General features: G+C 44.8%; 1 protein-coding gene across 5 annotated transcripts; it reads right to left on the bottom strand.

Moving 5' to 3' along the window:
* Positions 1 to 45008: 45008 nt before the first annotated feature.
* Positions 45009 to 131898, bottom strand: OPA1 (OPA1 mitochondrial dynamin like GTPase). 5 transcript variants are annotated; one of them, XM_075003943.1, is made up of 31 exons: positions 131731 to 131898; positions 124403 to 124712; positions 122711 to 122807; positions 121678 to 121785; positions 119586 to 119639; positions 118869 to 118936; positions 107236 to 107346; positions 98195 to 98248; positions 96050 to 96154; positions 95359 to 95445; positions 94195 to 94308; positions 92825 to 92905; positions 92255 to 92329; positions 91925 to 91996; positions 91729 to 91828; positions 90926 to 91056; positions 90159 to 90231; positions 89987 to 90059; positions 89351 to 89466; positions 87173 to 87237; positions 86362 to 86438; positions 85018 to 85183; positions 83706 to 83858; positions 81524 to 81632; positions 80494 to 80573; positions 78484 to 78624; positions 75461 to 75577; positions 73033 to 73126; positions 71640 to 71750; positions 48713 to 48790; positions 45009 to 45414 (listed from the first exon to the last, which is right to left on the bottom strand). In XM_075003943.1, the coding sequence occupies exons 1-30, from the start codon at positions 131757 to 131759 to the stop codon at positions 48726 to 48728; spliced, it is 3036 nt and encodes a 1011-aa protein (XP_074860044.1). In that variant the 5' UTR covers positions 131760 to 131898; the 3' UTR covers positions 45009 to 45414; positions 48713 to 48725. The 5 variants fall into 5 exon arrangements, with proteins under 5 accessions (XP_074860044.1, XP_074860046.1, XP_074860045.1 ...); XM_075003945.1 differs by lacking the exon at positions 107236 to 107346; XM_075003944.1 differs by lacking the exon at positions 119586 to 119639.
* Positions 131899 to 144179: the final 12281 nt, after the last annotated feature.

Genomic DNA, 144179 nt, shown 5'->3' with positions numbered 1-144179 from the left:
CTGAACCCCCCCCCACCGACCCCTGTGCACCCAAACCACCGAAACCTAACCCCCCTGCGGGCACCTGTGCACACAGACCACCGAAACCTAACCCCCCCCGCGGGCCCCTGTGCACCCAAACCACCAAAACCTAACCCCCCCACCAACCCCCATGCACCCAAACCACCATAACCTAACCCCCGATCCCACCGGCCCCTGTGCACCCAAACCACCAAACACCTAACCCCCCCGCTGACACCTATGCACCCAAATCACCGAAACCTAACCGCCCCGCCGGCCCCCGTGCACCCAAACCACCAACACCTAACCCCCCCCGCTGACCCCTGTGCACCCAAACCACCGAAACCTAACCCCCCCGCTGGCCCCGTGTACCCAAACTACCAAAACTTAACCCCCCCGCGGGCACCTGTGCACCCAAACCACCAAAACCTAACCCCCTACCCCACCGGCCCCTGTGCACCCAAACCACCAACACCTAACCCCCCCGCCGACCCCCGTGCACCTAAATCACCGAAACCTAACCCCCCCGCGGGCCCCTGTGCACCCAAACCACCAAAACCTAACCCCCCCACCAACCCCCGTGCACCCAAATCACCGAAACCTAACCCCCCGCCGACCCCCGTGCACCCAAATCACCGAAACCTAGCCGCCCCGCCGACCCCCGTGCACCCAAATCACCGAAACCTAGCCGCCCCGCCGGCCCCCGTGCACCCAAATCACCGAAACCTAACCTCCCCCGCTGACCCCTGTGCACCCAAACCACCGAAACCTAACCGCCCCGCCGGCCCGTGCACCCAAACCACCGAAACCTAACCACCCACTGACTCCTGTGCACCCAAACCACCGAAACTTAAATCCCCTGCCACCCTGCGCACCTGAACCGCTGCAGCCTGACCCCTCTGGCCCCTCAGAACAAAACTGTCGCAGACTTAACACCCCCTGGCCACAGACCCAACCTGCAGCAGCCTGAACTGAACTCCAACCCACCCAACCCACCACCATTATTTAAACCCTCCTTCCCACTCATGTCCCCAAACTGCCCTCAGCCTTTCACACCGCCCCCAACTCCAGGTTCACTTACCTTTCAAAAGCAGCACCATGTGCTGCCACAGCCAGCACTTGGAACCAATCAGAGACTGTTACACGTATCTTAACAGGAATTTAGTGTCCCTCTTATGAGTTTTCACCTACAAGCAAAAAGTTAGGAACCAATTGTGCTCGTATAGCGAGGGATGAGTGTACCTGTATCATCCACTCACCTCAAGCTGCTAATTCTCATCCAATGCACCGATATCCCTTGTACCTCTTCCTTGATCTTGTCCATTGCTCGCTCTCTAGGTGTGTGATGAAGATACTCGGTGATATTGGATCTCCTTGTCTCGCACCTCTACTCGTTCTAAATCAACTTCCCAACTCTCCACATATTCGCACTCCTGCCTCCGCATTGTTGATATCCTTCATCCACCCTATCAGTCTGCTATCCACTCCGTACGACTCCAATACTGCCCAAGTCACTTTCTGATCTACACTGTCACTTGCCTTCTGAAAATCGATGCAGCAATTGTAGATGTTCTTTTTAACTTCATTGCGCTTTCTCCACTATCAATCTTAGCGCCAATGTCTGCAATGTGGTAATTCTATCTTTCATGGTGGAGTTTCCATGTGCATCCCCCATGGTTAGCTATTATTTCTAATAATTAGAGTTTGCACTTATTTTGCACTGTCCACACAGGACCCTGCTAGTGTTGCGTACATAGTACCTAACTAAATCTCAATTTCCCTGTTAGGTAGGACACTATTAATTATTTACCCTACCAGAGCAGGGTGCACAATTGCTAATCAGTAATTTTTGTATTTATTTTACCTCTCTCTCTGGGTTTCTTCAAATGTATTTATAATTAAAAATGGTGAACTGAATAACTCCTGCAAATCATTCTTGAGGCATGGCTTGTTTGTTGCATCCATTTCTGTTTTGAAATTTCAGCTGTCTGACTGGACACACTGCAAGGTATGTGGTGTTATTCTCCACCCTTGGTTAAACATAGTTCCAAGGACCACATTTCAACAATGGTTACTTGTGATTATGAAGGTGAAATTTTCCTTCTAAAAGCTGCTAATACCGCCATCAGTAAAGGCATCACCTCAGCTATCCAAAGAGCTGCAGACACTGCAGATGCAAATTCCCATATAAACGCGAATGAACAGCGGCCAGAAGAAATTCTTTTACCACAATCCCCAGATCCTCAGTCAGGCAAAGCGCCACCACCGTCAAAGTCAATAGGAGTCTGGGGACCCAGGAGGACTCAGTTTTCACACACTTTAGCATCCTACAGTCTGACAGCTGGTGGGTTCACATAAAACACCAGAACTGGCAGGGACCTCAAGAGGTCATCAACTCCTGTTCCCTGCCCTCATTGCAGGACAAAGCACCATCCCTGACAGGTGTTTGTCAAACCTGCTCTTAAACTTCTCTAATGATGGAGCTTTCACAACCTCCCTTGGCAATTTATTCCAGCGCGTAGCCACCCTGACAGTTAGGAGCTTTTTCCCAACATCCATCCTAACCTCCCTGGCTGCAGTTTAAGCCCATTGCTCCTTGTCCTGTCCTCAGAGGCCAACAAGAACAATTATTCTCCCTCCTCCTTGTGACCCTCTTTTAGGTGCCTGAAAACTGCTGTCATGTCCCCTCTTAGTCTTCCTGTTCCCAGCTATGGCTCATCTCTGTTCAGTTCTTCCCGTACACAGCTCACTCCAAAGAGTGGATTGGGGGGAGGAGGAACAGGGAAGAAAAGCCCTGAATGGTCTCACTTCCCACGGATGCCAATGGTGGGGTGGGGAGCACATCACCTCACAGGATTAGGCCTGAAGTCAGGAAGCCAGAGTTCTAGCCCCAGTCTTGACAGCAATGGGTGTATGGATCTACCCTACTTCTCCCTCCTACAGCTTGTGCAGTGGGGAGGAAGATAGGGACCCCACACGTGCAAAGCCCTTTGAGAGCCTCCGGTGAAAGGCCTACACGGACCATTCCTGGTTCCCATTGCACTGATGTGAATCAACCACAGTCAACAGAGCAACTCCTGCTTTCACTAATGCCACTCCAGAGTCTTTATGGACCTTGGTGGCATCCTCTGGGTTGAGAGCACCAGGACAGGGAGCAGAGTTAGGCGGTAAACTTGCAATGTGTTGACCAATGACATCGAGCCTTGCTTCTCCCCACCCTGTCCCGGGGCTCCGCAGGGGAGTGGGTTCGCTGCAGGATGGGGTGGTGATTATTAGAGGTATGCTGCAGCCAATACAAAGGCAGAGCCTATTTTATGGAACGAACTGTTTCCACTTTAGCACTTAAGTGCATTCCTGAAAGGAGGTGACCATCAGAGAGGCATGTGCTTTTCACAAAGGATTTCATTCATAGGCATTAAACTCATCAGACCATTTCTATTCTGGTTCTGACAGAAAACAAAGTATTCTCCTTCTCAAACAGACAGCTAGAAATATAACTAAACTTGTTCAACAATGTTGTCACACACTCAAACTTTCAGAGACTCCCTATGAAGGCCAAAAAGGCCCATAAACAATAAACAAACACCATTCCCCCCCCCCCCCCCCAACACCAAAACCTTAAATTGGGGAGTGCTTTTCATGTGACACAGCGCCCTGCCCCATACCCCTTTAAGATCACACGTGAGAGATCCTTTGGGCATACAGATGCGTACAACAGCTGGTTTTATGTTTCTGCGTCCGGAACTTTACACCACAACCCAAGGGAAGCCAGAAAAACAAGGCAGTGAACTTAATCGGCAAATTAAGCAACTTTAATCACACTGGGCTGGGCAAGTTCAGTGTTAAAGTGGCTTTTTTAATAAAATTTCAGTGCCATCAAACTACGTCTGGTTGGAGGTGGGGTGTCTGTTTCACAGTGTAAGGGAACATGCTCCAGATCTAGCTCTGACTCAGACGGGGCTGTGTGCAAAGCAGGCAAGTCCCACTTTTCCTTCTGGAAAGTACAATTTATCTCCTAGGTCATCATTTTTGTGCGGTTTAGAATCACGGAGTAGACCCCCACTCAAAGGGAATGTCTCCCCATGGCTAGCAGTGAAGAGAACTGACTTGTCTGCATTTTAATCATCCCCATTAAGATCAATGGGTGTTTTTATGCTTTTTCATGGGGAAGTGGGGGGGAGGGGAAAAATCACATTTATTGATTCCCAGGCATCAGAGAAATGAATAATAGGGTGAAATGTTCCACGTAAGTTCTTTGCGGGTCTTGTGAAAGCTGTCGGCTAGGGAAATGTAGCTCTGTATGTGGGGTGTGATTATGCTAACGAGGCACTAAATTAGTACATTTCATGCCCCATTTAGCACTACTGTGCAAAATCTGAAAGTACTAATAAATTTTGTTTCTAGGGTCAAGAGTCATTAAAGGATGGATTCTCAGCCATTAATTAGCCAGAAAATTAAAGTTTGACAGCTGCTTTTCAGGTCTGATTTCCCTTAAATGGTGGTATTATATTGGAAGATTTTTTTTTTCTGGGCTGCAGAATGGTCTGTGCTCACCATAAAGCACAGCCACCTCTCGTAATTCTGACAGATGTACCTCTTAAAAATGTTGTGTGGCTTAGAGGGTTATTTATAAGAGCTGGCAATTAGATTACTCGCTATTGAAAGAGCTGCCTCTTTCAGTCATATGTTAAGTGAGCAGAGTTTGATGTTCTTAGCGTCACTTCTACTAGGTTTTCATTACAAAAGAGTCATATGTTGTGCACAGCAGAAAAAAGGCTTTCCAGGCTCTCGTATGCATGGTGGAATGAATGGAAGTTATTTCTGTGCATTGAAAAGACCACACCCTTTAAACAAGGATAGGAGAAAGCAAACACAGTTTCCCCTCTCAGTTCCTGCATTGGGCTCAAGGTAGGAGAAATCAGTATCATTCACTTAGGTGAGAATGCAACACAGGGTCCAAGGTAAATTGTTGGCAATCTGGATTAACACTGCCAAGGCAGGGCCTTGATTCGACAAACACATATGCATGAGAATAATCTCGCTGACTTCACTGGGACCAGTCTGGTGTGTAAAGGTCTCATGTGCAAGTGTCTGGATTTCCTCCAGAGGGGGACATTTTAATCAGTTGAAAAAAAGGAAAAGACTAGTTCAGAATCAAGCTGGCTCGTTCCCTGGTTCATTTCCAGTTCAGAAGCATGCCCAGATATTTCATCATCTTTCTGGACCACACGTGTCTCAGTAGCCGGTTCCTTTAAGGTGACATTCCTGTTTGCACTTAGAGACAATCCTAGCAAGACTAATTTCCCATTAGGCTGTGGAGCATTGGGAAAGCTCCAGAAGACCGGAACAAAGGAAATGTGTGTGTTTTTAAAAGGGGTAAATGGGGTGCCCTAGGTAATTGTTGGACTGTTGGCTTGACGTTGATCCCAACAGGATAATGGAGAGGCCGATGCAGGGGTCGATTAACAAAGAACTAAAGGAGGCTACTGTAAATAATACCAATCAACATGGGATTATGGACAACAGATCTTGTCAAACTAAGTTGATATGTTTTCTCAATAAGATGTTTGGCTGATAAAGGCTATAGTTTTGACATTGCACACGTAGACTTCTGTAAGGATTTGACTTTTTAACTGCATGATATTTTGATTTAAAAAAACTAGAATGGCACAAAATTAACAGGGCACACATGAAATGGATTAAAAACTGGCTAAGCGATAGGTGTCAAAATGTAAACGTAGATTGGGAATCGTCAATGATGAGGTGTGTTTCAAGCGAAGCCCTGCACATTTATCAATGACCCATTGGAAACCATAAAATCAGACAAATGATCTCATATAATATCTTAATACGTTAATGATAGCTAGAGTCCAATATACTTGCTTGGATGTTTCCGGTGAAGCACAGCAGACAGAGGGTTGCAGAAAGGGGAGTTTTAAAAGGGAGAGAAAGACATCCTGTCGCTGAAGCAGCAACCCAGTGAATGAACTGGCATTTGGTGAGAGTGAGTTTGCTTGACTGTTTAAATTTTGAATTTTGAGTTCTGACTGCAGGTGATTTCAGTTTCAGTTACTGTAGCAGTTGGGAGTGTGCGCCTGGGCGGGTTGGAACCTCTTTCGATCCCTTGTTCCCTTGATTGCCTTTGATCAGCCTCAGGATCAGCCTTCCCCTGTGTGACTGACGAGGGGAAGGCCTAACTGAGGTTTGCAGGCTACATAAAGCCAGAGTTAGAGAGCTGAGGGGAGCGAGGTGAATGCCTGGTTGCAAGGATGGTGTCACCAGGAGCACTTTGGCTTCCTTGATCACGAGATGCTGTTGGCTATGAAGGACTGCTAAGCAGGGAAGGAATTCACCTTCAGAGTAATGGGAAGGAAGCATTTGGAGTAAGACTGCCTAACCTTGCGGAAGGCTTCAAACTAGGTTCACTGGGGACAGGTGTCCAAAGCCCACAGGAAAGTAAAATGTCTGGAGACAGGAGGGATCATGGGCTATAAAAGCAGAAAAAAAGAGGAACGAGGCAGAAGTGGGGGGCAAAAGCAAGTAAGTACCTGATGTCTACATACAAATGCAAGAAGTATGGGTAATAAGCAGGAAGAACTTGAAATCCTAATAAACAAACACAACTATGACATAACTGGTATCACAGAAACTTGAAATTATACACATGATTGGCATATTGCTATCGGAGGATACAATTCAGGAAAGATACACAGGGTAAACAGGGAGGAGGTGTTGCCTTATATATTAAAAACGTGCACACCTGGACTGACGTGGAGATGGATGCTGGAGACAGACATGTTAAGAGTCTCTGCATTGGTTAAAAGGGGTAAAAAACAAGGGTGATGCTATGATAGGGATCTACTACAGATCACCTAGCCAAGTAGAAGGGGTGGATGAAGCTTTTTCTGAACAATTATGTTCTTAATTAACAAAATCATCCAAACCACAGGATTTGGTGGTGATGGGGAACTTCAACTATGCAGACATATGTTGGGAAACTAACACAGCAAGGCACAGACTATCCAGAAAGTCCTTGGACTGCACAGTGACATTTTTTATTTGAGAAGGTGGCAAAAGCTGTGGGAGGGAAGCAGTTCTAGATTTGATTTTAACAAATAAGAACTCATTGAGAATTTGAGAATGGAAGGCAGCTTGGGAGAAAGTGACCATGAAATCACAGAGTTCATGACTCTAAGAAATAATGAAAGGGAGAACAGCAACACAGAGACAATGGATTTCAGGAAAGCAAATTCTAGTAAACTTAGAGAGCTGGTAGGTAAGGTCCCAAGGGAAGCAAGATTAAGAGGAAAAACAACTGAAGAGAGTTAACAATTTTTAAAAGGAGCATTATTTAGGGCCCAAAAGCAAGCCATACCGCGGCACAGGAAAGACCACCTTGGCTTAGGCAGGAGATCTGGCAAGATCTCAAAATCAAAAAGAGGTCATATAAAGAGCGGAAATTAGAAGACATCATAAAAGATGAATATAAGCAAACAATATATGTCTGCAAGAGCAAGATTAGCAAGGCCAAGGCACAAAATGAGCTCAAACTACCTAGAGCCATAAAGGGTAACAAGAAGTCATTCTATAAGTACATTAGAAGCAAGAGGAAGACCCAGGACAGGCTAGGCCAACTGCTCAGTGACGAGGGAGAAAACAATATCAGAATACTTGGAAATGACAGAGGTGCTTAATGACTTCTTTGTTTCGCTCTTCACCAAGAAGGCCAATGCAGAAATGCCTAACATAATTCACATTAGTGGGAAGGGGGTAGGTTTAAAGGATAAAATAAAAAAAGAACAAGTTACAAATTACTTAGAAAAATTAGATATCTGCAGGTCACCAGGGCCTGATGAAATGCATCCTAGAATACTTAAGGAGCTGATAGAGGAGGTTTCTGAGCCTTTAGCTATCATCTTTGAAAAGTCCTGGGAGAGATTTCAGAAGACTGGAAAAGGGCAAATATAGTGTCCATCTATAAAAAGGGAAAAAAGAACAATGCAGGAAACTACAGACCAGTCAGTTTAATTTATGTGCCAGGAAAGATTATGGAGCAAATAATTAAGGAATTCATCTGCATACAACTAGAAGAAAATAAGGTGATAGGTAACAGCCAGCATGGATTTGTAAAGAACAAATCATGCCAGACCAATCTGATAGCTTTTTTTTGACAGGATAACAAGTTTTCTGGATAAGGGAGAAGCAGTGGATGTGGTGTACCTGGAGAAATGGTCTGAGGTAAACAGGATGAAGTTTAATAAGGACAAATGCAAAGTGTTCCACTTAGGAAGAAACAATCAGCTTCATATCTAGAAAATGGGAAGCGACCGTCTCGGAATGAGCACTGTGGAGAGGGATTTTGGGGTCATAGTGGACCACAAGCTAAACATGAGTCAACAGTGTGATGCTGTAGCAAAAAAGCCAGCATGACTCTGTGATGCATTAACAGGAGTGGTGAGAGCAAGACAGGAAAAGTCATTCTTCTGCTCTGCTCAGCACTCATTAGGCTTCATTTGGAGTGTTGTGTCCAGTTCTGGGCACCATATTTCAATAAAGATGTGGAGAAATTGGAGAAGGTCCAGAAAGGAGCAACAAGAATGATTAAAGGTCTAGAGAACATGAGCTATGAGGGAAGACTGAAAGCACTGGGCTTGTTTAGTTTAGAGCAGAGAAGACTTAGAGGGGACATGACAGCAATTTTCAAGTACCTCAAAGAGGCTTACAAGGAGGAGGGAGAAAAATTGTTCTTCTTGGCCTCTGAGGATAGGACAAGAAGCAATGGGCTTAAACTTTAACAAGGGAGGTTTAGATTAGACATTAGGAAAAACTTCCCAAATGTCAGGGTGGTTAAACACTGGAATAAGTTGCCTGGGGAGGTTGTGGAATCTCCATCACTGGAGATATTTAAGAGCAGGTTAGACAGACACCTCTAGGGATGGTGTTTGGTCCTGCCAAGAGGGCAGGGAACTGGACTCCTTGACCTCTTGAGGTCCCTTCCAGGTCTAGTGTTCTATGATTCTACAGGTATTTGCAGGACTGGGTGCTAAAAGAAGTACTCTCAGCCAATCCTGAAACAGAAACAATGCCATGTGAGCAATGAAACACATCTCAATGAATTAAGAATGCTTAAACATCAGCTACTGCATGCTCAGTTCGCAACAAATTGCAGTCAGCCCAGAGTCATCAACACAGTAAGTCTTTAAAAAAATCACCAAGTGCATCTGTGTGTGGATATTTGGTGAACAGAAACAAAGACTAAATTCACTGAATTATTCTCTGGAATCTATTATTCCCTTCACAGATCATACAGATGGTATTTTACATTGATGTAACATTTCTCACTCCTACAGATCCCATGTGATTTACAAAATTTGAGCTAAATGAGTTTACCCACTGCTAAAATGCAGCCACCTCTGGAGGGGAGAGAAGCAGAAATTTAACACAGCATCACCACCAAGTAGCACAAGATTCTAGCATTTTGCTTAATCTGATTTCAAGTCTCTAGCAGTGAGGCTGCCCATCACTTTTGGGGAAGGTTATTCTACAGCCCAGGTCCTGTATCACCAAACCCACATTTCAAACATGAATCAGATTTTGAAGGTCCTGAGAACGGCTTAAAAGTCCTGTGCCAAAATGCCCTGCTAGGTCACTTTGCTTTGCCTTCTGGTCTTGGCGGTTGCACTCGCTTCACATTTTTCTACTTTTCTCTACAAGCACAAGGACTAGAAACTTACTTTTGGAACTCTGCAAACTGAGATTTTCACATGGCCACAGGATCCCGGGAGCCGAGACTATAAAGGGAAGCACAGATGTCAAGAGCCTTGTGGTGAAATCACAAGAGCTGGCAACACTCTTAGTTTGCATTTTCTGTTATTTCTGCTCTTAAATTCTGGTTATTTTAGCTGAGTGCTATCACTCCCCCTTATACCTTCTTACACAACCACTGTAGGTTTTGGCCTCGAAAGTGACACCCTGAATGTCCTTTGTGCTGGTACAAAGTCCCCTGGCTCCCAGAGTTTGGATTTCAGTGTATTGTAATTTCTTTTTTCTTTGTGAGCGAGGGAAGCTCTGCTCCCACCATCCCACCATGGCCAAGTCCCCTGAGCACACTGCAAAGAGCCATACGTTATTCCTGGCCAGTCAGAAAAAAGGCAAATCTAATTAATACCCTTGATGGAGAAAAGCTCCCTGTTCCCCCAGCAAAGAAGCCTGAGGAGACAGATGTGGAAGAAAGGGCTGGCAGGGAGAGTGCTTGAAAACATTTGATGAGTCTCCTGGCTCGAACGTTATCTCCTATTTCCTTTGAGAGCCCCCGGGAGACGGCCTTCCCAGTGCAGCCTCTGAGGTGGCCTGTTCTGCTTTTGTCTCCCTCAGCAAAAAAATTTCTGCCCCAGTAGCTTTGAACAAGGCTTCCATTAACTCCAGCCCTGTGAGGGCAGCACGTGGAACAAAAAGCTCAACACTGTGTCCCAGCCCTCAGACAAGCCTGGAAACAAATGTTGCAGGAATTTGTCAGAATAGAATCATCCGCTCAGTGTCACTGCATACATTTACCTACCTCCGTGCCTATTCACGGCCTTTCATAGAGGGGAAAACCAACAGAGATAGATTGGACACCATCTCTATGGCAACGTCATCGTGGAAAAATCAGAGCGGCCAGAAGAGAGGGAATCGTTTACAAAGTCCCGCCGAGCACCCCAAGTGTTGTCTCCTCTCGTGAAAATAGCGAGGCGTCCCAGGCACCTCAAAGACTGGCACGCTTATGGGGGTTTAAGTTTTCATACAGCCGCAGCCAACAAAAGCTCACGCCCTAATAAATCTGTTAGTCTTTAAGGTGCCTCAGGACTCCTCATTGTTCTGGCTGAAACAGACTAGCACAGCTCCCTCTGTGAACCTTCTCCGATGTCCGAGTGGTTTTCCTTCCCGTCGGAGGGGCCGTTTCGACCCGTAACACAGGCGTCTCCCACCCCACGCTCTGTGGTGAGGCAGGAGGCGGCTCAGGCAGGGATGCACCGTGCTGGAGATTTTGCACAAGAAATTAAGATGTTCATCGCTGGGGCACCCACATTTGTCAACATGCCGGGGGGACGAGAGCTCTCCAACCGGAGGGTGTTGCTTTGAATGTGCAGTTGGGCGAGGAGGGAAAATGGAAGACAAATAGAGCGGGGCTTGGTTACTTTCCAGAACTGTAGTGAGCAACGTGGGTGGAGCAGGCCCCGGTGTGCCAAGAGCAGCAGCGCATGTGCTGGTAGAGTTTTGGCAAATCGGTCCTCCGGGCCAGCCACGTTGGCATTTACCCTATGCTAAAAACATGTATTCGTATTTCAGCAGAACAAAAACAAAAAGCAACCCACACAGCTACTGGGCATAGTCACGGCAGTACAACTCCCACACCCAGATCAGGATTTAGACTGGGGATGGCTGAGCCTGACTGTGCCAGATACACATTCTGGTTCCTCTCTCCTGCACCTCGTGTCACCACTGGCTGTGCAGAGCGAGAATAAAACTCTGCCTGATCCGAAGGAGGGCGTCTCTCACCCATCTTGTACTGCATGACCACACAAGCAGCAGGGCGGTGGGAAATCAGGCCCACACATTTCCCTGCCACAGCCCTTTATCCAATATTATTTTAAAGCTGCTTTTGCCCTTATTAAAATAATAAATAATATAAAAACCCCAGACTACAATACTCTGACAGCTCCAAATAATCAATAGGCTTTTGGCCATGATAGCAGAACCTGTTTCTCTTACGCAGTGTGTTTGTATATGTAACACCCCCCTCACACATGTGCACACCATGTGTAACACATGCACACCCCTGCCCACAGTGTCAGTATCTGGTCACGGCCAGTGCACAGATTCTATTCTCTATCACCACTGAGGAAACATCCCGGCAAGCCGACATCAGCCATGGAACAGGAACTGGAGGGGATTACGACCTCAGTTACACCAGTGGCAATAAGGAGCATGGAGTGTTCAATGTAAAAACACCTTAGTCCTTCAATGGGGCTTTCACACACTGCCTGGAAGAGCTGAGGCTAAACTGGGTGGAAGCCCACGAAGCAATAAACTGACACTAAGTTTGTGCTTCTCATTGGGTTAGCCGGCAGCAGTTTGCAAGCCCTTGTACGTGACAGAGTAATAGTGAAAGCCACACATTCAGGGCAAATTCCCCTGGCAGCGAGTGGATCTCAGAGGTTGGTCTGACCCATCCGAGACAGTTGCTGCCTGTGGACCAGAATCCAGAACTACCCAGAGCTCAGCAGTGCTTGGGACCATATCTGTTACTAGCCGAGGTGAAAGAGAATACAAACGTGAGACAAGCTGCCAGTCTCTGAGACGCTTGGTCTGCAGCTCAGACCTGGTTCAGAATCCAATCCTCAAAAACCAAACAGTAGTCACAGCTGGAGGCAAGTGGATTTCCTTGACTATCACCTCCAAAGCCACCTACCCACCTGGAACATGCCGTAGAAGCTGACTGCACTGGGGCTGTTCTGCCTGTCACCTTCTCTGCTGTCTTGAAAAACTACCTCAGCCAATGCAAGAGGATGATGCAGGCTGGAGCCTTGGGAGCTGCCATTTGACCTTATTGCTAGAGCTCTATACAAGGATGAAAGGACCCACCCTGCTCGGCGAGACAATGGCTGGCTTTTACTTGTGGCTACTGGTCTCGCCTGCAGGCCAGCCAGGCAGATGTGTATCTCCCATTGTCTCAGGGATAACGTGGCTGCACGAGACTCCTGGAGGAATGCAGCCATGCAGCAATTCTCTAGCAGCGTGGGAACAGAACCATGGGATGATCCACCATCGTTCCTGTGTTGCACAAGACACAAGTAGAAGGCGTCAGTGGGGTGAGCAAGGAGACAGACGGGCGGAGGAGGCACCAACAACCAGAGGGGATAAACAAGGAAAGGATTTCTCACACAACATTCACAAGTCCCCAGGTTCGGTCCAACGTGGCTGAAGTGTGCCACCCCCCACGGCCATCCAGATACAGCCTTCTTCCCCGCCTGACGCCAGCCCCCTGCCGCTCGTTGAGGGCTGAGCTCCCGGCACCCTGTTGGAGAAGTCCCTCACTCGCAGCCCCTTGCAGTGCCCCTCGGTGCCGGCCCGGGGAGCGGGAGATGGCCCACAGAGGCCTCAGCAGTCTGCTGGAATGCCCAGCTGAGGCTGTACAGTGGGGCTGGCGGGGGGCGGGGGAAATACGGGGATTGTTTGTTCACGCAGCCAGTCGCTGGCTGCACAACATGCTCTTTAGACACTGTCACGGTCACTGCTACTGATCCAAATGCTCTGCAGCCTGGGCAATGGGGCAGGTTTGCAGAAATCTAATAAATACAACAACCCCCTGGAGGGAGGCAGGCAGCGGAGCACCACTTCCACTTCAAGCCTCCGAGCAATTTGCAGCATTGATCACTGTTAACACGGGAGGAGAACGCGCGAAACAGCCGAGTAATTACACGGAGGTCGAGCCGCCAGCGACCTTCCATTAACACCTGCTCCACTCTGCATGCAGCACATCAATACTGCAGCAGCGCTGAAAGCCTGGGCGTGTGGTATGCGTGTGCTATGCTGCACATGGAATGGGGGCTCCCAGCACCCCTGGAAAGATGTACCAGGAGGTTTCTCTTCTCCAGGGGAAACGATGAGCTCAGGCCCTGAGTCAGGCGAACAAACCCCTCCTGAGCCCAAGGCCGCAACATGGTGGCCTTGTATGTTAGCAACTTGCTCCCATCAATGCCATAGGCTCCCAGTTTTGGACTGTCTGTCCCCCCAGTCCCAGGTTTCCCAGTGGGTCCAGGCTGAGATACACTGAAAGGGTCAAAGCTTATTGACAGCTGGAAGGTATTTGGCTAGAAGCACTAAAAAACGAGGGCAAAATTCTCCAGGGCAGCCCATTTCGGCACTGGACGGGCGATATTTCAGACAGACCCCTGTTGGGGAACGCATGTGACAAATGGAGAAAGCAGAAACCCATTCTACACAACACCTGGGACAAACCCACAGCTTCCTGTGCCCTACGGCAGCCGAGGTGAGCCTGCCTCTGAGCACGTCACTCAGGGCGTTGTGCACATCGGCCATTGCTCAAAACGAAGGCAGTGATAGTGAGTGAGGGGGCGAATCAGGAAAACATTTGTCCACAAGGAAGCATCTCAAAAGGAATTTGCCCCAGCTATGTGTGTGCCCCGTGTATTCATGTCGATTCGCAAAACCTGCACATGAAGTCACCCCCAGGAGCATTAGCAGAAGCTGAATTTTAAATTCTCCAGCATGAGCGCTCACACTGATGGCAGGGCCTGTGCACCCATCTAGCCAGGAGCAGAGACAATACCACAAGATGTAATTAGGGGGCCCACTGTATGTTGCACCCGTAACTCAGCACACTGCATATTCTAGGGACTCTTGGCATCTCTCCAGAAGCCTCTCTCCTATCCCCCTGCCAGTGCAATGGGTTCCCCCAGCCGGTTCTTCGACACAGTGACAACTGCAGAGGTGCTTGTAGCGGTGTCGCTGCTATTCAGCTGCCAGGGATTCAGCAAGTGTCCCTCCCTCGCCCCTTTCCTTCCTTCCCCCTCATGCCCATCCCCAGCCAGACATGCCACTGAACTGCACGTATCACCTTGCTTTGCTCGGCCAGCTGACCAGGGCTGGCGCTCCCATCCAAGCATACCACTGTCTGAGATCCAGCTGCAGGGATCAAAACTGGTATAAAGCCACAGTGCAGAATTGCAAAGGGCTTGGAAAAGGTGCTGTCTAGACAGATAGTCCTCAAGAGGCGCTAAACTCAGCATCTGCATTATCACAGGCCTGTCATTCATAAGGCTCTGGCAGTAAGGAGGCACTTACAAACTTGCATGGTGTGTGATAAGCAGCGTTCCCCCCAGGGGCCAGCAATGCAAGGTGTCCGCTCAAGGGCTGCTGAGAGCACCACTGCTTTTCTTTAGCTGTGTGTGCCATCGAGTGGTGCTGCGAGATCGGGGGAGGGGGTGGGGCAACAAGACACAGAGCTGAGTGTCTGGGCTAGGAGCAGCAGACAACACGTTTAGAGACGGCAAGGCAAGGAAGCCGCTAGAGCCTGGGGAAATGAAGATCTGAGCACATGCTCACAGCACACTGCACAGCTTGGCTGTGGGTTCTAGCCAGAGGCTGGCTTGTCAGCGGTTCCCATTCAGTCATGGTGTGAATCGTGCACTGATCACACTGCCAAGAGGGAATGAAGGTTCACAGCTGTTACTAGGTGATTAAAGCAGGGATCCACCTGGGATCAACCCCGCACTCTATCTGCCTCCCACTTCCCTTCCCACGGCCCAGGACTGAGGGACGCTGCTGACGCATGAGACTCCCATGCTTCCCAGAGTTGGGGACTGCTGCTGCTGGAGCTGGACCTAGGCCAACACCTGGGCTGGGCCTCCCAGTTTTGGAGGAGTTCAAAATGGGGCTTGGATGCAAAACTGAGCTGTGCACCCCAGACACTTACACCCCACTGGAGAGGGTGAATGCAGACTGGCTCCAGTGCTCCAGAGCAAAGCAGGGAGCAGCGAGCAGGGCAGGGCCAGGCAGTGCTTACACCTCACTATCAATGGGGCCAGCACCAGCAAGCTGCATCCATAGCTTAGAAAGGAGCGCGAAGAACTGAAGAGTCACAAGGCGATTCAAGGGCTGGAGCAAACATGGTCCAGGGAGGGGCTCAGCGAGTTCAGTTTAGCTTATTAAAAGATGACCGAGAGATGATTTGATTACTGTGGCTGAGGGCCTTCCTGGGGACAGAGTACCAGGTACTAATGGGGCCTGGACCCTAGCAGGAAAAGGCAGACCAAGAGCCAGCTAAATTCACGTGAGGGGTGCGCATGTGTTACACAGCGTGCGCACGTGGGTGGGTTGCGTTAAATTCAAATGAGACAGCAGGCAGAACTCTTGCTGGAGAAGCCAGCTCACCGCTGATACAGATTCCCAGGGAGTCCTGGATTTTCCAGCACGTGGTGTCTTCTGACCCAGTTTGGAGCCTTTCTGGACGTGCGCTGAGGTGAAACAAGTCATTGGGCTCAATACAGAGGCGACAAGGCAATATTTAATGGCCTGTAATACGCAGAGGGTCAAATGGCCCTTTCTAGTACTGAACTCTAATTCTGTGAATCCCTCAGTTGATAAGAGACTTGACACCAACTCAGGTCCTCCCCGCACAGCTGGGCGATGGGCTGCAGCTCCCACTTCCCATGCCTAGTTTGGGTATCACCTCATTCACCACCAGGACATGGCTGGAGAGCACCTCATCCAGCCTGCTCCTCAAACCCGACTAACCCTCTCCTAGGCGGGGCCAGCTCCAGAGTCAAGCTGCTCTGCACAAGCAGGACTTCACAGCACTCAGTGGCTTGGTCATTTTCCACCCTTCCCCAAAATACACAGGGTGCATACAGGGAAATGGACGAACACAAGTGAGTTCTGAAATGCCTAAGGCTTTATGACTGGAAATGAGCTCTCTCTCCCTCCATGACAGCCCCAGCAGACCCAGCTGTCCAATGCTTTTCCTGGGCCCAACTGACTTTATTTTGGGAGTAATGACCAAGGTTTGCACAGATCAGTTATTGAGCCCTGGGTGGCACCAATTACCCAGCCAACCAGCTAGTGAAGACAGAATAAAAAACAAACCGACCCTCTCCAGTCACTATGAGAGCGCTAAAGTTTAGGTGACTTAAAACTTCCTATGTGCTATCAGTTTTGCTGGGCTGGGAAACAGTTCTAACCACATCCCCTGTGTGACCCTGAAGCCCAGCTTTCACCTCAGAGGACTAGAAAGAAGTTCAGAGAGAGACGCAGCTTCGCATAAACTTCCCAATTCCTGGTGTGCAGAGGTACCACTGCGATAAACACGACTCAGTACTATGGGATGGCTGGCTAGGTGGGTGGATGGAGCCTCTGATTTTTCTGATTTACCCACCATCAGTGTTCCCTGTAAGCTGGGCTCATGTGTGGCCACTCAGGAGAGAGTCAAATGCCACCCAGCTGATTAACAGAGAGCCCACAGCCAGGCTGTGTGTTTCTTCCTCACACCTTTGTGCACGCAAATTTACTCCGCACAGGGCTGGAAACGATTAGTGGGAAAGTCGCCCGTCACCACTTGTAACTCGCTGTTTAGCCAGTGGGTTACGCGTCAGCCAGGTTACGCGTTTCTGAGCACTCTGCTGGTGGAGTCAGACACTGTGCGCTCGTGCTGGTCTGCAGGCAGTGTGGACATGCAGGCTCGCCACAGCCAGCTGGAGGCCCACGTAGAGATGACAATGCAGGGCAGGCACTCGTTCTAAACCAGCTAGCACGGACTGGCCACAATGCCAGTTCTTTGGACAGAGAACACAGACAGCTCAACGGTGCTTTCAGTGGAGCAGGCGGCTTATTGAACCGCTTCGGGGTCTGAGCGGGTTAGACCCAGACACCCTGACTGGAGCAAGCACAGCCCCGGGGCCGCGCTGTGGAGAGGAGGGACCGTAAATATCTTCATGCTGGGCTGCTAAACAGCACTGCTGCCCGCAGGTGGGAAGTCTCACGCTGGCTGCAGAGCTGTGCGTGCCAGGGACCAGGAGCACAAGGATGCGCACGCCTGTCCGTTCGCACCATCTCGCTAGCCTGGTGCGACACCTGCGCACTCGCACTAGCGCCCCCGCTGGGGGAGCTGCAGTATCACAAACAACCCATTGTGGGCCAGACCAAGGCATCATCCGCCTGACACGAGGCCGAACCTTAACGCTCCTCTGTCAGCCCGGCCCACTCACACCTCCCACTGCCCTCAAGAGGGGCAGCAGGGGTTCTGGAGGCAGCCTCTGGAACACCAGCTCCTTTTCCACAGAAATCCTGCCCACAGCAGCAGCTGCTGTGCCCCGCTGGAAGGGAAACGCTCGTGCAGCGGCAGCATTATGAGCTGGGAGTCTGGAGAAGCCTCTGGCTTGGCGGACGAGAGAGCGAGGCTAACAAGGATTAGCCCAACAGCGGTGTGTCTGAGCCGCCGTGAGTGTTGGTGCCCAGCGAGAGCTCCTCTGCCTTCCTTGTGCCTCACAGCAGCGCCGAGTCTAGACAGGCCCAGCCCAGAGACCCGCTGCTGCATGATGGAGACTGGCTGGTCGCATGGACGAGAGCCCCTGGAGGACTTCAGCCCTTCTCCCTCCAGGCAGTTGGGCAGGCCTGCTCCCTGGCCCCCTGTCGTACAACATAGCGCAGCGACAAGGCTAGAAGCTTCTGATTGACCCCTTCAGCCTCCTTGGAGTTCAGATGTTCACCACAGAATGGGGGCTGGGGCCCAGCGGCCAGGATGCAAGATCCAGGTTGGGTGGGGAGTGGAGCGTGGGTTGAGAGAGTCAGAGCAGGGCATGTGTGGGAGGGAAACGCCCCCCCCACTTTTATACGCAGAGCCAGCAGCTGGGGAGCAGGGTGCAGGCCAGGACCCCTGCATAAAACCTGGTCATGCTGCAGCACCCCTCAATACCTGTGCTCCCCAGGCTTGTGCCTCTGCAAGACCCACTTCTCCCTGGGGGGGCGGGGAGCCTTTGTCTCTAAAGTAGATACCAACCCCTGGGCACAGGGTGCAGGATTTATTCATTTGCAGAATGTCAGGGACCCTGCTGGAGCTGAGCCAAGGATGGGCCAATTCCCAAAGTCCCGTTGCCTCGGGGCAGTGACGTTTTCAGGGGTCTCACCTGAGCGGCAGTCACTAATCCAGGGTGTCCTGGAAGACATATTCCAAGTGCCATCACAGGAGCGTCTTTGGGACATAAGCATGTGTGCAACAGCGACGGGATCGAATGTCACCTACGAGGCAAATCCAGGGGTCTCACACCAGGAACCATAACGGCGTCTTTTAGGGAGTAATGGCGGATGGATGTCAGTCTCATTTCCTGCTGAAACAATAGTAAATGAACAGCTATTAATGTCATTAAACCAGGGCTGTGCACTAATTAAGCTTCAACAAAACTCAGACCCTTAAAAATATGATTAAAAGACTCAGGGACGGACAGAGCACCAGGACGATATAAAACCAAACTGAACGTACAGGTTGATTCAACCTGTTTCAGCTGATAAACGACTTGCTATTGCTCTGTGCCAAAGTAACACTTGACCTCTATACATCTTCTTAATGAAGTCAGCGGGGAAAGACTCCCCGCGCGCCCTTGTAGCAGGGCCAGCCAGTGGCAAGCTGGGCTTCACTAATGGAAGCTGTCACTTGGGTTTTTCCAGGTCACAAACTAAGAAGAGCAATTAAATCAAATTGGAGGCTGCACAGATTTGAACAAGCCTCAAAAGGCCAGGTAGTGAAATCACTAACGAGGTAGTTCTTTTCCATGATAGATTGTTGAAGAGAGCGAAACATGCTGCTGGCCATTAATCTGGCCTAATCAGCTTGAAAACCAAGTTGTTTTATTTAGTAATTAGCTGGTTATTTGAAAAAAATGATACATGGCCCAGTGCAAGTCTATAGAGCTGCCATCCCGCAGATGATAATACAGAGCAGTGGGGAATCTCCCGAGGGCAATTCATGCCTTTTCAATTACAGCCACTGGCAAAGTCTGAAAAATGGCTCTGGGTTTGTATTGACACCTTGTAAAGAAAAACACGCCAGTGACCGGAGGCGGCATTTCGCTGAGCGCTGGTAATTGCTCTGGCCAGCCCGCCGCATGAACGGTGCTGAGCAAAGCCAGGCCTTTCAGTGGAACCCTGGGTTCACACCTTGCTGGTGCAGTTAGGCACAAAGGAGCCAAAGACAGAAGGCATTCACACCCAGCAATGAATAAGTGGGGGACCCAGAATAGGAGGCGCCTCTGTAGCTGGTGGGGGTTTGCCGGTAGGCCCCATATCTCCCCACTCCACTGCACAGGCAAAATGGGGAAGAGATGTGGCCTGCCCAGCTCCCAGGGAACCCAGAGCCGGCCAGTCTGAAAGGGAAGCACAGCAGGACAAAGGCGCAGGGCGGGCTTCCCCAGGGAACCTGCTGACAGGAGCCTGGCTCAGCATCGATTGGCACAACTCAGCCTGTGTGCACATGAGCAGCCTCGCTGCCTAGTGCCAGCAGAACACGGGAGAGCACAAGCTGGGCCCAGGAGTGGGCTTGGCCAGGTGGGGCCAGGTGTAGGGTGCTCATTCTCTGCACGAGACGGACTTTGATTTGCTAAAGGGGTGACTGCCACAGCCAGACCCAATCCAGGGGCTGTTTGCCCCGTCAGGGAGCACAGGGGAGAGGTGGCTCTGGCAGCGTAACCCCTGGCTGCTCTTCTATAAGTGCAGGCGACCCCAAAGGCTTGGGAAGTTAGTCTCAACCACGGGCGACCACAAGCGCTCTCTTTTCACGGCTCAGGGACAAGCGAGAGAGAAGCCCATTGGCCGCATGGTGCGTTTTACACATCTCTGTGTAATTGTCCCCAGATTGGCTCCTGGCCAGCTGCTCCTGCAGTGTGTCCCAAATGTGGCGTCCCTTTCAGTGATCTCTGCGTCCCAGAGAACAGCCATTCTTCCAGCCTGTGAAATGGAAGCAGTGGCAGGTAACATGGCGGCCAGCGGAGCCTGTCTCCGACTGCAGGGAAAAGCCACGCATGGTGGGAGCTGCCCCACGGGAGGCGCAGGGCTGCTCTGACACCAGAAAGAGGCACGCAGGTATGTCATGCGGCTGGCCAAACCCGCTGCTCATCTGCACTGCTGTTTCCAACCAGCGGCACTTCCCAAACGTTTCCTCTTGGGGAGCCTTTCATGCAAGCTCGGGGGTGGGTGTGAGGGGCGGTGAAGAGATGGACGGGGCATTCAAGGGCCAGAAGGCAGCATCTGATATGAACAGAATGCTCCTGGCAACAGGCAGCTGATGTATTAAAGCCAGTGGCGAAGGCCAGGCAAACGCCAGAGCCCGGGCCATCCCGCAGCAGGCCTTGCGCAAGCCCCAGCAGGCTGAGCTAAGAGCAAGTTAATGAAAACCTCAGCCAGGGGAGCAGCTCACATCAAGGCCACACAGAAGCTTCAGATCTCTTAAGCTGCACTTTGAAGAGCAGCGGCAGCAGCAGAGAGAGAAAGGCGAGGTCAGAGACCACCAAGACCCCTCCAGCAGGCCGGGCAGTTGAGTTAAAAAATCATTGTTGCCATTTGATGAAACTTTACAAAATAAAAAAGTGGAATCTCCCTGGTTAGGAGAGTTCCCTGGTGGTTTGCACGACCTGTACCGGGGGGGGTGCGGTGGGCAACATTTCTCACTTCCGTCATGGGCGCTGGGGATTAGACAACAGTAGGACACAGAAAGGGCATGTGTTATAGTTAGTCTAAGCCTGTTCCCAGGGACCCACTGCACCCCATAGACAGTTAACTATTTCAGCCGTTCCAAAGTAGCCGTAAAGCAGGCAGGAGTTACCCAGGAGTCATGCTGGCAGGGGCTCACTAACTCACGTTCTGCAAGTGTAATTTTTATAAGTCATAATAATTATCTCCATAAAGGGTGGCGAGGGGAACTTCATGGACTACATTGTTTATTTCCATGAAATTCCTGCTTTTGAAAACTTCCCCCAGCCTGGCTTTTTTAGCTTCTATATTTTAAAAAAAATTCTGAGTGACCAATTCCAAACCAATGTTGCTGCTTTTCTTGAACTGGTACCAGAGGGAAAATAAAACAGCCTGAAGCTTGGCCAAGTCCCCGAAAGCTAGGATGGAAGCAGATGAAAGGGGGGGCCCTGCCAAGTGCCAAGAGGGAACACAAGCGGGGCTTAAGAGAAGTATTAGTTCTGTGTTTCATTTAGTGCACCAAAGACTTCATTGACTGCCAGGAACTCACAAGACCCCGCCCATGCCCCCTCAGGAGTATGTCGACCTGGCATGGCCAGGGTGGGAAGAGAGCTATGTTCAATAAGGATCTTGTGTTTAGGATCATTGGGGGCTGGGCACGAGGACTCCTGGGCACTGTTTCCGCCTGATTCACTTGGGAGTTCTGTTCCTTAGTTTATCCACCTGTAACCTGGGGATCGGAGTCTTGGTAAGTGCGAATTACTCACAAAGCAGCAAGTCAAAGTGTAGTGAGTACTCAACATCTGACTCGACTCCTCCCTCCTCCTCCCAGTGTTCCCTGGCATGTGTCATAGTCCCTCACTCCTTCCTTATGCATTAGACACAAGGCTGGGGAAATCGCTTCCACGTTGCCTTGGGAGGACAGTTACCCCGTCCCGTGATGTCTTGGGACGGTGCCGTTCTTGCAGATGCTGGCATTGTGAGCACTCCCTGCACTTGCGGATAATTGACTGGGGAGTGTGGGGTGCATAGGAAAGCACACAGACCCGTGCCCTTTCCCCTCACTCTGATCAGGCATACACAGGACAGGGAACTTCCTGGCTAGCTACTTTTCCACGCAGCCGTCCAGCCACTCCTGCTGATTGGATTGCATTGCCGCAGCCACTGTCAGCCTATCACATGGCAAAGTTCTGACAAAGCTCATGGCACGATGGCATTGCATCAACAGGTCATCGGCTGGCTGATGTTCATCCTCGCTCCGTCAGTCTGCTCCCCTAGAGGGTCACCCGGCGGAGGAAGGAATATGTGGCTGAGTGGCGAGGTTTGACTTACCAGGAAGATGCCAACCTGCTGCATGAGGATTCAGATGGCACCCACTGGTGTGCTGCCAGCTTCAGAGCCCACAGTGACACATTGCAGCCCTTCCTAGCCTTGAGACTGCGGGGTGACCTGATCACAGTCTTCCAAGTTGTTGCAAGGAGGACAGTGATCAATTGTTCTCTAGGTCCACTGAAGGCAGGTCAAGGTGCATGGGCTGCCTCTGCAGCCGGGGAGAGTCAGGTGAGGCATTAGGATAAAGTGCCTTGCTCTGAGGGCAGTTACACTCCGGAATAGGCTCCCAGGGAGCATGTCACATTGTCATCACTGAACACATTTTAAAACAAGTTGGACAATCCCCTCTCTGGGATGGTCCCAGTTGACTTGGCCCTGCCTCAGCACAGGGGGCTGGGCTCAGTGACTTTTCAAGGTCCTGTCCAGCCTGGTGGCTCTGACTGTGTGCAGTATAACAAAGGGGGTAAGCACGGCAGCAATCGTTTCTCAGTGGCTATTAAACAAAAATCGGTCTTGGCTTTGGCCACGTTCTGACTCCTGCGTGCTCCCTTTCCATGGCTACTTCAGCGAACATGTCTACTGCGACAGCCACATCTTCCGCAAGTACTCGAGATTTCATGGAAAGCAAATGTGGAACTTGCAAACACGAGGGTTCACACCGGGCACCTGATTGCAAGAGCTGTACTCATCCACTGAGAAAACAGAAATAATGACCTGCGACCTCTGGGTCCAAGCAAAGTTAGCCTACCTGGGGAGAAGATCTCTGGTGCCAGCCAGTTCTTTGGCCCAGCAAACAAAGGGAGATGATAAAACCATGACAAGAAGCTGAAATTACATACATTCAGACTAAACATAAGGTAACAATGGTTACACGTGAGTGAGTGTAGGAAGCCATTGGAATAACTTACCTGGCAAGGGGTCAGACTCTGTCATGGAGAGATGCGGAAGGGTCTCTCTCTCCACCTGGTCAGCTCTAGGTAAGCCAGAAGTTATGGGCTGGCCACGGGAACCACCTGGTGATATTCTCAGGCCTGCATTAGGCAAAGGGGTCAGACCCCCTGGTTAAAATGCTCCTTTCAGGCCTCAAAACAATCTATGGATAACTGACATGGTTGGAATGTCTCAACCTTGTAACAAACTGCTTGTACACAGTCGCCACATCCATAATAATTCAACAAGCCACTTCAAGCTGCCCAGGAGAAAATTATGAGGAAAATATAAAAGGGAAATTCATCAGGTAAGTGTTGACAGTCAATTTTTCACCCTGCTCTTGCAAATAACGCTGCAAAGGACTCGGTTTACTCAGACAGTTTGTTTCAAGGACTCCTGAACAGTGTCCCCTCTAATTTTAACCATCCATGGGTGGAATAAATTTTGTTATGTGCACCAAAGCAAGTTCATTACTGGGCAGCTGTGGGCACTGTGCTATCAGCTGGGTTGCACCTGAGTCTCTCCTGGGCAACCATTCAGGCGCTCAGCTTACAGGGAACACCGCTCATGAATTTCCTTTGCTTTCCTGTCCATTGTAGGGGAATTTCTCAGCTGACTTTCAGCTGAAGCTGTTATTGACGTGTGCATCAAGCCATGCTGAAAATCTGTGCGTCTCTGAGCTACCAAACTGTGTAAAGGCGATTAACTCCCACAGGGTTTTGAATCAACAAGCCATGTTGATCAAACACTGCAAATACAATGCCATTGTAGCCTGTTACTGGCTAGAAACTAACATTGCTCCCTTCCTGACCAGCCACACTCCTTGCGGCAGATTAATCCCATATAGAACTTACCAGAGAAGTCTTTGTCTGATTCATAAACCACCAGTTTTCACCGTCACTGTTTGCTGGAGAGTTGGGCTGGCTTGGCTGCACATGAGCGGCGGCGGCTGGGAGCTGGAGAGTGCAGGGTCAGGCTGTGGTGAACTTCGGGCTCTTCGGGCTGTGAACTTCAGGTCTGATGGTGGGCTGGTCAGGTGCAGCCTGCTGAGGGCAGACCTGTCAGGAGCGCTGCACTAGTCCTGGCTGTCGGCCGCTGAGGAAGCAGGCTTACCTCAAAGCTAACAGCAAAAGCTGATCCAAACCCAGACCCTGGCTTCACGGCAGCCATGTCTGTTCACCCACCTAGTTGTGATCACAACAGACGTGCCCATCCCAGAGTCACGTCTATGGCGGGAGGATGGATTTTCACAAAAGCACCCGAGACTTGGGACTAAGTCCCTCAGGAATTGCAATGGGCTGGGGTCCCACAGACGTCTGGGCACCGCTGGACACCCACCCACAGCCTTCAGGGCAGGGGTCAACGGCCCAGCTAGGGGAGGGAATTAAGCTGCTTTGAGGTTGTGGCTTGGCCTGAGCTCAGGCTGCCAGACCTGTGGGGTTTGGGCGTCACAGCCTGAGCTACAACTGGGCAGCTTGCCCTGAAAGGCTGCACAGACCTACCTGTAGTGAACGCCAAGGTGCTCCTGCCAGCAAGTCACTCAGCGAACTCAGACAGCCAAGCTCCAGGCTGTGGCGTAGAGGAGCCGGCCTGGCCCAATGACCCATGTGGGTGTCGACATTGATGGAATTTTTCTCTCACTCTGTTTCGAAGGTTAGTAATTACCCAGTCACGCAGAGACACCGGCTGTGCTGAGAGCACCTAGGTGGCCATGTCGAGTGCCTGGAAGTAGAGCTGGGTCAATAACATATTTCAGCTCGTGGCCGCTCTGAATTTCCAGACTTTAGGGAAGTTCTGGGAAATCCAGAAAAGTAAAACGTGTCCCGAGTGGAGGGCAGTTCTGGGGCTGCGGCATGTTACCTGTGCTCACAAGAAGTGATCCCCATGCCCAGGGATGCAGTGCAAATCCCCGTCCTTGGCCAGGGACCTGAGCCCAGGCCTCTCTCCTTGTGGGAAGGGCCCTTGCCAGTGGGCTGGAGGCTCCCCCAAGGCAGGTCTCTCAACCTCTCCCATTGAAGCTGTTCCCCATGCTATGAAAGACAGGGCCCGAGGGCCAGGCAGTGAGAACAACTCACTCACCTGGTAGCTGGAGCCCTCCCTGGGGCTGGTGGAGACTCGCATTCAGGGCCCAGGCCCAAGCCTTATTTAGTGACCCCTCTAGCCTGTCGCCCAATTTCTGTTGACCCAACTCGCTGGGGAAGAGCTGTACGCACCAGCTGGGCACGGCCAGAATTCAAGCAAGTTCAGGCTGGGGCTCCGAGTCACTGGCACGTGAGACCTCTCATAGAGCTGGGCAGGCTCCCTAAGGGCAGCAGCCTCTGCTCCTTGCCTGCGGCTGAAAGCCCAGAACGAGTGCATTGCCTTTCACACGTACCTTACAGCATACTTCCCCACGAGTGCACCACCCCTTGTGCACCTGACAGGAATTCCCCACCGTGCCTCGGCTGCTCCCCAGGCGCATGGGGCAGAGGCAAGATACTGGGGGCTGAGCTGCAGGCCAGTGCAGCAAGACTGGCATGGCCCATGGGAAAACCAGGAGCTCATGTCTGGCCTGGAGGTGTGCAGCACAACCAGAAGACGACTATTGTGCCTGAGGCACAGAGATCCCTCTCTTCCGTGCATCTGAAACCTCCCGATTTCCTCTGGCCGTGTCCCCAGCGTTTGTTGTAAGAACAAACGGGAGAGGGAAAAAGGGACCGGTTGCTGTGGGCAGACGACAGCGACAGGGCTCTGCTCTGGACGTCCAGCAGCACAGTCAAGGCCTTGTTCTCCCCTGAAAGCTCGAGAGGCAGGTTTTGTTCCCAGGATATACAGGCTTCAGCAGCTGCTTCTGTGGCCAAAGAAACACTCCTGACAATTGGTGAATCATCCCCCCAAGTGGTAATTTGACATTAGCCACAAAGGCTGCCAGCCCCGTGATGAATGGGCAGCTCCGGGTGGATCACGACGGAAGAATTACAGAGGCCTTTTCAGTCCCAGCAGCACCCCTCTCCTCTCTGCGGCAAGCACAGCTGGGAGTACCCTGGCATAGCGCGAGGCCCAGCTCAGCCCCTTGCCTGGCTCTCGGCAGACGCTGACCTCTGCTTTCGGCTCCGCGTTAGGCACAGGGCTTCTTCTCAAGCTGTGTCCATGGGGAGTACAAAGGTGAGACTGTCACTTGCCGGATGCCCAGAGGAAGGAGGACAGGAACCAGCTGGACCGTGGCTGGCAGCCAGGCGGCATAGGAACGCCAAGTGGGCAGGGCAGGAGCTGGCTTTGCACTGGAGCCTGCACTGGGGGAAGGGCCTGAACCCACAGGCTGCTGACACCTTCCACCCACTGGCAGGAACTCAGCGCGGGGCCCGAAGCCTGGTGCCTGACTTCCATGAGGTCACTCCATGTCCTGAAGGAAACGATGCTATTCCTCCCCGCCACTCTGCCCTCAGCCATCAACTGCTCTGGCCAGAAAGCAAGGCTGAGCTGGAAGGAGCCAGAAAGGAGCCAGGGTGGTGGGGTCTCTCATGCCACTTCTCCAGGACCAGAGTTAAGAGCAGAAAAATGATGACAATGGACATTGCACAGCCCTGGGTGGGCACCCTGCTGGGATGAAGACCACAACTCCTGAGCTGTTTCCATCCTTAGGCCTCCCAGCGGCACCAGCACCATTATCTCTATTTTTCAGAAAGGGAAACCGAGGCACAGAGCAAGGCCTGACTTGTCTGGCATCACCCAGGTAGCAGGGAGCTCCCCTGGGATTAGAACTCAGACGTGACTCCCAGCCCACTGTGACCCACTGGGCCATGAGTCCATGGAAAGGGAACCACCCCTCATTCCTCAGAGCACTGCTAGCTGCAGCTCCCACGTGGGGCCTGGCCCTCAGGCTCTCCCAAAGGGGCATGGCCTGAGCACTTGAAATTAAACGGAGATGCTGCTGGACAGCTTCACCCTCGTCTTGCTCCTCTGCCTTTCCAGCCAGGCATCTCTCTCAACAAAGCACGGCTAAAGCTGGAGGAACCCTGGGTCACCGACTCTGCCTGTGCATCCCACAAGCCAGGAAACACCTGATGTTGATGCTTTCCTGAGTCACTAATGGGCCACAGCAGAGCTAAGCAGCCTCTGCCTTCAGCTCTGGCCTATCGCCAGCCAAGCAGTGAGCTGCAGTGGGAGGACACACAGAGCACTTGGCAGGGTGGCACCCGGCTGCAGGCATCAGGTTGGCTGTCTCCTTGGGGAGCCTTTGGCATTTCACATGCTGCCGAGATCATCCCCGGCGGAGCACAGAGAGAGGTTCAGCTCTGCCCAGAACCAATGCCCCCTCCCCAGGGCACGCAGAAGCGAAGTGTGGCAGACCAGGCGGCAGCAGAGAGCGCAGGGGAGGGAACGAGGAGGTAGATTTACTGTCTGAAATGGCCTAAGGTTTCCCCCTGAATCTCTGTTTGAGGCAGCACAACGCCTACAGGCTGGATTCACAGAGGGGGGTTCAGCACAGACAGGAGCCCGGGCCATTGCCCAGAGCGATGAGACGCCAAAGCGGCTTTGGCATTTCGCACACTGCTCTCGGTGCCTCTCTCCAGGGACCTCTGTGCAAGGCCGGGGGGCGAACGACCACATCAGGGAGGGCACTGCCAGCAGGGCAGCAGTGCGGGGAAAAGCACAGGTGCTGGTGCAGACGGGGAGAACTGGGTCCGCGAGACTGGTGGTGTCGGGGTGGGGCGGGGATAAGACTAGGGCAGCCATGCAGGCGAGGGGGAGTTGTGCTCGGATCTGGAAGCCGAGGCGAACGTCTGACCGGGTGGAAAGTGGGGAGCCAAGCCCCTCCCCCAACAGCAGGGGCAGCATGCACGGAGCCACGGAGATCATTGTAGCAGCTGCAGTGCGGCTGGACGGTGCAGGCACCAACCCAGACTGTCCTTACCACCTACAGCAGCTTCCCTGGTACAAACGTGTCTCACAGCAACAGCCTGTCCCTCATCTGTGGGCTGAGCCTTGAGCCCAGGGCAGAAATATCCCAGCCAAGCCCTGCAGCGGGGAAGAGGTGCTGATGAAGGTACGTTGCCCCGGGACAGTCAATATCTCCTCCCACGGCCACTTGGCGACGCCAGGGGGCTGTTTGCAGACAGCTGGAGTAACCATGGCAGAGGGGTGATGTCTGGCTCCAGAGAGCAGGGGCTCGGGTCATATTGGCAGAGTAAACACTTGGCACTCCAGCTCACAAGGTCCCGGCTGTTGACAGAGGCGTTACCCTGGGATCCCAGGCCAAGCCGCACTTCAGGGGGACAAAGGAGACAATGCCTGATCTGGAGACTGCCAACAGTGGGCCAGTACCGAAGACTTCAGGTCAATATTTGCCAAGAGGCGCAGGGAGCCCTAGCTGCTCCCTCTGGTGACTCAGATGCATCAATTACTGGAAGAACTACTAGACTGTCCAGACGGGAACTCGGTGACCAAGTTCCAGCCCCAGTCTTAGGGCCGCACTCGGCCCACCAGGCAGAGACCTGCTGGTGCTGTCCCTGGGAAGGAAGGAAAGTGCCTTTGGGGGGAGAACTGCGTCTCACAGGCAGCCGGGCTGTCGGAACCGCACCGGTCCCCGGGGCTGGCTGCAGGGGCAAGCGGGGTTTTAAACGGCGCATCTGAACAGGAGGCGACCCCACTCCATGAGAGCTCCCGGGCAGATGCCACTTCTCCGGTGGGCACCGGCCAGGGTGGGCGAGGGGCTGAGGAAGCAGAGACGTGCGTGACAGCCGCTCCCATGACCCCACTGGTATCCAGCGATCGCCCGCACGGCCCTGGGCCAGCTGCGGCGGCCAGGACTGAACACTCACTAGGCTGCGCAAATCCAAGTCATGCTCCTGAGCCCAGGGAGGGCCGGATGGGAAGGCCTCAGCCCAGGCGGGGTGGTGGCAGCGGAGTGTGTGTGGCTGGGGCTCCGGCAGGGGCATCGTGGGCTGTAGTGGCAGAGACCTGACCCACCCCCCAGGAGCAGGGGAAGCATGTGATGCGCCCTGTGCCCGGGTAGTGCTGCTCCTGGCGGCCTTGCCCGAAATGCCCGCCTATAATAATAATCAATCTCTCAGAGCCAGAAGGGACCTCGGGAGGTCATCGAGTCCAGTCCCTGCCCTCTCGGCAGGACCAAGCACCAGCCCTTTCTTCACAATCTATGTGCCCCAGATCCCCAAATGGCCCCTCAAGGGCTGAGCTCCCAACCCTAATGCTAGTCTCCCCGCCCCAGCCGCAGACAGCTTGAGGAGGGAAGCGGCCGGAGCCCTCTCACTGCGCTCCGGCCCTGCGCAGGTGCAGCCAGGTAGCCCGGCCCTGAATGAGAGCAGACGTCTGTAACTAGTGACGTCCCCTTCAAGACGCTGCAGCATTAGGTTGACTCGACAACTTGCCCTCCAGCAGAGGTGTAGCCCTTAGGGCGGCGCAGCCGTTACAGCGCCTGTCGCCGCCTCTCCGAAGCCGTCCCGGCCGTTACAATCCATGGAAGTGCCTGGGGGGAGAGGTGCGCCGCCCGGAGCAGAGGCGCAGTGGGAGCAATCCCAAGCAATGCGGCGCTGTGCGCTGCTGAGTCAGGGCAGCACTACGGTACCAGCTAAAGTCGACCTAAGCTACAGCAACGCGCTGTCCCCATGGGGATTACGTTGGTTGGCAAGTCCGCCTGTGCTCCTCGGGCATGCGCCTCGCTGGGGCGCCTCAGCGCCCGTCTGCACTGCGCAGTTAGACTGAGCTAAGGACCGTCCGCACAGGGACAACAGCGACCAACCAGCTTCACACGCCCCCCCAAGTCGTGCCAGCTGTGCGTGTCCTCCCCAGGAGCACGGGCGCTCATGTAGCTGCCAGCAGGACAGCCCCACGCCGGGTCAGCAGCGCAGAGCACACGCGGCTCTAACGGCGTCGGCACGGCAACACGCTTCTCGCGGGGGCAGTGAAGCCAGTGCAGTTACATCGGACGCCAGTGCTCACAGTTAGGTGAGTGACAGCTGCCTTACGCCCACCTCATTCTGCAGTGTAGGCCAGGGCCTAGGTCCACTCAGTCTGGCAATACAGACTTGCCCAGACTCTGCACCCAAACCCCTTACCTCAGCCCCCACGTCCCACCCTGAGTCCCAGCCCAGAGCTCCACTTGCACCCGAACCTCTTGGCCCCACCCCAGAGCCCGCCTCCCCCTGGCATTTCAGCCCTGTGCCAGCCCTGCACCTCCTCCAGCACCCAAACGCCTTCCCAGAGCCTGCGCCCCCTTCCAAACCCCCAGCCTGGCCCTGCGCCTTCCCAGAGCCTGCGCCCCCTTCCAAACCCCCAGCCCGGCCCTGCGCCTTCCCAGAGCCTGCGCCCCCTTCCAAACCCCCAGCCCAGCCCTGTGCCCCTTCCCAAACCCCCAGCCTGGCCCTGCGCCTTCCCAGAGCCTGTGCCCCTTCCCAAACCCCCAGCCCGGCCCTGCGCCTTCCCAGAGCCTGCGCCCCCTTCCAAACCCCCAGCCCAGCCCTGTGCCCCCTCCCAAACCTGCCTCTTCACCCCCACCTGAGCCCCTCCCCAGCCCAGTGAAAGGGAGCGGGAGGGGGACAGGGCAGAGCAGGGGCAGGGCTGGGGGGAGTGGGTTCAGTTTTGTGCCATTGGAAAAGCGGTGACCCTGTCCCCTTCGGCCCACAGAGGCAGCACTCTGCCCCCGCCCTGCACAGACCTCGGTGCACACTGAACGGGGAAGCGGTGAACCCTGCAGTGCAGCACACGCGAGAGTCTGTGCAGGGTTTGGCCTTGTCCGTCCCAGCCCGCAGCAGGACAGCAGGCGGGAGGGGGATCTGGTGCTCAGCACCTGGGAAGGCCTTTTCTCTCTCAGGCACAACCCACGAGGGAGCCCCTGATAGGCTGGACATGAAGGCGCAGCCGGAGTCTCTCGGAAGGGGGCGGGGGAGCAGGGCTGCCAATCGCATGAAGCTGCTTCCCCGGTCACTTTCCTCCTCAGAGCCCTGGATGGAAGTCAGCGCGAAGCCACAGTTCTGACTGTCCCCTGTGAACCACCTTGCACGTCGCTCTGAAGCCCTGGGGCAGGCTCCAACCACCAGGCAGCTCCTATCACCGACGGGCCAAAGGCCACTGCCTGCTGGACACACCAGAACATGCCTGGGAGTCCCTGCGATGGTTGGGAGTGAGGCACAAAGGTTGGCTTCGTTCCTTGCCTGCCTCACGCAATGGCCAGATGCTATGGAGATTCCCCTCCGGCTTAGCTGTGCCTAACAAAGGGCTTTCTCTGGGCCCGAAAGGGGGCCTGGGATGCTAAGACACCACTTGGTTTCTCAAGTAATGTCACAAGACTTCTGGTTTGGCCACACAGTTGCTCTTCAGAAAAGAAAGAGACAGTCCGTGCTTCTGCTCAGGACAAGTGGCAAAGCCCTCGCAGTCCTTTTGAGAGTAGAATAAAAGGAGAACGAGATCAGGAACTCTGTCACCCTGGGAGCCAGGCCTTTGTGCGCTGTTTGCCAAAGGGATGAGCTGCAGGGCCTCCCCACCTCACCTGCTGATCCTCAAGAGTCATGAATATTCTCGTAATCCCTCTCTCTCAGCCCCGAAGCCCTTTCATCCCCAAGCTGGGGCTCAGCCAGAAGCTGTTCTGCGCCCCAGGCTAGGCCGCAGCATCCCCTCCTCTCCACACGGAAGTTGGCTCCAGCCAGTCGCCAGGAGCAGGTCTGCTGCTCCACCGCTCACAGTGGTCACTCTTCGGCTGGGTTAGTGCCCGAGTACATTCTCTTCTCGCTGTGCCAGGCCAGCCAGCAAGGCAGGATTGTGGCTGCAACAGCCACAAGCTACTGTAGGCGTCTGCTGGATTCATGCGCTGGGACAGACTAACAGACAGCCCCCTGCCCAGCAAACCAGACACCAGGAGCTAAATGTAAACAGCAGAGTAAATTATACCTTCAGGCCAGGTGGGCCCATTCTGGTCTTCTCCATAACAAAGGGAAGAGACCATTGCCAAGGGCTGACTAATGGTTACAAGAGAGAATAAACCAGCAGTCCTGGAGCACTCTAGCGACTAACAAGATAATGAAAAAGGTGATGAGCTTTAGCGGGGCAGACCCACTTCTTCAGATCTGGAGACAGAAGTGGGTCTGCCCTAAGAAAGCTCATCACCTAATAACTTCTTTTGTTAATCTTTAAAGGGCTACATGACCACTGGTTTGTTTTGTTGGGATGCGGACTAACAAGGCTACGTCTCAGTTATCGAGAGGCAGCCCGTGTTAGTCAGTATCTTCACAAACCCAAAAGCAGCCACGTAGCAGATTAAAGGCTAACAAAATAATTTATTAGGTGGTGATCTGAGGAAGAGAGTCTGCCCCACAAAAGCTAATAAACAGAACACATTATTCTGTTAGCCTTTCAAGTGCTACAGCACTGTTTTTTTGTTTTCCGAGAGCTGGTGTGATCCAGGCAGAGAGGAAGATGGCACTGGAGCGGGGGTGAAATCCTGACTGCGTAAGAGTGTGTAACCATGCAGGATGTGGGAAGAATGTTTCCCATTACCCTCCCACCAGCTGCATGTCCAGTCATTTGGAATTGTTAGCTGTCAGATACAATTTGAAATGTTGTGATGGCCTCCTGGGAGTAAAGCACAGTGTTAGAAAACATACAAATTTCACTTGTCACAGCAACAGACTTCCCAGCGAGCAAACTGAAGCAGCACCCCCGAAAGCTAAAGAAACAACCAAAACCACAAGAACATGCAAAACACATCGTCCGCTGCTTCTCTCTTTCGCACCAGCAACGAACAGAGACAACGATACCTTATTTGACTATTGAGTCTGTAATAAAAACCCTACATCAACAAATGGCAATGCTCTGGGTGTGTACACGTACACATTTACTTGTTTCCCCCAGTGTTAATCAAGTGTTTAAGGAAAAATCGCAGAGAGGCCACCAGAAAGAATTGGTGGCCACACTCTGAGGCCACCAAAATCGTCTTGTGAGATGCCCACTGTTGGGCGGGGGAGGAGGAAGAAAACAGGTTACATTATTTTTTAATCACATTAGGATCCGCTTTGTTGAGTGATCATTTCCCCCCAGACAAAGCGTGGTTTCCAACATGTGCCCGGCGCTGGGAGTCATGGGTAGTGGATAACCTACTGGGCACACCATGGACTTGAGGAGGAGTGACTGGCCAAGCAAGGCTGTGTTTATTGCAGCAGTGTCACCTGTGGGCTTCTAATGCCAACATCAGGGCAGCAGAGCAACAGAGTGAAGAGTTGAAGCTGTGCTCAGCTCTCTCATTCCCAGGAGCGGAGGTGGGTCCCTACACCCAGCAGTAAGGGTTCACCTTCCAAAAGCAATGTGCCCATTAGCCCCTCTCCTGGCTGGTCTCAGCAGAGGCAGCGAGTGCTGACAGGATGGAGGCTGTATTGCCTGCTGGGGTCCTAACTCGGGATGGCAGGGGTCAGCGTGCAGGGGGATTGCACTAACTGCTCTCCCGCAGCTTCCCTGCGGAGGTGTAGGAACGTGTCACGCCGATCAAACGCAGGCCCATAGCTGTCACCCTGACCGGACTGCTGCACGAAGCTCCACCGGTCACCAGCAGCACCCTGGGGCCTGAGGAAGTTTATCTGGACTTCGGTGGGAGGGTTTTGTGCCGCCTCTCTCAGGACTGTTACACCTTTGGAGCAGGCCCACGCAAAGGAAATTTCCATTGTCGAAGATCTGTCACGCCATCAACTTCACAGTGCACCTCCAGCATCCCTGGGAAAGCTGCTGTGGCAGCCTGGGACACCCATCTACATTGCACCAACGCCAGCCACACGCGCAGGAGACTCTCTCCGTCACCTGGGGAGCTCAGTCCTGCTGCCAGAGAGACGTAACCTGGCACACCGAATCTTTAGGGCAAAACCCACATTCGTAAAAACATCAGGCTGCCAGCCCCCCCCGAGAGCTTTTGCAATCCAATTTACTTCTCACAATTCCTGCATTTCCATCACGTTAACGCTGAAACCAGAACTTGGCAATTCCCATTCCTGGTCCTCCTGTGTTAACACACTGCTACAACGTTAGTGGTGTAAAGATCAGGGAGGGAAGCTTGTGTGTCTAAAATAGTCATCCTGGGCAGATCTTCAGCAGGTTTAAAATAGCCCAGCTATGCTGCCTGCAAGGGCTAATAAACCAGCTGAGGATCTGGTCCCATGGCCAGTTCATTCAGTCTGAAAAGGCCCTCCTGAGAGAGGGGGAGAGAGAATATGTGCAAGTGCCCGTATACACACATGGACCACAAAACAAATTTCACACCCGGTTGCAGAGCTACACCCATGGCAGGATACCGTAGCTGAGCAGGGTGGTGGCAGGCACCCCTCATGCCCTGCACAAGGCCACCTTTCTCTATCCTTCCTGGGGAAGGTCTCTGAGATGAATCTCTGGCTCAGGGAGCAATGGCCCACTCCGGTAAACATTCTGAGAATGGGTCCCAACGCCCTGCTCAGGAGATGGGAAATCGGCCCCTTTTCTAAATATCCAAACCAGAAGGCAGGACGTGATCTATCTCCTCTGCACATCTTCAGCTATAACAAGAGTCCCAAATGTCCCTTCCCAGGCATTGGGTTAGCAGCTCTTGCCCCCCATTGACTGGAGGATGAACCCAATCGCTCATGTATTCTGAAGAGAAACTGACAGGCAGAGGTGAGGATGGAAACACACTGCAGAACAGGTGGCCAGGTGATGAAAGTGGCCTCATGTGAGAGGACTCCTGCTAGCAACTTTCCCCTTTAATCTGGTCCTTCTGCAATAGCCGGGCATGTCTCAGCTCGCACCCAGAATGCTTTCTGCTCGGGTGGCTTCAGACAAGGGCAGCATTAACTCCCCAAGATGCAAGAAAATCATTGGAAACAAAGATTCCGAGATGTCCCTTTCCCTCCGACAAGCCCGGAAACAAATGGTACAGGAATGAGGTCAGAAAGGAATCATCCGCCCACCATACTGCTGAATTCATTTACCTACCTCAGAGCCCATTGAGGGAAAGGGGTGGGCCGGGGAACAAGGGATGCAATAAAGCAAATGAAGCTTTGGGGTCGGCTGCTACATTACCAGATTTGACAGGCCTTTACCAGCCTTCAGCTTCTTTGTGTCCTGCGCATAATAGAGAAACACAAACTGAGCAGCCCAAGATCTGGGGGTTGCACTAGCAGACAGAGCAAAGTCTTTGCAAATGCTAATAGTATTGTAGCATCCTGTCAGGCCGGTACACAAAAAGGATGTTGATTTTCACATGCACCAGAACGGTCCCATTGTAGAGAGCTGCAGTGAATGCGCCCTATCTAAACAGCAAGCGCTGCAGGCACACTCACTGGAGATTTGGCAAAATGCTGGGTTAGGAATTCTGAAACACCTGCAGTGGCCTGTACTGCCCTCCGATTCAGAAAGAGCAATGAGAGGAGAGTGGCATTAAAACCAACAGCTAGTTCTTGGGCGTGATGCAGAACTCACTGTATGAGTCTATGGCCTGGGCTGTGCAGCTCAGACTAAATGTTTGTAATAGTTTCTTTGTGGCCTTCAAGTCTAGGAATGTCTTGGCTGGGTGAAGTTTCTGTATGATGGGGGCAGCAGTAAGTGCATTAATGGGGGCTCAGGTGGGCAGGATGGCAAAGCAGATTCTCCAAGAATTGTAGCCAAATCTTTGTTTCCTCTTTCTGCTCTTCTGGAAACACACCGGTTTTCAGAGCTTGTCACATGAAGCATTGCAGTCAGCTGCCTCCTGGGAAAAGGGAAAGTATCAGCCTGTGGGTTAGTTACAAATTATTTGCAGGGATTACCAGGTTCCTGGTCAGTGATCCTAAGACCCACATAGACTCTTTGGGTGAGGACTCGGGGCCAGGTCTACATGGAACAGGCTTGATGATTCATGAAACGTATTCCTGATGCTAAACTCCATTCTACACTTCCTAGTTATACAACCAGAGGGCTGGTGATCAGAAATGTTTAGTGCAGTGAATTCTATACCAAGAAAAGATTCCATAAAAATCACAAAGGGTCTGTTTCAAAGTCCAGTGAGGTCTGTAATTCTAAACTGACTTCAGAAAGCTCTGAATGAAGCCCAGAGGCCTGGTATTCAATAAGAGTTTCCATTTCTCAACAAGGGACCAATGGAAACTGATTAGTGAACTTGGTTATATATTTGAAAATGTGATGAATACACTTGTAAGATTTACACATCCCAAACTGTGCAGAGCTTATCCTCTAGAAAGATATTAATGCACTCTATTTTTCAGCCATAGCTGTGTTCACCCAAACACAGGTGATCAAATATATAAACATGACAATTCTTTGCTAGATAAAGAAAATGAACTCAGTTTTGTTTTTCTAAGTTAACTACACTCTAGCTTTGCATGCTTTGCTTTTTGCATATTTCTAGGTCTTTCACCTGTTCCATATCTAAAGATTAATAGCAACATCTAAAAGAAAGAAAAAGCAGTCAAGTAGCACTTTAAAGACTAGCAAAATAGTATATTAGGTGAGCTTTCGTGGGACAGACCCACTTCTTCAGACCATAGCCAGACCAGAACAGACTCAATATTTAAGACACAGAGAACCAAAAACAGTAAGCAAGGAGGACAAATCAGAAAAAGATAATCCAGGTGAGCAAATCAGAGAGTGGAGGGGTAGGGGGGAAGATCAAGAATTAGATTGAGTCAAGTACGCAGACGAGACCCTATAGTGACTCAGAAAGTTTCCATCACGATTTAAACCATGTGTTAATGTGCCGAATTTGAATATAAATGTCAGTTCGTCCACTTCTCTCTCTAAAACGGAGCGATAATGTCTCTTCAGTAACACACATACCTTGAGGTCATTGACAGAATGGCCCATTCCATTAAAATGTTGACTAACTGGTTTGTGGATCTGGAGCGTTTTGATGTCTGTTTTGTGCCCGTTGACCCTTTGTCTAAGGGAGTTAGAAGTCTGTCCAATATACAAAGCATCTGGGCATTGTTGGCACATGATGGCAGATATGATGTTAGTAGAGGAGCATGAGAAAGTGCCCGTGATTCTGTGAGTAACCTGGTTAGGTCCAGTGATGGTATTTCCAGAGAAGATATGTGGACAAAGCTGGCAGCGGGCTTTGTTGCAGGGAAAGGTTCCAGGACTGGTGTTCCTGGGGTATAGACTGTGGCTGTTAGTAAGGATCCTCATGAGGTTGGGAGGTTGTCTGTAGGAGAGAACAGGCATGTCACCCAGGGCCTTCTGGAGTGTAGCATCCTGATTAAGCATAAGTTGTAGGTTTTTAATAATTCGTTGCAGTGGTCTGAGTTGGGGGCTGTAGGTGATGACCAGTGGTGTTCTGTTCTTGGCTTTTTTGGGCCGATCTTGGAGTAGCTGGTTTCTGGGTACGCGTCTGGCCCTGTCGATTTGTTTTTTTACTTCTCCTGGTGGGTAATTCAGGTTTATGAATATTTGGTAAAGTTCTTGTAGTTTTTGGTCTCTGTCAGTTGGATCAGAGCAAATGCGATTGTACCTAAGAGCTTGACTGTAAACAATGGATCTAGTCACATGTGCAGGATGGAAACTAGAAGGGTGTAGATAAGTATAGCGATCAGTAGGTTTTCAATACAGTGTGGTACTGATCAGGCCATCCTTGATTAGTACTGTAGTGTCCAGGAAATGTCTCTCTTGCATGTTGTAATCGAGGCATAAGTTGACGGTGGGGTGTAGATTGGTAAAGTCTCTGTGGAATTCTTCTAGAGCCTCTGTACCATGGGTCCAAATCATAAAGATGTCATCAATGTATCTTACCATCTTATAATTACCCACCAGGAGAAGTAAAAAAACAAATCGACAGGGCCAGACGCGTACCCAGAAACCAGCTACTCCAAGATCGGCCCAAAAAAGCCAAGAACAGAACACCACTGGTCATCACCTACAGCCCCCAACTCAGACCACTGCAACGAATTATTAAAAACCTACAACTTATGCTTAATCAGGATGCTACACTCCAGAAGGCCCTGGGTGACATGCCTGTTCTCTCCTACAGACAACCTCCCAACCTCATGAGGATCCTTACTAACAGCCACAGTCTATACCCCAGGAACACCAGTCCTGGAACCTTTCCCTGCAACAAAGCCCGCTGCCAGCTTTGTCCACATATCTTCTCTGGAAATACCATCACTGGACCTAACCAGGTTACTCACAGAATCACGGGCACTTTCTCATGCTCCTCTACTAACATCATATGTGCCAACAATGCCCAGATGCTTTGTATATTGGACAGACTTCTAACTCCCTTAGACAAAGGGTCAACGGGCACAAAACAGACATCAAAACGCTCCAGATCCACAAACCAGTTAGTCAACATTTTAATGGAATGGGCCATTCTGTCAATGACCTCAAGGTATGTGTGTTAATGAAGAGACATTATCGCTCCGTTTTAGAAAGAGAAGTGGACGAACTGATATTTATATTCAAATTTGGAGCATTAGCACATGGTTTAAATCGTGATGGGAACTTTCTGAGTCACTATAGGGGCTTGTCTGCGTACTTGGCTCAATCTAATTCTTGATCTCCCCCCCCCCACCCTCTGATTTGCTCACCTTGATTATCTTTTTCTGATTTGTCCTCCTTGCTTACTGTTTTTGGTTCTCTGTGCCTTGAATATTGAGTCTGTTCTGGTCTGGCTGTGGTCTGAAGAAGTGGGTCTGTCCCACGAAAGCTCACCTAATAAACTATTTTGCTAGTCTTTAAAGTGCTACTTGACTGCTTTTTGTTTTGATAGTGTATAGACTAGCACAGCTTCCTCTCTGTTACTAAAAGAAAGAAGTTTGTGCACTTAAATTAGCAATATCTCTGATACGCTGTTGTGACTCTTCCATTGAAGAATTTCAGAGAAAGCTCACCACTACATGAATAGGAAACTCCAGAGTCAGGTACTACGTTTATGTGATAGTAAATGTTGTGGGAAAAGAAAAAAAAGGAAATCACCTCTACTGCAGACAGTTAAGAGGTCAAAAATAAAAATATACAGGTTGGATCTCCCTGGTCTGGCACCATCGGGGCCTGACTGGTCCCACACAAGAGAGTTTGACAGACCAGTCCCTGCTGCTACCACCCCAGCAGCTGGACTGGCTCTGCTTCCTGCCCCAGCTGGGTCACCAGCCCCTGCTAGGCTTTTCTCTGATAGCCCAGCTCCAACAGGGCTCTCAGCAGCTGGGGCTCTCTGGTCCATGAACATCCATAGTCTTGCTGGACCACTGATGTTGCCAGACCAGAGTGTCCTGGTCCAGCGAGGTTCAACCTGGATAAGCTCTCAGAAAGCTGCATGAATTTTATAGCTCAATCTTTACTGCTTGATGTATGCAGAAAGTACATTACACAGACTGTGAAAGGTGTCATGTTTAATGTAGAAACATGACATGCTTTTACAAGTCTAGTGCAATCATAAATATGAAGTGCTGGGGATGCAAGAGATCACAGTTTAAGGTCTTTTCCCATCTGTCTGCTCAAGTCCCCACCACACCGGTTTTACTAGTCTCTAAATATACTGTGTTGGCTAGCTTGACTTTTTAAAGTACATAATGAGTTTTTGGATAATTTGCTCTTTCCCTTGTACAAATCATAATGGTAATTAAAGTAATTTTATTTTAATATAGTTTCAAGATAAATGTAGACCACAAATCTCTCTCATTATGCTAGTTTTAGATCATTAAAAGGAAAATTCCATTAAGGGTTTCTTTGCACTCAGAGATCTTCTTAAATGTCTAACTTCTGGTATTTTACCAACTGCAATCTGTCTCATCTGGCTAGGTGGCTGAATGGTAATCTTGAATTATTGAAGAGTTAAGCACAACATACTCCTAAAAAACCAACATTTCCCCAGGTAAGAGCCTCTAGCAAAAGATCAACACAAAATTACCATTGGTGAATTGGTAGGCTGGTTTCTGATTGACTAAGACACAACGTACACTTGGCAAGACCAAACAGATAGCATCTTTTTAGTAAATTGGGATCTAAGTCACTCTCTGATCTGTTTAAAATTGCATATTAATGTAACTATGGCACAACTGTGTCCCTTTCAAATCTCTACCGTCTGGCAGTGTGAATTCCTCCGAATAACATTCAGTTCATGGAAACGGACAAAACGCCACCTTCCGTAAGGCAGGAAAAAGTTTAAAGGAAACAGGAACATGTAAACCCAACTGAGAAATGTGCACAGACCAGGAAATAAATGCTTCACATCTGTTTTGCTTTCTGAATGCTCCAGTATTTTGCCTGGACAACAGACATGCCTTCTCAGTTGTCAGAAGGCAGCTGTTAATCAGCCCTGTGTACTCAAGGCCTCTCATTTTCAGTTTTTAATTTGCTTCAAGTTTTTCAGGAATTTCCGACTGTTTAATTTTCACACCTTACGATAATTAAAGGAAAAAATGAACTTGACAGTTTTTCTGGGTAAATATCAAGGTTAATTTTGGGATAGGAGGACATAAAAAAGCAACAAATGGAGAAAAATAAGGGTATTGAAAACAAGAAGTGATTTAACGCTGGGGTTTTATTTAACAAACTGTGCATGTAGACACAGATATGGCTATGTGTACCTTCCACTGCTTTGCCTTACTTGAACAAACTCACATTTACCCTTAGGCTAACTCTTTACCACAAATATCTCTCCCTAATGTAAGGTACTAGATTTTCTTAATCAGTATTTTCAAGTGTTTGAGTGCTCCCAAAATCTGGATGAAATCAATCAGTAAAAACAAATACTTTTTATAAAACAAGAACTTTTCAGTAAAAAAATCATTGCAAGCTGACAATGAAGGACTTGACAGATACATAGGTTGAACCTCTCTCACCTGGCACCCTCAGGACATGACTGGTGCTGAACAAAAGACTTTGCTGGACCATGGGAGGTCAATATTGTCTACCAGTATTACCAACACTTCGACTGCTTACTGGGCTCTTAGAAGACATTTAGGGGTTAATTACAGGTAAACAACAGCACAGAATACTGAGAGCCAGAACTGGTGGCCGTAACAAACTTTACGTAGCCACTGAAACTTGGTTTCACTCATAAGTACATGTCCGGCTAATTAAAATTATTCCAGACTACGGATGTTGCCAGACAAGAGTGCTGGACTAGAGAGGTTCAACCTGTACCACTGCTAGACTATTTCAGTGAGCAGGTCCCTTTCATTTAGTAGAAACCTGACAATGAGAACTGTAAAAGATGCAGTCCTTACTTGTACCAATACTTCTGTGTCCAAGATTTAGTCTTTGCAAAACAGGGAAGCAGCATGTTTAATTTCAGAGTGCTGTGAATTTTTTTTTTATTGCTTTTGCAACATTTTCCTGAATCTGCAAGGTCTGGCTTAGCACGGCAGGACATCCACGTTGATCAGCTAACTCCTACTGCATCTGAATTCCCATTTCCACAGTCTTACTGAACATCTCAGTGATAAAACAGACCTTTACACATATTAAAGCCCAGTGCACTCAGTGTCAAAGCCTGTGAGAATTTCACTTATTCTGAGAAACACATCTGCGCACTACCTAAATGTGAGCGTCTCAAGCAGGGTCCACGTCTTGTTTGGCCGCAAACCACTATCCCTATAGATAGTACTGCATTATCCCCAGAGGAGAAAAACTGTCACTTACGTATCAGATCCTTTGGTTTTTATTTGGTTTATATTTTCCTAGGAATTTATCAGTCCGCATAAAAAATGAACAAACTGGTGGAAATCAGTAAACAAAAAAGAAAAGGAAGGGTCAGAGGGCAATGGGACCCTTCCACTCCCTGGGTTCCTCACTCTGCAGCTGTTAGCCACTCTTGGGTGCCAGGATCTGCTCCTTGCCCAGCTTGCTCCCCCACTGCACATGGGGCCAGGCTGAGTGTCTGGACTGCAGGGGACTCTGTCCAGTCAAGAAAGCAGATGGTGTGTGTGTGTATGGGGCAGGGTGGGGAGGGCTGTCCCCTGCCCATCTCTGGGAGAGTGAGAACAGTGTTGAGCTGGTGGTAGGGGAGTGAGGTGGCAGGCAGCCCCTCATCTTCTAGGACCCAGCCCCCTCCTTGTCTCACAGGCACACCATGCCAACCTGTGGGGACAGCTGTGATGGCCAGTCAGGGAATGCCAATGGCAAAATGTGGGTTAAACTGATAGAATCCAGATCCTGGGATTTTTCAGGAAAATTTGGTAAAAACTAGACCTCACCAGGTATTTATACATTAAAAAAGCAACACTATTCACCAGCTGCATAGCACTCCATGGCTACGTCAGACTACAGGGATCTTTTGAAAGAAGTTCTGCTGGAAGATTTCTTCCGAAAAAACTTCTTTCAAAAGGATGTGTTCACACACAAAAAAGCGGTTTGAAAGACTGATCCACTCTTTCGACAGAGAGCACCCACACAGCCCCTGCTCTTTCAAAAGAATGGGACAGGGATCAAAAAATCCGGCACCATGAGGACTGCTCTTTCAAAAAAAAAAAAAGGGGGGGGGCGCTCACAGAGTCTGCACACTTTTTATTTTTTCCGAAAAAAGCTGTCAAAAGCAGGTGCTCTTCCTGATCTGGGAGTGGAAGAGGACTTCCGGAAGAAGAGCCATGTTCTTTTGATTTTGGCTTGAAACAGCACATTTTGTATATGGACACTCGGTGTGTACTTTTGAAAAGGGGCCTGATTTTCCAAAATAACTTGCTAGTGTAAATGTGGCCCATGTGCCTACATCCCAAAGCACATTACAAAACTGGTGTGCTTACCACTGTTTTATAGAGGGGAAACAGAGCCACCAGGAGAAAGAGAAACTTAAAACTGTGTGTACAACAGGAACATTTAGTGTTCAAAGCCTGAATTTTATTATCTTCCCTTCAATTACATCTGCTTTCAATAAATACCCAGCTTTCAAGGAATACATCATGCTAAGTCTCAGGTCAGCAATAAAGAACTTATAACCAAAACGTATACTGACAACACACTGAAAAAAGGTGCATACTGGACTTTTGGATGTGACATTTTGCAACATTTAAACTACACAGAGATTTCAAACAGTGATAGAGTAAAGAAAAGGGTTTTTTGTGCAGAGGGATTTCACACAAGTACGGACTCATTCATATGATGTGCAGTCCATGGAATCAGCTTTCTTTCATAGTTGTGGAAACAACTTAAATTTCTGAAGCCTGTGCCAAAATATCATATAAACCCATTTATCTTTTTCTTTTCTAAAATGCACTTGTTTTCCTGTATTTGAGCGGTTTTAAGAAAAAGAAGTCTCATCACTCAAGCTGTTAAGATTATCTTGCTATGTTTAATTTTAAGCGACACTGTTATGAAAAACTACCCTTTAGTTTTTCATGCAACGGTGTTTAAAATTTTATTTTTTTGATTATCGAAGCATTAGGAATGCCCTGTTCCAGCTCCAGCATTGCTTTTTATGGCTGAGAATCATAATGATAAATGTTTTTACCTACTGAAACATCCTTGCTCTCTAAACCAGTAATTCAAATCATTCGCCTCTTTCAGAGGGAAGACTACACGCCTATGTGGATTTCTTAACCCACACTTGGGAGTAACTGCATAAGAGCTACTGTAACATCCCCTTCCAGTGTAGCATTCAAGTATTCGGCACCATTTGTCAAATCCAGCTGGAGTACTACACTTAAATTAAGAGTGTTGTGAGAAAAACAAAGGGGCTTTCAAAGAGTCACTGGACATCTGTAAAATTGTATTTAGTTCATTTTCTTAAATCCGTCCGACAATTTAACAGCAAGAGTAGCTAAGTTGAGATATGGAAAAAGACTATATATTCATGTCGGGCCTATCTTATACAAAATGTATAATGGGCAGATAAGATAATAGAAGAAGTGAGCACAATTCCATGTGATATCTCAAAGAATTGCTGAATACCAGTTCTATACAGCAAGCTCTTGTACGTCAATCATATGCTGCATTCAGGGCAACAGGAAAGACTGAAGGCAATGAACACCACTGAACATTTATGCCACATTAAACCACAGAAGGCAAGTGGGTCTGAAGGTACCTCATGTATTACATCACTTTAAAGCAATTCAGGCCTTAAAGTCCTCAGTAAGAAGAAAAAAATTTTTTTAAATTTCTTTTCTGAAATGTTTATTTGAGGGGTCAACCAAACTGAGTTACACCACTGAATTATTTTCTGTATCACCCAATTTCCCCTCATGATCAGCTTACTTTCCAAGGGGATAAGAGGGACATTAACAGGGAAACCCAGGTAATGTCCATGCACCCCCAAAATGAAATGCAACTGGCTATGGGCCAGAGCATCATCATCTACTAGAAAAGCATCCACAAAACGAGTAGCCGTTGACATTATTTCCTGAGCTAAACTTTTAATGGAGTCAGTGAATGGCAGCCTGTACTCTTCAAATGGAACTAGAAGACTTCCTTGGATGATAATAGCTCTTAGGTGCTTAAGCAAAGTCCACAACTTTCTGAAATCTCCTTTCTCATCACAATGTATTTAAATGAGTATCTTAGTGACTGAGGATGCTTCAGCATAACATGTACAGATACAAACAACATGAGTTAGAAGGTCATTCATTCATTCATGTATGTACAAGTGATAAATCTTTATTTCAAATCCCAAGATTATTTGCAGGGAAGAAACTGACACTGGATAAAACCACTATTTTAAATATGCGCCAGTCCTGCCATATTAGATTGTAGCCAAAAAATAAAAGCCTCTCCTTCTCAGAACCAGAACATAATTGGACAATTTTGTCCGTCCCTCATCTTGTCATGGATTTTGCTGTCAAGTTTGCTTTGCTTCCAAAATCCAAATGGCAGGTTTTGTTTAACACTTCTCAATCCCATGTGAGAATTACTTCCCTCACCTCGACGTCAGGGGATGCTTCAAAAAGGTATGACAGGAAGAAGAACGGGACAGAATAGCCATTTCATTCAGTCGTCTTTGTGCAATGCATTTTGGAAAAGGACTGTACTCCTACAGTAAAAGTTCAGCTGAAATATAAAAAGGAAATTAAAGTAATTAAAAACAAGTGCAATCATATTATGGTGCTCAGTCAGGATGCCATGTATTCTCTGAGAATAAAAACAAAGATTAGGTGACAGACATGAATGAAGTCTGAAAGTGACATGCAGGTCTGAGTGCCAACAATAGTAATTTTCACGTATACCATCTAGCGCTTTTCATACATGGGTCTCAAAATACTTCACAAAATGGTTACTCTTACATTTTGATGACAATGGGCTGTAACCTTTCATATTTAATACCGATACAAATAGTACACTCAATGTGCATTGCAGAGCAGTTTCAGAAAACCTGAATAACTAACTGAGAGAATGGAGTTGTAGCCATGTCGGTTGTAGCATATGGGAGGCACAAGGTAGGTGAGGTAATAGTTTTTATTAGATTAACTTCTGTGCATGAGAGAGAAGCGTTCCAGCCACACACAGCTTTTCTTCAGGTCTGGGAAAGGAACTCACAGTGTCACTCTAGAAACTCTTCAACTCCAACCACTATAAACAATTCACAAATGTCTCCACACTACAGCTTAACCAGGAGCTTATGGACATCATCAAATTCTTCCTCAAACACCTCAGAGCCAAACTTTGTAAACTCATTCTCCACACATCCAACCCAGGTACATTCTACATGCTTCAGACAGACAGACAGACAAGGGAACCCAGGCAGACCCATCATATCTGTCATGGGACTTGTACTGAAGGGATGTTGGGACTCTCAGAAGCCTACATAAACCACTAACCACACCAAGGGCCAACTTCCTCTAGGGTACAACCAAATCCTTTCATGAATGTTGCAACATTAAAACCTCCCTCAGAACACCACCCTCACCACCATGTTTGTCACTTCCCTATACATCAACATCCCTTATAATGACAGCATCACTGTCTGCCACAAATACTTACAAGATAATGGACAGTGGTCAGATATCCACCCAAAAGACAAAGGTAAACTCACTCATTCCATCCTCACCCCCTGAAGATTTTACATTCAACATTCTGTGCAAACCCTCAAAATTAGGATGCTAAACTCTTCATAGAATCACAGAATCCTAGGGCTGGAAGGGACCTCAGGAGGTCATCTAGTTCAGCCCCCTGCCTGAAGCAGAATCAACCCTAATTAAATCATCCCAGCCAGGATTTTGTCAAGCCCCAACTTAAAAACCTCTATGGATGAAGATTCTACTACCTCTCTAGGTAACACATTCAAGAGCTTCACCACCCTCCTGGTGAAATAGTTTTTTCTCATATCCAACCTACACCTCTCCTGCTGTAATGTGAGATCACTGCTCCTTGTTCTGCCATTTGTCACTACTGAGAACAGCCTCTCTCCAGGAAGCCGAAGGCTTCTATCAAATTGCCCCTCTGTCTTCTCTTCTGTAAACTAAATATCTTTAAATCCCTCAGCCTCTCCTCATAGGTCATATGCTTCAGCCCCTAATAATTTTTGCTGCCCTCCACTGAACCTGCTCTAATGCATCCACATCCTTTCTATATTGGAGGGGCCCAGACCTGGATGCAATACTCCAGATGAGGCTGACTAGTGCCAAATAGAGGGGAATAACAACTTCTCTAGATCTGCTGGAAATGATTCTCCTAATGCACCTCAATATGCTATTAGCCTTCTTGGCAACAAGGGTACACTGTTGACTCACATCCAGCCTCTCATTCACCATAATCCCCAGGTCTTTTTCTGCTGCACTACTACTTAACCAGTTGGTACCCAGCCTGTAAAAATGTTTGGGATTGATCACCTTGATGAAGAACTTCTGAACAATGCACCAAGAAACCAAATGATATGCCTGGTTAAGCAGACATATTAAACTCTCTTACAGACTTCTGCACAAGTTCAACCACCACCACCTTTCCATCAGTCACTGTCTGGAACAATAACACCAGCATCAACTTCCTGGGCACCATGAACAGCTTTAACAATGGAACCCTCAGACAAGTCCATACAAGAAACCCAGATACCACACCTACCTTTACAGAACCAGTACCTACCCCAAACACTCCAAGAATGGATTACCTGCAGCCAGGTGCTCAGACACCATAGAATATGCTCTGACAAAAAAAGTCCAGAAAAAACACCTTAACATACTCAAAACTGCCCCCACCCCCGCCCCCCGCACACCCCACAGACAAGTGGACTGAATCAAACTGTGCCACATCAAAATCTTCAGAGAACCTCCTTTAACACAGAAATAACTGCCTGCCCCAAACCTCACACCCTTAGTTATAACCTAACACCCCACACTGGAACTCATGAGATGTGTCAAACAACTGTAAACTCTACTTGATGGTGATCTGATCCTGAAATAAATCTTTCCTGAACCTTAGTTTCTGGTGTTCAAGCAGCCCCCTCCAAGCTCCTCACAGACCAGGATGCACGAAATCAGAACTGCACCAGACCCTGCCAGAACAGCGGATGCACCCCCTCCAGCCATAAACTCACTGCCACAGTGCTCAATCCTCTGCCCCTCCCCTCCCACACACATCTTCCAAGTTCCATGAGTCTAAACATGGCTATCATGATGTGGGGTAGCTCATCTCATTCACTAAGTGCACCAATATCAAGGAAGTGGGTGGAACCACACAATTACTATGCTCTCAATCTCACAGAGGTAAATGATAAGACAGATGGATCCTATAACCCGTGGGTGAACACTCTTCACAAAGTGATTACTTCCTATCTGATCTCTCAGTCCTCATCGTCAAGGACACCTGCACAGTGTTTTCAGGAGACAAGTCTTTGCTAGATGCCAAACATCATGGGCTGAACAGAGGAGATACCAGAGTTAGGACCTATTACAGCAATCTGAACAAGCCACCACCCTCTCTCTCTGTCTTACGACTACAGAGGAGTTTACCGGCCACCCTACTTTGAATGGTCTGTTGCTTCATAGGCTAACTAGTTATACTACACTATCTGTTCCCCCCTTGCATTTGACTGTGATGTAATCACAGTATGTTTCCCAAAGATGAAGCAGATCTGTGTGGGGCTTGAAAGTACAACTCTCTCAGCAACAGAAGTTGGTCCAATAAAAGATGCTTTAGCTCCCCACACTTCGTTTTTCCAACCTGGAGAAAGCACTTACATTACACTTCACATTCTTTTGTTGTTATAAAGGTTGGAATCCTGACTCTGCAAACTGGAAACAAAATGGAAAAAGAGGCCAGGGAAAACTGTAAAACAAAATGGATTTTTTAAAACAATTCCTTCAGCAGTATGTTTGAGGAGCTACTGAGTGTGTAGACAGTAAAAACATGGTACCTGCTTGAACCATCTATTTCTCCTGATGGAGGGCTTCAATGAAGGCTTCAAGTTTTTCCTGGATTTCCCGGACTTTTTCTAGAAAGATGGAAAAGACTGCCATTCAAATTTCTAGCCATTTTACTGAAGAGAGAGATTAAAAAACCCAACCACGAAGCAGAATGAAATCCAATGCTGTAAACTGGTATTATCCTAAATGTCTGAAGCATGGGATGCCTTTGTGTGCAGTTTCTGCATCAGATAATTAATATACTACTACTTCAGGCTGTTTTTAATTTGAAGAACTTTACAAGCATACACCTTTTTACCACAAATACTAATTTCATAATTTTGAAATGCAGCAAAGCAATCTGATACTGAAAGAACTTCATTTTGAAAAGCTCAGATTTCTGCTGGTTCTCGCACATCCAGTTCACAATGCTCCTATTGTTATACAGTGGACAGTATTATCCATTAAGTAAGGTGCACCAATTTCCACTCTTTTAGACAAATATTATTTTCCGCATTAGCAGCACAAACACCATTAATCATTCAAGAAACAGTTAAAAGCTAATGACCCAGCCACAGGTTGAACTGCAAGTGATCGGACTTAACGTGCAACACACCTGGTACAAAAGACCCACAATGTTTGCATCGAAGAATACTATCTGAGTTGAATATTGACTTATGTATTTAGTCTTGACCCCTAACACCTCAGCCCTGACCAAAAGGATGTAGTTAATTACATTCAATGAAATATACATAAGAACTAAGAAAACCCCACACCTTTATTTTCTACCATCACTATGTTCCTCTGTACACAGCTAGGAGCAAGCACCAAATGTGCTCACCGGAGGCAGTGTCTGTAGGAGGTAATGAGGACAAACAACAGTTTCACTGTTCTGCAACATAATCTTAATACTTTACACTAAAGTGTATAGATAAGTATGCTCCAATAAAGAAAAATTCTGCCACTGAAATAACGCTGCTCACATTTAGCATTCCAAACAGAGACAGTAAAACAAGGCAATCACTGTTCATTCAGCATCTCTTGGTGTGCTGCTGTTAACAGCCTGGAAATTTGACTCCATTGTCCACATGCCAGGTATGAGCATGTAGCTGCTGAGTTAATTCTCACCTTACTCTGCCAGTGACCTCAGGCTGCAGCTGGCTGGACCATCCTTTTGAAGGCCAGACATAGTTTAGTCTCCTTACCAACTTTGTCATGGGGGAGTCCAATGAGCAAAGAAAGGATCCGAACACCAGACTGCACTCAGGGATAGCATGTGCTGACTTGTGCTCATGGCTACCCTATGGTGGGCTTAAACTACTATAACATGTAAAACAAGCACCTATAGCACCTTTAAGACTAACTATTTTCTTTATTATCAGGTAATGAGCTTCTGCAGGTAAGACCCACTTCAGATATGAGTAGAAAAACTCAATTTCTACTTGAACACTCATTACACAATAACAATAAATACTTCAGTTAGTCTTTAAGGTAATACAGGACTGTATTTTTGGGAAGCTACAAACTAAGATGGATACCCCCACCCCAGGCTATAAATATGAAGCATTTCACTGGACACTTCAAGTGATCTTAGTATCTTAGTCTATACTCGTTCTGTACCGTGTACACCATTCTGGTATCAGAATGCCTTCCAAAGCTACAAATTAAATAATGAGATGTATGCTTTTCAGCTGCAGCTTCCCCCCCATTCCCTTATCCTCTTGTCCCTGTCTGGGAAAAGACACCTATGTTTGTTTGGTTAATTTGAGTGCATTCCTCAGGAGTGATCTATCCAGGGCAGCCAAGGTCTTGGTGCTTGAAACAGTCTTTTAGGTATCCCATGTCCAGATAATATCTACTCTTGCACACAGGGTGAATTCCTGACCCCTTTAAAGTTAGTGACACAAGTCCTATGGACACTACTAGGAACAGGATTTCATACTAAAGACTTTAAACATGACTGATGAGCCCTCAGTAAAAGCCCTGGTGCCAATGAAGATACCCTACTGCTGGATTCAAAACCAATGAATGGCTGTTTGTGTGTGGGGTGGGATAGGGCCCACAACACAGAAGTCTTTCAAAGGCTAATTTTTTATTATGCTTGACAAATGTATTAGGTTTTTTATAACAATTATTATATATATTATTCCCCAAAGCAAGAAGTGATCCTGAACTTTTTTTTAATTTGGATTGCTTTATTACATCCAACATTCTTTTCCTCAAATACGATTTTTATATTGATCAAGCTATTAGTCTCACTGAAAGCAGACAGAACTGCATTAAATGCAAATGGTTTTCCTGCTCAACCCTTGGTTAGTGAAAATGTTACAGTGCTGGAAATTCACAGCATCAGCGAAACCACAATTTATGAGTTCACCCTCTAAGAAAAAAAGGGAGTAGTGCTGGAAATGCCTACTTTAATTTTTAATCAAGGCATGTTAAAGTAACAGGATAGTCCGTATTTATTCCAGCAGACTGTTCTGTAGGCAAATAACTGACAACTGCAGACATACTAAAGATGCCTCCACAGTTATCGCAAGCACTTTTTTAATTTTTATACCTGGATAGAATTGAAGTGACTCTAACTGTAACAGTCATCATGTCTCCAACTTAACACTTAACAAAAAATCTTAAAGAAAGTAGTTAAACAGCCTGTCCAGAAGTTGTAATATATTCACGGCAAGTGTTGGAGTCATTGCAGGAATATAGCTTATTGCACTGAAACAAACATTTATCACCAGGCAGAAGATATTTCTGTGCAAAGTGCATAGTGCAGCACACAGCAACAGTACCGTTATGCAGTTTGTTTTCCATTTACTATCATGGCCAAAAGCGTATTTACGTAAATTTTAAATTCTTGGAGATACTAATTTTAACGAGCAACACAATTCAGTGACTGAACCAGTAAGTATGTCAGTACTTCATTCCATTTAACTTAAAACGACAAGATAGAACATATAAACTGACCAAACCAAAAACACGAGGTGAACTGCCTGAAACACATGCACGCACACACACACTCTCTTCTCCCCCTCCCCCAGCATGAGTCCGTCCCCACTTAAGCAGCAGAATTTCAGTACATTTGATACTGCAAATGGGTGTGTTACCAAAAACCTAACAGAACCTAAGAGTCTCTTTGGGTTTCAAACCATGACATTTCATGTGAGTACACATTAAAGAAAAAGCTATGACATTTTGAAGATCTTTATGTTGCAATATTGTATTATTTTAACTGAAAATTATTCTCAGACAAGATAAACTTTTAACCCGTTAAAAAGTATTTACTTCTCTGACAAACTGAACTTTCTCCAGAGTTACTGTCCAATGCTCTAATATCATATCAGGCTTCCAAGTGTTGCACTTCTGCCATAATTTACTTCAGAAGTGTGTACGATTGCTTTAATAGAGATATGGAGTTATGAATACATGATTTTATACCAGCTGTTAAACAGTGATCAAAATTCAAGTGAAACTAGCACAGGAAAATTACAACCAAATCCTTGTTTCTCGCTTTGGAACAATGAAATGCACAGGCCTACAAGCAATGAATGGCCATTGTACTTTCCATTTACCCAATGTTTACCTAAAAGATGAGCTGTTCCATACATCAATTCATTGCATCTCCTGATCTGGTCATGAATATTCCCATAATCCTTTCTCAACATCCCATAACCCTCCATTGACACAGAATGAAGAAATTCTTTATTCAGGAGGCTGGAGAGGCCCATTCATACTTGTTCCTTCTTTATCTCCACATGAAATGACACCGCTGCTCACTCATTTTCTTTTCATTAATCCTCTGATACTGACTCTAAAAGGTTCAAAACCAGACTAATTGATCAGTAATTAGGGTTTGAATATACACTGAATACCGAAAGACCCAGCCACGTATAAGGTTTACTTTTGCTGTTAACATCTATTTAGGAAGGAGGGGAAAAAAATCCCAAATATTCAGTCTCATAAAGACAGTCTACTTACTGGTCCCCACTTCTAGCTACATTAATAACATGCTTCACCAATCAAAGCCCTGCACTGCGTGCATGAGCAGTGCTGTTAAAACTGAAGCTCGTTACCTTCCAAGCAAAGATGATGAGGTCGGGGGGGGGGGGGTGCATAACCTAAGCAATATAAGGGAAATAAAAAACATTAAAATATTATGCAATTGGCACTTAAACTGGTGTAAATTGTTTCTCTGATGACAGAAAGCAAATGGTGTAAACTTTCCTCAGTGGCTAGAAATTCTCCACAGACGTATCCCTCTGGACAAAGATGTCCTGTTTACTAACTCTTCCTGGAGGATATAAATCTGTGTTGTTCAGTTTCTCAAAATAGTACATTTAACTAAACACAGAATATCTGCTGCCTTAATCTAAGCGATAATGTTGTACATCACTGGCAAGGAGACACACTTTTCAGAATAAGTGGTTTGATGATATGCCACAAACTCTGAAATGCAGACAAGTGCTTACTCCTTGTTGTACACCTCTGCTCCCTAAATCAAAGGTTCATATGAAAGGAAAACAATCCTCAAAAACCATTTTTCTGTTCGCCTATGAATGAACAGTTGTGTTGGAGGAAAGGGACTAAGACTGTACTTCAGGAACTAACCCTAATACTTAGACTTGACACACATTAGAAAGGAATCAATGCAAACATCCCTGCCTTGAAGAAGCACTTATTATTCCCATTCTGCAGGTAGGAAAATCAGAGAGGTAAAGGAATTTGCTGAGAAACCAGACATTTTTAGACTCCTATTTATCTAAGCATTTAAGCACACATTTAAGTGCTTTCCTAAGTAAAGACGCTTTTCTTTTTTTGGGAATTTAGAGGAATGAGCAAAAGGACGGCACAAAAACTTCCAAGTTTTAACATCTCCTCTGCAACTAAAATAAGCTGCCTTCCAGTCTTACGCATGAGAGACGGTCATTAGTCCACTTCCTTGCCCCTACAGGATTGTTCTCAACAGGATGTCCTCTGGTTCTTTGTTCAGGCTACTTTTTAAACAATCCAAGAAACTGGGCATTGCAGGAATCTATTCCTCAGACCAACACACCTCTCTGTCCAAAGTTTCCCCTGCTTTTCAGCCTGAATCTTTTGCTCAGTATCAAACTACAGCTGAAAAAGTTTATACTTTAAAAAGAGGAGGAAATATTTGCACAGCCATGACATATGCATGCCTCAAGTGAGTGACCACAAAAGACTGACACCCTTATGTTTCCCTGCTCAAATCCTCCGTTCCCCGCTCCCTCTTTTGGCATTTACTGCATCCTCACTTGTCCGTCAGTCTATCATTCAAGGTTTGATTCTACAGCTGGATCTACCCACGGCCCCACCAAAATCCCTGGTCCCGCGGCCCGCCAGGGACATCGGTTGGAGGATCCTCCATGGGGCGGTGAGCCCAGGCATGTACCTGGCGCAGTTCACCCCCTTCCCAGACACCTGTTATTTTTGCAACATGAGGGAGACCCTGGTGCACATCTATGTTGAGTGCGCCAGGTTGCAGCCCCTCTTCCAGCTCCTCCAGAACCTCCTGCTGAGGTTCTGGCTGCACTCTTCCCTGCATCTTCTGATCCTGGCACACCCCATCTGTGGCACCACTACGTTGCAGGACCTCCTCGTCAGCGTCCTCCTGGCTATGACTAAGGTAGCCATTTATAACACCCGGGAGAGCAGGCTGGGTGGGGCGGGGGGAGGCCTGCGACTGTGGGGCCTATTTCCGCTCTGCCATCCGCTCACGAATCCAAGCTGAGTTCCTTTGGGTGGTGTCCATTGGCTCTCTTGATGCCTTCGAGGAGCAGTGGGCACTGTCTGGGGTTCTCTGCTCGGTGTCCCCCTCTGGTTCCCTTGTTTTAAACCTTTGACCCCTACTCCCATCCCTGTTTTCCTCTTTAGTTGTCCCCCATACTTTGTTGAGGCAATGGAATTTTAATGAGTTCCCCCTCTTTCTAAGAGGGGCCTTTTAGTCCACTCCCTGGTTCCCAAACAAACAGATCCCCACCAAAATCAATGGAGCCCATTTATAGATACCTAATTGCAGGATTAGAGTCTGAGATTGTAAACTCCTGGAAGACTGAACCTGTCTTTTATTATGAACTTTGATAGAAGAATCCAGCAGACATGGGTGGACTATAAAATGACACTTATAACCCCCATAGATATAGGTTCTTATACTTTGTTATATTTTTCCTCTCCTTTCCCTTCTGACATTCATAGGGTTTGATCTTCCTTTTATCTGGAGTTTACTTTACACATCCAAATTTTAAATCTTTCCATCTATAAGTCAATTTTCTCCATTCCGGTCCCTGAATTCCTTCCATGCAAGAAGTTAGTGTGCTCCAGTGCCTTTAGACAAATCTTTGATTTGCTGTTGTAAATGCCACATCTGTCTGTTAGGGAGCAGAAAACCCAGTCCAGAGCCAGATTTGAAAGAGTGCTTAACATCAGGCACTTCAGAACTGGGAATAAGGTTCACGGGCCACAGGTGGAAGTGGAATTTTAATTTCTGGCTAACTAGGGCATTATCTGAGTTACGTATACAAAGCCACACTGAACAAAAATAAAAGGGACTAAGTGAAATAATTTCTTCTTGGTTCAGCCCTCTGTGCGTTGCTCTTCCATATTCTATAGGACCACAGCAAACTCCATCTCTTGCTAAAACAATGTGGGGCCAACATGCTAAACATAGTCCAAAAAAGTCAACTCCCAAAACAACCCCTAGGCTCACAAGTTACAAAACTTGCATCAACATGCTTTCCGCCACCTCAAAAGGCTAAGAGCTGCTATAATTTACTGATCACTGCAGGGTCATGTCCTGCTGAATTTTAAAACAATCCTTTGGAATTGCTCATCACATTTTTTGCTAGTTTCCTCTTGTTCACATACCATATTTTCCTCTGGATGTGTCCGACAGGAAAGCTGAAACTTTAAGAAAAAAGGAAAAACCACCCAGGCAGCACTTAAAGAGATAGAACATCATTTATCACCTGCAAAGACAGATTTACAAGAAGAGGCCCCCTCTGTTCCTTTAAGACTGAAAAACAGATGGGAAGTGAATGGACAGTCAACGGGTCAAGAAAACACATGGGGGGAGGGTGCTGCTTGTCTCCTGTATGTATATTCCCAGCACAAGAAAGAGGTCAAGATTGTAACTGCATGGCTGGGTGCTGGAAAGGCCCTTTCTTCAAGCTAATACAAAGACAAATGCTGTTCCTCATCCTGCTGTCAAACTGTTATAAATATTGGTTTGTCAAAAGCCCTTCAGTGGCTGAAGTTTTTAAAAAGAGACAAGAGCAGAAGGATGAATCATGTGAGTGATTCTTAAACAATTAGCTCATTAGTGTAATAAAAGCACTGCAGTACTGGAGAAGTTTAAATGGAATTTATAATAGTTCATAGAGTAAACCCATGAATCATTAAAAATACACAGACTTAAAATGCAAGCTTGCAGAAAAGCTAGTGTATCACTTTGTTGCTGGTAGCCAAAACAGTATGAATAGGCTGCTAAGGGGTTACATCTTAATAAAAATAACTTTCATTGTTATCAGTTTACTTCTCAACTCTATTGTATCATGCAATTGATTCAAATATACAGCCAAATTAAATGAATACTTTCAGCAAATTTTGAACATCTATCTATATTCATTGGTATTGGGTAATCATGACGCAAAAGCATTAATCAAATTTTTAAATAAGACTAGAAAGATAAAAACAGCACTACTGTATTTTCCTAGCTGGAGCCCAGAGGTACTGACAAAAAATAATCACATTTGCACTAAGTCATTTTTCCAGCCTTGGAAATAGGCCATTCTTTCTTAGATGCTCCTAGAATACTGGTAGTCCTGTTGGGGCAAGGAGGTGTTCTGAATGGCTGGTAGCATAAGAGATGATATTTTAACCATGGCTACTGATCTTATTTTCAGGGGTTAGTTACTGTCTCACAGCACTAAAACAAAAGCAAACTATACAGCACATCCATTTTATATATATCTCAGTATAGGCACATCTCCAAGAGTTGGTTTAACCCTGCTAGTTTTGTGCACTCAAGTTGCTCTCTGACGTCCTGCTGGTGAACGGACCAAGTACTTTAGTCTCAGAAGGGTAGCTGTATTTGCCTGTAGCTTCACAAAAAACAAGCAGTTCTGTAGCACCTTAAAGACTAACATCTTTATTTATTAGATAATGAGCTTGCGTGGGTAAGATCCACTTCATCAGATTTGGAGCAAAAATAAGAATACAGGGTTTATATAGCTGGGAAGTGGGGGATGGGGAGTAAGTAGGAGGAGAAGAAAAAACTAAATCACCATAGGAAGCATTAGGGGACCCTCCTTCCCCACCACAGACACACCATCTCTCTTGCACACTGTCTCTGTGTTTCTCAGGTGGATTCAACCACAGGAAAATTTACATACTCAGCTTGTATGCTATCAGCCAGAACTATGACACTAGGTCAAACACTGCACGAAACCAATGATAGGAATAGAATCTGAATAGACAATGAATAATCATCATCATTCAGGTCAATTTAACTACCAGCATTAATGATACTTTATCTTCAAAAATCACATTTGAACAAAATTATCAATTGCCACTTAGTAAAGAGTCTCACTTTTATTTCATGCAAGAGGACAGTGCAAAAGCAGCAGTGAGAAAACCAGAACAACAAGAAGTCCTGTGGCACCTTACAGACTAACAGATATTTTGGAGCATAAGCCTTCTTGGGCAAAGGACTGCTTCATCAGATGCATGAGTGGGGAGAACGGTGGTTTCCAGAGTGGTATTTAAAGAGTGGGGTAGTGAGAATAAAGAGTGAGAAAACTAGCTTATCTGAAGACAAAGCTACTTTCACAAAGTACTTCAGTACTTATTTTAACATTACTAAAAATGCTTTTAGGAAAAAAAAAAGACCACCATAAAACATGAATTGCACATTGTTCTGATTAAAGTGTAGACTGCTAATTAATCAACATCTTGACCCACACTGGCCCCAGGTCTGCAAACAAGCCCTTCTCAGCTAATGAAACTGTTTCAACAACACATTTTTTCCTCCTCTATCAAAGAGAACAGAAGCTGACTCTATCTCTCAGAGCAGTCCACAGGGCTCTACCGACCGGAAAACATGAAGTTTTCATCCTATATCTGACAACACAGAAGCACAGTATCAAACCTGAGCTAGCTAGGCTGAGGTGAAAACGACAACTACTGACACTAGTTATGTTTCTGTCAACGTCATGTGTCAGGTTCCATACCTTATAAAAGGGAGGTACCTAATGCCACAGCACAGTCATAAACAGATCTCAGAGCTCACCACAGGTTTCAAAATTTTCATTATGCACAGAATTAAAACTGTTAAAATGAGACAGAATGGACCCAGGAGATATTCTAGTTGCGTTGCTAATGCATGAGTGGAAGGCATACAGACAGTACAGTGATTAGAACCTACGGAGAATAGAAATGTCTTGAATCAGCTCCACAACAGCGGAAAGAAAACGGTCATTTTCATTCACTGTATCAGTACCTTGTGCCCCTTAACTGGAAAGGAAGAAGATGAAAAACAAACTAAAGCAGACTATGAAACACTATGTGACGACTCATCTGAATACATATAAGGGTTGAATTTCTACAGCTAATTCACAAAAGATTTATGAGTAACCATATTACTAAAAACAATTACCTGTTTAAAACTCAGTACAGCAATGTGAATATCAATCCTTATGAAGGATGCATTTTGGTCCTTAAACCAAAGTACAATTGTACTTACTAGTTACTTGGACCACAAACCAGTAAAGTCTATCCACAACACTTATGTTAAATTACATCATCACATGGCCGCATGAAACAACAAGAGAAATGTTTAGAGATGAACCATGATGTCTATCTTCCCTCTCCTGGCCAGGAATACAGAGTAATTGCTTAAGTGTTCCTGCTCTGAAAGATGTTACTTTAGTCTTTATCTTCTGTTTTGTTTTTATTGTCATATTAATTACTATACCACTCTACTTTATTTTATATTGCCTTCCATCTTAGAATCTAGGTGAAAAACCACCACCCAATATCAAATAACCTGGCAAAGAAACACTGACGCCTCCAGTCTTTTAGGACTTTTGTGGTCTTATCAATCTATTTCACAGCTCAACAGTTGTTGAAAGAAAAAGCTAACCCTTTGGCTCAACTACTTACGATAACTGTGCATTTCTACAAACACTACTATTTTTATAGGAGAATCAATTAATGATGTAAACGGTAGCTGTACGTATAACTGAGCCTTTTTTTAAATTAGTGCTCAACATTGTTTCCACCCTTGCAACATGCAGTAAATTTTAGGAAGAGATTAAATTTAGTTAATATAACACCAGAACACCACACATCAAAGGGTAGCTGACTGGACGAGGCCAAGATGAATAGGCAGCAAACAGATCTTCAGTCCTACAACGATTTATTATCATCTTTCTAAGCTGAGTTTAAATGATGGGCTGGGCTTGTTAAGAATGTGCTAGACTCTGTAAGGATCCTGTTTTGAACCTGGACATTAGCGCCTGGCTCTTCATCAATAACTTGAAGAAACCACAGCGCTGGGATTTTTGCCATCTGGGATTCTGCAGTTAAGAAAACCATTGCCCCATCAGAGGAGGTTTACAATTGATGTATGCCCTCCCTTGAGGATTACTTCCCTCTCTGAGAGGATGCGGCTCTTTAAAGCCCTTTCTGCCATGACAGAAAGCAGGAGCTACCTTATCTGTACTCTGACACAAGCAACCCTCCACATTCCTCTCACAACTGCTTTAATATTTCCGTTTCACACAGCTGTCCAAAACAAAGAACGGCTGAATTCAAGTCGCCTCTACTACTGCAAAGTACATTTGCTTTAGATGGGACCCTGCACTGGGCTACACTGAATTAAAATAAGGCAACGGTGACTAAGTAAAAATAATACCTATCTGCTCTCCACCTGAATGAAAGGGAGTAGGCACACTACACAAAAATAGCTGAATGCACTCCAGCGTGCATGTACAAACTATGTGTGTGCACTCACACGCATTCCTCCCCACAATTCAGCATGCATGCAGGGAGGGTTGTGAGGAAGTGTATCACATCTCCAACATTTCCGCCCTTCTTGATACAGAAGTGTAGATGAGCACTCAGTTTCTGGCTGAGACTGAAGCACAGACGAGGGTGTACAAAATAAAGAGCAAATTCAGAAACGACTGGGGCAGCATTGGTTTGTGGAGAGGAACCAGTGAAAGTTATGAAGAGTGTGAATACCAGCTGGAATTCACAGGCCTTTTCGGTTCCTCCCTTGCTTTATATGATGAGCTATCAGGGATAGCCAGGACTGCTGAAAGTTACTGAATTTTCAAATACAGACCTCGCTACTATCATCCTTGCTTTTGCTACCTCAAGATTAAACTACAGCAATGGGTTCTTATGAGGATACCCTAGAGCAATTAGGAAACTTGTGCATAACACAGCTGCCCCTTGTTAAGTGGAGTAACTCACTGGTTCCAAATTCACCATCCTCTCTTCGTTCAAATCTCTTCTAAAAGCTCACTTCTTCCACAACAATAATCAGTTCTAAAGATCTTTGTATGTTTGCCCTACCTCTGGATTTCCAGGTCCAAGTCTTCTTTAATGTCCATCTTTTGAAGTCCCTTCTGCTTGCCATTAGACCCTTTACCTCGGTCTTGCAGAATCCTAACACGTTGTTGACAAATATTTTAAGCACTAATATAAAATAAAAAAGACCAGCCAGACCTCTGTAACATGCACTGGTTATCTGCTGGTTTCCAGGCAAAGTATCGGTTTTGCCCAAGGGTGGCCAACATGTGGCCCTTGGGCCAGAATCCAGCCCACAGAACCCTTTCAACAGGCCTACAAAGCTGGCAGTGTGGCACCACTTTGATAGCTGGCTGTGGGGCATTAGGGTTGGCAACCTGTAGCTCCAGACCTTCAGGTAGCTCTTTAAGGAGCCATTTGCAGCTCTGGATGCTGCCACCACTGACTCCTCCTCCGACTCCTGCCCTGCCGAGCTGAAACAATGGGACTCAATTTAATTGGTTTAATGGCCAGCAGGGAGATGGGAGGCATCTTTCCATTAAACCAATTAAACTGAGCTCTATTATTTCAGCACTGCAGGGCAGGGACCCGCCCACACTGTAGGTGGGGAAAAGGAGTTGGAGAGCTGGGGCGAGCCATGCTGAGGAGGAGGTGGCAGTGGCAAAGGAGCAGTGGGAGTCGGGGCAGCAGTCGCAGTGCATGGAGAATGGGTCTCTGTTAGGTTAATCCTGGGTTTGGGGGTGAGAGGGATTAAGCCTGGGAACAGGGGGTTTGGGGCTATTTTGTATTCGGCCACTGGTTAATGTAAAAAATTGACGTGTAGCTCCAGATGTAAAAAGGTTGGCCACCCCCGGTTTTGCCCTAGTGATCTGAGCCCTTCCACAGAGAGAGACTACCCCACTACCCCATGGTTTTGACCAGCAGAGTTTTATCCGCCCTTATATATAGAAGGAATAGATTAGATTTAGAAGGAAAAGGATCTGGAGCAAATGGAGCCAAGAAAAGCCAAGGGAGAACAAGATTTTAAGGTCAACAGTTTGATGAAAGAGGAGGATGGAGTATATGTCATGCAATTGGGCCAGGAAAGGGCTCTCAGAGAAATATAAATATAGGACAGTTAATACCACACTTTTAAATTAGTTTCATGCAGCATTTTCATTACGCAGCTCATAGCAATGAAGAAAATAATGTATTATGCCACAGCAGCCCCCAAAATTAGCGCTAATGGACTCTGGCTCCCAGCTCCACTTAAGTGTATGACATTAAAAACAGGTGTGTTATAAACCACACTTCATTATAAACAGACATTCTACAGACTCCAGGAACATACTTATTTGGATGGAATTTAGCAGATGGCTACATATGACCCATAAACTTCAAACACCGGCTCCACAAAAATCTCTGCATTTTAATTACCACTCTAATTAGCTGGCTGATTGGTTGTTACTTTCACACTGAGGACATCCACTATTCAACAAATCAACATAATCAAGTACACAATAAAGGATATTTCCAAAATGAAATGCAGCAGAGGCTTAAATCCAATTCTAATGAATTAACAACACATGAAAAATTTAATACAGTGACTTCTACAAGCAACAAATCCCAGTGTCTGCCTGAGATATAAAAAGCAGAAGAGTTTTTTTGGACTATTACTTTAATTAGTCTAGATACAGTCGGACTTTCAGAAGAAAATAATTATAGCTAATTCTGTTCACCAAGAATGCATTTTAGAACTGTATGGAATTTTTGAAAATAGCCATAAGGTAGGAATTTCTTTTTCTGCACATTTAAAAGCCTTTTTTGGATTCGGTATGCCTTCACTGTAGAAAGAACCTTTCATTCGTCTGTGACAACTGCAGACATGTCAATAGCTTCTGTGCTGACAAAGCAACCTGGGGACTGACCTCTCCACACTCATTCTTGGTCATTTAAGAGTCAAGGTTCCATCAGCATTCTGCTGATCCCTCACCCTTCAACTGTGTTCTCCACCACAAATACGATCTGCATGGAGTTTTGTTCCTGTATTAGGGTTTATTTTATTAAAATACCTGAACTATGAGGGAACTCAACGTTAGGACCCCCAAACTGCAGGAAGATTGCTTACATACTGAATAATTCTTCTATGAATATGTACTGTGCAGAAGCTAGATTTTTAAGAAAAGTGTTATCCCCCCGCCCCCCAGCTTTCATAACTAAGCTCTTTTAATTAAAGGACACCCTAAGATCTCTATTAGGGTTCTTGTAGCAGAGAGCAGGGTGATATTTTGACACTATAAAGTCAATAGTAAAGTCCCTCTGACTTCAGCGGGGGCAGGATTTCACTCATCCTTTCATGTTTGTAGTGACAGCACCTACCACGTTGTGGGAGCCACTGCAATCTTCATCAGTAGTCTCTTAAGCTGCGTCTACACGTGCACGCTACTTCGAAGTAGCGGCACCAACTTCGAAATAGCGCCCGTCGCGTCTACACGTGCACGCTATTTCGAAGTTAACTTTGACGTTAGGCGGCGAGACGTCGAAGTCGCTAACCTCATGAGGAGATAGGAATAGCGCCCTACTTCGACGTTCAACGTCGAAGTAGGGACCGTGTAGACGATCCGCGTCCCGCAACGTCGAAATAGCGGGGTCCTCCATGGCGGCCATCAGCTGGGGGGTTGAGAGATGCTCTCTCTCCAGCCCCTGCGGGGCTCTATGGTCACCGTGGGCAGCAGCCCTTAGCCCAGGGCTTCTGGCTGCTTCTGCGGCAGCTGGGGATCTATGCTGCAGGCACAGGGTCTGCAACCAGTTGTCAGCTCTGTGTATCTTGTGTTGTTTAGTGCAACTGTGTCTGGGAGGGGTCCTTTAAGGGAGCGGCTTGCTGTTGAGTCCGCCCTGTGACCCTGTCTGCAGCTGTGCCTGGCATCCCTATTTCGATGTGTGCTACTTTGACGTGTAGACGTTCCCTCGCTGCGCCTATTTCGATGTTGGGCTGAGCAACGTCGAAGTTGAACATCGACGTTGCCGGCCCTGGAGGACGTGTAGACGTTATTCATCGAAATAGACTATTTCGATGTTGGCTGCACGTGTAGACGTAGCCTTAGAGTCATAGAATGCTAGGACTGGAAGGGACCTCAAGAGGCCACTGAGTCCAGCCCCCTGCCCTAATGGATCGTCAGAAGTGAAAAAGGCCTTGTAAATGCCTGTGTTCATTACAACTGATTTTCTTTTGTTTTATAATAATAGCTGCTTACTGAAATTACTTGTAAAGCCAAACCTTGCAGTGTAGCTGTGGCTAAGACTTTGGCCATGCAGCTCAGACAGGAAAAAAAAAGCTGCACCATTGTTTCGGAGCAGTGCAACATGCCAAGTAAGAAAGAGCAAGCAAGTACAAAATAAGAGACCTGCCCAGACAAGTGCTGTATCCTACCAAGGAAAGCAAACTAACATCTCAGAAACACATGCTGGCTGCCTGGGCAGCCAAGAAACAAATGCCTGCTGCCTGGACGAGGCTTAGGCATCAAACAGTAAGGAATAGTAAAACAGAGTGGAGGGCTGGCGTGGGACCTCTCCTACTTGCCAATCCTTACAAAAGCTGCCACAGAGGCCGGATGTTGCCATCTTGTGTTAGAAAGCTGTATAACACTTTCACTGCGATATGAAATTAATATTATACGGGAAATTTACTAAAGCAACAAGAAGTCCTGTGGCATCTTATAGACTAACCAATAATTTGGAGCACAAGCTTTTGTGACAAAGAGGGTATTCGCCCACGAAAGCTTATGCTCCAAATGATCTGTTAGTCCATAAGGTGCCACAGGACTTCTTGTTGTTTTTGAAGATGCAGACTAACTCAGCTACCTCTCAGAAATTTACTTGGGCCCTTTATATTCTGAATTATTATAGAACCATAGGATGAGAAGAAACCTCGGGAGGTCATCCAGTCCAGTGCTCTGCACACATGACAGGACCAAGCACCATCTAGAGACCATCCCCCTGACAGTTGTTTGTCTGACCAGCTCTTAAAAATCTTCAATTACAAGAGATTCCACAACCTCCCTAGGCAATTTATTCCAGTGCTTAACCACCCTGACAGTTAGAAACTTTTTCCTAATGTCCAAACTAATCCTTATTTTGACTGAAATTCTAAAAGAAAAAAGTCAGAGTGGAACTCTTGAAACAGATAGATAGTTCTGGGACCTACTGCACTGAGAAACCCTCGTGGCATTAATCTTCTACACAGTCACAGGTTCTGCCAGCTAACATAACTGTCATTTATTATGTTTTATGAAATAAATCACAAAAAAAATAGAGGGAATTCTGCACCACACTGCAAGATACAAGTCACCTATCTGCATTCATTTCTTTTCCACATAGGACTCCAATCTGTGGTCCAATTGTGGACAACAGCATTGCACAGATAGTTCTTCTAATTAGCCTAGTAGAAAAGGTCTGAAAGCTTGCACAAAGTGTCATACCCTTTAGCAGCTGCTTACCACTTTTACTGGTGCCTCCAAAAACTTTCTGCTGGCAACAGAATCCAGTGATCAACTAACACCCGAACAACACCACCACCACACTCCCAGAGCTCTAGTTTTAAACATGGAGTAGTTATTTGGTTGCTTTTTGAATTTATATGCATATCATACATACATACACATATTTCACAGAACTGGAAGGGACCTCGAGAGGTCAACAAGACCAGTCCCCCGCCCCCAAGGCAGGACCAAGCACCACCCCGACAGTGTTTTTGTTTGTTTGTTCTGTATTTAAATCTGCTTGCCCCACAGCCCTAAATGGCCTCCTCAAGGGCTGAACTCACAATCCTGGGTTTAAAATGCCAAAGGCCAACAGAGAAACAATATACTGAAGTGTCCAGCACTAACTACTTTGCTGAAAATAAAGCAAACTGAAGAAGAAATCACTATGTACAGGTACAATAAAATCAAAGATTACATATTCTCTTCAAAGAGACTCACAGACTAGCTCTTTTCCAAGTGGTAAACAATCAAATAACAGTGCGTCCTATCTCCTTTATTTTAACAGCAGAAATTAGGCTAGAATTATAACAGTAAACACAAAAGTTCTCTGCGCAGCTTGCAAAAGCATTAGTATGGATTTTACTTTGCTATCAATATATGCCACAGGGTTTCTTGTTAGCACAAGTGAGTGACACTGAAATCAAGCTTACAATGGAACAGAGGAAGAGACTGATAAGGTGTATTTCTGAGTGCAAAATTCATTTTATGTAACATTTTAAAACATTAATTCCTACCTGTCTATACTAATGCTAGTAGATCCTTCATACAGAGTGCAAATTTAAGGAGCTGCCCTATGTGATTCTAAGGGTTGCTATGTAATTTGCAAAACCACGAGAAGTCCTGTGGCACCTTGCAGACTAACAGATATTTTGGAGCATAAGCTCTTGTGGGCAAAGTCCTGTTTCATCAGATTCATGAGTGGGAGGGCGGGGGGGGGGGGCGGGTTCAGAGGAGGATTTAAAGAGGGAGACACACACAGTTGAAACTCCCTATTGCCCCTTCTGGATTCCATGTGAACTACAAATACCGACAAGTCAGAGGTGTCAGTTGCAAGAAAGCTGGATGTTTTGTAGCAGACAGGATTTAACCACTATCCTACAAATAAGCGAAGATTTGTATGTGTTTGTAGTCAAGCTCCATAACATAGGAATGGTCCCATCTGTGCCATTTTTTGCAGTGTTAGGGGACAAGTGAGTCAACAGCAGGGCCCACCAACTGCTGAGTTTGTAATCCAGAAGGATCATAAGTTCCCAGTTAGATAGGGAAGCAGACAGATCTAGATGACACATGCAACTTCTTCCTGTTTGCAAATATTACGCATAATTATGAGTAGCTCTAAAACTAAATTTACAGGAAAATAATCTTTGTGCTTTTTTCAGTGTAACACAAATCAAACTTCTACATCCATCCACGTACCAGATCATTTTGAAAATCACATTTCCCCCCAGTCAATTACTTTTCTGTCTTTGACTCCTTTTCCCAAGTGTTTCTGGTCCTACGACTTTAAGTTACTAATTTAATTTATGAAATCCAATCTCTCTGTGTTTCTAGGAGTGCCCCAGGTGGGGGTGCCTAGCAGTTAGTCCAGGCCAGGCTGTGAAGACTGGAGTTGTCTTTCTCCTGCATGGCTGCTCTTGGAGGTGAGATCAGACTCACCTTGAGAAGCAGCGCAGAAGTGAAAGTGGTGCATCCTCACTTCTGTAGTACAGTAGCCCCGAAGCTGGATTCAGGGCACCTCCAGCTAGGGCTCTGGGCACCCATTTGTCCCAGGAGCTCCAAATTGGTGATAGCCCATGGTTAATCCACCACTGGCCAGGACTGCTAGAAGTCCCCAGCAGAGGTTTTTCCAGCAGCTTGGGGAAGACTGCACCCACCTCCACCTCTGGGAACGGTATTTAGATTCCAAAGAATACTACAGCTATTACGAAGATCTCTGAAATGAATTATTATGAATACTGAGCTGCACAGCCACAAGTGCACTCACACTCCCTTTCCTTCCCCCAAAGATCTTTAGTACAATCTTCCATACTGGCTATACATTATACAGTTTGTGCTAACCTGTGTAAGGAATCAGTTCGTGAACAGGTTTTAGAATGTCTATAAATAAAACGTGGAAGGTAACATACTGTGAAAGTGTTAAGAGTCAGGCCTGAGTGATATTAATGAAAACACATGTAGAGCTAAAATTGCCAAGCCACCGTTTAGAATACATACATAAAAACATACATCAAATGAGAGTTTTGCAATTTATATGCCTTCTCATTATGAGGCTGCATCACCTAAGGTAAAATATGTAACATGCTATCAGTTGGTAGCTCAGAGCAGAAACAAGCCAAACAATAAAACATTTTCAGTGCTTTGGTGTTTAAAATTTGATGTAACATAGCAACAGTGCCTAACTTTTGTCCTCAGGGGACAAGTCCAGACATGTCCAGGGTTTTTAAATAAGCTAGGACTTCCTTTACAAGGAGAGCTTCAAATTAGGAAGCTAAATCTCCACTGGTGAATTAAAATCCAAACGTGTAAAGATTGCAGATTGTGACTGAGGATTTCCTTTCCTGGAGCGGTTGAGTTCTGTTTGCCACTTCATGCTCAGGGAGAACATTCAGGCCTGCTGCTATCAGAAAGGATCTCTTGGGTGTACGAACACTATAACAAAGAAAAGCATTCTCTGTACACCAAAGAGAAAGCCAAGAAATCTTCTCTCAATCATCTGCTCATAAAATTAGTGCCACTTAGCAATAAAAGCATGCACAAGAGAGCAGGAGAATGTTTCTGAGTAGACTGTGGAGCCAAGCACTGATGGTTTTAAAATCTTCCCAAAGGGACAATAAAACAGAACACGTCAGCATACATCAGCTTTCACGGTAACTATGCACCTGAGGAGGATTAGTTAATAAAAGCTACTTGTGGTTAGTGCCTGTGATCTGCAAGAAACACACAGATATTTCTTGTTGCTACATTTTATTGACTATAAATGACTGGATACCCACTGATCTCCACGTACTGCACTAACATATAAGCAAGGCCCTACCAATTTCAAGGCCATGAAAAATGTGTCAAGGACTGAAATAAGCCCTGCCCTATGAAATCCGATCTCTCTGTGTTTCTAGGAGTGCCCCAGGTGGGGGTGCCTAGCAGTTAGTCCAGGCCAGGCTGTGAAGACTGGAGGTGTCTTTCTCCTGCATGGCTGCTCTTGGAGGTGAGATCAGACTCACCTTGAGAAGCAGCGCAGAAGTGAAAGTGGTACATCCTCACTTCTGTAGTACAGTAGCCCCGAAGCTGGATTCAGGGCACCTCCAGCTAGGGCTCTGGGCACCCATTTGTCCCAGGAGCTCCAAATTGGTGATAGCCCATGGTTAATCCACCACTGGCCAGGACTGCTAGAAGTCCCCAGCAGAGGTTTTTCAGCAGCTTGGGGAAGACTGCACCCACCTCCACCTCTGGGAACCTCCTCTAGTCACAGGCAGCACAGTGCCTGAGGCACAGGCATGAGGGTTGAGAACCTCTGACTCCTGCCCGCTCCCCCAAGATCCTCTCTGGGTTAGAACCAACACAGTTACAACACTGTGAAATGTCAGATGTAAACATCTGACACGTTGAACTGGACTAATTTTAAAAGGACTGAACCCTCTGGCTGTAAAACTCACCATAATGGTGCAAGAATTTGGCAGAGAGAGAGAGAGTGGAGAGAGAGAGAGAAATTCCTACCACTACAATTCATCCTCCTCTCACTGGAAGTCTTGCTTTCCGTTTTAGATGTCTTGGGGAAAGAAACAGTCTATTTAGGCTCTGCCCTTAACTGAATGGAATGGGAAACTAGAGTGGTCTAGAGCAGGGGTCTGCAGCATGTAGCTCTTTAAGGACCTTCTTTGTGGCTCCTAGTGCTAAAATTCCAAGTTAAAACAAAAAACCTCCTGATTCTTTTTGATAAATTGTGAATGTCTAAAAGCCCAAAAATTAACAACTCATTTACAAATATCAAACCATAGGTGATCTTGAAATATTGGCAGCACCCCCTTTAATATGTGCAGTGCACTGTGGGATATGATACTGTATCTGTGTTTGATTGTGTTATTAATCAAGTCTTGATTTTGAAAAGAAAAAGGAAGCTTGCAGCATTCCTGCTGTGAAGGGCAACACACACTTTACAAAAGAAAACTAAAATTCAACATGACGAAAAACTGGCGTTATTGAAGTAGGTGGGAGTGAAAGTCAGGAAGACAGTGGCATAAACAACACACACAAAAAGTGTGAGGAAATAGAATACGTAGAAAGTTCGTGAACATCCTGCAGTAAACATGTATCACATTAAAAATCATTATCAAAACAAAAAGCAGTCAAGTAGCATTTTAAAGACTAGCAAAATAGTTTACTAGGTGAGCTTTCGTGGGACAGACCCACTTCTTCAGACCATAGTGGGTCTGTCCCACGAAAGCTCACCTAATAAACTATTTTGCTAGTCTTTAAAGTGCTACTTGACTGCTTTTTGTTTTGATAGTGTATAGACTAGCACGTCTCCCTCGCTGTTACTATAAAAAAATCATTGTGTGTGCTCTGTTCTCAAAACAGGGGTTACAAAAAGTATGGTTTGATGTTATTTATTAAAAAGCATGTCACATTAACATGCATTGTAGCTCTTGAATTACTGAGTGTTTTCCAGATTAGGAAAAAAATGGCTCTTCTTTCTATTTTGGTTGCCGACCCCTAGTCTAGAGATATTTTCCTGTATTTAACACTTGCATGGCTGTCACAGTTACCAATTTTTTACCTTTGGTAACATCTTGTTTTTACTTTTAAGTATTATGCAAGTGAGCAAACCTGTCTGATTCATCTCGGAATATTGATGACAGCCAAGGAGACTTTTCAGAAGCCCTCTTGCTAGTTGCAAGCACTTAGCAGCTGCCCTAAGTGATCCTGCCCCCCATCTATCCATCTCCTCACTGACTGTCCCCTGCTGCAATGACTCACCACCATTATCTCCACGGCCACTTCTCTGAGGTTACTTCCATCTCTTTTCCTCACCAGACAAAGGACGTAAGCTTATGCCTACTGATTTCTAATAGCAGGGTCAGCTTCTCTCAGTTAATGTTTCTAACATTGACCATCTTCTTTTCAGTCCAGGAGATATACAAGAATATTTGCCAATATCACACCTTCAAGACTTTAAGTTTCTTATTTTCTTAATTGTTTAAATGTTCTTCTTGTGTGCAGCACTCATTTACAAAATATCCTAAGCACTAAAGTTATAAGTAGCTTATTTTCTAAAAAACAATACCAGCTCCACAGCACTGAATACCAACTGATAAACCAGTGCTAGCAAAGACTCATGCTACAAGCTGAAGCTTTTGCAAATAAGAAAAATAAAGTGTAGGTATCAAAGCAGCAAAAGGAGTATTAAAAAGACAATATTTAGCAACAGGAAATGAACAGCACTTATTACTAATAAAGGAAATAATTTCTTCATTAAACACTCATACTCTACCCCGCAGTTTCAACACCAAACTGCTTCTAATTTTAATGTACGCAGCTTGAAGGCACAGAGGCAAAACCTGGATAAGCTCTACCAAAGACCATTTCACCTTCCAAGTACTATTACAGAAGGACTGACAACTTCTGAAGCAATGTGATACTTTGTGTTGATTGTTAGGTGCTAACAGCCAGGTCCAGCTCACTGCTATTTCACACAGATGCTAAACTCAAGGAACACTAAAGATGTGGACCAGGCCACTTCAACCTCCAAAGTTCTCATTCACTACAATCCTAGAATACTGGAGTAATACCTTCTATGTAAGACCCCCCGCCCACTGCCTCTATCTACATTTTTAATTTAAAGGCAACACAAAAGGTTCTCCATGTAATCACACAAACTGGAGATGTCAGCAGCATGCCCTTCTATTAGCCCACACAATTTGTTTTTATACACCATTGCTAATGCCAGCTACCATAACTTTTGCTAAAGAAACACATTTTAAGAAAATATGGCAGCAATTATATACTCAGTTTCCTACGAGAATAGAACTGCTTGGCTGAGTGACGAAAAGCCGATATCCTACACGACTCATACAAAAGCCAAGTTAAAAGAAAATTACCTAGTTGCAAAGTCCAGCACCTGAAATCAGGAAATGCCAGAATTAGGGTTTCCTATGACCTTAATTCGGCCCCTAATGTGCACTGTAACAGTCTTCAGTTATATGAGCCAACTTTTTTCACAATACATTTTCCTCCCTCCTGGAGGCTCCACTCTGATTGCAGGTCACTAGAGTGAGGTATGGGGTCACTGTGAGCACAATGCTCACAAAATGTTGAAAGATTTGGGTGAGCTGCAAAAAACAAGCAGAAACACAGATGGGCAATGACATTTTTCATCAGTTTATCAGTAGGCCAATTCTCAGCAGATGTTCAAGAGGCCAGCAAAAGACACTTCTCTGATGCTAGAACCATATCCATGCCATATTTAAAGGCCTGCTGCAATAACAGAGTATCAAAAATAGTGCATCAAAAAGGATTGAAAGAATCTATTATAACCGACAGCATTAAACAGCCTAAAGTACAGGCAGCTTCTGTTTCCTGGTAAGAAAAAGCCAGATCTTAAACTTTCCATCCAGATATCCACATGATACAAGTATACGGAATTTAAGCTTCATTTCGTCAGAAGGATGCCACCTTAAGCAATACATGTTTATCCAGCATTGCACAGTACTGTCAGCACTTTTGAAAGATCCAGACAGCCTAGCCTGTATGTAGGGATCTCTGCTAACATTTAGTACTGATAGCAAATAGCCATCACAATTCCATCCAAGCAAAGGTTCACTTGTATTGTTTCCTTCGAAGTTGTATGCAAAATATTAGTAGTATGTTTACTCACTGAGATCCTCTGCCAGCTGGACCCTTTTGCCTGTTAGTAACTTAACCTTCTTGTCAGTGTCCTCAGCAAAGTCCTCCAGCACCTCCTTTACATTCTTCTCCAAACGTCTGACTGTAAAAAACACATGATAAAAGAGTGGTGACTTCTGTGACGGGGAAGTGCTTAAAATGACAGAAATGTGCTTTATTTTCTGCAAATCTATCTTTTTTTTTTGGCATGGGATGGAAAAAAGATCATGAAAAATTCTTCATGTTTTGTACTTCTAAAGCTTTTGTGGTGCTATTGGCACCCAAAATAATTTACACATTGAATTAAGCTTCCAACTTGATCTTGCTAGAAACTTCATACAACCAATTAAACTGTTCATTACAAGTAATTTTTAATGTACAAAAGACGGTATCTAGACACATCTACAAATCCCAGCCTTCTCTAGAAAAATTGCATGTGTGCATTAATCAATCATCACCATGACAACTACTAGTAATGAACTCCGAGCCACTCAAACAGCCTCTCAGGGAAAGCCTGAGCAAACAGATAATCCCTGCCATTAGCTCTGAAAGATCAACAAAGTCTCTACATAGCAGACTGTGGCTAGATGAACAAGTCTCTGAACGGTCATCTCCAATAGCTCAACTGTACTTCCAGTGCTGGCCTGGAGCATAATGAGAGGTGGTCTTAAAATACACAGGACAAAACCACAAGGGATTCTAGCCTGGAGTCCCCGAAGGCTGTTAGAAACCTATTGAGCATAAGGCTATTGTGCTCAGTGAGCACAGTCTGAGCCAATTAGTTTTCCTCTCCGTCAGATCCTTGAGAAGCCAAGAGAACTTCCAATGTAGGAAGTATGAGAGGTCAAGAGCTAAATGCTATCAGCAGGATGATGGCAGTGCAGATTTAACAGCCTCTATGCATGTTCCCGACATCAGAAATAATAAACACGTTCAACTAGTAGCCTCAGGATGCCGTTCCCAAGAGGAATCCCAGTGAAAGGAGAACTCCAGCTCTGGAATCAAATGATTTGGTGTTGTGACAATCTCCAAAGGCCAGAGTCAGGTTCTCCTTGCTGAGTATTTATACCACATGCATTTGTGCTCATTTTCTCCTGCATCCTCCTTGCTTGCTTCAAACAACTTTCAACCTTTTCAGCATTGTACAACAAGCTAGTACTTGAAAGTAGTTGGTGTTTGGATGTTTCCACACTTTAAAATATGTACCATGCTATCTATATTAAACCCAGTTTAATATTTAACACCTCTCATTGCCCACCAACTCAGCGAATCAAAGCCAACCTTCCAGTGTTATGAACTGGAAAGTAATGTCAGTATGGGATAGCACTGGAAATTCGTTAACACTAGCATTGTGTTGCAAACAGGGAAATCTCTATAAGCCTCACCTTCAGTGTTAGTAAGTTGCTGCCTCAGTGTGTTTGCGGTAATCGCCAGCATTCGCTGTATGCGCCAGAAGAGAACCACATCATTGCACTCAAGCTGAAACAGTCAGAGGAAAGTGTTAGCACTACCTTTCCCTCCTTCCACATGACATATGCAGTCCCTTAAATATAAAACTGACGTTGCTCTGACATATGCTCTTGAAAACAGACTGTAGCTCATCTTAACTTATGCAAAGACATGCAAAAAAGATACGCCGTGCGTGACAAAAATACCATACCCAAAATTCCTACAGCAAAGGCAATTCTCAGCCTTGTTAAATATTTCTCCTACTCATCTTGCATCCAGTGGTTCACCTTTTTCCAGAGAAAGGATCATGAAGGGACAGCACAAGGTGACCTGCAGGCACTATATACAAACTGGATCTGTGTCCATGGTGCTATCAGGGCTGTCTTACAGAAGCCAGAAGACAAGCATACTCCAAACTTTGTCTTGCTGCCTGATGATAGCTTCTGATTAAGTGCTGGGAGGTCAGGGCTGCACAAGTGGTTATGGGAGGCAACCCAGACCCAATGGAAGCTCCAGTTTCTTAGAGGGATTATCAAAGAGGATACAACACAGAACAGGAATTGATATATGAACCCCAGAGGGGTCTGCTGCCTTTTTTCCTGACTGCCAGCTTGGTGTCACAGGATAGCAACTCTCTAGCTCCTCTCACAGACCTCATCTTGTGCCACAATGTTCCAATCACACAAGTCCTCCAGAGAGACTTCTCTGATGAGGAGGAGGATGATTTCGGACTATGTACATTGATTCTTACCCTTTAATCATAGGAAGAGTCTTTCATATTTTTTTATTTTTTAATCTTTTTTGGCAGTTTCTTCTTTATTTCAACACACTGATTAAATTGGTTAAAAAGCAAGCCCTTGTTTTGTACTTCTGCAGGCAGCATTCATCAAACTTCCAACAGTTTAAAATGCCAACCATACGTGGAGTTACAAAAGGCAGCTCTCAGCTTTGTCATCCCATAATTTTAAGTGATATGTACTGAATCATTTCCAAACCTCTAGGAGAAGCAAAGATAGATTTCCAAAACCCTGCATCAGAACAAAATCACCATCCCTCTCTTAGCCCTTCATTTACAAATAATATCAGCTCCACTGATACAGTGAAAGGTTCAACAGAGGAGATCTGATTGCTAGATCTATGGTTCATTGTTAAAGTGAAAATTACTTACGTATGGCCCACATTTTATTGTGCCAAATAAACCCTCATTTTTGTTTCTAATACTATTTTTCTACCCTCTTTGAAGAAAAGCCATTCTCCTTAGCAGCAAGTCTTTTCCTATACTACATCTTTGAAATCTAGATGTCAGTAAGGAAAGCAGATGTTAATGGGAGAAGTGCATAGGGGGAATAAAAGGATAAAAAAAAAGATGCCACTAGTCCATGAGGGCTGTTGTAACATTAAATTGTCGTAGTAGTAGTAGTAGTAGTAGTAGTAGTAGTAGTAGTAGTAGTAGTAGGCATCCTTCAGTCTGCACAGACTATGGATCGCGCCCTTTAAAGTTTCAATTGAGGACTTCATTTACAGCGTCTACTGTGACTATGAAGACCCACATGAGAGTGACAGTCCTTGCTGCATCTCTTGCAGATGTAGTGGGTGTCTGGCAAGTCCTTATTGTGCTTTCTGTGCACTCGCTTCTCCTCTCCTAGCTGTCTGATCTTCAACTCGCCCTTCTGAAGGCCCTGCCTCCATCTGCCGCGGTCGTCTGCTAGTTCTTCCCAGTTGTCCAGCTCGATGTCTACCTCTCTGAGGTCTCTCTTGCAGACATCTCTGCAGCACAAATGGGGGCGTCCGGGGGGTCTTTTGCCAGAGGCTAGCTCACCATACATGATGTCTTTTGGAATCCTTCCATCGTTCATCCTGTGGACGTGGCCAAGCCAGCAGAGTCGACGCTGCCTCAGGAGGGTGTGCATGGTTGGGATTCCAGCTTGCTCGAGGACGGCTGTGTTGGTCACTCTGTCCTTCCATGATATTCCAAGGATGCGCCTGAGGCAGCGCAAGTGGAAGACGTTCAGCCTCTTTTCCTGGTGGGCATCCAGGGTCCAAGTCTCGCTGCCATAAAGGAGGGTGCTGAGGATGCAGGCTCTAAATTGTCTTAACACACTGAAAAGTTATAGAACCAGGTAAACTGATGCTTAGCTGATTACTGACCCCTAGGGGACATTTTGTGTAACTACCACTTCAGGGAATTTTGTCCACTGAACGCAGTAAGAATGGATTACAAATATCATACAGACTATTTAAAGCATACTAAGGGGGGGGGGTGGTAAGTTTTTAAATGGTTGCTATCTTTTTAGCTAGATCTCTGTGGACATTGAGACTGTTTACACTCCCTAAGCTATAGTATCCATGCATTCCTCAATTTACCTCAGAGTCTACAAAATGCCTTTGGTAGTAATAAAAGCCTCTTCGACAAAGATTACAGTGGCTCAAAGCAGTCTTCAAGAAATGTCTTCTGTAAACTTGGTGCCATGTGTCTTTAATCTAAGAAGAAAGTGGTTAAAATTTGTGGATTAACTGCAGAAGCATTCTCCAGTTATTATTTTATGTATTTTAATAAGCACATTTCATCTTAAGCACTAAAAAAAAAGTTCAGAATTGATTTGCACAATCCCTTTCCCAGTATTCTCCGTATATGTTTCAATGTTATGTGGTTATCAGGTAGTAAATTAATGAAAACTCCAGCATATAATCAACATCCTAACTGAATCCAAGGCAAACATTAAAAAGGATTCTGTCGAATTGCATATTTACATTCCTTCTCTTCAATGTTTGCAACATCCTCTCAGAAGTTTAAAGTATTGTGTGCAGCTACGTCTAAATTTTTAAAGGGCACACAGTTATGCTGAGTTAAATGCAAGTTACAGGTCACACTCTACAGAGACTGACATTTAAGCATAACAGATCAAGCACTCAATGTCGTATGTTAATTTGCTGTTTGGCCAGAAAAGGGTGCACGTAAGTATATTAGTGGATTTATGAAGAAACTACACACGTTTAGAACTTATTCATGGATTAGCCTATTTCATCCCTGTGACAGGGTCAGGCCAGAGGCAGCTCTAAATGCATGAACAACCCCAGCTAACCAGGTATCATCACAGGCAGAGTGGGAGTAGCTGCCGGAGAGGCTGCTATAAATCAGTTAAGGGCCAGCTGATCCCACTCAAGTCCACCTTGAGGATCCCACTCCAGCCATCCCCCAGTAGGGAGGGGGACGAGAGTGGAAGAGGAAAGGGAGAGAAATAAGTAGACTAGAGCAAAGGAGGAGAGAGTTAGGCTATAGCTACACTATAGTTGCTACTTTGGCATACAAAAGTATCCTGAAATAGCAACTGTGTCGCTAACACCACACTTGAAATAGAGCTGCTACTTCGAGTGCGGTATTCTGGTTCCGGTACCCCTCGTTATACCAGGGACAGCAGAAACTTCGAAACAGCCACTTATTTCAAACTTGGTGCCGTCCGCATGACACCGAAGTTTGAAACAAGCTAACTTGAAATACGGTGAGAGGTGAAGGAGAACAACAACAGTATCAGATACAGCAGAGGTAGTGAGGAGCTGCTGCAAGGAGTGTTTGGGCTCCCTGCCCCTGGTAAACCTCAAGACTCAGCCGGAAGCTAGGAGGGACTAGTCATTCAGACTGGTCAGGCCAGGAAGTTTCTACCTACTGCCCTTCGGGCCAAGGGACCAAAGCCCAAACACTGGCAAGGACAAACGGGTCCCATACTCTGCATGACTATGCACTGAGCAGTGGTCTGGGGCCCAAGAACGACACTGACCCTGCCATATCCCCAATCTTAAACTCTTCACACATACTCTAGTTTCCTATTAGAGCAGTGCACACTAGAACATGAGCACTGTGTGAGGACTCAGAAATGAATACTATTCCTGACTGCCACCGGCTGGCTGAGTGATCCTGGGCAAATCATGTCATCTGACCTCTCTGCCACAGTTTCCGCCAACTTTAAACAGGGGACATTGCTACTACTTCCTTTTGCAAAGTGCTCTGAGAGCCTCTGATGAGGAACGCTGTATAAAAGTTCAGTATTATAATTATGTACTTAGCTTGAGTATTCATAGTTGTAAAGTTAAGCATGTGGGTAAGCCTGTGCAGGGTTGGGGCCAAAGTTACTAAAAAACAACACAACACTGAAGAAAATTTCCATGTAACGAATATTGACAATAGTTGAATTTTCTTATATAACTAATTTTATCAGCTGAATGTTTAATGAAATGAGGAGCCCAATTACTTTGAGAAACTCGCATGGTTAGAACTGTAAACAATTTTCCAAAAGATTTTAACACTACTGATAAAGTCCCCTGACCAAACATGCTCGCCTTTGGCAAACTGAACTTCAACCTTCTGGGCCAATTCATCTTGAAAGGGCAATAAAAATGATCGGGGTTTGGAATGGGTGCCATATGAAGAAAGATGAAATAGACTGGGGCTTTTCAGCTTAGAAAAGAGGAGACTATGGGGGGAGGGATATGACAGAGATTTATAAAATCATGACAGGTATGGAAAAAGTGAAGGAAAAGTTATTTACTGTTTCCCATAAAATAAGAACTAGAGTGCTCATCAAATCAAATTAAAGGGTAGCAAGTTTAAAACTAACAAAAGGAAGTTTTTCTTCACGCAGCACATGGCCGGCCTGTGGAACTCCTCGCCAGAGGAGGATGTGAAGACCAGGACTTTAACAGGGCTCACAAAAGAACTAAATAAATTCAGGAAGGTTGGGCCCATCAATGGCTATTAGCCAAGATGGGTAGGAATGGTGTCCCAACCCCTGGTTGTCAGAGGCTGGCAATGGATGGCAGGGGAGGGATCGCTCACCAACTGACTACTCTGTTTACTCTCGCTGGGGCATCAGGCACTGGCCTCTGTTGTCAGACAGGACACTGGGGTAGATGGACCTTTGGTCTGACCCAGTGTGGCTAGTCTGATCTCACTGATTTGAAAAATGAGCTTCAGCCAAATTCACCAGCACATAAAATTAATTACAATTCACAAAGACTAGATGAATAACTCGGACTAGGGCTAGTCATTACTCTGTCCCTTCAGGAAGTTTTGCCTCCCCTGTACACTGTACGGACAATACCTACTTTAAGGGCAAACATACCAAAATATGGGCCTCTGTAACAGGGAAAATACCTGCTTAGCAGATTCTGATTCCACACTGAACTGCAAATTCCAAGAGTGCTGAACTCTGGACATCTGAGCCAATAAATAAGGCCCTACAAAGATGTGTGCCTTGCATGCAAGCATTCAGTTAGTATTTTATTTTGAAACATCTGGATTACAAGTTCAGCTATTTAAAAAGTTATTTTTATGACAGCTAGAAAGAGCTTATAGATTCTTCCATATGTTCGGTTACAACTTTGCATCTTACCAAACACGGGTCCACTGTTACCCCTTTTGCTTCAAGGTTTTTTCGGACAGTTGTCACCTCGTCATTTGCAAGGTAAGCTGCATGGTCTGCATTGCATTTGATCATCTTCTCAAGTTCATTTTTGGTCTCATTGCGAATATTCTTGAACAAAAGAGGTTCAATTCAAACACAGGCATTCCCATAGTATTTAGAGTTGGCAATTTCTGAGCACCACAATTTGTGTGAAGAGCTCACTCGACTTTCATAGCATACTACATCTTTGCCATTAGGCCAAATCACAGAAACCCTTAATCCATCTTAAGCTGTAAGTATTGGTAGTAGTAACAAATACCATCCCATACTCAGTATGGACAAAAAGTTTGAAGTGCAGACTGCAGGACAACAATGGCTGTAATTAAGATCTGCACTTAAAACTCCACTTAGCTGCACTGTAATTTCACAGCCTATCGCCTTCTTAGGCTACTTTTACTCCCTCTCCCATTGGAGGTGGCATGGTAATGAGGCAATAAGAAGCAGGCTAATGAAACACTAACGTGAATATTTAGCACCTCATTAGCATAATAGCAGTCATACAAATTTCTAAGACCAGACTTCGAATTGCAGATTGACCGTGAAGATGGGGGCAGCTTTGAAATAAGCGTCCCACTTCAACATTCCCATGCTCCGATCTAGTTTTATGAAAGTAAGGGAATGTCAAAGTGGGATGCTTATTGGGAAGACGCCCCCATCTTCGCTGTCAATCTGCAATTTGACGTCTGCACTTTGAAATTCGTGAGGTCACTATTATGCTAATGAGTCCTCTGAATATGCACATTAGTGCCTCATTAGCCTGCTTCAAATTGCCTCGTTGTTATGCCACCTCCTACGGCTGAGTGAGAGTGTAGAAGCAGCCTTAAACCGAGTACCATGTTTAGCCTTAACTTTTCTCACCGAGCCCACTGAGTCATCTTGAATGCCAGAGAAAATAAGACATAGGAAGAAGATGGATCAATTAACTCTGAAACCAGTTTTGGGAAATCTTCAGAGTTCTTTCTTTACCATAATTTTGCTGCTGTCAATTATTATTCATTATTCAGTCTCCAACCTGCACTATGTTATAGCATGGTCCTCCCTCTGAGGTCCTTCCACAGTACAGCCTCAGAGGTATGAAAACTCCAGGGAATGGAGGCTTTACGGAAATGCTTGTAATTCTGAACATGGCTGTTCTTTCAAAATGTTTGCAACTGAAACTTTATTATGCTGAAGAAAAATGCTGCTTTCCCTTTTCTTTTTAGTAGTTCACGTTTAACACAGTACTGTTCTCTATCTGCCTTTTGAGGGGCCGGAGGACAGACCGCTGCTGCTGCTGCTGCTGCTGAATTGCATACTTCTGGTTCTATATAGGGTGTGTGGTTGACCCGTCAGTTTGCAGCACTGATCTTCAAAACTCCCAAGTGCTACCATATGCAGGTATTCTAAAGATAACTTCCCTTTGGGCAGAGACTCAACAGACACACTGAATTAAATGGGAGACAGTTTCTCACTTGCTCATAACTTAAAAAACTGGTTTAGAATAGAAATGCTCAGACAACATTAACTATTGCTGTCACTAACATGCCAGCTATAATACTGAAATGACACCATTTAGGCATGGTTGGATACTGCAGTGTGTGGTGCAAAAGACTAAATTAATTTACACCCTGCTTACATATTGGTTTATTCACCAAGAGTAGAATTTTCCTCATTCTTGCAAGCTAGAAAACATAATTCCACTGTAGCAGAAAGGAAACAAGTTTACAATCTTTTAAAATTGTCCACAGGCCAGATCTCCCAAAGAAATCATGTGCTTTGGGCTGACATTTACAATGATTTGAAATAATCACTTGGAATTTGAATTGCATACTCAATTACCTATTTCTCATGAGCAATAGCACAAGAGCGCACAGGTCCATAAGTTTAAAAGTTAGTCATTAATTATCATCGTGCTCACAAAAGTATGCTGTTACAAGACAACCAGTAGTTTGTTTTTACCTGTTCCTTAGTGCGGCCTACCCAGTAGAACCATCTCTTTTTCCAGTCTGGGCCCACCATGTCTTCTATAACAGATTCAGCTAGAAAAAGAAACAAGATATTAGGTGACAAGTATCAAAGAGGGAGCTGTGTCTGTCTGTAGCTTCGAGAACAACAAAAAGTCTCGTGGCACCTTATAGACCAACAGATATTTTGAAGCATAAGCTTTCGTGGGTAAAGACCTGCTTCATCAGATGCATGAGTGGGGGGTAGTGGTTTCAGAGGGATATTTAAAGAGTGGGGTCCCAGTAAGAGGGAGGGCCAGAGCTGACAAGGTCTATTCAGCAAGGTGGAAATGGCCCAGTATCAAGAGTACTTATCAAAAGAGGAAAAAACACGTCAGATCAGACAGGGGGATGTGAGCCATTCCCATTAGATGCTGACAATGGCTCACATCCCCCTGTCTGATCTGACGTGTTTTTTCCTCTTTTGGTAAGTATTGCTGCTACTGGGACATTTCCACCTTGCTGAATAGACCTTGTCAGCTCTGGCCCTCCCTCTTACTGGGACCCCACTCTTTAAATATCCCTCTGAAACCACTACCCCCCACTCATGCATCTGATGAAGCAGGTCTTTACCCACGAAAGCTTATGCTTCAAATATCTGTTGGTCTATAAGGTGCCACGAGACTTTTTGTTGTTCTCGAAGATATTAGGTATCACTCAGTAAAATACATGCTATTAGGAAAGATCTCTAGTCAGCCAAAGCCTCAAGTCAAAAAGTAGACCCTAACTTCCATTTTCTCATTTAGGGAACCCCAAAGCAATTTAAAAATTAAAAAAGTTTTCATATTCACTTTTTAAAATGACGTTTGAGATTTCCAAAGCAGTCCAGAGGATTTAGACATTTCTCTCACTAATTCTCAGTGTACTAGAACTGTATTATCAGTGAGGAGTCTGGCATGTACGCACAAGCGCAACTGTGATTCCCCATACGAGTCTCTGCACAGAAAACTTTTTTCCCCACCAAAGAACAAAGCTTGAGCACTCACTGTCCTTGAGACGACTCTGGAGAGTCTCCTCCATGAAGTGGATAGCTGCATCCCACTGCTGTTTATCAGAGATTGACCGATCTTCCAAAGCATTGTGCTGTATCACTCGCTGGCAATGCAAAAATAAATATTAGGTTTTACAGCCCATCTTTTTAATTGACAAATTATTCAGAACTTGCCTTAAAGACAGAGCACATCAAACAAAGATCAAACTTAGAACCTCGTTTCTTATAATGAAAACATGTCTCATTCACAAGTGATTTCTGAAAATTACTCAGGTTTAGCAGTGCACGTGACTTAGAAAAATCTCTGTGGACGCAGCACTTACTCTGTGTGTTATACCAATAAGAGAGGCTTTCTGCACATCACCTAATAATGTTTTGCTTTCATATTCAGCCCCTTATGTTGCTGTGTCTTGCTGACAAAAGGCAAATGTGGATTTCCAAGTAGCAGAAAGACAAGCTGGGTAACATATCTTTTATTGGACCAATTTCTGTTAGTGAGAGAGACAAGCTTTTGAACACAGAGCTATTTCTTCAGATCTGTGAACATACTCAGAGTGTCACAGCTAAATACAAAGTGGGCTAGATTGGCATAAATAGTTAAGGATGTTTCAAGTGACCATTTAAAGTGAAGTGGACCATTACTAGCCCTCCAGTCTTGGGGCAGGGAGAGGAACTCCAAGTGTGAGTTGTTGACATGTTATAAATTGTTGTAATAAGCCTTACATCCAATGTCTCTATTTATTGCATGATTTTTTTAGTGCCTGGCACAAGTACAAATTTAAGTTGCAAATCTAATTTTTTCAAAGCCTTGTGCAAGCTTCTTTTAAGGGGGATGACAGAGGTCAGATTTAGAGTGACTGTTCTGTGAAAAGCATTCAGCCCCTGGAAATGGAATGATTTTGTCTTTTATCATTTTTCTATGCGAGTTCAGGCAAGACCCTACCAATCACCTGGTTTCACCAACATAACTGTATTTGGGACACATTGTGATAGACATGACTATGATCCATGGAACCTGAATTGCATCCTCAGATTATTGTTCACTGTAGCCGTGGAGATATGTCTGCAAGTTATGCTCTGTTGTCCTGGCAGGGTCTAGTGCAGCTTTGAATTGGTTTGGAGGGAACTTGCTTCTAATGGTAAGTTTGGAGAGGCTAGGGGGTTGTTCAAAGGCCAAAGACGGGCTTCAAAACAGATTTCTTTCAGAATGGGATCTCCATTGGCTATGGGTTGTAGTTGTTTGATGATGCCTCCTATGGGTTACAGTAAAGGGTGACAAATACAGGTGTGAGGTTGGAGGGGTTTTAGTTCTGTAGTGAAGAATTCTCTCACGGTATTTGAGTTACATCATAGATGGGCCATCTACGTCTCTGGTGAAGATACCTTGTTTGGTGGGTTATAGTTTATCTGCCAGACTGTCTCTTCTGAGCACATTCTGTGATTGTGGAGTGCTTGGCTGTACATAGCAGATTTCTTGGTGTGCTTGGGGTGGTTACCATGGTTATGAAGGTAGGTGTGGAGCCCTGTGAGTTTCTTGTACATAATTGTCTGTTGGGTTGTATCACTGATGCTGATCACGAAATTATACACAAGAAATCCCCAGTGCAGCTTTCCTCTCTCACCAACAGAAGGTAGTCCCATAAAAGATATTACCTCACCCTCCTTGTCCCCCTAGTATGCTGGGATCAACACAGTCACAACATCACCATATACAATATCCAGAATGTCAATGTGGAATCCTACTGGAGTATAAACCCAGCCTACCAAAGGAGCACATAAATGTTATTACTTTACTACATTGCTAGGCTTTATATTATTAATTCATTTTACTTGTCTATATGATTTTTAGCCAGTGGTCCCTGGGCACAGAACAAAAAAAACTCTGGGACCCTAACAGTGAAATTATTGGGTACTGGGAGGGTACCTGGTACACGAAGAATAATAAAGGTTAAAATAAAATAAAATAAAAAAACACAGAGAATCACTGATTCAGATCATGACATTCAAAAGCAAAGACAGAATCATTTCCCAAAAAAATGCACTGAATTCTTTGGTATCCACCCAACAATACTAGGGATTTAACAAAAAAATGCAAGCAAAATGAACATGATTCTTAAATCAAAATGATTCCAGAGGCAACTGCTTTGACAGTCACATGAATGAACACTACACTCTACCAGGCTGTCTTCTGCTCTCTCATTCCACTTGTGCCGTTTTATACTTTCTTCTTTGACAGCTTGTTTCAGTTTATCAAAGATGTCGTCATGCTCTTTTCCTTTCTTCTCTGTCATGAAGCGAGAAAATTCTTCCTGCAGAGTCTCCCATGCCACCTAGAAAATTGACGTCAGGAAGTTGCCTTCTGAAGCCGTGCCTTACCATGCACAGTTGGAAGTATTACAGTGACTCACACAAACTTGCAAACAGCAGTACTCGCTCACCAAGAAACAGAAGATATTAGACTTTAATGATATGCTTCTGTGGCTCAGACAGAAAAGAAATTAACACTAAACTTTGCCCACTAAGTGGCAATAACACATTAACAGAAAGGTGAATACTTCAGGTGGGCCTGGGAGGATATGGCTATATTTAGGCACTAGTCTTCTGTCACTTCAGAGGGATTTTAACTAAAAAATATTCAGTAGAACAGTCAAATATTTCCTACGGTTTTTGTGGCTTCAACCTCTTATTGACTGTCTGGAAATATCAGGAGCACGTCCACCAGGATAATACTCAGAACTGCTCTTCTGGTGCCTTTACTCCTAACTCCTAACCTTCTTTTTAACACAGGACTGGCGATCCTAGATCCTTTGGTCCATAATCTGAATCCATACCGTGGCTTACCTGGATCTGGCATGTGAGGGTCTGTGGAAGGGGGGAACAGAAGCATAACAGGGGGCAGAGGCCTGTGTGCACTCACAGGCAGCTGTGCAGATAAGCATTCCCCCCAGCCCCTTCATTACCCTTACATACCCTTTCTCCCTCATAGACCTACCTACCCACTCCCACATCCCCTCTCTTGCCCAAGCTTGGCACCCCCACCCCACTCCTGCATCCTCCCTCTCATCCAGACCCTGCAAACCCACACCGCTCATGCACCCTATCTCCTGCTCAGACCCTCCTGTTCCCTGGGTCCTGCCCACACCCTCCCTCATTTTTGGCCTCACCACAGAGCCCTGGGATGGCCAAAATCTGCTAGCCTCAGGCCCCCAAAAGAGCTAATCTGGTCTGAGGGGGAGAGCCCTGAACCTTGATCCTCCCTTCTCACTTGATTGTGAGGTGTCTCAGTCAGGGGCCACATGAATGAGGGTTGTGAGTATTTTCTTTGGCTTCTCACTCTTGCATGGCCCCTCAGTGATCTTTCTGTAGGTCAGGTTCCCTATCCCTGTTTTAACAGGCTTTCTAATGGAAAAGTAAAGGGTTGTAAATATGAAAGCAAGGAGATGTTTGTATATATAAAACTAAAATGCATTCAACTAATTAAATTCTAACCTCTACTGCTTTATTAGGCAGTTGTTTGTCAGTCCACTGCTTCAGCTTGATGTCCACAGTGGTATTGAATGTCCCTGAATTCGTGGTCTGTGCTGCAGGCAGGTAGATGTTCTCAATCACATGAGTAGATACTCTTTCCCACAGAGTTTTTTGAAGAATCTCCTCCCTGCATTGAAAGGGATAACATCTGTGATAACTTCCAGTTCACAGAGGTCTAATCCATATGTCCTATCTAATTTAAACTACCTGAACAGACTGAGAAGACAGATGTCATCTTGCACTTTTATTACTCCTAACACCAACCCTCACCCATGAACTTCTCCTTACTTCATTCTGCTGAACGAACAAAGATACTTGTCTGGATTTTTTTACCCTAAGTCATTGACTTGATGAATGATGAAACTAGCGGAGGATTCCAACTTTCACGTTCACCTCATCATAAATATATATATGAAAGCTCACCAGTCAGATTAGCTTCTCCTGTCACTATGGACTGAACCACCATGGTCCCTATTTGTGTTGCAGTACACACAGTTAATACACAATCAAATAAAAACAGGCTTTATTAGTGATGATTTAACCACCAGAATAACTGTAAATATTGGTTTAAAGCAATATAGAGCAACAAAGTGGGTGAGGGAATATTGTTATTGCATCAGCTTCTGTTGATGAAAAAGCTATCCAGCTTAAACAGAGCTCATCTTCAACTCCTCACCCACCTCCTCTTGCTAGAATCTTGGGGCCAACACAGCTACAAGGATTCTATGTTAAGATGTTTAGGAAGATTTAACATTATATGGGCAAAGCGGTTTTAAAATAATCAGGAGACAGCAGTCTCATGGTGAGCTGATATGTCAAGTCAGGAGGAATGACTGAAGAACTTTTCAGAAGGGTCACTCCATCTCCTTCCATCTCACTAGCACACGAGTAAGCCAAATCAATCTTTGCTTTACTTTTACTAAATATCTTTATTCTCCCTAAGCTGGAGAAACGTTAAAACTATCTGCCTGTCATCATCTTAATTTAAAGGCACCCTTGCTTTGCACATTCAGGTTCACTCCTGGATCTATCTAGTGCTTGTTACTTCAAGTCTTCCTTGGATGGCAGAAAAATGTATTGTATTGACCAAGACAACATACAAGTTTTGAGATCTAGAACAAGAAAGAAGTTTAGGTGGAAAGGTGTGCAGGCATTCCAGATGGCAAAGGCAATCTCAGGTTAGGCAACAGTCACCATTTTTTAATTTAAATCTAAACAAAAAATTGGTCGTATAAAAAAAACCCACTCATCTGTTTTTGGGAGAGGAACATAGAGCATAAATGGGAAACTACATAGTTACTGTACCAATGCTTTGGTGTGACCTGGCTCAAACTTATAACCTCATCAAGGATTTCATTCTTCGCTTTTTCAAACAGCTCGTTCTATGCAAAAGACAAGTAAAAAGACTCAGTGATTATGATTTTACCTTGAATATATCTAGACTAATTTTCTATCAGGTGCACATAAATACCATTCATGACTTGCATACCTAAAACTTGCAATTCCAGCTGTGTGCTAGCCAGCAGTTATACTTGTAACATGCTAGCCTGGTTATCATGCTATCAATTTGTTCTGCTCTGCTGCTCAATTCCTGTGCATAAGTGGGCATTAAAATGTACAAGAATCTTCACAAGGTGCACAGAGAAGAGAGACTTATTTATATCAATATCCTGTCCTCCAGCAAGGACAGAGAAGGCAGGATGAATTGACAGAATAATAATCTACATGATTACAAAGAAGCATTGTTCCTTGTTAGTTTGGTGAGATCAACTCTGTAGAGATTATAGGGTTTCAACAGCACCACAGTTATTTGAAAACAGAGACTTATGTTTTGTTACACTCAAGTGACTAAAGTTTTGAAGTGACTGATTTCATATCACACAAAACCTGAATCTCATTTACATTAAGGTCCATTTACATAGTTCTGGTATCTGAAAGAGACCTTAAAAGCAATGTAAGGGTAAATTTTTAAATGATGCCATCTTTAAGGTCCTTTTACAGTGCTAGAATGTTGCAAAGGAGCCATGGTACAAATGAGAATAAGACCTATAATTTCCAACCCACCATCTTAATACACATTTTCTAATATATCAAGTAAATGTGTAATAGAATTTACCCGGTCAAGCTCTCGTAACCGGGGGTAGTTGTTCTTCCACTCAGTCTCAAGATTAAAACGCGTTGCTATAAAAAGAAAAAGAAGAATCAGAGATATAGATTTATTAAGACTCCTTTATAATCTGTTCGGAATGTCTGGCTATTGTAGGAAATCACCTGTTCTTTAAATTCCCAGGAAACTTATTTGTGACAAATCAATCTTGCACTTGATATTCAAGTAAACCATGCTACTGAGGAAAAAATATATTTTATTCTCCAGGCATGAGCCAAATTTGAAAGGCCACAGCAGAAAGGGAATATATTTTGAAATTTTTCACCATAAAGCTATTTAGTGACCAAGAGTTACATGGTAACAACTCACAGTACCATTAGCCAAACCTATCCTAAGATTTGTCCTTCACTTCTATGTTTTAATATGAGGCAAATGTATTTATTTGGAACTATGTCTAGCAGAAGATTTCTCTGTGGTTTTAACTATGATTTAATAGGTACTCAATCCATTTTAAAAAGTTACCAACTGTTTTACCACATTTATAAACACTAGGAAAACTTTTGGAGGATGTGGATTTGGTTAGGATTTTACAGTGGGAGGAGGGAGGAACTGTGGGAGGAGTTCGTGGAAGGCATTATCACCAGCACTTTGAGAAGAGGAGAGATCATTGAAGGACACTGCACATTTATTGAAGAGATAACACTTGTTTAGCAACAAACATTTAGACTCCTAGCCACCACAGCATGAATTTGGCTCAGGCATTAACCCTTTACACCTCATCTTTCTACAGATTCATAGGGTAGTGGTGACTGAGGTGGGTTTCCAGAGGGTTTCCTCATGGATGCCAGGGGGTTTCTCATCTCTCCTGGTTTATCACAACCCAAGCTTAGTTTCAGGTTGTGTCACTGGTTGCTCTTCTGGTTCTAAGGAGCCCTCTTTGGGTACGTCTCCACTGCTGCTGACAGTGTGATGCCCAGTTCAGGCAGACAGGCTTACACGAGTGGAGCTCAAGTTATCATGCTAAAAAAGCAGCATGGATGTGACTTGGACTGGAGTTTGACCTTGTAAGCACAGAGCGTTAGGTGAGCTTGAGATCCACAGCTGTAGCCCAAACTGCAAGGATCTTGCTGCTATTGTTAACACACTTGCTTGGGCCTTGCTAATGAGAGTCTTATCTCTAGCTGCGCTAGAAGCTGCAGACAGACCATTATTGACTGGGAGGAACAGAACAGCACTGTGTTTTTAGGTGAGCTGAAAGAGAACCAAAGGGTCATTCAGTGCTTCCTCCTACTGCAGCAAGGTTTGCCTGTCATCCATACAATAGCAGGGGCAGGCCATATGCCCTGTGGTTCTTCTCTTGGGGAGGGCTGGCTTATCATTTCATGGATGATGGCAAGATGTTAATTACCTTATTTAATAAAGTTGGGGCCTATGTGCCACAAATTATCCTTCACTTGAGATCCCCAAGGCAACATGACACGACAACTTCTTATTAATGACTACAGACAATCTGTTATGGAGAGAGGTGCTGCCCAGGGCATGCCAAACACTAGAATTACAGAGCTGTACAATGGAAACTTGCAAATATCCAGGTTCCGTTACGACTAACTCTAGCTAATACCATGGCTGCTTCTACACCACAGTGATCTTTCAAAAGATGATTTTCTGGAATATTGTCTTTCGCAAGAGCACATCCACACACAACAAGGTGGATCAAAAGATAGATCTGCTCTTTTGATAGAGAGCATCCACACAGCCCCTGCTCTTTCTAAAGAATGAGCCAGGGATCAAAAAATCTGACATCATGAGGACTGCTCATTCGAAAAAAGGGCTCGCAGAGTGTCAATACACACTTTTTCCCCAAGGAGAATAGTGACAGAGAAATAGCCGTGTTAGTCTGTATTCTATCAAAACTTCTATCAAAGTCTTTAAAGTGCTACTTGACTGCTTCCCCCCAACCCCTCACCAGGAGCTCTTGAAAGAATGTGCTCTTCCTGATCTGAGAGAGGAAGAGGGATTCCAGAAGAAGAGCCATGTTCTTTTGATTTCAGATCGAAAGAGTGTATTTCGTGTCTGGACACTCTGTGTGTTTTTTCAAAAAAGGGGCCTGATTTTCTGAAAGAACTTGCTAGTGTAGATGTAGCCTACAAGTCTGTGCCTTCAGGGGCATTAAATCAAAAATATTACCTTTAAAAGCATCTGCTTGCTGCTCCACTGACTCTCTCACCATTTTCCAAAAACAGTCTGACACAGCAAGACTTAGGTTCCGTGTTGTCACCTGGTGTGCCTTCAGCATACATGTCCTATAAAGAAAGAGACTCATATGTTCATAGCCATAGTTTAAAAGTGTCTTTTCAGTGCTGTTACTCCAGGAACAAATCTTTGCTTTCTATACAAAGAACAATTTAAAAAAGAACATGCATCATCCTAAAAACTTGAGTCTCCCTACAAAACACCTAGTGTACGTAACTGTATTTGGAGTTCTCCTTGAAGGATGAGAAAAAAACCATGTACCCTGCAAGCCTAGAGCGAAAATTTTAGACTTCAGTGTCTAAGCAGCATGAATTATATTTCGTTCTTCAGATAAAGTGTTAAGTTTGCTAAATCAGAAAACTATCCCCAGTTCACTAAAGATGGACCACACAGCTGAGTGTCTGAAAGGATAGTGTTGCTTGCTGTCCAAAGATCTGAGACTTGCCTGACGTTGCAACATACACATAATGCTTTCACACTAGAAGGTTGCAGCCACATTATGCCACAAGAATGTACGACAGCATTTAATGAGGCAATTCACTTTACTAAAAAGTATAATTTGCAACATACTTCAACAATTTTGAATTTTGAAAAAATTCCTCTTCGTAGTCTTTAATAGATTCGATACTTTCACTGCTGTTTCCTGGAAAGAGAAAGGAATAAACGCACAACAATTCCATTTAGACATTGATTCTGCACCAACAAATAAAAAGAAACAAATAGACACAGAACTCTGGATTACCTTTTCCTGTAACGACTGCAAAGTAACCCAAAGCCTTCATTGGGAAAAGTTTACCTTCAATGATTTGTTGTATCTACACAAGTAAGTACAAAATATATGTTGATCTTGTGTCCAGTCTCTCATTTTATTAATGCAATATTAAAATGTCTCAAACATCATATACTCAGAGACAGTGTTAGTCCTAAATAGTCTAAAGAGATTGCACAGAGGTTTCACTGCATTTTGAAAATGGTAATTAAAGAAACTAATATAAGAAAAAACTTAATACCAAAAACCACAATTAATAGCTAGAAAAAGTGGAAAGTCACATGAAATTGAACGCTGACTGGACTGCAGGTTCTCACAACAATTAAACTTGCATAAGCTTATAACTAATACATATTTTCCTGACTTTCTTAGATCTTACTTAAAATAATTTTTAGGAGCAAGCTATTTAGCATTTTATTCCCATATATTATAAAACACTTTACAAAGAAGAGAAGTTTATTATATCCATTTTACAGATGTGAAAAGGTGGCACAGAGTTGAAATTATGTGACCACGGTCACACAGCAAAATTCAATAAAAGCAAAAACTTGCACAAATTAAAAATGATACACCCCCTTCCTCTCCCCATATAGGATACACTAACAGACATCTTTTTCTTTTCATTTAAAAACACTCCCAAAAAGTTAGGGGCACTTTTATGCTTGTATTTGCACCACAATTATCTGCACAAGTGCCTCTCCATATGCTTTGACATGAGAACAGAAGGTTTATATAGTTACCCTGTTTGGGCTGGCCACATTTTTCTCAGCAAGGTCCACCTTGGTCAAAACAAAGATGGTCCTTTTCCCATGAGGATCCATCTGACTGACTAAATCAGTGACAATGCTACGTTCTGCATCCACTGAGCCATCTGAAAAGATTTTTTAAAATGTTATTTCAAGAACTGTTGTATGATCTACAACATTCAAACTCGGGGCATTATGGTTATTTTTTTGTTAAATTGCTTAAGACAAAAATACTAATGAAAGAATGCCTCATTATTTAGCTTTTGGCACAAGAAGTGCAAATTTGCACATGAAAATTCTTGTCCTTTAGTGGCTAATGATACAAATAAGCTTCCACCAAAACTAAAATACACCAAAACTTGAAACTATTCACCAAAATTTTGTTTGGAAAAAGTACAACACAATTTTCAGTTATAAAAAAGTCTATCTACTATTGTCTGTTAGCTTAGGGGCCCTGTTTTGTGAAAATCTGGAGTTTAAACAGTGCTACCACTGTCTTGGTTATATTTTTAAAAGTAATAAAAATGCGAGTTTTTTTGTATTGGTGACAAAAAGGTCTAACAAAATATGCCACAAGTTTAAGATAAAAGACAGACATCAGAGAGTGAACTGTGGGACCCACAGTGCTTCAGAGGACCCATCTAGAGAGCTTTCCCTAACATTGTGCTAAGCAATTAAGAACTGACTTCTGTTCAGGGTCATTTTTATAGAAATCTGGATGAATGACCTAAAGAATACACTATCAGGTTTTAATTAGCACAAGCACATGCCACTTATTGTTTAGAGTCCTAATTTACCTTGAATACAAAGGATGATGGCATTTGGGTTCTGCATGTAGGCCTTGCTGATGCTAAAGATAGTATCCTTAGTGTCTGGTGCCATACCTGATGTCACCGTCTAAAGGAAGAACAGAATATGTTTGTAAAAGGAGAGGTGGAACAAAAGACTGTTTCCTTTTGGGAAGACCACATCCATTGGCTGTTCTATACTTACACTAATGACACCAGGTAAATCGACCAACACCATTCTCTGCAGACCAGGACCTTTCACATTTAAGGAGATGGTCTGTTTAAACAAACAAACAAACAAACAAACAAATAAAATGTTGGAATGAAACTTTTCACACGGGCCCTGACTTTTTGCTTTTTTAAGCAAGAGGTCAGATGACCAAGATGCCTGATAGCAGAACCACTTTTATAGAATAAATACATTTCTTCATACAGTACAAGATCTTGAAATAGCTAAAAACTGATTGGACGCAGACTAATCATTGATGGGAGAAGCATAAATGAGATTTTGCATGAAATGAATGATAAGCCTTACCTCAGCACTGACAGTACATCCTTCTTTTACACTTTTCCTCATTCGGATTTCTATCTCATGTCTCAAGGCTGCAAGCTGGTTTGACACAAAGATATCAGATTGTATTCATCAGAGTCAAATAGTACTTGTGAATGCTCAAGAGCAGGCACCCTCACTGGCAAACAAAATGACTCAGCAACTACAGAACACTCTTCATCCAAAGGTCATTGTTTCCATCACTGACTATACCTCCAAACACACCTGAGATGCAGGCAAGCAAAATGCCACTTTCATAGTTTGGTAAACACAGAACGCTTTACTGCTTTGCCCAAAGACTCTCAACTCAGTAGCCTGCCTGGGAGCAGGAGTTCTTACTGTCACACTCCTGCTCTATTCTGCCCACTAAATTGCTGTTCAAATCTATGTAGCAATGACACTGAAACACAGTGTAAGATTTAACACCATACCCCACTTTGTTCAACTGTCTTTTAATCCTTATATTCAGTGGGCAATAGCCAGTACAGACATCTATTTTTCCACACAAGGATATGTCCAAGTTTCCACTCATCCCAAGACATTTATTGTACTCACATCCTCTTCCTTGGTCAGATCAAACTCCCGAGAGCTGTCTTTGAACAAAGCCACATGGTGGGGACCTTCACTAAGCGTTACCTAATATTTAGGATGAAGAGATGTGTAACTGAGAAAATGTTAATAGCCAAGATTTACAAGATAGAAAAACTCCAAACAAAACAAAAATAGGGATTTTTAACATTTTCCATTATTATTTGAAGGAATTTACTAACTAAGAAAGGGGCTTGATTGGCAGCTCTCTAAATGGAATTCCTTTAGGCATTCTTGGGATGGATAAGCTATGATTTTTGGAGGGAGTTTACAGCAATCATGAATTTGAATAAAGTCCATGACAAGCCACCCCACAGCAGCTGCTCCTGTCTTGTGGGGTAGGGTCTGGCATGGGCACAAGAAATGTGGGAACTAAAGGGTTAGCTTCTCTCCCATTGTTTAAAATCAGGCTCGGATGGAGGATGCCATGGTCTAACCCTGCAGACTGGTACCCACTCTGCTTCATTCCATGTGCCACCTGAGATGCACTCTGCATCATGCCACAGGATGGTGGCCAGGTCCTCACCTGACAAAACCAAGAAGGCAGCAACTCTTGGCATCAGGGAGCAGCTGGGAGCATGTGGGGATAGACAGATGGGGTGGGAGAGAGGGAGTCAGGAGCTTCAGGAGCAGTGGAATCTATGGGAGAAGGAATAGCAGGCACTGAGGATGGGGTGGGGGTGGGAAATCTGGTAGGTGGGGTCCCAGAAGTTAGGAATAAAGCACAAGCTTTATTATCCAGCATCCCTGGGGAACTGGAGATGCTGGATAATAAAATGTGCCAGTTAGTTATCAGAGCTCAGGCCACCAACCAGCACCGCTCTGCACCCCCTACCCCAGGCAACCGGCCCCACTCTACTCCCAACCCCTGGCCTGGCAGTGAGACACCAGCCCCGTGGCAGACAGCACCATGGCAGCAAGACACGAGCCCCGGCTGGGCATACTGATTAACCAAATGCTGGATAACTATGCTTTTACTGTATTATTTATAGAAACAGAGGATGAGGCAGAACCAATATGAAGAGACATAAGCAGCACATATTTATGTATTACTTCACATCTAAAAATTAAAGGTCCAATTCTTGAAATACATCTGGGCATAATGTTTACTTAGTATGAGTAACCTCAAGTGAGATCAGTGGGATCATTCACATTAGCAACCGCTACACCCTGACAAAAAGTACTGGTTTAGCCCACCAGCCATAAAAAGGCAACAGCCAATTTATGTTGAATGCTCAAAAAAAGACATGCAAAGTTAATTTAGGCTGCATTAAATCAATTTATCCTACTGGGATACTTTACAATATTTGGAATACTGTTAAGATACTGTTTCTTACCTTAACAGGAGAACGGGTCATCATTTCCCCAGACCCACGAGGGAATATCCGGGCCTGTGCAATCATTTCTAACACACTGGTTTTTCCTGCACTCTGATCTCCAACCACTACAACCTTAAATGAAAGTATTAGTAGTCACTGGCTTTTCATAAATGAAGCAGTTTCTTCAGTAGGACAGTTTAGGCTTAGGGTTATTAAGAGCTGGTTACACGTGTGTAATTGACAACAGAAATACTGCCACAAATAATTAATTTCTTAATAGATTAACATCTGATTTTATTCATACAAAAGTTTTTCCATTCAGGGCAAAGTGAACAGTGTCTGCCTCTGCATCAGGCTGTGCCTACGGACAGGTCTACACTAGGAGGTAAAATCAATTTTAGATATGCAAATCCAGCTACGCAATTCTTGTAGCCAGAGTCAACTACCTAAAATTGATTTTTGCCACCATTCCCACAGCAAAAGGTCACTGGGAGAAACTCTCCCATTGACTTCCCTTATTCCTCACGACTGAGGAGTACCAGGGTTGATGGTGGTGCCTGACAGATCCATTTAATGTGTCCTCACCAGGCATACTAAATTGAACCCTGAAAGATCGATCACCAGCATTATTTCCATTAGTGTAGACGTACCCAATGTTCACAGCCAAATCAGGGTTTGATTTAATGGTGATGAAGCCACGTGGTGTGTTCTCACAACATTTAGGTCATATTTGAACAGGAAAATAAGCTTCTTTCAATCTGGATCTGAATTAGTACCGAATTCCAGTGGGGTGTATGGATGCAGACATTCAAAACTGAAAACTACATCAGCATCCAGCGTTCAAAAAGTGATTTGTATTCAAAACTGCTGGTTTCACCAACCATTTAACAGTAAAATGGATAAAAGATTCTGAACTACGCGGTAAGGCAAAGTCCCACATTATCAGACAAATTTTTATTATCAGTTCTAATTTTTATTATACAAGGGTACATGAAGGTCTTTAGCTTAAATGATTTGGCTGATTTTTCTACATATAATATTAAAATTGCCCCAACTCTTAATTTGGGTTCTGCAAACCAATAGATATTAACTTTCTCATTCATTCTGTACCACAGCGCTAATTCCATGAAATAACATTTTCTGCTTAAAGTTACATAAATCTTTAAGACCTCACCAACTTACCCGAGGTAGATGATCTTGGGTATTGTAGCTGGCATCATAGTCAGAGAGAATATCTAGAACTTCAGAGTACATATCAATCAAAGATTTCTAAAAAGAATTGAAATGCAGGGGAAAAAGCTCAACTGGTTAAAAGAGCTAAGACCAAGTGCCAAGAATTTTCATCTTTATGTCCTATAAAAGAAGATTATGCTTACACCTCTCATCAAGGTTTAAATTTTCCACCATGATGGATTTTTTTCAACAACCCTTTACTTATTAAAATCTGCATGGATGTATTTTGGAGCCATCAAAAGATATTTCCTTGACTTCAGAACTATCCCTCTGCCAAGTTTCAAAGTACTATTTCAAACCACAGACGGGCTGCAGACTATGCACAAACAGCTAGAAAAATCTTAGCTACATAATGATGCACGAATCATAAATTCAACCTTTTTAGATTTAGTAACTTCATTAGTGCTCGATAGGACGTGAGTGACACATGTAATTACATACAGTTAAAAGCACAGTTAGATAGGAGGTTCATCAGATTGCTTAACAGTATCCCTAAATGTAAAGTGCCATTTATCAACAGCATTTTTTATGCTAAAAGACCAATTGCTAAGTAAGAATTAATGAAGTAAAGCAATTTAGAACAACACTGTAGAGCTCATAGCCAGCTTCTGTTCTGACACTTGAGAGACTGTTACAGTACCTTTAGCTTTCTTTGATGAATACCCTTGTCATCTTTCTGCAAAACCAACTTTCTTAGTTCTTTGTTTTCCTTCTCTAAGCGCTCAAGAATTCGTTGATATTTCAGCTACAAAACAGTACAGACAGAGTTACCATGGAAAACAGTGTGCACAGACCAGCAAACTTTTCCCTACAAATTACTAAAATTTACTATATGGGGGTTAAAAAAAAAAAAAAAAAAAAAAAAATCACACTCCAAACAAATCATTCGAAACCTCAGAAAATATGTAACCATGGGAAGTTTGTTAAAAGTCTATATAACCAAGTGAATACTGTTAATTAAAAAAAAGATTGAAGAACCAACTTGACAATACCTTCATCATAAATGACAATTTTTAAACAATCAGAAAAACAACTGAAACACAGTGAAAACCAGAGACAGAAGAGAATAAAAAGAGACCTGATTAAAAATGCTCTTTCATTTGATATTCCACTCTCAATTAATCCGGGGCAGATCCACACTTAGGGAGAAAGTCAACTGAAGATACACAACTCCAGGTACGTGAACAGCATAAATGGAGTCAATGTACCTTAAACCAAACTTCTGCGGCAGCCTCAGAGTGGAAGGTTGATGGGAGAAACTCTCCTGTCGACTTCCCTTAGGCCTCACGACCGTGCAGAGTATTGGGGTTGGTTGGAGAGCAACCTGCTAAATCGACCCCCAGGAGATTGGTGTCCAGAGCATCAATCTCTGGTTTAGCATAGACAAGCCGCACGTACGGAGCTGTGATGTCCAACACAATAGTCACACATGGCTATTTGGCTGATAGTGTGGGGCTAATGGGCTTGAACAATAAATATATTTTCAGAATAACGTGGCTAGTTTGCTATAGCAGTAGCCACTAATAGTGGCTGCTGCTTCAGAACTGGTTGGACACCACAGGTATAGAGGATACAGTAAGATCATAAACCAGAAGATGTAAAACTATGGTCCACAAAAAGACTTCTTCATGAAGCGAGAAGGGACAGGAATGAAGCTCTCTCTGAAATTACTTCTACCAATTGTACACGCGCAACAAAAATGCTTTCTGACAGCAGTTTTCAATCTTCTTTCATTTTCAGACCACTACAAAATTTCAAATGGTGTGTGTACTTCTTTGGAAATACCAAAGATAGAGGTCACAGGCTGAAAACCTCTGTTTTAGACAGTATACGTTTCAGTTACCACAAGCAAAGCATACCTCCAGCATCAGATTATTTTAGAACTATAGAACCAAGTCAGATTCTTTAAATTTGGACCATCTAAATTCACATTTAAACAACTAAAATGAGTGGCCTGAATTTCATAGGTACTGGCTGCTTCCAATTCCCACAGACAACACTAATAGATGAGGGGGTATGGTCAATGATCAGTGTCACCAAGACCCTTAGGATTTAGCATCTACTCGTGGATTTAGAGTCTACTTGCGGATTTAGAAACCTGCTTTAGATCCGTAGTTAACCACAGTGCTCCAATTGCTTGTTAGGGATGCAAAACCCCATTTAATTGATTAACCAGATAAATGGTTGGCTTAACCAGTTAAAGGTGGGGAGTGGCTGGGAAAGGCAGGAGGGGATTCAATATCAGCAAGATGTCTTATATCTTCATGGCATTTTTGTTCAGCTATTCCAGTTTTGCACTTCTGGGCTACAGCTACATGAGAAACCTGTCGACAGAAGTGACTGTCAGAAGGGATTTCCCAGCAAAACTTCTGTCGACAGATCACATCTACACATAAATGCAGACTGAAAGAGCAACCTTCTCTGTCGACAGAGCAGCCACACTGCCAGGCCCTCTCTTGACAGCATGACTAACCGAAAGCTCTGCAAATAGCGCTGCCTGGTGAACCAGAAGCCCTATCTGTTGACAAAAGGGCCCTGGAGCGTCTACATGGCTGTTTTGTTGACCGAATACTGTTAAGAGAGGCATCATACCTGAATGGGGAGAGGTATAATGCTGACAGTGGATGTGCCAGTTTTTGTTGGCCAACTGTCGACAAAGCACATTTTGCATGTAGACTCTCTGTGGGTTTTGCTGACAAAAGCCCAGTTTTGCCAGTAAAAGCCTCTCATGTAGATGTAGCCCTGATGTTCTGAACTTTGGTCTCATGTTATTTGGGCTACGTACCTGAGTGTGCAGAAGTTCTTCTTGAAGCTGATCAATCTTCTCTTTGTCAGAGACCTACAATGTTAGAAAACGCACTCATGACCCCTGCTTGGTCATATAGTACATATGTTTAGTTTATCCTCAGGGTGCAATGGAATCTCAAACCAGAAGCTTTAGCAAACGTAACTAATTTAGCACACCTTTTCAGTCAAATTGAGTTCTTAAATCAAATAATCATTTGGGATTTAAAGTGGCTAAAGATTCCATCCGAAAAGAAAAAGCCCATACAAATGAAGTCTAAATCTTTCTGCAAGCCAACAAAAAATTATCACTTGCAGGATCAAATAATGACAAATTAGGCAAAAGAAATAAAATTCAGTATCTTCTTCTGGGAATATTTCCCTCCACCAATTGATTAATAAGATCTGGTAGCCAAGCTGTCTGGGCCTAATTTTTATTTAATTAGTATGGCACTCTGAAGATGAAAACACTAACTTGTATCAACTTGGTTCCAACATGACTTCCTGCTAAGTATGCCAATACACAAAATATCTCTAAACTATCAGCATCCTCAGGATGGTGCAGTGCATTTTCTTCTGGTGCTTATATTTAAGATTTATAAATGTGATCGGTTAGACATCACATTCTTATTTGTCTCTTGTACACGACTGAGCACTGTATTAACTTATGTAGCCAAGTTCTAAGAGGAACAACGTATTCTGCAAATGCATTAAGTATATTTTACTGTTCCATTATTTTTCAGTATGAAATCTTGATGGGATGGTTTACATTAGCATATGTGGTCACTCAGATGCTATTAATATGTGGGAAACAGTGAGAACATAACATAAGAATGGCCATACTGGGTCAGACCAAAGGTCCATCCAGCCCAGTATCCCGTCTGCCGACAGTGGCCAATGCCAGGTGCCCCAGAGAAGGAGAACAGAAGACAATGATCAAGTGATTTATCTCCTGCCATCCATCTCCTGCCCTTGTACTGAAGGCTAGGGCACCATACTTTACCCCTGGCTAATAGCCATTTATGGACCTAACCTGCAAAAATTTATCGAGCTCTTTTTTAAACTCTAATAGAGTCCTGGCCTTCACAGCCTCCTCCGGCAAGGAGTTCCACAGGTTGACTGTGCGCTGTGTGAAGAAAAATTTCCTTTTATTAGTTTTGAACCTACTACCCATCAATTTCATTTGGTGTCCCCTAGTTCTTGTATTATGGGAAAAGGTAAATAATTTTTCTACATTCACTTTCTCCACACCATTCATAATTTTATATACCTCTATCATATCACCCCTCAAACGCCTCTTTTCCAGACTGAAAAGTCCCAGTCTCTCTAGCCTCTCCCCATATGGGACCCATTCCAAACCCCTAATCATCTTAGTCGCCCTTTTCTGTGCCTTTTCTAATGCCAATATATCTTTTTTGAGGTGAGGAGACCACATCTGCATGCAGTACTCAAGATGTGGGCGTACCACAGTTTTATATAGGGGAAGTATGATATCTTTTGTCTTATTATCTATCCCTTTTTTAATAATTCCTAACATCCTATTTGCTTTACTAACTGCCGCTGCACACTGCGTGGATGTCTTCAGAGAACTATCCACTATAACTCCAAGATCCCTTTCCTGATCTGTCGTAGCTAAATTTGACCCCATCATGTTGTACATGTAATTTGGGGTATTTTTTCCAATGTGCATTACCTTACACTTACCCACATTAAATTTCATTTGCCATTTTGCTGCCCAGTCACTCAGTTTGCTGAGATCTTTTTGTAGTTCTTCACAATCCCTTTTGGTTTTGACTGTCCTGAACAACTTGGTGTCAGCTGCAAACTTTGCCACCTCACTGTTTACCTCATTTTCTAGATCATTGATGAACAAGTTGAACAGGATCGGTCCCAGGACTGACCCCCTAGGGAACACCACTAGTTACCCCCCTCCATTGTGAAAATTTACCATTTATTCCAACCCTTTGTTTTCTGTCTTTTAACCAACTCCCGATCCATGAAAGGATCTTTCCTCCTATCCCAGGACCGCCTAATTTACATAAAAGCCTTTGGTGTGGGACCGTGTCAAAGGCTTTCTGGAAATCTAGGTATATTATGTCCACTGGGTGCCCCTTGTCCGCATGTTTATTAACCCCTTCAAAGAATTCTAATAGATTAGTTAGACACGACTTCCCTCTGCAGAAACCATGCTGACTTTTGCCCAACAATTCGTGCTCTTCTACGTGCCTTGCAATTTTATTCTTTACTATTGTTTCTACTAATTTGCCTGGTACTGATGTTAGACATATCGGTCTATAATTGCCAGGGTCTCCTCTGGAGCCTTTTTTAAATATTGGTGTAAAAGTAAGTATCCAATGAACTAAAGTCTGATCTTGTGCAAGCATGAAAGTATTTTTAATAAAATCCTTTCAAAAATGATTTTGTAAAGTAGATCTAACAAAAAGTAAAAACAGATGTTCAAAACAATTTAATCCATTTCTTCAAAAATTAATGTCATAAAATCAATATGAAATACTACGAATAGGCATCATGCAACTATTTTAAAACTAATGTAAAGCCTAACGGACAATTAAGAAATAATTTATTAGAAGTCAATGAAATAATTATCAATATTAAGAAATTCAGCTCAACTTTAAAATGAAGTCACTAACAATTCAAACAAATTGGCTTAGGGAGCGCATCAAATAAGTGCATGGGTAAGAGGCTGTTTATAGGACACAAACCAATGCAGTCACTCTGCTTTCACAGTAACTGTTGGCAGATTAACAATTCCCAGTTCTACGTGCCAGCTGGCTTATTGGAGCTACTCATCCCACAAGATTCATTTGGGTATGTATTTACTTTGCATAAGGCAATGCCAAATTACAGTTCTCCCTATATGCCAACATCCAAATATTTCCTTATTCATTAGCTGATCCTTGTAAGCAGTGAAGATGAAGTGTGGAAGTGGGTCATCTTCTCTCTCCATCTTGGACCAACAGAAAGGAAACTATTCTTTTGCACCTGGATGCAAGAGTAACGAAGAAGAATTCGGATAGGGATGGTAGCTTGAAACCTTTAGCAACACACACTGGCTGTGTCCACACTTACAAAAAAAAATTTGAAATGGAGATGCTAATGAGGCGCTGAAATATTTAATGCCTCATTTGCATGCTGCCAGCCGCAGCACTTCAAAAAGTGCTGTGGTTCGCTTGCCCACAGCTGACCTACACAGGGGTCCTTTTCAAAGGGACCCTGCCAACATCGAGATCCCCTTCTTCCTATTCCATGTTGGCAGGATCCTTTTGAAAAGGACCCCCGTGTAGTTGAGCCGCAGGTGAGCAAAGCACAGCACTTCTGAAGTGCCACGGTCGGCGGCATGCTAATGGAGGTGCTGAATATTCATTTCAGCGTCTCATTAGTATCCTGTGATTTGGCCATTAGCGTGGCCACTTTGAAGTTTTTTTGTAAGCGTTGAGATAGCCACTATGTCTTAATACTTGCACAGGCTGTGCCTCAGTAAACAGAACTTCCCTCATTAGGCAACATCCTTGGTCCTGCATCCACAGGCGCTCCGAGGCTGATTCACTCACAGGGGAAAGCCAGGAGCCTTGTCCTCAGTAACACCTTCAAATAGCACATTTGCAGCATTCAAGCTCAAGATGAGATGGGGAGGAGAGGGCACTGGGCTCTTGGAGGAAGAGACAGGGCAGTTGTGGAGCACGGGGGCCCAAGCTCTGTCAATGCAGACTCCTCTGCTGCTGCCAGAGCAGAGCCCTGCAGGTAGCCAGCAGAAGAAGAGCTAGCACCGATCTCCCTGGTCTGGCAAATTCCTGGTTTGGCACCAGTCAGGTCTGGAGGGTGCTGGACCAGAGAGGTTCAACCCGTATTTGCTTTTCATTTAAGTATGCGTGTGTGCAGGTCATTCATCCAAAGAGACAGCGCCGCAGGAGGAGGAAGGTGCAGACAGGGATAAGAAGCCACGGAAACAGTGAGGGAAGAAAAGAGGACAAACACAAAAGGGGGAATACATAAAATGTTTCTAGGCCTTACGAACATCCAAAGAACATCTATATCCCTCTTCCTATAGCCCTCTAAGAAAGTTTACATGTTTTCTGGGGTGTTGATAAATCTAGACAAACATTCAATATCCTGCCTCCTGAAATGGGAACTGAAAATGTCTAAGGAACTTAAGGGAAAATAGGTAGCACAACACTCCAAGAATGCTCTCAAAGTGAGGCACAACTCTTTTCTCCACTAAAGCCATTTTACGCTTCAGGAGAAGGTGGGCAGATAATGACCGAACTTCTCTTCTCAATAGACACTAGATGAAATTTGCTGCCAGTCTTAAAGGAAGGGACTGTGGTAGCTTTAATCTAGTTCCTAGAAAGCAGCCTGCTAACAATGTGCCATAATATGGAACAGGAACACACCCAGCACTGAGACACTTCTAGCAGTTACATACAGACAGGTTAAGTGTGTCAGAATTAAGGGCATGTCCACACTCCAGCCCTAAGTTGACTTCGATTAGGTCAACTTATAGCCACTGCAATAGTTACTGGAGAGGGCTGATGTCCATACTACCTTCCTTCTGTCAGAGGTGAGAGTCCTCACCCAGGCCTGTCGATGTGTGTGTGTGTGGGGAGAGGAATAGAGAGAGAACTGCCCTGGGGCCCAATTCAAAGGGGCCCGAGGCTCCCGGCCACCGATGCAGTAGCCATGGCTAGAGCCCCAGGTGGCACACTCCGGATGTTGTGGGGGGGAGGGAGGAGAGCAGCACAGCCTACGTGACAATGATGGCTGGTGGCATCAGTCCTGCCCAGGCCCCACCCCTTCTGACAGCACTGCATCGGCTCCCCCCACCGCTGATGCACACACACCTTGCCCAGCGACTCTGTCCACTCACTTGTCCTCACCTGAAATGCTTCCCCCAACTGAAGAGGGACATAGGGAGGGAGAGGAAGAACCAAGGGTCTCAGCTAAGTGCAGCTCCCAGTGAGGAGCCCAGCTCACCCCTAGGCCTGCCTGGCAGGGAGGGAGGGAGGAACACCATAGGCTTCTCAGCTGCTGAGCTGGAGCTTCCAGGCAGCAGCCCAGCTAGGAGCAGGGAGCCACAGGAAGTCAGGCTCTCGCCGCATGGCATTCTTGTCAACAAGCCAGCCAACAGCTGATGGAAGTAATGGTGTCTACCCTGTGTCACCCTATCTGCACTAATATAAGCCCTACACCTCTCATGAAGGTAGAGTTATTACACTGGTATGGCAGGATACTAACACTGGTGAGACAAGGCTGTAGTGTGCACACTGACATAATTAGGGCAGCTTACATCACCTGTGTTGTATAGACCATGCCTGTTGCAGAGCAGCATGACCATGTAGTGCAATATGCAGTTCCACTGACTTCCCAGTGAATCTCAGTCTAACCTGCCATGTGCTTTAAGTTATTGCAGTTTGCAATTGTTTAGCATTATCGCCTTCTTATTTTTCACTCTGCCTATTTCAGTCACAACAATATTCCTAAGCATTTCGCTGGCCATAACTGCTTTAGTTGGCAGTACGTTGCAGGATAACACCATGGTCACCCACGGCTGACAATAATTTACATTACGAAAGAAACTGTCAACATTTTTACAGAACATACAAGTCTACTTATTCCTTTATTTTCTTAGATCTTCTTTCAAATGTTGGGTGAGAAACTTTTGAGACTCCATTTGATCAAAAAGCATAAATGACCAAAGTCCTGGCACTTCTGAAAATCCCAGGAGGCACCTATGTACATCTTAGGCACATAAATACTAGGGTCATAGTCACTATCTTGCTGTGACGTCACAAAAAAATGCCATACCATGAACATCTCATGGTTAAACAGTAACAGCTGCAACCATTCGCAGTGGCATCACTGAAAATGTCAATGCACAGAGAGATGCAGCCATGCAAGTTCTTGCTATATAACAAACCTCTTCAGTTACATACAGTACTTGCCACGTGGGTAATAAAAGCCCACAGGGGAAGAACTACAAGCACACAAGGATATTAAACATGATAACATCTATCAGGTGCCCTTTTTGTAATATTTTTATAAATTTGTATCTAACAGACAAATTCCCTTACACAAGCATGCTAGACTCATAGATCTAATCTCAAATTAAGATGAAAAACTGGGAAATTTAGATTCTGCAGTTTAGTAATTTTATACAATTGCTAGGAGGATCTGTGTAACTTGGCCCATTCAAATCCTTCTGCTGGCTGGATTGTTCATTCTGACAACAATGTCAATGAGATTAAAGGCATAGGTATATACAGACTTAGAGAATGGAAATGAAAATCATATTTTCAGATAGACAGATAAGCTTGCAAAAGAAAGGTGAGGTAAAGTTAGCCATGGCATAAGTGGGAGCAAATTGTCTGCTTTCAATGGCACTTGCACTTGTTTTTGTCAAGACAGAGCTTGGCCCAATGACTGGAATCTTTAAACTGCATGTTCACTTTAAGGTGTCTACAGCAAGAGCTGTTTAACCAGCCACTCAATTTGTTTCACAACAAACGGGTTAGTTGCACCAAAATAAAATACATCGTCATTTCTTGCCACTTGCATGCATCAAAGCACACAAAAATCACACATTTAAAATGTTAACATTGGTTTTGCTGTTTCTTTAAGGAGTGTGCTGTTCAACCATTTTAGATATTAAATTTAGAACTTCCCCTTACAGGACTGAAATCATTTACAGCTGCAGACATACAATTTTTTCTGCAATTCCAAAGGCATGGAATAAGTAATAAAGCATTAATGATGGATAATTCTCTGTAACAGCAGATTAATCCTGAAATAACCAACTCTCTGCTAGTGCCTCTAAAATAGTACTAAAGCTTAAATATCAAGTATTGTATTCCCTGTCCAGCAACTGTAAGTTTTTATCTTTTCTGCACAATGCTAATAGGAACTCTTCTTTAAAAACCTTTAGAAAAAAGAGGGAATTACTCCATGGAAATATTTTTGCTTTCTGTACCAGAATGCAGTGCGCTTTCGGCATAATCAATATAACACACTGCACTCAAGACAAAAAACCACCCTGCCCTCCTTTAAATACAGACATTGCAAGGTACCGGATAAAGGCATTGAAGGAACCACTCTTATTACGCAAAGGAATTGGTAAACCAACGGGCAGGTTTTAGTCTGCTAAAGGTGTTTCTCTTCTTTTACCAGCAACACTGCTCTGGGATGGGAAGGGAGGACTTTCTAACCTACTATTGAGCAAATTCTGCTCAGGGTAATCAGACTTCAGTGGTTACTCTTCCAGCATCTTTATTATGCATCATGTTGCTTCACTGAGGGCAGGACTAGTCAACCTTCTCTAAATGCCAAAGTTACATTACCTAGGTGGGATAAAAAAAATGAAACATGATGAAATATCTCTCTCCCCTTCGCTATTAATATTTTCGTTAGCTGTACAGAGGAGGAGGAAGGGTAGTTCTTGAGCTGCAATGTGGCAAGGAATGGTTGCCTAATATTTAACATTAGCTTTAAAAAAAGGATTCTGGAGACAGACTGGAGTGCTTACATTTATAATGCTACCTGTTTTAAAAACTTTAACTCCTTTGGCAAAAACGAACTCATGCCTTTATGCAACATTATGCGTAGAACTTTATTCTGAGTCTTCCTCTTTCCCTCTCCCAGATACCATCTCAGACAGAAAATATGTGGATCTAGCAGTTAGTTCCAAAGCTATGGTATCATTAAAACTCAGAAAAAACTGCAGGCTGTATGGACATGGGAAATACAGAAAAATGTGTTTTTGCAGTTACAGAAGCAATAAAGAATTGTAATGGCTACAAAAATTAGCTCTGTAATACCCTAGAATACTAAAATTATCCTAATCTAGTTAACAATATGCAAGTAGCATGCTAATGCTAAAGCTCTATTCCAGCACTAAGTAAAATAATATATAGATGACCAACAGAATAGCTATACCAGATTTTGTCCAGGCTTTAGCCATCAGACATTGATACACATGCTGATGCTCATCATGTTGTTATTAATTTTGTCATAGATTTTATTTATCATTGCAGCATTATTCGGGAGTTTAATATTTATAGTTTCATCCTGATACGATGTTACAGATGGTTTTAGAGAGCATTACCACCTCACTGGGAAGAAACTGAACTAGGATATGTTTAAGATATACTTTTTAAATACTGCATCTGATGTCAGAACTGGGAAGCTAAATCAGCATTGACTCAACTTAAGGCTCACTAGGATTCTTTGCCTTCCCTAAATCCAATTTCTAGAAATACAGTATCTTAAAATGCAGATCAGTTTGGAAGCCAACAAAGGCTTCCAAAACTGAAACTGAATTACAGATAAGACTGCCCCCCAGAATATCCAGTCATTTAATGGCACACCAGTTATGAGTGATCGGAAGATGTGATGGAGTGGGGGGGTGCATGTGTGAGTCAGGCTGGATGTCCGAGGCAAGCAGCAGCTCCCAGTGGCTAAGGATGACCCTGGGGCTACAACTGGCAGATAACACCTCTGCCTAAACAAAGAGCAGGGAGGAGCTGAGCTGGGGTTTTTGAATCGGGGGCGGCAGTTAGAGGCGAGGAAAAGGGAGAGCTGGAAGGCAGCCAGCCTGAGGAGGGGGAAAGCTACACCCCAGAGGGGCACCCCTCGGGGTCTTCCCCCCAGGACAGGTTGGAAGGACTGTCTCTGGCGGCTATGCTGTTGCTTCTGTGAGAAACTGGACATCTGTTGCCTAATAAACCTGCTGTTGTGCCTGCTGAGTGAGAGTCTCTCCTGCCAGCGGGCGGGGTGCAGTGCAGGGGGACCCCTGAACCCCATCACACTGGTGTCAGAAGTGGGATGCACTGCACCCACGGATGAGCTCCCAGCAGTGGCTGACTGAGCACCGGAAGCACAACCAATTTAACACCATGTGCTCTTGCAAAAAGATTTTTGTAATCATTATTTCAGTCTGATCAGATTAAATTAGCTTCTCCTGCATCAAATGAAGGGGCTAAAGTGTTTGGTTAGTATAAGTGTAGTACATAGTGCCCTTTGAACCATCACCTTTCGCTTCTGCTGAGAAGAGCCCGTGTTATATTGGCCAGCAGCTCTGCGTGCTTCCTCTTCATGCTGTTGGATTTGCTGCTGTAATAGAATGAGTTCACCAAGCAGGCCCTGCCACGAGTTTACAACAAGGAGAAGGAAGGGGAGAATTGGGGATGGGAGGAAAACAATGTTAAACCAAAGAGTGTTACATAAAAACAGATGAAAGACAGGATTAAATGGGTCAGTTCAAACAAAAAAGGAAACCCGTTTGCAACTGCTATTACAATCCAAGTGGGACTGGAAATGGCTAGCCAGCCTACAGGTCGTACAGAACAACACACAGGCTACATTTTAGAGTTGATGTCTTTTTTTATTTTTTTATTTTTTTTAAATAAATGCTCAAATCCAAAGGATTTAAACTACGCTTGGTTAAAGGGACTGTGGAGATTTTCAGCACCTCTTCCTCAATTATTTGCTTCCTGAGATCTGAAAATAGTTTTGATTTAAAAACAAACAAACAAACAAACCCAAGAAGTTCAACAAAAAGAGCTGATGTTTGGACTCTTTTAACGAAGTTGTATATATAGTTGTATGCCTAAAAGTTATCACATTCAACTTTAAGATTAAACAATTGTTTATTCTTAAGTATCTCAGTTGTACGGATAGCTTGTCAAAAGAGGGTTTGCTCTGATGCTCAAACTTCAAACTTGAAGGGAAGAGAGACTTTTGGAAGGGTACACAGGGGGAGGGAGAGAGATCTCTCTCTCTCCGTAGCACTTTAGCAACATCTAGTTAAAATGCATAGCTCTTCCCAGAAACCCAGAAGTTTCATGTGTCATGCTTAACACCCTCAACTTATTTCCCAGTTTCTCCATGAATAAAGTGCCTAATTATTTTACAGATTGCACCTCTTTAGTCCGGCACCTTTGGGACCTGACCTGTGCCAGACGAGAAAATTCGTCAGATGACCGAGGGGGGAAGGGGGTCAATATTGTCGAGCAGCATTACCAACATTTCCACTCTTTACTGGGCTCTTAGAAGACATTTAGGGATAAAGTAGAGCTAAAGAACAGCACAGAACACTGACAGCCAGGACAGGTGGCTGTAAACAAGCTTTATGGGGGTGTGGGAAATTTGGCTACACCCAGGATAAATGGTCACCCGGCTAACTAAAACCATGCCGGACCATGAATGTTTCTGGACCAGAGAGATTCAACATGTATAAACAATACATCTTAAAAATTCATATTTGTTCAGAAACGGTGCAAATTAAGTTGTAGGTTTGAAAAATTTAAAAACATTAAAAAGTCTGAACAACATTCTACTCAACTATAACAATACATCTGCTTTTAAAGAAAACATTTACTAGAATTATCAGTTTGAAAATATACACTATAATGTTTAAAAAAGCCTCAAATGTCAGAAGTTTGAATTCATTTTTAAGAAAATCAATTTAATTCTATAGAGCTAATGTATCAACAGATTATACATATATCACAAAATCCCCATATACAGAGGCATGTACACATAAGTACTGACACAAACGACATGGATGGATACAAACACTGTCGAACAGGATACAGTGGAAATCAGATTTTTTTTTTAATCAGTCTTTGTAGGAGTAGAAAGAGTCTCCTATTTATATGTCAATAAATACAAAGAGGAGCAGTTGTTTTATTTTGTTTTGTGTTTATTGTTTAAATCTCTGCACCACTGAAAAACCAAAAGTGTCATGCTATTGCATGAGAATCAGAAATGAAACCAACCCATCAAGTTTCACTGCCCACAAAGAGTAAAAAAGCTAATGAGTGAAAAAAGGACGTGTTTTTAGAATTCTGCTAAGTAAAGCTGCTATGGCTAGCAAGTAAGCAATTTCTCAAAATGACCTGACAGTATCCCTTTAAAAAAAATATGTGAAAGGTCAGAATCAACAAAAGGAAAAACAAAGGGCCACAGTGTCCAATATGCTATCTGTCTGCCACATGCAGTGACCTGTACCACGTGGTGTGGCAAAGTGGCTCGTTAGAGCCGCATACGTGGAGCGCCCTCTGCCCCACCGCACATGTGCCTGACCACTTGCTGGGACAAGTGTGGCAGCAGCAGCGGATGCGGTTCTTCCTGAGGCTCGGGCAGTTCAGCATGGTTTGGGGAGCTCAGGGCACTGGCGGCTTAGACGACGTGGCTTGGAGCTGAGCAGCTCACAGATTGCGCAGTGCAGTTTGGGGCTAGCGGTGCAGCTCCAGCGAGACACTGGCACTTTGTGGGGGGGAAGAGGTACGGTACCTGGCTGCAGCAGGGGGAGGTACCTGGCTGGGGGAGCAGAGCCTGGCTGGGGGAGGGCGTGGGGGTGCCATGTGATGATCTATTCAGTTGCTTTTGGACACCACTGACATAGTGAGTTAAAGCTGCTGGGGAAGCCCTAACTTGCCCTTTAGTGTTTAAACAGGCACTGCACAGTGTGTGACACTGTTCCATGTTAACAAATGCGGGTTTTGTTTAATTTTTGATTATTTGTGGCAATACCTGTTGTCTAAGCCTGATATTCCCCAAGGAACGAAGGAAAAGGCTTCTGAAGTGAAGTAATTACCTTTAGAACGACATCGAAGCAGAAATGGTGGCAGCGTAAAGAATGAGACTGCTTTAAATATAACTACATTTGAAGACTCCTCTTTCTCTGTTCTCAAGTTCCCAATAGGCATAGAAGAAGAAACTCAGCGTGAGGAGGGGGTGCACTAATGGAGCTAACCTGCATGAATTTATCTAGTTCTTTTTTGAATACTGTTGAAGTCCTGATCTTTACAACATTCTCTGGCGAGGAGTTCCACAGGCCTACCTGCTACCCATTAATTTCATTTGGTGACCCCTAGTTCTTATATTACAGAAACAAGTAAATAGCTCTCCCTTATAATAGACCTCTATCTTATCTCCCCCTTAGTTTCCTCTTCTCAAAGTTGAAAAGTCCCAGTCATTTTAATCTCTTTTGATATGGCACCCATTCCAAACCACTATTCATCTTTGCTGTCTTTTTTCTGAATCTTTTCAAAGTTCAGATATCTCTTTTAGAAGAGGTGTCCATGTCTGCACACAGTATTCATGATGTGGTCATAGCAAAGATACATATAGAGAGCCAATAAAATATTCTCTATCTTATTTTCTACCCCTTTTCAATGATTCTTAACATTCTATTTGCTTTTTTGAATGCTGCAGCACAAGTGCAGGGGCCATGCACAACTTGACCTGCTGCCCACAAACACAGAAGAACTAGTGGGAGAAATAGAAGTGAATGGAAACCTAGGCTGCAACGACAAGGACATCATAGATTTCAGGATCCAGACAAAAGAAAGAAGGGTGAGCAGTAACATACAGACTCTTGATTTCAAAGAGCAGACTTTGACTCCCTGAGAGAGCTGATGAGCAGGATCCCTTGGGAAATGAAGATTAAGGTGAAAAGAGTTCAAGAGAAATGGTGGTATTTTAAAGAAGTCTTACAGAAGGCACAGGAACAAACCATCTCACGGCACAGTAAGAAATGCAAACTGGGTAGGCAACCAGCTTGGCTTAACAGGAAAATCCTTAGTCAGCTTAAACTCAAAAAGGATGCACACAAGAAATGGAAACATGGACAGTTGACTAAGGAGGAGTATGAACATACGACTGGAGAATGCCAGGGAGTAACCAGGAAAGTTAAAGCACAGTTGGAACTGCAGCTGGCAAGGGATGTAAAAAGTAACAAGAAGGGTTTCTACAGGCATGTTAACAATAAACAGGTTATCAGAGAAGGGGTGGGGTCATTACTGGATGAGAGAGGAAACCTAGTGACAGATAACGTAGGAAAAGCTGAAGTACTCAATGCTTTTTCTTCATCAGTCTTCATGGACAAAGTCAACACCCACACGACGGTCCTAGACAATGCAGTATGGGAAGGTGGAGGGCAGTCATCTGTGGGGAATTGGCGGATGTCATCGCTGAACCTTTTGGCCATTATCTTTGAAAACTCTTAGAGAAACGGGGAGATCCCAGATGACTAGAAAAAGGCAAACGTAGTGCCCACCTTTGAAAAAGGAAAGCAAGACAATTCAGGGAACTATAGACCTGGGAAAATAACGGAGGGGATCCTCAAGGAATCCATTCTGGAGCACTTGGAAGAGGGGAAAGTGATCAGAAGTAGCAACATGGATTCACCAGGGACAAGTACTGCCTGACCTATCTGAATGGCTTCTATGACAAGGTAACCGGCTCTGTGGACACGGGGAAGTCAGTGGATGTGATATACCTTGACTTCAGCAAAGCTTTTGACACAGTCTCCCACAACATTCTTGCCCATAAGTTAAGGAAATACGGACTGGATCCTTGGACTATACGATGGATAGAAATCTGGCTTGATGGTCAGGCCCAACAGGTAGTGGTCAATGGCTCAATATCCGGATGGTGGTCAGTTTCAAGCATTGTGCCACAAGGCTCAGTTCTGGAGCTGGTGCTGTTCAACATCTCTGTTAATGACCTGGATGAGGGATTGGGTTGCACCCTCACCAAGTTTGCAGATGACACAAAACTAGGGGGAGAGGTAGATACGTTGGAGGTTAGAGAGAGAATCCAGAGGGACCTGGAGAAATTGGAGGACTAGGCCAAAAGAAATCCGATGCGGTTCAACAAGGAGAAGTGTAGAGTCCTGCACTTGGGAAGGAAGAATCCCAAGCATTGTTATAGGCTGGGGACAGACTGGCTCAGCAGCAGAATGACGGAAAGGGACCTAGGGGTTATGGTGGATGAAAGGCTGGATATGAGTATACAGTGTGCCCTTGTAGTCAAGAAGGCTAACGGCATACTAGGGTGCATTAGGAGGAGCATTTCAAGCAGATCTAGAGAAGTAGTTGTTACCCTCTCTTCGGCACTGGTGAGGCCACATCTGGAATATTGTGTCCAGTTTTGGGCCTCCCAGTATAAAAAAGACATGGATGTGCTGGAGCAGGTTCAGCAGAGGGCAACAAAAATGATTAAGGGGCTGGAGCAAAAGACCTATGAGGATAGGCTGAGGGATTTGGACTTATTTTGTTTACAGAAGAGAAGACTGCGGGGCGATTTAATAGCAGCCTTCAACTTCCTGAAGTGGAGCTCTAAAGAGGATAGTAAGAAACTGTTCTCAGTGGTGTCAGATGGCAGAACAAAGAGTAATGGTCTGAAGTCGAAGAGGGAGAGGTGTAGGTTAGATACTAGGAAAAACTACTTCACCAGGAGGGTGGTGAAGCATTGGAACTTGTTGCCTATAGAGGTGGTGGATTCTCCATCGCTGGAGGTTTTTAAGTCCCAGATTGACAAGGTCCTGGCTGGGATGACTTAGAGGGGATTGATCCTGCTTGAAGCAGGGGGCTGGACTAGATGACCTCCTGAGGTCCCTTCCAGCCCTATGATTCTATGAAGTGGATGTTGTCAGAGACGTATCCACAATGATACCAAGATCTCGCCCTTGAGTAGTTGTAGCTAAATTAGTCCTCATCATTTTATACGTATAGTTGAGATGACTTTTTCCAACGTGCACCACTTTACATTTATCAACATTAAATTTAATTTGCGATTTTGTAGCCCAATCACTTAAGATATATCCAAGTAGCAGCATTATTTAAAAACAAGCTATTCCGAAAGAGATATTCTGGAACAGCTTATTTTGAAGTAATTCTGCTTCACAAAAAAAATGCATTTTGTAACAGCACTCAGCTAATTTGACACAGAGAATCTACACACAATAAAGCATATTTTGAAACAGAGCCATCAGACGCACTATGGCTTATTTCAAAATAAGTTCTATTCCCTGTTTACACAGCCTCTGTTTTGAAATAGCTGTTTAGAAATAGGTGTTATTCCTCGTGGAATGAGGTTTACCTATTTCAAAATAACTTTGCTGTGTAGACATACCCTCAGTTTTCTAAGATCTTTTTGAAGCTCTTAACAGTCTGCTTTGTTCTAAACTATCTTGAGCACATCAGCAAATTTTCCCTTCTCACTGTTTACACCCCTTTCTTCACATCATTTATAAACAGTTGGATAGGCCTGGTCCCAGTATAGACCTTTGGGGACACCACTAGTTATTTTCCATTCTGAAAACCTATAATTTACTCCTACCCTTTGGTTCCTGTCTTTTAACCAGTTTTCAATCCATCAGAGGACCTTCCCTCTTATCCCATGACAACTTACTTTACTTAAGGGCCTTTGGATGGACCTTGCCAAAGGCTTTCTGGAAATCTAAATACACTACCTGCACTGGACCCCCTTATCCACATGCTTACTCACCCCCTTTAAAGAACTCCAGTAGATTAGTAAGGTATGAGTTCCCTTCACAGAAACCATGTTTACTTTTCCTAAACTATGCACACCCATGTGGCTGACAATTTTATTCTTTATTATAGTTTCAACTAATTTGCCTTAGTACAGACATTAGAATTATTAGTTCGTAATTGCCAGGATCAATGTTAAAGCCCTTCTTAAATATTTGCATCTCATAAGCTATCTTCCAGTCATTGGACAGAGAAGCTGATTTAAAGGACAGGTTACAAACCACAGTTAAGAGTTCCACAATTTCACATTTCAGAACTCTTGGGTGAATGTCATCTGGTCCCAGTGACTTGCTACCGTTAAGTTTATTAATTTGTTTCAAAACCTCCTATAATGGCACCACAATCTCGGATAATTCCTCAGATTTGTCACCTAAACAGAATGGCTCAGGTTTGGTAATCTCCCTAACATCCTCAGTCGTAAAGATCAAAGCAAAGAATTCATTTAGTTTCTCCACAATGGCCTTATTGTCTTTGAGTGCTCCCTTAGTATTTTGATCTTCCAGTGGTCCCACTGGTTGTTTAGTAGGCTTCCTGCTTCTGACCTATTTAAACATTTTTTCTTGAGTTTTTAGTTACCTGTTCTTCAAACTCCTTTCTGGCTTTTCATAGAATCATAGAAGAGTAGGACTGGAAGGGACCTCAAGAGGCCATCGAGTCCATCCCCCTGCCCTCCTGGCAGGACCAAGCACTTTCTAGACCATCCCTATAAGCCATCTATCTAACCTCTTCTTAAATATCTCCAGTGATAGAGATTCTACCACCACCCTTGGCAATTCGTTACAGTGTTTGATCACCCTGACAGTTAGGAACTTTTTCCTAATGTCCAACCTGAACCTTCCCTGCTGCAATTTAAGTCTGTTGCCTCTTGTTCTATCCTCAGAGGCAAGGAAGAACAAGTTCCCTCCCTCTGCCTTATGACACCCTTTTAGATACCTGAAGACTGCTATCATGTCCCCCCTCAATCTTCTCTTTTCCAAACTAAACAAGCCCAATTCTTTCAGCCTTTCTTCATAGGTCATGTTCTCTCGATCTTTGATCATTCTCGTTGCTCTCCTCTGGACCCTCTCCAATTTCTCCACATCCTTCCTGAATTGCGGTGCCCAGAACTGGACACAATACTCCAGCTGAGGCCTAACCAGCGCAGAGTAGAGCGGGAGAATGACTTCTCGTGTCTTGTTCACGACACACCTGTTAATGCATCCTAGAATCATGTTTGCATTTTTTGCAACAGCATCACACTGTTGACTCATATTTAGCTTGTGGTCCACTATAACCCCTAGATCCTTTCTGTTGTACTCATTCCTAGGCAGTCCTTTCCCATTCTGTATGTGTGACACTGATTGTTCCTTCCTAAATGGAGCACTTTGCATTTGTCCTTATTAAACTTCATCCTGTTTGCCTCACCCCATTTCTCCAGTTTATCCAGATCCTTTTGAACTATGACCCGATCCTCCAAAGAAGTTGCAACCCCTCCCAGCTTGGTATCATCTGCAAACTTAATAAGTGTACTTTCTATGTCAATATCTAATTCGTTAATGAAGATATTGGACAGAACCGGTCCTAAAACAGACCCCTGTGGAACCCCACTAGTTATACTTTTCCAGCAGGATTGAAAACCATTAACTACTCCTCTCTGGGTACGGTTATCCAGTCAGTTGTTCACTCACCTTATAGTAGCCCCATCTAAGTTGTATTTGCATAGTTTATTGATAAGTATATTATGTGAGACCGTGTCAAATGCTTTACTGAAGTCTAGGTATATCACATCCACCACTTCTCCCTTATCCACAAGGCTCGTTATTCTATCAAAGAAAGCTATTAGATTGGTTTGACATGATCTGTTTTTAACAAAACCATGCTGGCTGTTCCCTATCACCTTTCCACCTTCCAAATGCTTGCAGATGATTTCTTTAATTACCTGCTCCATTATCTTTCCTGGCACAGAAGTTAAGCTGACTGGCCTGTAGTTTCCCAGCTTATTCTTGTTCCCCTTTTTATAAATGGGTACTATATTTGTCCTTTTCCAGTCTTCTGGAATCTCTCCCGTCTCCCACAATTTTCCAGAAATGATTGCTAAAGGCTCAGATACCTCTTCTATCAGCTCCTTGAGGATTCTAGGATGCATTTCATCAGGCCCTGGTGATTTGAAGACATCTAATTTTTCTAAGTAAATTTTAATTTGTTCTTTTCTTATTTCAACTTCTAAACCTACCCCTTTTTCACTAGCATTCTCTCTGTCAGGCATTCCTTCAGATTTCTCAGTGAAGACCGAAACAAAGAAATCATTAAACATCTCTGCCATATCCAAATTCCCTGTTACTGTTTCTCCCTCCTCACTGACCAATGGCCCTATCCTCTCCTTGGTCTTCCTCCTGTTACCAATGTATTTGTAAAAAGCCTTCTTGTTTTCCTTTATGTTTGTAGCTAGTTTGAGTTCATTTTGTGCCTTAGCCTTTCTAATCTTGCTCCTGCATGCTCATGTTGTTTGCCTATATTCGTCCTTTGTAATTTGTCCTAGTTTCCATTTCTTATATGATTCCTTTTTATTTTGAGATCATGCAAGATCTCCTGGTTAGGCCAAGGCAATCTTCTGCCATGTTTTCTATCTTTTCTACACAGCGGGATAGCTTGCTTTTGGGCCCTTAATAATGTCCCTTTGAAAAACTGCCAACTCTCCTCAGCCGTTTTTCCCCTCAGTTTAGCTTCCCATGGGACCTTACCCACCAGCTGTCTGAGTTTACCAAAATCTGCCTTCCTGAAATCCATTATCTCTATTGTACTGTTTTCCCTTCTACCCTTCCTTAGAATTGTGAACTCTATGATTTCATGATCATTTCACCCAAGCATCCTTCCACTTTCAAATTCTCAATAATTTCCTCCCTATTTGTTAAAATTAAATCTAGAACAGCTTCCCCCCGGTAGCTTTTTCAACCTTTTGGAATAAAAAGTTGTCTGCAATGCAATCCAAGAATTTATTGGACAGTCTGTCCCCTGCTGTATTCGTTTCCCAACATATACCTGGATAGTTGAAGTCCCCCATCACCACCAAATTCTGGGCCCTGGATGATTTTGTTAGCTGTTTAAAGAAAGCCTCATCCACCTCTTCTACCTGGCTAGGGGGCCTGTAGTAGACTCCTAGTAGGACCTCATCCTTGTTTTTTACTCCTCTGAGTCTAACCCAGAGACTTTCAACTCGTCCATCTCTTACGTCCATCTCCACCTCTGTCCAAGTGTGTACATTTTTAATATACAAGGCAACACCTCCTCCCTTCTTTCCCTGTCTGTCCTTCCTAAGCAGGCTGTACCCTTCAATACTAACATTCCAATCATGAGTATTACCCACCAAGTTTCTGTGATGCCAACGATATCATAGCTGTATTCATTTATTAGTACTTCCAATTCTTCTTGTTTATTTCCCATACTTCTTGCATTTGTATATAGGCATCTCAGACATTGATTTGGTCTTGCCTCCCAGTTTTGCCCTGGCCTTCTATTTACTCTCCCAGTGTAGCCCATACTCCCGCCCATTTCAAGTTCATCTCCCAAGTATCCATGCTCTCCACTTACCTGCAGGCTTTGCTCCCCTGCCCCCGTCGAACCTAGTTTAAAGCCCTCCTCACTATACTTACTATATTTTTACACTTTACCTGACAGTTTATATACTCCTTTCTATGTTCCTCATTGAGATTTAACTTCCACTTTTTAAACAATGCCTTTTTACTTTTCACTGTTCCTTTATCTAGCTGTTAAGCCAAGGCATCATCCTTTTGATTTTCTTACTGTGGGGTTTTTTTGTTTTGTTTTTTTTTTTAAATGTGGGGGTATACGCATAACGGGACTCCACTATGGTGTCTGAAAAGTTTCCATGCAGCTTGCAAGGATTTTACTTTTGGCACTGGACCTTTTAATTTTTGTTTAAGTAACCTCCTAATTTTTGTGTAGTTCCCCTGTCTGAAATTAAATGCCACAGTGTTGGGTTGCAGAAGTGTTTTCCCCACCACAGTGACGTTAAGTTTTATTACACTGTGATTACTATTTCCAAGCAGACCACTTATATTTAACTCAAATCAGATCCTGAGCTCCACTTAAGACTGCTCCACTTTTAAGGCATTAAGAAATTTTATCTCTGTGGTTCTGTCCTGAGGTGATGTGTACCCAGTCAATATCAGGACAACTGAAACTCCCCCTTATTACTGAACTTTTTATTTTGATAGCCTTTCTAATCTCTTTTCATAGCATTCCATAGTCACTATCACCATCTTGGTCAGGTGGTCAGTAATATATCCCTACTGTTACATTTTTATAAGAGCACAGAATTACTATCCAACAGCACTAATAAAAATAAGATATGTGATCTACAAACAAGTATGGAATATTAAATTTTGCTTTCATCACTGGCAAGGCAAAAGTTGAAAATACATGCTAATAAATTTTATTAACCAGCCAATAGCACATTCATGCAGCAAAGTCATCTTCTAGGACAAAAAAGAAGCGAGCAGGCCATAAAAGCAACTCCCGCATTAGCCTTTGAGCAGGAAAAGAATTAAACCCAAAATTTGATACATAGTATTTAAATGGAAAAGGGTTATAAAATGCAATACTTTAAGACATACAACTAAAGCTCGTGCATGCAGCATTTTCAGGTTTTATATTAAGGCTTGAACCAGCCAACACTATCACAGTCACAAGCAGTAAGTGTTGGCAGGATCAGGCTGTATACAAATTCAAAATGAATACAGAATGACTTCAATAACATGCCTGTTATGACCCAAGTCTTCAGAGAAGGGATCAGCAATACCTGGCACATGTGCCAAGAGTTGCATGAAAGCCAATTTTCATCGGCACGTGAGGCGGGAACTCAGCACTGCCCCTCCTACCCCTTGTAGCCGGGAGTTTGCTCAAAGCCAGGCTGCCTGTGGATTAGCAAAGACCAACTAATGCTGCCAACCACCACCTACACAGTAAAGTTCTGCATCTTTATTTATTAATGAAACTATTGTAAGTAGGACTATTAGCGATTTTAAGAAGTATCACCTCAGAAAGGTTGCTGACCCCTGCTTTAGGGAATATCATTCTGAAAGAAGGTTTAAAGACTTTACATCACTGCCTCCTTCCACACAAAACACTGTAACTGTTAGTGTAGCTGTTATAAACTACAATACACTAAACAACTGCAGTTCTTTCAAGCATATTTAAATACAAATCCATAGTTTGTTACTAAAGTGCTTTTTTAAAAAAATCTAACTCCTACAGAAAGCACACAGATTTTAATCTTTTATGAAGCTTTGTGACTGAATGACTAATTATCATCTGTAAATATACCTTTTTGTATTGTTTGTCATTTTCATATCCTGGGTCTGTAGCTCTGAATGCTGTTTCTCCCTGGGAACCTAGGAAATAAATTTAAGAAACTTACTGAAATGTCTTAGTACCCTGTTTAAAACCCAAAACTAAGTGTAATAGGAGGTCCAGTTTTTAGAACAACCCAGTACCCAAGTATTCACCATACAAATAATCTTTCTGAAGTTGCAATCGTTCTACACATTATTGTAAATAAGCATAGAAGCAGCTTAAAACTGATTTGTTGGTCTATACCAGTCTAGTATCCAACTCTAACTGAACGTGCTGCTATTAAAAGATAACAGGAAATATTAGCTAAACCATTTGGTTCTGAAGACATTTTTGCTGATGAAATGACTGCATGTGCTAGACATCAAGTGATGGAACATATGTTACATCATTATTTGTGTTGAGAAACACAAAACAGCCCCAACAGAGTGTAAAGATTTTTCTTCTGGTCAAACTTCTGAAAAAGGTCTGAACTATGGGCATTTGTTTAGCGTTTGGACAGTGAGCCATTGACTTACTGTTCTTGGGAACTGAGTTTTTTAAATTAATTATAAAATCTTTTTAATTCAAGATTATATTGCAGCAACGAACTGCATTTTTACTGTTATTCACTCCCTTTTTAGTGTTATCACTGTTTAAGTAAATTTTAAAGAGGCATGTTAAGGGCAGTAAAAAGGACTTTTTACACACCTAACAAGAGAAGCAGATCAGAAGCTCCTATGACTTCACTAACCAAATTGTAACCTGTGAAAAACCAGCAAAAAAGGGGAAATAAAAATTATAAATACAAACAAATGGCAAAACAAAGATGTGAGGGATTTCAGTCTCAGAGCTGAGGGACTGAGCAGTCATAACAGCAAATATGCCAAACTTGGTACACTGACAAAAGCAGCTAAAATGGATAATGGATAACAAGTCACACCAAAGTCCAAATTACATTCCAGTCACGAACACCTCAATACATAGGAGTCTTTGGTTTCTGATACGGCCCTTCTCATCACCTTTACACTCAAATCCCATTTAGAGTTTCTGCACATGGTTTTTGGATATATTATGTTTTCCAATAATATTAAAATACACTACCTTTTAAAAAAAAAAAAAAAAAAAAGTCTGCACTCAGCTGGCTCCTTGCCCTTGCCCCCCTCCCGCCACCACCACACCAATACCGTGTCTGGGGCTGCTGAAGTACCGGAACTCAGTACTGGCTAGTCCCAGGAGAAAAAACACACTTTTAAAATACACACATTCCTTGCATAGAACAATTCTGTTGTACACAATGCAAGTAAACTTGTTATGAAAATGCAATAGAACTAGAACAGTTACAATGTTTTCAAACACCAACAAAAAATGTGGTCGCTATGAAGCTTTTATCTATGTACAGCTACCTCTTTGTACCTCCAGCTATATTTACAATATGCTGTATTAAAATCAAGATTAAATGTGTTTCTAAAAAGATAATCTTGAGTTCAGCCACAAGTTTAGGAGGGCTGATAATGCTTCACTTGTGTAGCACAAAATAGTTCCTTCCACTAAAGGAATGTCTGCATAAATGTCTACACAGTAAGTCACACTAGATTCACAGGTTATGTCTACAATAGAAGAATCTGTCGACAGAAGTAACTGTCGACAGGGAAATCTTGACAGAACCTCTGTCAATAGATTGCATCTACACACAACTTGCTCTGTTGACAGAACTCCCAAACTGCACTGCCCTTTGATGCCAGAAAGCAGAACGGCAGCTCTGCAAAGAGGGCAGCCAGGCAACGGGAAGCCCTCTCTGTCGAAAGAAGCATCTACATTGCACGTCTGTCAACAGTACGCTGGCAACAGAGTGTTATGGCTCAAATTTTTGAGGGATAATACTGTTGAGGCAAATGCAGAGTTCTGTCGAGAATCTGTCAACAGAATGCTTTAAGCATGCAGACACTCCCTGAGTTGTGTCGACAGAAGGCCCCTTCTGTTGACAAAACTCTCTAGTGTAGACCTAGCCCTAGAGTCTAGTGGCCAGAAGGAACCAACACTTACGACCACAGTGATCCTTTCTGACCTTAAAGTCTATTAATTTTCATTGCCAGAATAGATTTTTAGAAAATGAAAAAATGGTTAGGGACTAAATTCAGTAGAGTAGAGACAATCAATAGGGTGTGTGAATTGATAATATGGTCATCCCTGTTCTGTGGGGCAGCTGGGTTTTAGAGTTCACTCATGATTCAGCCTGTCTTGTAGTCCTTACACAGGCAAACTCTCCCCTGCTCCCCCCAATTAACGTCAGAGTTTTGTTTATGTACAAAATTGCCAGCTCAGCCTCTGACAGATTATTAAGACAATCACAAATTTTCTGCATCTACTCAATGCTACACCTAGTACAAATGGAGATAATTTGGTAATTTAAAAATATCACCATACAATTCCTGAAGCATACTTCCTTAATACAAAACTATTTTCCTGCCTCTCATGAGCACAGTGATATATTGTTGAAGGGGACTGGCTTGATTTCTCTCATCACCTCTGTCAGCGAATAAGCTCAAGGATCCACACTTCCACGAAACATTTACGTTACAAATTTGCCTTTAGTGTGACTGCCATTCAACAGTTCTCTGTTCAGTTTCAAACCTCTCAGTTCTCACCACGTTTGTAACCACAATTTATTTTTAAAAACACGAGGTATTTGTAGAATGGTGCACAATTTCCAAAGACATTTTTCTTTGTTAAAAACATGTTTGTGAACTCATAACAATACATGTGCTCATAAGTAAAACAAAAGATGAAAACCTGTTCTCACCAGGTGAGAAAAAGCCCTTCAGAGAAATGAAGCTCTCTCCAATCTTGTCAAAGTCGGGTACAAGTTTGGCAAGATCTTCTGCATCAGGAAGAGCCTTGAAAAGTTTTTCTGGAGAAAAAGAATACACAAATGTTTGATTTTATAATAGGCATGAATAGTTTACACTGTTAATCTAGTAATCATCCAAAAATTTAAGTGCATTCACATGCTTATTCTATTTTTCTTTCTCAGGAATCAAAATGATTCTTTGTATATTTTAACATTTGTTTATGTTTCTCTGTATGTTTGACAGTGAGAAAGAGCATCTTTACAACATAATTATTATAACAAACATTTCAAAGACAATATTGGCATACTTTTCAATTTGTTTATTTGGTGCATTCAACAGCATTTTATGGACAGGGAGTTTCATAGTTCCTTCTACATATTCAGCCGGGTAGCACCCCCCCGCCCTCCTTTTTTTTGGTACAAATATTTCACACTGCAAACGGAAAGATAAACACTCATAAAACCAGGCACTTCAATGCCATAAATAAATAAATAAATAAATAAATATGCACACCAAAAAAAGAAAAACACAAACTAAAAAACTGAAGGAGTTCCCTGAGAAAAATGTTGCAGCTGCTGTTACTTTGACTTCTTTTCTTAAGAGAAAAGCAACAAATGAACACCTGCCCCCTGTGCCCCAAATAATGGCATTTCAGGTGGACAGTATATTTTAAATATCATCACAGAGCACGTATGATTGAATTATGGAATACTTAGGGGTTTTTTTTGCCTAGTCTCAAGCAATGCACCTATGGGAAGGACAGGTGATTAATCACCATCAAATGTTACGTGATCTCTCCCTCTTACAATGCACACAAGCTGCAGGTGCCTGCCTAAGACTCACACCATAGTGCGTGTCTTATTAAAATCATGATATGAAACATTTCTATAGAAGCAATCAGCTTCTAAACACCTGTGTTCTTAAATCTCCATTTGGTGCATGCTGATCTTTAGCAGTCAAAACATATTTTAACTTTTGAGATACCAAAGTCAATGTGTTCATCAAGCTCCCAAATGAAGTCAGGAATAATCCACTTATAGTCACTGAGATCAGGCAGCATCTCCTTCCATTGATCATATGTCTAACATGAAAAGAGAAAAAAATGTCATAAGAGAAGCATATATATGTTCTACTTGAAAGAATTTATCTACATTTTACTATCCTATCCTCTTACAAATTGGCTTTGTGACACAGTTACAGAGCATGTACCTAACAGTCAAGTAAAAGAGCAGTAGCCAAGTTAGTCTGTATCTTCAAAAACAACAAGAAGTCCTGTGGCACCTTACAGACAAACAGGTATTTTGGAGCATAAGCTTTCATGGGCAAAGACTCACTTTGCCAGATGTGTGAGCAGTGGGGTTTCAGAGGAGGATTTAAAGAGGGAGTCTTAGTAAAGCGGAGGGCCAGAGCTGACAAGGTCCATTCAACCAGGGTGGATGACCCTTAATCGGCAGTTAATGTGGAGTTGTGCACATTAAGAGAGGAGAAATCAAGTCAGTTCAGTTCGGGGGATGTAGCCCATTGTCAGTTGCTAATGTGGAGTTGTGAACATCAAGAGCAGAGAAACTGCTTTTGTAGTGGGCCAGCCACTCCCAGTCTCTGTTCAGTCCTTGGTTGATTGAGTCATATTTGCAAATGAATTGCAGCTCTGAAATTTTGCTTTGTATTTTATTTTTGAAATGTTTTTTGTTGTAGGACTGCTACTTTTAAATCTGTTACTGAGTGTCCAGGGAGATTGGTGTGTTCTCCTACAGGTTTTTGTATGTTCCTTTCCTGAGGTCCGATTTATGTCCATTTATTTTTTTAGATAGAGACTGTCCATTTTGGTCAGTGTAAATTCTCCGCTCTTGATGTTCGCACCTCCACATGAGCAACTAACAATGGGCTACATCCCCCCTGACTGAACTGACTTCATTTCTCCTCCCGATGTTCACAACTCCACATTAACTGCCACTAATGGGCCACATCCATCCTGACTGAATAAACTCTGGCCCTCCCTTTACTGAGACTCCCTCTTTAAATCCGCCTCTGAAACCCCTCCCCCTACTCATGCATCTGATGAAGTGGGTCTTTGCCCACAAAACCCCAAATACCTATTACTCTATAAGGCGCCACAGGACTTGTTGTTTCTAAAAGTCAATAAAACTCAATCTGATTACTGTCCAATAAAACTGTTGTGGTAATTGAAATAACATATCTCCCTCTAACATCACACTTTCCACCAGTGTTCCCGGGAAGCAGAGCACTGGGGTGGCCGCCCAAGAGAGATTCAAATGCCGTAAACTCAAATATTGCTCTCCATTGTCTTTATCTGATCAAGGCTGCATGTACACTGAGCCATGCTGTCAGCAGCATAACGCAAAGGAGGGCTCCGAAAATGCAAATGACTGGTCATTTGCATACGCACATGACCAATTTGTGTATTCATGCAAGATCGCCCTGCCAACAGAGGCTGCGGCAGGCAGAAAACAAGCAGTGTACACATGGTTCCATGGTTCTGCCAGCAAAACCCCACTTTGTCAGCAGCCCCTTATGCCTGAAAAAAATCAAGCTGCCAGCACTACGGCTCAGTGTAGACACAGTTGAAATGACTATACAGTTTAGAGATTACAGCAAGAAATACTAAACTGAAATGCGTATAAAACAACATATAAAACAGATTCTTTGAATACATACCTTTTTTGCTGTATAGCCACCACCAACAGCAGATCCTAATATAAGATAACGAAGTTTTAGAAGTCTTGAAGTCAGTCTAGCTAGCCAGAAATTCCTATGGGGCGGATATCCATACTTTAAAGATAAAAATTTGGCTTTCCGTAAAGGAAGATGATTAAGAGAGGAGAAATGCTGAAGTGATATCCTTAATGGAAACTTTGGATTTGGATAATGGGGATGATGAATACTTCGGGAAACAAGGTGCAATTTTTGCAGTGGTGGTTTTGCTTTTAGTCCATAGCTGTTATTTGCTAAACGTTGGCAGACAACACTGAAAGAAAAAAGAAACAAAGTAGCAAATTAAAATTGTGTGGCAACTCTACTCAAAACACCTTCTGTCCAAATAGTCCTGTATTCTACCTTCAGCATGCGAAATGTGCATGGGAATGTGTTTTACTTTACATATAGTACATAAATAGGTATAAATCATATTGAATATAAATGCATTGAGTTACACAAATAAAAACATGTACCCATATTTCTGTGGTATGCACACAAGACAGAGTAGGAAGTCCATATAAGAACACGGCTACCATTTTCTACTGCTGCCTTACAAAAGAAAAATCTTTTCACAAGATACATATAACAGAGACTAACTATTAACCAAACACAAAACTGGATTCAAAAACTCTACATTAAAAGACTGTTGTTAAGATCACAAAATCAAGCACTTTGCACAGAATGACATTTTCTAATGTTTATCTTAATTCAGCCTCTTGTGAATAGGCATTATGATAGTTTTAATTACCTGATCACATACTTTTGTGCGCTACAGTTTTTCAACAAAATGGTTATTTTTTTAAAATTAAACATGGGAAAAATAAGTTATTTTATCCTATGCTCATTATTGGACATTGGACATTTCAGCCTAAGATTTTGCAAGAATAATTTAACTTCAGGAAGACATTCAGTCTAGAAATTTCATTTTGAACAATTTGAGTTTCACACACTGTTTTTCTAGATCAGGGAAGAGCAGAAAACTTTTCATGGAACGACTCCTTTTGTACTTGTCCAATCTGACTATATTAGCAGCAATAAAAATTAAACACATTACTTATAATAATCCAAAATCTGAATGATCCTAAAATTCTGGAAACCACCCCTTTTTTATTCACAGCCGTCTTTGGGATTCTAAACTCCATTTAGTGTTTTCCATTTGAACAGACAGAGAACAGCAGAAATGCCTAATCTCCCAGCAATGGAATCACTGGCTCTTCTCTTCGCAACACCAAAGGAACTAATATTAACATATTTTAAATCAGAAAGCATCAAAGATCCACACTGACATTTTTACATTTACCTAAAAATCCTTTTATGTATTTCCTCCTACTTTTACATATTAATCTTTCTTTAAATTTTTGAAATTTTTTTTAAATCTGCTTTCCCGGCTATTCTTCCAGGCTTTTATAACAACACATGTTCTCCTCTCCTCCACCTCCTTTCCTACTAACCTACCTAGTTCTCTGAACAGTGGGGATGAATTAGTTACATTTATCATGGACAAGGACAGCTCCCGGACTAATGCGATATGTTATACCTTGTGGGATGAAGGTGGACAGCCTTTGGTGGGGAAAGAACAGGTTAGGAGCTATCTAAAAAAAGCTCAACATACATAAATCCATGGGCCCGGACCTAATTCATCTGAGGGTTCTGAGGGAGTTGGTGTATGTTGTTCACAAGCCCTTGGCCGTTATCTTTGAAAAGTTGTGGAGATCGGGAGAGATCCTGGACGACTGGAAAAAGGCAAATGTAGTGCCCATCTTTAAAAAAGTGAAGAAGGATGATCCAGGGAACTATAGGCTGGTCAGTCTTACATCAGTCCCTGGAAAAATCATGGAGAGGCTCCTCAAGTAAGTCATTTTGAGGCACTTGGAGGAGGGGAAAGTGGTCAGGAATAGTCAGCATGGATTCATGAAGGGTAAGTCATGCCTGACCAACCTGATTAGTTTCTACGATGAGATAACTGGCTCTGTGGATAGGGGAAAATCAATGGATGTGATTTATCTCGACTTTAGCAAAGCTTTTGATACGTTCTCCCACAATATTCTTGTCAGCAAATTAAAGGAATGTGGATTGGATAAGTGGATGGTACGACGGATAGAAAGCTGGCTAGAAGGTCGGGTCCATGGGTAGTGATCAATGGGTCAATGTCGGGATGGCAGTCGGTTTCTAGTGGAGTGCCCCAAGGCTCGGTTCTGTGTCCTGTTCTGTTCAACATATTTATCAATGACCTGGATGAGGGGTTGGATTGCACCCTCAGCAAGTTTGAGGATGACACTAAGCTAGGGGGGGTAGATAAGCTGGAGTGTAGGGATAGGGTCCAGAGTGGCTTCCACAAATTGAAAGACTGAGCTACAAGAAATCTGATGAAGTTCAATAAGTGCAAGTGCAGAGTCCTCCACTTGGGCTAGAAGAATCCCAAGCATTGTTACAGGCCGGGGTCCGACTGGCTCGGTAGTAGTTCTGCAGAAAAGGACCTGGAAGTTGCAGTCGACAAGAAGCTGGACGAGTCAACAGTGTGCCGTTGTAGCCAAGAAAGCTAATGGCATATTAGGTTGCATCAAGAGGAGCGCTGCCAGTAGATCCAAAGAAGTGATTGTTCCTCTTTATTCAGCTTTGGTGAGGCTGCATCTGGAGTACTGTGTCCAGTTCTGGGCCCCCAATTATAGGAAGGATGTGGATACACTGGAGAGGGTCCAGCGGAGGGCAACCAAAATAATTAGGGGGCTGGAGCATATGACTTGTCAAGAAAGATTGAGGGAATTGGGTCTGTTTAGCCTGCAGAAGAGAAGACTGATGGGGGAACTTGATAACAGCCTTCAACTTACTGAAGGGAGGTTGCAAAGAGGCTGGAGAGAGGCTGTTCACAGTGGTCACGGATGGCAGAACATGGAACAATGGTCTCAAGTTGCGGTTGGGAAGGTCCAAGTTGAACATTAGGAAACACTTTTTCACTAGGAGGGTGGTGAAGCATTGGAATGGTCTACCCAGGGAAATAGTGGAGTCTCCATCCCTGGAGGTGTTTAAGTCTTGCCTCAACAAAGCCCTGGCTGGGCTGATCTGATGGGCTTGGCCCTGCTTAGAGCAGGGGGCTGGACTCAATGGCTTTTTTTAGGTCTCTTCCAGCTCTATTGTTCTATGATCCTATGATCATATGCCAACACATTATTCTGGACAAGAAACATTTGATATTCTTCTCCTTTCATGGACATGTTCTTACTGAAGCTATGACATTTCACTACCACTCACTCACATGACATTGGAAAAAAAGAAGTGCAAAAGGACCTTTGAGCCTGAAATTGATCTTTTATGGCTGCATTGAGATTAAAAGGCTGGAACAAAACATATATGAAAGTGTTTTCTTCCTTATGGTCTCAGTCCTTCAGACACTTCATGCACAGAACTCTCAATGAGGATCCCTAAATGCTTTTTAAAAAAAAAATGCATCTCTGGAGTTGTGTTGCAAAAACCAACAGTCCCTAAAAATCAGTATGCTTGAAAAGAAACATCCTGCAATTATTTCTACTCTAAATTACAGGGCCACAACTTCTTAATTTATTAGTCAGTCACCTAGGAAGAGACATGGACCACAAACAATAGGAGCCCATAAGCCCTTCCAACCATCACTGCCTTGAAATTAAAACACAAGAGGATTAAAACTCATCAGTTAAGGCTTTAACAGAAACGTTGATTTCATAATTATTCATGAAAGTACTTTCAGCATGGGCTAGATCACCACAGCACCAGAAACACTGATTCCTTCTGCTTTAGAAGCTAACAACTGAGAAGAGTATGGTCAGTATATAAGGAAGCTCATAATTGCACTAACTCTTTCATTTTCTGAAATCCAGTATTTGCTGAAATAGCAACTGGGAATACACTAACAATAGAGCTGGTTGGGAACTAGAAAGCTGCACAGAAATATTTATCAGAGGAGCAGCCATATTAACCCGTATCCGCAAAAACGAGAAGTCCCGTGGCATCTTATAGACTAACAGATTTATTGGGACGTAAGCTTTAGTGGGCAAAAATCAAAGATGCAGTCTGATGAAGTGGGTCTTTGCCCACAAAAGCTTGTGCTCCAGTAAATCTGTTAGTCTATAAGGTACCACAGGACTTCTTGTCGTTTTTTTGTTTTCCAGCAGAGAAAGAAACATAGTAGTCATGTGATGCCCACTTCAAGCTGGTAGTTTGAACCCAGCTTAACGGGATAACTGATAAAACCCTATTTTTGCAACAACAACAACAACAACAAAATCACTGGGTGATTTTTATTTTAAATCTAGTTTTTTATCCTGACCTTTATTTTTTCCTTATATTCAAGGTGCATTTCTTTAGATAGCACAGCAACTAGAACTTAGCTGACAATTATATTGTCATTTGAATAATGTCTACAGTATCAGATCTCTTCTGCTTTAAAATGTACATAAGAAGTTCATGCCACTTCTCATTAAAATAAGAGCACATTCCAGTGATATGCTAAGATCTTTATTATCCCCCTGAGGTGTCACATACTTTAGCCAGAGCTGGTCAAAACGTTCTCAACAAAACAAGGCATCCAAAAATGCAGCTTTGTCAAAACGTATTGATTGACAAAGGTTTTTAGTGGGAAGAAGTTGAAATGTTTAGTTTCAATAGTATTGTTTCGATTAATTTTAACATTTATATTACAATAATAATTTTAACGGTATGTTACATTTAGATAGTTGTATATATACAGTGTATATTGTATCTATTACAAAATATATAAACTTTTTCTTCTGAATACTCATTTCATTATAAATGTTGGCTTTCTAGTTCCCAGCCAGCTCTACTGTTGGCATATTCCTGGTTGCCACTTTAGCAACTACTGTATTCTAGCCCTTCCTCTTGTCCTTGGCAGTCACTCGATAATGAGTCAGACATTCTCACTAGCAATCACAGACTACACAACAGCAATACGAATCCTGGAACGTTTCCTTGCAACAAACCCTGTTGCCAAATTTGTCCACATATTTATTCTGAGGATACCATCACCGGGCCTAACAACATTTGTTACAAGATGAGGGGCTCATTCTCAGGTACCTCAACCAATATTATATATGCCATCATGTGCCAGCAATGCCCCTCTACATTGTACATCTAACAAATTGGGCAAACTCTTCGTTTAAGAATGAATGGACACAGAGCAGACATTAGGAATCTCAATACACATAAGTCTGTCAGTGAGCATTTCAATGGAGTTGGCTATTCTGTTAAAGACCTGAGAACATGCATCCTACAACAAAGAGACTTTAAAAACATAATTACATGAGGAAGTTTGTGCACTGGGGTTCATATTCAAATTTGACATAATTTACACTTGGCATGAACAAAGACAGCAATTATCTCACACGTTACAAGGACTGCTTCCTTTCCTTTGATGTTCATAATTATCACAGGCAAGACACTTAACATCCCCCACCCTCTTTCTTGAGTTCATGTATTTGATTTGTCAGTTTTTCTTCCGATTTTTTTTTTAGAATCAAGTGGACAGCTGAAAACACTCAAGACTCTTGTTAACTTCAAGCTACCACTAGGGAAAGCTATTGGATTAGGGGCAGAACCAGAGAGTAGAGGAATTCATGGGGTGAGCTGACCTCATGAAGGACTACTGAATGGTAAAGCAGAGATGACCTCTCTCTTCCACTTTCCAGCAACCTAAAGCTCTGCAAAGAGAAGAACTAAGGAGAACTTTACAATAACTATAGGGATTGTAGTTTCATATTTTTAAAATACTTGCAAGACGTGGTTAAGGTGAAGATCAATCTCTCAAGTACAGTACAAAAAAACCCCCCAAAATGGTAGAAAGTAAGCATCTTCCTGGGGTGGCCATATGCAAAAAGAAGCTGGATAGGAGAGGACTAACATTTGCATCTTTCTCTGTGTGATTTTTGTACACAAGTGAGATTTTGTCCATAGGTGCAATGGAACTACAGACGAAAATGGCACAATTTATTTAGACTTCCGAAGGATGTTTGAGAAGGTTTCTCAGAAATGACTGCCTAAGAACCCTGGTAATTACACGGTGTAAGACAAAAGCATTGTCTGGTATGAAAAGCCAGTTAAGAGACAGGAAATAAGGGCTACATCTACATTACCACAGAAAATCGACCCGCACAGGATCGATCTTCCAGAGTTCAATTTTGCATGTCTTGTACAGATGCCTGAAATCGATGTCTCAGGGGTCAAAGTTGACCCCTGTACTCCTCATGAGATGTGAGGAGTAAGACCTCCCCCACTAGAGACAGCAAAGTTAGACCAGGGTAGATACGTCGAGTCTACCTAAGCAATTTCCATAGCTAGAATTGTGTAACTGGTCAGCTTACTTTACCTAGAGTAGACATAGTCAAAGTCAACATAAGAATGGTCATATTGGGTCAGACCAAAGGTCCGTCTAGCACACACAGTGGCCAATGCTGGATGCCCCAGAAGGAGTGAACAGAACAGGGAATCACCAAGTGATCCCTCCCATCACCCATTTCCACCCTCTGACAAACAGAGGCTAGAGGCACCATTCCTACCCAACCTGGAGAATAAGTATTGATGGATATATAAGCCATGAATTTATCTAGTTCTTCTCCGAACCCTGTTAAATTCCTGGTCTTCACAACATCCTCTAGCAAACTGTGAGAATAAACGGTCAGTCGTCGCTATGACAAGATGCTTTAAGGTCGCACATTAATTCTAGTGGTGTTAATATGATTGTCCTGGGGAAGACAGGGAGTAGCGAAGTACCAAAACCTGCAGCTCGCATGGTTACTGACATTAGCCAGGTACAAACAGCCGGGAGGCACGTCAGGGAGACTTAAGTAAGGTGTGTTCCTAGCTCACTCGAGACACGAAATTCACCGTGGACAAAACCAGCGCAACACACAATGGGGGGGCGGGGGAGAACTAATCACTGGGACGCCTCAGGTCACAGCTGGAAGCTGGGGGACAACCTCGGCTCAGACACGCGCCATTCCAAGTCCAAGCCCAGCACTGGGCGGCGCACGCAAGGGGAGGGGGCGCACGGGAACGCTGCACCGCCCGCACGGACCTCGGCGGCTCAGCCTCCCCCGGGCCCCGGCTCCTTCCCAAGGGACAGGGCAGAACTGCCGCAGCTCGGGGCGCTCAGACACACCCGGCGTTGCGCCTGCCGCGCCCCCGGCCCCTCCCGCCGCAGGCCTGCACGTCCGTGGGGCCGGGCTGTCCCCAGGTGCGTCCCACGGGCCCGGCGGTGCTGGGCCCCAAACCCGCCCGCGAGCCCCGCCGCCTCCCGCGCTCACCAAACGGCCGCGGCCCGGGCCCGCCACATCCTGGGGACGGGGGCACGGCGCGCCCGGCTCGGCCTCAGCACCACGGCGCCCGGGCGGCCGCCGCCACAGCCCCGCGCACGTCAGCCCGGAGGCAGCGCCCCGGCTCTGCGGGCAGCGCGGGGGCTTCCGGGAAGCGGCGGTCCGTCCGCGAGCGGGGCCGGCCGGAAACTGGCGGCCGGGAGAAAGGTTCCGGGCCCGGCTGAGCGCCGCTGCGGGGCGGGGCGGAGCGGGGAGCCTGCCCGTGCCAGGCCCGCTCGCTCTGGCGCTGCGCCGCCAGCCCCGCCCTGACACCGCCCGCGGGGGAGGGGGGCGGGGCTCTCGCGGCTCCGTCACCCCCTCCCCCGCCGCCGTGACGTCTCAGCCCGCAGGTGGGGAGCCCCCGACCCCCGCGTGGGCAGGGCGTGACCCAGCCCCGCCCCCCCCGTGCCCCACGCTGGCCCCTGCCCAGCCCCCTCCTGGCGGCGCGTGCCCCCCGGCCCGGCCCGCCCCGCACTCCCCATGGCCGAGCCGCGGCGCACAGCAGGGTGCGGCGCGGGCCGGCTGTCTGGGGAGCCACCCTCCTCCCCTGCCTCGGAGCCCTGCCGCGTGCTCGAGGGGCGCGTGCACCGCCCCCCCCCGGTGCATGCCAGGTGCCGCCGCCACCCGGGCCGTACCCCCGCCTTCACCCGTGTGCTGCCCCTGGGGGGACTGCGGTGCTGCCTTGCTCCTGGCTGGCACAGGGCCACTGCGCGGCAGAGAGCCCCCTTCATCCCCAGCGGCTTGTGCTCAAATAAGTCTGTTCGTCTTCAGGATCCCGCAGGAGTCCTTGTTGTTTTTGCAGGTGCAGACTAATGGCTACAGGGTGATTACAAGAACGCACATGACAATAGCCCGAATAAACCTTATTGAATGTCACTACAGGGGCTCGTTTGCATCCTTGGCTTGATGTAATTCTTAAACCCCCCCCCGCACCTTCTACCTCTCTACTCTGGTTTGCTCACCTTGATCATTTTTTGCTGATTTGTCCTCCTTGATTACTGTTTTTGGTTCTCTGTGTCTTAAGTATTGAGTCTGGTCTGGTCTGGCTATGGTCTGAAGAAGTGGGTCTGTCCCACCAAAGCTCATCACCTAATAAATTATTTTGTTAGTCTTTAAAGTGCGACTTGACTGCTTCTCTGTTTTCTTATTGGATTACGTTTGTGTTTCACTATAGAGCAGGGACTGTATTTAATTTCAAGGGGGAGGGAAGCCACTGAACAATGGAGAACGGGTGGGCAAATTCACCCAGGCTGTAACTCCTCCAGAGACTTACCTCCACTCCATCTGGAAGGAGGCCCACATATACTGGTTCAAACTGGATTCCCCAGGGACCAATAGACAAGGAATGGACTTGTGATAGAAAAAGGCTGCAATACAATGAATTTAGGGCCATCGTTTTGATCCAGCAAGTGGAGAGCACCTGTTTCATGGAGAGTCTCAACAAGCCATAGAAAAGAAGAGCTGGAAGGACTAGAGCCCATCAGACTGTTTTGCTAGTTCTGAGCTGAAGTTATGAACATGTGACCAGAGGAAAAATCACTGTGTGGTGCTTGAAGGATTCCTGTCCAACCAGAGTCCTTGCTACGGGGAGGGGGTGATCTCTAGTAAACTCAGTAGCTGGCCTATAAGGTTCTTAATGTTTTATCTGTATTGTTTTACATCTCTCTGGGAAATAACAGTGCATAGGCAAGGAGCTGTTCAGCCTGGAAATACCCTGGGCAGAAGGAAGAGAGCTGCATACCCCCACTCAGCCCAAGAACCTGAGCCAAAAACATCTAGGACACATTCGTTTGCTGAACCACAGAGAAGAAAAATAAGTGCAGTTGTCCTGATCTGTGACGCAAAGCACAAGGGTTCCTTTTAATTTAAGCCTTGTTTTTTTTTCTGGTTTAAGTTTGTTTATTTTTACATTGGTTTGGGATTGTTTAATTTAAAAAAAACATTTTGCTTTAAAAATGTATTGATTTAACCCTTACACTTTGATACATGTGCATATATATTTCAATAAAGAAATGAATGAGAAAACAGCATTATTATGGAGAGACTTAAATGTGCAGATTTACCACTAACATGTAATATTTACTTTATACAGTAGAGGGCATCAGTAAACTAATAGACAACACAGCAAAATACAAAAAATGTTTGCAGCTGATAAATCTGATCTGAAGTCACTGGAAAAATTCTATCCAATTCTGTGTTGCCTGTTTCATGTTAGGTTGAGCTATAACTACAAGTATGTCAGAGTGCCAGAAATAAAAAAAATTAAACACTGTGTTTTGTTCTAACTGGGCACTTTCTCATGCTCCTCTACTAACATCATATATGCCATCATGTGCCAACAATGCCCAGATGCTTTGTATATTGGACAGACTTCTAACTCCCTTAGACAAAGGGTCAACGGGAACAAAACAGACATCAAACCACTCCAGATCCACAAACCAGTTAGTCAACATTTTAATGGAATGGGGCATTCTGTCAATGACCTCAAGGTATGTGCGTTACTGAAGAGAAATTATCGCACCGTTTTAGAAAGAGAAGTGGACGAGCTGACTTTTATATTCAAATTCAGCACATTAACACATGGTTTAAATCGTGATGGGAACTTTCTGAGTCACTATAGGGGCTCGTCTGCATACTTGTCTCAATCTAATTCTTGATCTTCCCCCCCACCCCTCCACTCTCTGATTTGCTCACCTGGATTATCTTTTTCTGATTTGTCCTCCTTGCTTACTGTTTTTGGTTCTCTGTACCTTGAATATTGAGTCTGTTCTGGTCTGGCTATGGTCTGAAGAAGTGGGTCTGTCCCACGAAAGCTCACCTAATAAACTATTTTGCTAGTCTTTAAAGCGCTACTTGACTGCTTTTTGTTTTGATAGTGTATAGACTAGCACGGCTTCCTCTCTGTTACTATGCTTTACCTTTGTTTTCAGTGCAAAGAAAGAATCCTCCATACCACAGAATCTTCACTGGAACAGGAATCTTGCTAATGACTTTAATGGGAATTGGATTGGGCTCACACAGTGGAATAGACACATGGGCGCATAATCTTCCCCTAGAGCCATGCATGGTGAGGACCCTCTGCATGCAATTTGCTTCCATTCCACAGCGAACATTGGCTCAGCCACTTCTGCCACATCCTTGCACTGCCTCCTGATTCTGGAGTCCCCAGGGTCTGTGCTCGGAATAGTAGCAGAGACTGGGCATGCAGGGGGAGGATGGGTGATAATTTTGCTAGCTCCAATTTAAAGAAGAAAAAAAAGAGCTCAAATTATGAAATTATCTTAAAAATCTTGAGCCTCTAAAAAAGCACATTGGGGTGCTATATATTTTTCTCCTGATTTCAGTGTCATGAGACGTCTCCTATTCCATATTTCCTCTGCAAAACATGAGCATGAGAAAAAAATTGAAAGTTGAGATTCTCAGGTAATAAAATTAACTTTTCTAAGTGGAGTTTAAAGAGAAACGCCAGATATCATGAGGCTTGTGATGACATCGTGACTGCTGACAACACCATGGCTACGTCTACACGTGCACCCAACTTCGAAATAGCTTATTTCGATGTTGCGACATCGAAATAGGCTATTTCGATGAATAACGTCTACACGTCCTCCAGGGCTGGCAACGTCGATGTTCAACTTCGACGTTGCTCAGCCCAACATCGAAATAGGCACAGCGAGGGAACGTCTACACGCCAAAGTAGCACACATCGAAATAAGGGAGCCAGGCACAGCTGCAGACAGGGTCACGGGGCGGACTCAACAGCAAGTCGCTCCCTTAAAGGGCCCCTCCCAGACACACTTTCATTAAACAGTGCAAGATACACAGAGCCAACAACTAGTTGCAGACCCTGTATATGCAGCACGGACCCCCAGCTGCAGCAGCAGCAGCCAGAAGCCCTGGGCTAAGGGCTGCTGTCCACGGTGACCACAGAGCCCCGCAAGGGCTGGAGAGAGAGTATCTCTCAACCCCCCAGCTGATGGCCGCCATGGAGGACCCCACTATTTCGATGTTGCGGGACGCGGATCGTCTACACGTCCCTACTTCGATGTTGAACGTCGAAGTAGGGCGCTATTCCCATCCCCTCATGGGGTTAGCGACTTCGACGTCTCGCCGCCTAACGTCGATTTCAACTTCGAAATAGCGCCCAACACGTGTAGACGTGACGGGCGCTATTTCGAAGTTACTGCCGCTACTTCGAAGTAGCGTGCACGTGTAGACGCAGCTCATGTGTGGGATAGAGTGTGCTCTGTTGGAAATACCTATTCCCACTGTACTCCACGGAAATCAGTCCGTAAAGATAACAGTTTGAAGGCCCATCCTCTCTGTGGCAGCCTCGATCAGGGAAACTCTTGGTAGCATGGCCCTACTACAAGCAGATTTTGACCATTTTTTCTGACATGAGTTTGATTGCTCTGCAGTTTGCAGAGCCTCCATTGTCATATACATTGCAAACTCTTCCCATTGGCTGCATCTGACCTGACAGACGTTGGCAGTGTCACATTTCAGGGGGACTGTACCTGTATTCCCACTCCTTGGACTACAAAGCGCACGTGGTGTCATGCTTCCAGCTCCCCAGCCATTACCTTCCTTGGCTAGAGACATGGATCTCTCCATCCTGACTGGGTATTTTTAGGCTGAACAGTCTCCTACATACATGGATCAACCCCAGCAAGTAGTAGTAGGCATCCTTCAGTCTACCTAGGCTATGGATCGTGCCCTTTGTAGTTCCATTTGGGATCATCATTTGCAGCATTGACTGTGACTGCGAAGGCCCACGTGAGAGTGACAGTCCTTGCTGCATCTGTTGCATGTGTAGTGAGTGTCTGGCAGGTCCTTACTGTGCCTTCTGTGCGCTCGCTTCTCCCCTGCTAGCTGTCTGATCCTCATCTCACCCTTCTGAAGGCCCTTGTGCAGTTCCTGCCTCCATCTGCGGCAATTGTCTGCCAGCTCCTCCCAGCTGTCCAGCTCAATGTCTACCTCCCCGAGGTCCCTCTTGCAAACATCTTTGTAGCGCAACTGGGGGCATCCGGGAGGTCTTTTGCTAGAGGCTAGATCACCATACAGGATGTCTTTTGGGATCCTTCCATCATTCATCCTGTGGCATGGCCAAGCCAGCGGAGCCACCGCTGCCTGAGGAGGGTGTGCATGTTGGGATTCCAGCTTGCTCAAGGACGGTGGTGTTGGACGCTCTGTCCTTCCATGATATTCCAAGGATGCACCTGAGGCAGCGCAAGTGGAAGAGGTTCAGCCTCTTTTCCTGGTGGGTGTACAGGGTCCAAGACTCGCTGCTGTAGAGGAGGGTGCTGAGGATGCAGGCTCTGTAGACTTGCATTTTGGTGTGGGTGTACAACTTGATGTTATTCCACACTCTCTCGCTGAGTCTGGACAGAGTTGTGGCTGCTTTTCTGATCCTCCTATTTAGCTCAGTCTCCAATGACAGGGTGTCAGTGATGGTGGACCCGAGGTAAATGAACTCGTATAGTATAGTTATCAGTGCTGATTGATGGAGCTTCAGCAACGTCCTGACCAAGTACATTTGTCTTCTTTAGGCTGATGGAAAGCCCAAAGTCCTTGCATGCTTTGGAGAACTGATCCAGCAGTTTCTGAAGCTGGTCTTCTGTGTGTGACACTACAGCAGCGTCATCTGCGAACAGCATGTCTCTCATGAGGACTTCCCGCACCTTAGACTTAGCTTTCAGCCTTGCAAGATTAAACAGTTTCCCATCAGATCTTGTGTGCAAAAAGATGCCCTCTGTTGAAGATCCAAAGGCATGCTTCAGGAGGAGTGCGAAGAAGATCCCGAACAATGTCAGAGGAAGGATGCATCCTTGTTTGACGCTCCTCCTGATGCTGAAAACATCTGATAATGTGCCGCCATATTGGATGGTTCCTCTCATGTCTTCGTGGAAAGACTGGATCATCTTGAGTAACCATGGTGGACAGCCTATCTTGTGGAGCAGTTTGAACAGACCATCCCTGCTGACCAAGTCGAAGGCCTTGGTCAGGCTGATGAAGGCAATATAGAGTGGGCACCCCAGCAAGACATACTGCATAAAAGGGTAGCAATCACGCACTACATTCTCTGCAGAGGCTATGAATACCTTAACAGTTGTATGCTATCATGCAGCAATTTTTAAGCAAGCACACTTATTCACAAGGTAAGAGCATTACAGAAAACATTAGAAAGAATACAAGAATCTACATGTTTCAGAGGGGCAGCTGTGTTACTCTGTTTCAGCAAAACCAACAAGGAGTCCTATGGCACCTAAAAGATTAACAAATTTATTTGGACATAAGCTTTCAAGGGCTGGAACCCACTTCATGGCTGTGTCTCCACTAGCCCCAAACGTCGAAATGGCCATTTGCATGGCCATTTCGAAGTTTACCAATGAAGCGCTGAAATGCATATTCAGCGCTTCATTAGCATGCAGGTGGCCGCAGCACTTCGAAAATGATGCGCCTTGCCGCCGCGCGGCTCGTCCCGACGGGGCTCCTTTTCAAAAGGACCCTGCCTACTTCGAAGTCCCCTTATTCCCATGAGCAGATAGGAATAAGGGGACTTCGAAGTAGGCGGGGTCCTTTCGAAAAGGAGCCCTATTGGGATGAGCCGCGCGGCGGCAAGGCGCATCAATTTCGAAGTGCCGCGGCCGCCCACATGCTAATGAAGCACTGAATATGCATTTCAGTGCTTCATTAGTAAACTTCGAAATGGCCATTTGCGTGGCCATTTCAAAGTTTGGGGCTAGTGTAGACACGGCCCATCAGATGCATCTGCCAAAATAAATTGTTAGTCTTTAAGATGCCATAGGACTACTTGTTTTTATGAGACTCTGTGTGCATGCTGATGAACTTACCAGAGATCATCTCCAACCCCAACAAAGGCTCTGGTAGGTGTCAGTCCTTCAAACTCCACACAGTTTTTTTTTTTTCCTGTGGTTACAAGTGTAAGAGCTTGTACTCAGAACAGCACATTTATTAATAGTTCCAGCTTCCCTTTATGCAGCCGTGCCTTTGATCTTCACATTCCATGAACAGGTAACCAGCAGAGAGTGGGTTTCTCCTCAAGGCATAACTTCAAAAGCTTGAGTTCCTGCATAGCATTGTCCCCAGCAACCAGCAGCAGGACAGAGGGGGCTCACCCTAGACCAGTGTCTCCCAAACTTTTCAGCATCACCCCCCCTTTTGATTTTTGAGTAACCCTCACGCCCCCTGCCTCTTCTTTACCATCATCCAACCCTCCTTTTAAAAAATAATTCAATTCATAATTTAAAATAAACACAAAAACGTGATATAAAATGTTATTTAAAATTCAAAATAAGCACAAATAAAAACAAAAAGCAGTTAAGCAGCACTTTAAAGACTAACAGATTAATGTATTAGGTGATGAGCTTTCCTGGGACAGACCCACTTCTTCAGACCATAGCCAGACCAGAACAGACTCAATATTTAACGCACAGAGAACCAAAAACAGTAAGCAAGGAGGACAAATCAGAAAAAGATAATCAAGGTGAGCAAATCAGAGAGTGCAGGGGTGCTGCGGGGGAGGTCAAGAATTAGATTAAGCCAAGTATGCAGACAAGCCCCTATAGTGAGACAGAAAGTTCCCATCCTGGTTTAAGCCACATGTTAATGTGCCGAATTTGAATATAAAAGCCAGCTCGGCTGTTTCTCTTTGAAGAACAGTGCGAAAGTTCTTTTTCAGTAACACACAGACCTTTAGGTCATTAACAGAATGCCCCATTCCATTAAAATGTTGACTAACTGCTTTGTGGATCTGGAGTGTTTTGATGTCTGTTTTGTGCCCATTAACCCTTTGTCTAAGGGAGTTAGAAGTCTGTCCAATATACAAAGCATCTGGGCATTGTTGGCACATGATGGCAGATATGATGTTAGTGGAGGAGCATAAGAAAGTGCCCATGATTCTGTGAGTAACCTGGTTAGGTCCAGTGATGGCATTTCCAGAGAAGTTATGTGGACAAAGCTGGCAGAGGGCTTTGTTGCAAGGAAAGGTACCAGGACTGGTATTCCTGGGGTATAGACTGTGGCTATTAGTGAGGATCCTCATGAGGTTGGGAGGTTGTCTGTAGGAGAGAACAGGTCATGTCACCCAGGGCCTTCTGGAGTGTGGCATCCTGATTAAGGGTAGATTGTAGGTCTTTAATAATTTGTTGCAGTGGTCTGAGTTGGGGGCTGTAAGTGATGAAGTGGGTCTGTCCCACAAAAGCTCACCTAATAAACTATTTTGCTGGAGCAGCGAACAGGGGGCAGCAGCTAACAGGGAAGGGAGTTTGCCTCTGGGCAAAGTGTCCTAGAGAAGCTTGGGTGAGTGTGGGATTTGGGGGGCTGTGTGGTGAGCTGGTGGGTGAATGTCTGTCTGTCTGCAGCTTGATCAGCTGCCTAGGTGCCTGAGCTTGTGCTGTGCAGAGAAGAGCAGTTTACAAGGTGTGAATTGGGGGAGTTCCCTGCCAGGTGAGCCTTCAAGGGCTGATTAGACTGGAGGCAAGTCTTTGAGCCAGGCCTGACCAGCTGGGAGCTCTCCCTATAAGAAGGGAGCTCCCAGCGAACAGGGGGCAGCAGCTAACGGGGAAGGGAGTTTGCCTCTGGGAGTTCGCCGAGGGAGGAGCCCCGTGTTTGTCCTTTTCAGGTATGGTGTTCCACCTGTGCCCTGCAAGGCAGCACTACCAGGAAAAGGAGTCTCTGAAGAGAAGAGCCTGAAGAGTGATGGGGGAAGGTGGACCTGGGGGCACTGAGAGCAGCTCAGCGGAGAGGGGCCAGTGCAGTGAGGAGGGCGGACATGGGAGCAGATGGGGGTAGTGGGTTGGGGAAGGTCCTATGGTGATGGTAGCTGGGGGGAGGGGCGGTGAAAGGTGGGGAGGAGGGTCCTGGGGATATGAGGTCATTGTTCTGCAGGGAGCTATGGTGACTCGTGGTAACACGGAGGCATGAAGTAGTGGGATCCTTAACCACATTCTCCACACCCCACTGCCTTGTGGGTTATCCTGGGAAGGAGAGAGGCTAAGGGAGTAAACCCTGACAGAAAATCCGGAGTGGAGTCCGAAGGCAGTTCGGTGTCAACTTCTGGCACTGTCCCGGCAGCTCCTGCAGCTGAGCTGGTACCAGACGTGGAGGTTATCCTCTCCTTTGGACTATATCAGTAAAGCCGAGAGGGGGACACTGGTGTCTGGGCAGCCCAGAGTCTCCATAACAAATGCCCAGGCTCGCGCCCAGAGAGGTACTCCGGCATCGCTGAACAGCATTGCGTCAACACGGGAGGCAACAGATACCGGTTATAAGCTCTTGCTCGATTGGCGTAGAGAACGAGCTCCAGGGGTTGCCTTCGACGGTGGGAGAGATCCTCGCATCTCACTGGGCAGTCACCGCCCGCCTCAAGCTGGGCAGCCCCCAGCCAATAGGGTACTGTCCCGCCACAGTTCACCTGCCTCGCTGGGTGCGTGAGGCTTAAGGTTCCTGAACCTGACAAGTGACTGAAATTTGGGCACCAGGCAAACCAATAAGAAAATCAACCAGAAATGAGAAACATCAACAATTCAAGCTTGCTTGCTGGAATGTGCAGACCATGCTGACCGGCTTGACTGAAGATCTTCAGGCCATCAGTGACACCCGCAAGACCGCTGTCATCAATGAGGAACTGAAGAGGCTCAGAGTTGATATCGCTGCACTGCAAGAGACGCGACTCGCAGATTCGGGATCTCTAAAGGAAAAGGACTACACCTTTTTCTGTCAGGGTAAAGCCCAAGAAGAACCCAGAGAGCATGGTATTGGCTTTGCTGTCAGAAACACCCTTCTACAAATGGTTGATTTAGTCATAGGCAGATCAGAAAGACTTCTTCAGATCACGCTTCAAACTTGCGCCGGTCCTGTCCACCTGATCAGCGCTTATGCTCCAACCCTGTACGCCACACCAGAAGTAAAAGACAAGTTCTATGACGTGCTTAGTGCTGCTGTAGCGCAAATACCTGCTTGTGAACAACTGTACATCTTGGGTGACTTCAATGCAAGAGTTGGAGCTGATTGGGCCTCATGGCCTTCCTGCTTAGGACACTTCGGTGTGGGAAAAATGAATGACAATGGACAGCCTCTCCTTGAACTGTGCACGTACCACAATCTGTGCATCACAAACACCTTCTTCCAAACGAAGCCCCAGCACAGAGTGTCGTGGAGACACCCACGCTCGAAGCACTGGCATCAACTAGATGTGGTCATCACTAGGCGTAATAACCTCAAAAACGTCCTTCTGACACGCAGCTATCATAGTGCTGACTGTGATACAGATCACTCGCTAGTTTGCTCCAAGCTCAAGCTGAGACCCAAGAAGCTGTACCGCTCTAAACCTGCTGGAAGGCCCCGCATTGACGCCAGAAAGACGGCAAACTCGGAGAAAGCTGAAAAGTTCAGCGAGACCCTCCAGGAAAATCTGCGCAGCGGCCCTGGGGGTGCCGATGCGACATCCAAATGGCAACATCTGAGGGATACAGTTTACAACACGGCCTTGTCGGTGTTTGGAAGAAGAGCTAGAAACACGAACGACTGGTTCGAAGCTAACTCTGATGAGATGATTCCAGCCATTGAAAAGAAGTGCGCTGCACTCCTGGCGTACAAACGCTCACCGAGCCAGAGTACCCAGGAAGCACTTAGAGAGGCCAGAAGAACAGTACAGCAGACAGCCAGGCACTGTGCCAACAACCACTGGCTCCAGCTATGCAGCAGCATCCAGACCTGTGCCGACTTTGGTAATCTCAGGGGAATGTACGAGGGTATGAAGAAGGCATTAGGACCCACCCAGAACAAAATGGCACCTCTGAAATCCAAATCTGGTGAAGTCATTGCTGACAAAGCCAAACAGATGGAGCGCTGGGTTGAGCACTACTCTGAGCTGTACTCGCGCGAGAATGTTGTGGTTGACGCAGCCCTTGATGCCATCGAGCTCCTACCAGTAATGGACGAACTGGATCAAGAACCGACTGTGGATGAACTGAAGAGAGCCATCGACAGCATTGCAGCAGGAAAGGCCCCTGGTCAGGATGGTGAACCACCAGAGGTAATCAAATGTGCTGCGGACACACTCCTGGAACCCCTACATGAGCTACTGTGCCTGTGCTGGAAAGAGGGTGAGGTTCCACAGGATATGCACGACACTAACATTGTAACGTTGTATAAGAACAAAGGAGACAGAAGCGACTGCAACAACTACCGTGGAATCTCCCTCCTAAGCGTCACTGGTAAGCTGTTCACTCACGTCATCCTTGGCAGACTCCAGAAGATTGCTGAGAGGGTGTACCCCGAATTGCAGTGCGGATTCCGCGCAGAGAGGTCTACCGTTGACATGGTCTTCTCTCTAAGGCAGCTGCAGGAGAAGTGCAGGGAGCAGAGAAAGCCACTCTACATAGCCTTCATCGACCTGACCAAGGCCTTTGACTTGGTCAGCAGGGATGGTCTGTTCAAACTGCTCCACAAGATAGGCTGTCCTCCACGGTTACTCAAGATGATCCAGTCGTTCCACGAAGACATGAGAGGAACCATCCAATATGACGGCGCATTATCGGATGCTTTCAGAATCAGGAGCAGCATCAAACAAGGATGCGTGCTTGCTCCGACATTGTTCAGGATCTTCTTTGCACTCCTCCTGAAGCATGCCTTTGGATCTTCAACAGAGGGCATCTTGCTGCACACAAGATCTGATAGGAAACTGTTTAACCTTCAAGTATCAGAGGGGTAGCCGTGTTAGTCTGGATCTGTAGTAGCAATGAAGGGTCCTGTGGCACCTTATAGACTAACAGAAAAGTTTAGAGCATGAGCTTTCGTGAGTTAACTCACTTCTTCAGATGCTGGTTCTGGAAATCTGCAAGGCCAGGTATAAATAGGCCAGAGCAAGGCTGGGGATAACGAGGTTAGCTCAGTCAGGCAGGCTGAGTTGTATTGTCATCAGTAGATCTGGAGGTGTGAACTCCAAGAGAGGGGAAGCTGCTTTTGTATTTAGCCAGCCATTCACAGTCTTTGTTTAATCCTGAGCTGAGGGTATTGAATTTGCAGATGTTTAACCTTGCAAGGCTGAAAGCTAAGTCTAAGGTGTGGGAAGTCCTCATCAGAGACATGCTGTTCGCAGACGATGCTGCTGTAGTGTCTCACACAGAAGACCAGCTTCAAAAACTGATGGATCAGTTCTCCAAAGCGTGCAAGGACTTTGGGCTTACCATCAGCCTAAAGAAGACAAACGTACTCGGTCAGGATGTTGCTGAATCCCCATCAATCAGCATTGACAACTATATGTTAGAGGTCGTCCACGAGTTCGTTTACCTTGGGTCCACCATCACTGACACCCTGTCATTGGAGACTGAGCTAAATAGGAGGATCAGAAAAGCAGCCACAACTCTGTCCAGACT

Source organism: Carettochelys insculpta, chromosome 10 (genome assembly GCF_033958435.1).
Source record: "Carettochelys insculpta isolate YL-2023 chromosome 10, ASM3395843v1, whole genome shotgun sequence".
In the NCBI taxonomy this organism is placed as follows: domain Eukaryota; kingdom Metazoa; phylum Chordata; order Testudines; family Carettochelyidae; genus Carettochelys; species Carettochelys insculpta.
The sequence above is the reverse complement of the archived record's forward strand: the minus strand, read 5'-3'. Positions and strand labels throughout refer to the sequence as shown.

Coding starts and splice junctions, on each gene's coding strand:
- OPA1 (XM_075003943.1), bottom strand. CDS start 131,759: ATGTGGCGGGCCCGGGCCGCGGCCGTTTG. Junction 92,330..92,824: donor ATCTGACCAAGGAAGAGGAT/GTGAGTACAATA, acceptor GTGTCAAACCAG/CTTGCAGCCTTGAGACATGA. Junction 87,238..89,350: donor GCAAGCAGATGCTTTTAAAG/GTAATATTTTTG, acceptor TTCTTTTTATAG/CAACGCGTTTTAATCTTGAG.